The sequence below is a fragment of the Lepidochelys kempii genome, chromosome 14 (assembly GCF_965140285.1).
Source record: "Lepidochelys kempii isolate rLepKem1 chromosome 14, rLepKem1.hap1, whole genome shotgun sequence".
In the NCBI taxonomy this organism is placed as follows: domain Eukaryota; kingdom Metazoa; phylum Chordata; order Testudines; family Cheloniidae; genus Lepidochelys; species Lepidochelys kempii.
In genome coordinates, this window is record NC_136393.1 from 3,199,559 (window position 1) to 3,336,508 (window position 136,950).

The 136,950-nt window shown below is 55.3% G+C and overlaps 9 protein-coding genes across 23 annotated transcripts in view; 2 read left to right on the top strand and 7 right to left on the bottom strand.

The window, feature by feature from the left end:
• FAAP100 (FA core complex associated protein 100) overlaps positions 1-6,568 on the bottom strand; it is a 16,491-nt gene extending 9,923 nt beyond the window's left edge. For 3 of the 4 annotated variants that reach the window (XM_073310135.2, XM_073310134.2, XM_073310137.2), the window contains exons 1-3: positions 5,308-5,792; positions 3,225-3,343; positions 1,025-1,992 (exon numbers count right to left, since the gene is read on the bottom strand). In XM_073310135.2, coding sequence (XP_073166236.2) covers positions 1,025-1,992; positions 3,225-3,343; positions 5,308-5,733 — 1,513 coding nt within the window. In that variant the 5' untranslated portion in view covers positions 5,734-5,792. Of the gene's footprint in view, positions 1-1,024; positions 1,993-3,224; positions 3,344-5,307; positions 5,793-6,489 lie in introns of those variants that run through there. The other variant, XM_073310136.2, reaches the window with a different exon arrangement.
• A 3,435-nt stretch (positions 6,569-10,003) lies between these two features.
• LOC144929308 (uncharacterized) lies at positions 10,004-15,142 on the bottom strand. Its single transcript, XM_078848456.1, has 4 exons — positions 14,985-15,142; positions 11,742-11,841; positions 11,049-11,178; positions 10,004-10,657 (listed from the first exon to the last, which is right to left on the bottom strand). The coding sequence occupies exons 2-4, from the start codon at positions 11,833-11,835 to the stop codon at positions 10,384-10,386; spliced, it is 498 nt and encodes a 165-aa protein (XP_078704582.1). The 5' UTR covers positions 11,836-11,841; positions 14,985-15,142; the 3' UTR covers positions 10,004-10,383.
• Positions 15,143-18,611: 3,469 nt separating this feature from the next.
• On the bottom strand, positions 18,612-63,770 carry NPLOC4 (NPL4 homolog, ubiquitin recognition factor). The gene is made up of 17 exons (XM_073312048.2): positions 63,618-63,770; positions 59,979-60,059; positions 56,652-56,764; positions 54,557-54,739; positions 51,800-51,848; positions 50,684-50,778; positions 49,362-49,485; positions 48,459-48,638; positions 45,482-45,568; positions 43,835-43,906; positions 42,957-43,083; positions 40,166-40,326; positions 27,839-27,910; positions 25,360-25,455; positions 23,876-23,992; positions 22,283-22,385; positions 18,612-21,592 (listed from the first exon to the last, which is right to left on the bottom strand). Exons 1-17 carry the CDS (start codon positions 63,630-63,632, stop codon positions 21,435-21,437), a joined length of 1,833 nt encoding a protein of 610 aa, XP_073168149.1. The 5' UTR covers positions 63,633-63,770; the 3' UTR covers positions 18,612-21,434.
• On the top strand, positions 63,316-74,980 carry TSPAN10 (tetraspanin 10). 2 transcript variants are annotated; one of them, XM_073312049.2, is made up of 4 exons: positions 63,316-63,414; positions 68,020-68,282; positions 72,316-72,920; positions 73,984-74,980. In XM_073312049.2, the coding sequence occupies exons 2-4, from the start codon at positions 68,034-68,036 to the stop codon at positions 74,306-74,308; spliced, it is 1,179 nt and encodes a 392-aa protein (XP_073168150.1). In that variant the 5' UTR covers positions 63,316-63,414; positions 68,020-68,033; the 3' UTR covers positions 74,309-74,980. The 2 variants fall into 2 exon arrangements, with proteins under 2 accessions (XP_073168150.1, XP_073168152.1); XM_073312051.2 differs by lacking the exon at positions 63,316-63,414 and having other exon boundaries at positions 67,906-68,282.
• A 1,528-nt stretch (positions 74,981-76,508) lies between these two features.
• On the bottom strand, positions 76,509-96,751 carry PDE6G (phosphodiesterase 6G). Of its 3 annotated transcripts, XM_073310372.2 has the most exons (5): positions 96,676-96,747; positions 94,022-94,211; positions 78,408-78,613; positions 77,447-77,487; positions 76,509-76,730 (listed from the first exon to the last, which is right to left on the bottom strand). In XM_073310372.2, the coding sequence occupies exons 3-5, from the start codon at positions 78,551-78,553 to the stop codon at positions 76,654-76,656; spliced, it is 264 nt and encodes an 87-aa protein (XP_073166473.1). In that variant the 5' UTR covers positions 78,554-78,613; positions 94,022-94,211; positions 96,676-96,747; the 3' UTR covers positions 76,509-76,653. The 3 variants fall into 3 exon arrangements, with proteins under 3 accessions (XP_073166473.1, XP_073166472.1, XP_073166471.1); XM_073310371.1 differs by lacking the exon at positions 94,022-94,211 and having other exon boundaries at positions 96,676-96,751; XM_073310370.2 differs by lacking the exons at positions 94,022-94,211; positions 96,676-96,747 and adding an exon at positions 87,411-87,712.
• Positions 86,627-88,659, bottom strand: OXLD1 (oxidoreductase like domain containing 1). The gene is made up of 2 exons (XM_073310369.1): positions 88,551-88,659; positions 86,627-87,387 (listed from the first exon to the last, which is right to left on the bottom strand). The coding sequence occupies exons 1-2, from the start codon at positions 88,623-88,625 to the stop codon at positions 86,908-86,910; spliced, it is 555 nt and encodes a 184-aa protein (XP_073166470.1). The 5' UTR covers positions 88,626-88,659; the 3' UTR covers positions 86,627-86,907.
• CCDC137 (coiled-coil domain containing 137) lies at positions 88,796-93,790 on the top strand. Its single transcript, XM_073310367.2, has 6 exons — positions 88,796-88,946; positions 90,033-90,163; positions 90,899-91,109; positions 91,795-91,877; positions 92,392-92,471; positions 92,865-93,790. Exons 1-6 carry the CDS (start codon positions 88,861-88,863, stop codon positions 93,075-93,077), a joined length of 804 nt encoding a protein of 267 aa, XP_073166468.1. The 5' UTR covers positions 88,796-88,860; the 3' UTR covers positions 93,078-93,790.
• An 8,110-nt stretch (positions 96,752-104,861) lies between the features above and the next one.
• GPRC5C (G protein-coupled receptor class C group 5 member C) lies at positions 104,862-121,545 on the bottom strand. Of its 9 annotated transcripts, none has more exons than XM_073310620.2 (5): positions 121,286-121,545; positions 112,773-113,829; positions 109,805-109,899; positions 107,984-108,130; positions 104,862-107,143 (listed from the first exon to the last, which is right to left on the bottom strand). In XM_073310620.2, exons 2-5 carry the CDS (start codon positions 113,785-113,787, stop codon positions 107,111-107,113), a joined length of 1,290 nt encoding a protein of 429 aa, XP_073166721.1. In that variant the 5' UTR covers positions 113,788-113,829; positions 121,286-121,545; the 3' UTR covers positions 104,862-107,110. The 9 variants fall into 9 exon arrangements, with proteins under 9 accessions (XP_073166721.1, XP_073166724.1, XP_073166723.1 ...); XM_073310623.1 differs by lacking the exon at positions 121,286-121,545 and adding an exon at positions 117,456-117,550; XM_073310622.1 differs by lacking the exon at positions 121,286-121,545 and adding an exon at positions 117,456-117,550 and having other exon boundaries at positions 112,773-113,846.
• Positions 121,546-130,210: 8,665 nt separating this feature from the next.
• GPR142 (G protein-coupled receptor 142) lies at positions 130,211-133,953 on the bottom strand. The gene is made up of 2 exons (XM_073310905.1): positions 133,815-133,953; positions 130,211-131,091 (listed from the first exon to the last, which is right to left on the bottom strand). Exons 1-2 carry the CDS (start codon positions 133,951-133,953, stop codon positions 130,211-130,213), a joined length of 1,020 nt encoding a protein of 339 aa, XP_073167006.1.
• Between the last annotated feature and the right edge of the window lie 2,997 nt (positions 133,954-136,950).

The following is a 136,950-nucleotide window of genomic DNA, read 5'->3' on the forward strand; positions in this document are numbered from 1 at the left end:
GGCGGCATGTCAGGACAACGACATCAGCTGCAGAATACGCAGCAGGAGCACACGTGCCGCGAGGATGCAAAGAGCCTGTTTCCATGCAGGAGCCCTCTGTGATCAGGAGACACGCTCAGGCTACGTGTACAACTAACTGCTGTTGGTGCGGGCTGCTCCCCGAATTCTGCAGAGGTGCGAGCAGCGCATTGCCTTGCCCCACTTGTTCATGCTTTGGACGTTTGCTTTGGCAAATGCCACCTTACCCTCTTGCCGATTCTTTAGTGCCCATGTGTTCACAAAGCCACCAGATTATGGGGCTCAGGTAAGAGCTAACAGGGCTCCCTAGCTCCTCCTCTGCCCCCATCTCTATGCACGGCAGAGAGCAGCGGGAACCAGAGCACTTTGGACTGTCCCCAGAATGCTGCTCAGGCCTGGGTCTACAAAAGCACCCGACTCTGAGAAGGCAACACACCTGCTTCCCCAGCCCTCACTGGGAAGCAACGGACGGACACAGAGCTGTCAGGCAGAAGAAGGAAAGGAGCTTACGGACTCTGAACGGCTGTGTCTGGAGCTCTTCACTGCGGAGCCCTTTGTCCAGCCAGCCACGGTGTTTGTAAATTGCCTTTTGGGAAGCTTTTCGCTTAGGTCGATTTGGACTTGCCCCCAGCGCCACTCCACGCAGGATCCTACCTCTGACACAGACACAGCAGCCCCAGGTCCTCTTTATAGAGAGCACAACCTTTCCGACCGTGACCACACTGCCTACTGCTCCAAGGTGGGAGAGACACCCACACAAGGGACACCACAAAGACAGCCACATGGGGAGTTGATCTCTGAACATACATGACATTGCCTCTCCCGTCCAATTCCTGGCTCAGCATGCTTGATGTAAACAACTTACAATAACGAGGGTGAGCCAATGGAAGCCGGACCTTTAACGAGGAATGGTGGAGAGGCAGAAACGGGAATATGCAGTTAGGACAAAGCTATTCCTGCCTATTTCAGCCCCAAGAATGACAATTTTTTTTACTGCTGGCAGTACCTTCTGAGGCCCGAGAAGACAAGGAAAGCGCCACAACGCTACAGATACTTAAACTGGCTGGAGACAGAACGGGAGGCAGGACGTATGCAGTGTTATCTATGCTCTCGGGGTCGGAAGCGTTGCTGACCCAATCCAGGTCGACCGCGGAGATGTCCGAATGTGTGCTGTAATACATCCGGCTGCCACCACCACATGCAGCGCACAGGATGGGCCCTTGCAGGTAGTACTCCCTGACCTCTGGGACCTTGGCCTCTTCTCCCCGCTCTGCCTTCATGGCCACCATCTTGCCGTAGTGCCCGACCACCACAACGCAGTCGCAACCTGAGTCTCCAAACAGCTGCTGGTCATCGGGATCGTCCAGGGCTTTGTGTTCTGTTCTCAAGGCTCCAATGAAGACAACAGGCTCTTCCAGATGGTGAAGGATCTTCACAGGCGAAGCCTGGCCTGCAACCTCACTGCAGGCATCAACGGCTTCAGACGCATTGAGGGCCTTCAGCGGCACGCTGCACAGCTGCCCATCCGGGAAGCCACAGAGAATCATGGGAGAGTCAAGCATGGCAGCGTCTATGCCAAAGAGCAGGCTGAAGAGGGGCTCCTCCAGCGTGAACCCCCCCGAGCACCACAGGCCCTCCCCGGGCCCGGCTGTGCCTGGCGCAGATGCACAGCACAAGACAGGAAGGAAGCGCGAGGTCAGCGCATCCCCGTCGTCTCCGGTTTGGTCGCAGGTGGAGAATCCCACCTGGCTGATTTGCCGGCATGGCTGGCTCTCCTGATCGGGGTCCAGAAGCACATGGAGTTTCATCCACCACTGGCCCTGAGCCTGGGACAGGGTGACAAGAACATCGGTCAGCAGATTGAAGGTGCACAGCGTGACGTCTGGGATGATGCAGGCGTCTGAGTCTACGGGGAAGACGCTGGAAGGGCAAGCGTCCTCTTTGCTATCGCCGCCATCAGTCTGCTTCATTAACCTTCAAGCAAACAGGGAAAAGCTTTCAGTCAAGCCATAGGGCAAAATCAGCGATTCCTTAGCTCGCCTCTCGCCCCCGCACTTACAGACAAGCTTACAAAAGGAGCATCCGCTTCAAGGAACTGCATTGGGTGCGGTGATCTGGAGAGAGCAGGAAGAGCCAATGCTCCGGAGGGACGTGTGGTTTGGAAAGCCTTAACCCTTTCAGTAACTTATGGGTGCATGAGGACGTGATGGAGGGCACCTGACCCTGCCATCCCACTCCTCTTCTATCCCACAACACGAGTGGCTGTTGGGTGCATGCATGCTGAAAGGATGAAGCACAGATGCCAGACACAAGGCTGTCTGCATGGGTGGTACTGGTCTAGTCACACAGCCTCAGGACTTTAACGTCTAATTACACAAACTGCGAACCAGCTAACCTATGGGGACTGGCTAACATAAGGGGAACCATGATCTTGTGCTTTGAGCTGACCCCTGGTGGAGTTAGATAGATTTTCCCTTCTCTCAACACATAGCACTGCACAGGGAACTAGGAGCAGGGCTGGGCTGCCTTTGAAGCACCAGGAACCAAGCAATGCAAGATGCAAGTCACCACTCTCAATGGACCGGGGGGTCTGACATGTGGATGAGATTTACTGTGGGGACAGTGCAAAACCAGCCTGGGAGCTGAGCCTTTTTTGTTTTTTTTAATGGATTTTTACAAACACACCTTGAAGCAAGCAGACACCCTCACACCAGAAGGGCAGCCCCATTGGGAGGGCCAACCCTCTGCCCCGTCAGCTCCCCATGGATCACGGGAAGGGGGGGGCACCCCCACCACTTATCATGAGTAAGTGAGGCAGACTAGCAGCATAGCATGGTAGAGAGCACACCGCATGGGCAGGGCATCGGGAGACACTGTGCTGCCAGGGGTTTGGTTCTTTTAGGGTGACTCAGAAAAGCAGGTGTTTCCCCTCTGAAATGTAAACACCGCTGCAGTTCCTTCAGGACCTGGGGTAACCACACAGGAGGTGGGGGCAAACAGGAGGAATGTGAAGACGGTCATATGGAAATCTTGGGGTCGGGAATGCTTGGAGACCACCAACCTTCAGGATGACCCCTAGACTCCAACCAGGTCTCGCTGCACAGCGCTGGAAGCACGTGTCATTAAACCACCTGCTACTCTCGTTAGGACTTTAACGAGCAGAGACAAACTTCATTGTCCCTGCCAGGCTGCGTCCCAACTCTCACCTGCTCTGCTGGTCCAGGGATACACAGAAAATGCCATTTCCGGCACACAGGATGTAGAGCTGCCTACGAAGGGGGAGGAGCTCCACGTGCCAAACTTGATCGGGAAACCTGTAGATGGCCTGGATAGAGGGAAAGAGAATGTCAGTTTCATGCAGCAATGAGGGAGCTGGGGGAAAGGTTGCTCCTGGTTTTTAAGCAGCTTCCCAGCTGCTCCTGCAAGAGCTCACCACAGGGACACAACCTATCAGAGTAGCACCAAACAGAAACAAAAGGCATTGGGGCCACCTAGCCAATGCCAGCTATCACAATCCCGCCTCCCCTTAAGCAGCCACACATCCAGCACCACCGCTGTAGTGTGTAAAGACAAGACCCGCGAAACATCAACGGAACAATGCCACTTACACTGATGGAGAATCTGGCCTCTCGAGTCTCCCCAGTGCCTACTCGAGAACCGTATACAAGTACGGATGGGGTGATAACCAGCCAGAGCTGCATGAGGTACCGAGTTATGCTCAGCATTCTGTACATGCACTTGGACAAGTGATGCTATGTGAGAACATACATGTGTGACTGCAGGCATGTCAAAACTAGCCATTCAACAAAAACATTTGCAACCTTCCTATGAGCAAACATCTCTCACATGAATAAAGGAAACATTAGCTAGACCATATTTTCTGCTGCTGAGGATGCACATATAGAACAAGTGCAAGTTAAAACAGCCATTTTCTGAATATATTAATTGCCAGGAGTAAAACCATTAATGGGCAATATTGCATGAGTACTTCTAAATTCAAAACAATCATTTTAAGACATGGCATGGCATTCTTCACTGCCAGTCTAAATGGTTGTGTAGTTGCTGCTCTGTGCTGTAAGCAGGTGACATTTCACCCCAGAGGTGGCTGCACTGCTCCCGTGATGGAAGCAGTTGTAGCTTGTACAGTGTTTTGGGACAAGTGGTGCTATAGAAATGGAAGATCATTATCACTGGATTGAAAGAGTGGCATTCGTACATACATACATACACACACAAACAAATTCAAAGCAAACATTCAGTGTTTTATGCTAGCTGAGGATAGAAAAAAGAAAAATTCAAAACCCAGAGATGACCTACTTCCTTGAGAAAGAAAGAAAACATGTAGGAGGCTAATCCTGGTATCTCACTGATGGCTTCCTTAGAAATGATAAAAAGAATAAATTAAAAAAGATGACATGTCTAACAGGATGCTGAGGCTGCTGCTTATCACAGCAAAGAAAAGGGAAAAATCAATGGCGCACAAAACTCAAAAACCGTCATCTTGTTGAAAAAAGGAAAAAAATCTTTCAATAATTTAATTAACCGGTTTGTCCTAGGAAACGAGGGAAAAGGTCAAAGAGCACCCTTTATTTGCCAATGAAAAGGTTATTTGAAGCCAGACTAATATTTCACTGATAGTTTGAAACCCAAACTCTGCTAAACTGGACACACATGGAGCTAGACTTGTGAAAACAGATGGAAGAGGCCAGCTTGCTAGTCATTGGTGGCAGGAACTATGTCCAAGATTTTCAAACCTGAGTGTCTAGGCTCCTAAACAAGTGGCCTAATTTCACGAGTGCTGAGAACCCAGAACCCCCAATGACTTTGACAGGCACTCTGTACTTTTGAAAATCAGTCCACTAAGGACTTTGGAGCCAGGCTTTAGGCAAGATTTGTCCTTGTCCTTGCCCTGTGCCTTGATATGAAAAAAATCCTAGAAGCTACAGAAAGTCACTGATGCTTCAGCCATGCTCCCCTAGGAGTGGAGAACATGTCTACAGAGCACTCACTGTGTGGCAAACGGGGGCATAAGTTGGCAGTGTCCCACCCTGCCCACACCGTTCAGCTGTGTGGATCCTTAGTGCGCACTGATGTACTTGTACTGTGGTTTTCCCTTCTCTCAATGTGAGCACATCACTTCTAATGTCCGACTTCAGCCCCTCTCCAGGGGCCTGTCTTGGCTGCAGAGTTACCCCGGGTGTGGGCACCTGGGCTAGCCCAGCCCGGGGGAGAATGGCTACTTTACGCCACAGCCCATCACTACAGTCCTGGCGCAGGCTGGGTGCTCACCTTCAGCACCTTCCCTTCCTGGTCATACACATAGACGAACTCGCTGCCGTTGGAGAGGTAGATCTCGTTCTCATGGCACAGCACTCGGGGCTTGCCCGCAGCCAGCCCCCCGACCGGGCAGCAGAACCCAGCCAGGTAATCCACCCTGTGGCCCACGTGCGCCATCCTCCTGCCGGATGGGCACCCGGTGCCAACCTGGGGGGAGGGAACGGAGACGGTTATCGGAAGGGCGGGAGCCTGACAGAGCCCAGCCCAGAGCCCCATGGGGGGATGGGGAGGCAAAGAGCACAGCGCTGTTCCAAGGCGTGCCGGGTTCTTTCCCGCGGGGGGGGGGGGGCAATGTCCGCCCACCCCCACGCTGCGGGGGGCACCCCAACGGGTCCTCCCCCGCCAGGAGCCCCAGCTGCCAACAAGCAAAAACCCCATAAAGGAGACGCCGCCCCTGGGAACTGTTCCAGATGGGGGGAGGAGGGGAGAAAATTTGTGCGCCCGCGACCCCCCCCAACCTCCTGCCCCCCCCGGGAGGGGCCCAGCGCCCACGACCCCCACCAACCTCCTGCCCCCCCCGGGAGGGGCCCAGCGCCCGCGACCCCCCCCAACCTCCTGCCCCCCCGGGAGGGGCCCTGAGCCCGCGACCCCCCCAACCTCCTGCCCCCCCCGGGAGGGGCCCAGCGCCCACGACCCCCCCCAACCTCCTGCCCCCCCCGGGAGGGGCCCAGCGCCCGCGACCCCCCACAACCTCCTGCCCCCCCGGGAGGGGCCCAGCGCCCACGACGCCCCCCAACCTCCTGCCCCCCCCGGGAGGGGCCCAGCGCCCGCGACCCCCCCCAACCTGCGCCCCCGGGAGGGGCCCTGAGCCCGCGACCCCCCCCAACCTCCTGCCCCCCCCGGGAGGGGCCCAGCGCCCACGACCCCCCCCAACCTCCTGCCCCCCCCGGGAGGGGCCCAGCGCCCGCGACCCCCCCCCAACCTCCTGCCCCCCCCGGGAGGGGCCCAGCGCCCGCGACCCCCCCCCAACCTGCGCCCCCGGGAGGGGCCCTGAGCCCGCGACCCCCCCCAACCTCCTGCCCCCCCGGGAGGGGCCCTGGGCCCGCGACCCCCCCCAACCTGCGCCCCAGGGCCCCCTCCCAGCCCAACCCGCGCCCCCCTCAGGCCGCCCGGGAGCTTCGGGGCCGCAGGTACCGGGGCGGGGGCGTCTCCGCTTTACGGCTCCCTCCGCGGCCGCCGCAATGGGGCGGGGGGGGGTGTTTGCGACAGGCCGTAAAGCGGGAAGGGCTGCAGGGGGCGGGGCTCGCTGTGACACTCCCCGGGGCGGGGCAGCCAGGGTCGGCCCATTTTCCTGCAAGCCCAAAGCCAGGGGGAGAACCCAGGAGTCCTGGCTCCCTGCCCCGCCCCCCCCTTAACCACTCCGCCCCACTCCCCTCCCAGAGCCAGGGAGAGAACCCAGGAGTCCTGGCTCCCTGCCCCGCCCCCCCACGTAACCACTACGCCCCACTCCCCTCCCAGAGCCAGGGAGAGAACCCAGGAGTCCTGGCTCCCTGCCCCGCCCCCCCCTTAACCACTCCGCCCCACTCCCCTCCCAGAGCCAGGGAGAGAACCCAGGAGTCCTGGCTCCCTGCCCCGCCCCCCCCTTAACCACTCCGCCCCACTCCCCTCCCAGAGCCAGGGAGAGAACCCAGGAGTCCTGGCTCCCTGCCCCGCCCCCCCCTTAACCACTCCACCCCACTCCCCTCCCAGAGCCAGGGAGAGAACCCAGGAGTCCTGGCTCCCTGCCCCGCCCCCCCACGTAACCACTACGCCCCACTCCCCTCCCAGAGCCAGGGAGAGAACCCAGGAGTCCTGGCTCCCTGCCCCGCCCCCCCACGTAACCACTACGCCCCACTCCCCTCCCAGAGCCAGGGAGAGAACCCAGGAGTCCTGGCTCCCTGCCCCGCCCCCCCCCAACCACTACGCCCCACTCCCCTCCCAGAGCCAGGGAGAGAACCCAGGAGTCCTGGCTCCCTGCCCCGCCCCCCCATGTAACCACTACGCCCCACTCCCCTCCCACAGCAAGGGAGACAACCCAGGCATCCTGGCTCCCAGCCCCCACTACTGTGACCACTACATCCCACTCCCCTCCCACAGCAAGGGAGAGAACCCAGGTGTCCTGGCTCCCAGCCCCTGTCCACGCAGTACTGATCCAGTGCTCTGTTGATTGCCCTGCAATGGGGTTCAGACAGGCCCAGCTCCACAAAATCTGCTGTGTGAGCCCCACATTATCAACCCCCCTTTTCAGAGAGACCTGCCTGCAGGGGGGTGATGCCAGCCCACCCCCTTGCCCAGCTCTGGGGCACCACGAGGTGGCACCAAGCGACTGCCACAGGGGAAGGGGAGGTTGAGGGCTGGCCTGAGGGGGGCCATTGGTTGCCCTGAAAGCAGGGAAGCTGTGCTGGGAGCACAGGGCTAGCTCCAGCAGGAGTAGGGCTAGGAGCTGGGACAGGCTGAATGTTTCCAACATGCTCTGGCTGGCTGGAGTTGCCCCAGAGAGCGAGGGCAGCGCAGACCCCTGGGGAGGGCATAGGGCTAGGAGTTGGGAGTCCAGGATCCACTTCCCAGCTCTACCAGACTAGCTGTACAGCTTTAGGGAAACGCCCTTCCCTGCCTCAGTTTCCCCCCTGCAGTGGGAGGAATGACACCACTGCCCTTTTGTGAAGCATTTGGGATCCGCAGATGGCAGGGTGCCAAGCGGCAGCCCTCTGTTCACCCCAGCACAGCGAGAGGGCCGTGATGGTCTCCTGTACGCCTTGCCACCCTGCCTGAGAAGGGCCAGTAGCAGCGAGAAGGGACTTGAGTGGCTGGCCAGATCAGCCCTGGGCCAGCCTTGCTGCTGAGATGGGGGCCAGTTAGTACTGCTTGTGGTGGGGATCAAAAGAGGGGGACGAGGAGTTGGAGACGCCTGCCCTTGGCTGGCTTTAAACCATCAACCGAGAACTGAGGCCAGACAACCCCCTGCCAAGCCCTTCCGCCGGCAGAACTCGGCTCGGGAAAGGGCTGGGAGTCTCCGAAGGTTCCTTGCGAGAGCTCAGGCCATCGCCTGGCTGAAACCAACTCAGCAGGCACTCGTGTCTGGCTGGCGTTCCCAGGGGGGTGTGCAGTGTGCAGGGCTAGCAGTAAGTAGCAGCGGGAGACGCGTCAGGAGGGCGGGGGTGGCCGTCTCTCCTCCAGGATCACAGCCGTGCTGGCCTCTGGCCGGCCGGGGGCTGCTTGCTGACTTTTCGGTTAAGATTCCAGCAGGAGAAAGCAGTGACGGTAACAGAAAGGTCTTTATTTGAAGACGGTACATGAACTCCACCCTGCTGCGCCCTGGCCCCACGTGCGCACGGGACTTGGGCAGCGCAGCGGGAAGGAACGCCAGATATACTTGTGAAAGCGAGAGAGCCGGAGCTTGTGATTACAGCCAGGCGAAGCGATGGGCGAGCTGGCATTGGCGTGGCCCTGGCCCGTGGCGTCCCCAGGCCTCTCTAGTTGCACTAGGGGCTGGAGCAAGGCCCAGACACTGCTATTTCCTCTGGGGCCCCAGGCCAGATTTGCTCTCGCGGCTCCCAAATGCTGGTGTTTGGAGCCTCCTGCACCTCATCGAGTTGAATGTGAAATGCAGGCCGGGGGCTTGTCAGCCCCAAGGGCTGAGGGGGCGCGGGGGGGGGGCAGCGCCTGCAGCTCTCCCCCCAGGCCGGGTGGCTGCATCACTCGCTAGCCAGCTGCGGCGCATCAGGGACAGTTGGCGACGTGGCAGCTTGGCCTTCTGCCGGCCCTGATGTCCCCGCGTCTCCCCCCTCGTGGGGTCTGGCTCCCGGGGAGGGGCGGGAACGAAGCAAGCAGAACTGGCAGGTCCTTTAATTTCCCAGATTTTTGTTTGTTTGTTTTGCCTCAAAACTTGAATGTTCCAGAAACGAGGGCGTCTCACCCGCGAGCAAGCGGCTGGAGGGGCAGCCAGCCATGTGGTGCGAGGGGCGGGTTCTGCACCCTCCCTCCCTCCCGTTGGGGGAAAAAAATCAAGGAAGGGCTCAACCGTATCCCCTAGAGCCCAGCAGACTGAGCCAAGCCCCCCTCCCGCCCACACACACCACGGCACAGGCTGTCAGAACGGCCTGGGCCCAGATCGCTTGCACCTGCAGCCCCAGTCCCACACCCCGTTGACGGGTTTCCTAGGGCTGCCTGTGCATAAGGCCCTTCCCCGCACACACAAGTGGCTAGGCCTGGCTGATTTCAGGTGGGCTTCTCAAGCCCAGGGGAATGCAGCTGTCGGACATGGAGAGCCAGATCCAGCTAGTAAAGAATTCACCTGGTTGTGCAAGCGAAGGGTGAGCTTGGCTGGCCTGGGCTTTGCAGGTGCCCACCAGCCTCCCCCACGCACCCAGGCCAATGCTCCCTCTCAGCCCCTGACTCCAGTCCCACAGCAGTCTGGGCCAAGCTGGCCCCACGGTTTATTTTGTGCAGTGAGCAAATTCAGGGGGGGAGGGATGAGCCCAAGACCCCCTAAACTCACTCCACATGCAAGAGGCAAGTACCTGACCCGCTGTGCCGTCCAGAGCCAATGGGCACCTTTCTCCTGCCAGAAGGTGGGATCCCAGCTTCCCCCGTCCCTCCAGCTCCCCTCCCACAAGCCCCACTGTGTGCTTCAGTACAGCCAGCGGTGGATTAAGTCTGGATCCAAAGAGACCCTCGCTCCCTGCAGCTCATGGCACTGCTGCCTGGTCCCGGTTGTGGGCACAACACCTGGTTGCAGGGTCCCTCCTCAGAGCCAAGTTCTGGGTCCAGGAGCTCCCCCCAGAACATGATTCAGTGGATCCTGCCTGAGTCCACCCTGCTGGTGACACAGCAGATGCGGGGCAGTGAGCGGGAAGTGCCGCGTCGTGCCCCACGTAGGAGTTGGTGCTGATCCAGAGGGCTGGGGAACGCCCAGGTGCCCGGCTCCCGGCTGCAGCCACCTGCGGGGAAATGTCTCTTTAGGGAAGAAAGAAAGACGCATGCAGCTTCTAAACGCATGGGAAAGTCCGCAGCATTTCTGGTCCCCGAGGAGTGCGGCTGGGGCTGTCCCTACTGAGACCCATCCCCTGGCTGCTCCACAGGCTTCCGGTTGTTCCTGACCAGGACCCGGCGGCGCTTTGCTGGGGTCGCAGCCACGGGTTTGTCAGCCTCTGGCTGGGCGGCCCTGATGGGAGGCTTGGCTGGAGTCTGGCCTCTGCTTGTGTTCATCTCATCCATAAAGGCCTCCACCCCCTCGAAGCGGGTGCTCAGCTCCCCCAGCCGGCCCTTCAGCGCATTGAATTCTTTGTAGAGGTCATCGAGGGCTTCGGAAAGGGAGTTAATCCTATGGTGGGACAGTGAGGGAGGGCATGAGCTTCCCCCCAGGCTGCACAGAGTTGTATAGCCCCCCCATGCCCCCTGCAAGAACGGGGGACCTTGCCCCCCCCGCCCCAGCACTAGCTGGTCAGGCATAGCCAGGGAAGGCACCCTGAGAGCTTCCCACCCCACCCCCTTGGCCGGGTCCAGCCCAGCGTCTCCCCAGCAGTGCCCTGTGGAGCCTGGACGCACGTCCATTAGCAACTAGACACCCCAAGCGCCGCTCTCGTGGGCCCGCATCTGGAGTGGGACCCAGGCCCGGTGAGCCTTGTCGGCTCGGTCAGCATGCGGCAGGCACTGGCATCAGCTGGCTCCTGCGGTTGAGCTGCCTGTCGGAGCCTCCCGGCGCCCCGGCTCACCTGCCATAGTCGGGGAGCACGGTTTGGTGGTCGTACAGGAGCAGGTTCTTGATCTCGGTCACAATGGCGAATTTCCAGTTGTCCAGGACCACGGTGAGGTTGGCACATCCCCTCAGGCTCACCTTCTCAGCTGGGAAGGAGACAAACCCACGGGAGCAATGGGGCCCAGGACAGCCCCAGCTGCTGGGGGACCTGGAGCCAGCGACTAGAGCTGGGGAAGGCTTGCCGGGCCCACAGAGCCCCTCCCCTCCCTGGCCCCAGGACCATGACAGCTCCAGCTCCTGGCTTTGGCCACTTCCCTGAGAGACACCATGATTCCCACGTCCATTGCTCGTCCCTAGCACTGTCCATCCGGGGATCCCAAAGCACAGCACAGATGCGCTCATTCCCCTTCCCAGCCCTGGGAGGGAGCACAGGGTTATCAGCCCTGTCATCGAGCGGGGAAACTGAGGCACAAAGGGGTAACGAGTGGGTTCAAAGTCACACAGCATGGCACTGGCAGAGCTTCCACGGACCCAGGAGTCCTGGTCTGAACTAGCAGCCACCTCTCCCTGGCAGAGCCCACAGGGACGGAGGTGACTTGGGGTCAGCTGGGAGCTGCGGCTCCGTGGCTGGGCCCCCAGCCCTGTGACTGCAGCCACCATGGGCCAAATGAGTAAAGCCGCTCTGAGATCCTGGGGGGGGCAGTTTTACCTTCGGATCTGTAGTCCCATTCCGCCGGCTGCTGCCTTCGCTTTGCGGCACAGCTGAGAGCCACGCAGAGCAGGACGGGGAGAAACCACTTCATGGTCCTCTGGGCGAGGAGAGGGATCGGGGAGAGATCAGCACAGACAGCCCCTCCGGCCCCGCCCCGAGCACGCCCCGCTCACAACCACACTCCCACCGGCCCCGCCCCGAGCACGCCCCCCTCACAACCACAACCACACCCCCACCGGCCCCGCCCCGAGCACGCCCCCCTCACAACCACAACCACACCCCCACCGGCCCCGCCCTGAGCACGCCCCCTCACCACAACCACCGGCCCCACCCCGAGCACACTCCCCTCACAACCACACCCCCACCGGCCCCGCCCCGAGCACGCCCCCCTCACAACCACACTTCCACTGGCCCCGCCCTGAGCACGCCCCCCTCACAACCACACTTCCACTGGCCCCGCCCTGAGCACGCCCCGCTCACAACCACACTCCCACCGGCCCCGCCCCGAGCACGCCCCCCTCACAACCACAACCACACCCCCACCGGCCCCGCCCCGAGCACGCCCCCCTCACAACCACAACCACACCCCCACCGGCCCCGCCCCGAGCACGCCCCCCTCACAACCACAACCACACCCCCACCGGCCCCGCCCTGAGCACGCCCCCTCACCACAACCACTGGCCCCACCCCGAGCACACTCCCCTCACAACCACACCCCCACCGGCCCCGCCCCGAGCACGCCCCCCTCACAACCACACTTCCACTGGCCCCGCCCCGAGCACGCCCCCCTCACAACCACACTCCCACCGGCCCTGCCCCGAGCACGCCCCCCTCACAACCACACTTCCACTGGCCCCGCCCCGAGCACGCCCCCCTCACAACCACACTCCCACCGGCCCTGCCCCGAGCACGCCCCCCTCACAACCACACTCCCACCGGCCCTGCCCCGAGCACGCCCCCCTCACAACCACACCCCCACCGGCCCCGCCCTGAGCACGCCCCCCTCACAACCACACTTCCACTGGCCCCGCCCTGAGCACTCCCCCCTCACAACCACACCCCCACCGGCCCCGCCCCGAGCACGCCCCCTCACCACAACCACCGGCCCCGCCCCAAGCACACCCCTCACCACAACCACCGGCCCCTCCGGCCCCGCCCCGAGCACGCCCCCCTCACAACCACACTCCCACCGGCCCCGCCCCGAGCACACCCCCCCTCACAACCACACCCCCACCGGCCCCGCCCCGAGCACGCCTCCCTCACAACCACCGGCCCCTCTGGCCCCGCCCCGAGCACACCCCCTCACAACCACACCCCCACCGGCCCTGCCCCGAGCACGCCCCCCTCACAACCACACCCCCACCGGCCCCGCCCCGAGCACGCCCCCTCACCACAACCACACCCCCACCGGCCCCGCCCTGAGCACGCCCCCCTCACAACCACACCCCCACCGGCCCCGCCCCGAGCACGCCCCCTCACCACAACCACCGGCCCCTCCGGCCCCGCCCCGAGCACGCCCCCCTCACAACCACACTCCCACCGGCCCCGCCCCGAGCACACCCCCCCTCACAACCACACCCCCACCGGCCCCGCCCCGAGCACGCCTCCCTCACAACCACCGGCCCCTCTGGCCCCGCCCCGAGCACACCCCCTCACAACCACACCCCCACCGGCCCTGCCCCGAGCACGCCCCCCTCACAACCACACTCCCACCGGCCCTGCCCCGAGCACGCCCCCCCTCACAACCACACCCCCACCGGCCCCGCCCCGAGCACGCCCCCTCACCACAACCACCGGCCCCGCCCCGAGCACGCCCCCCTCACAACCACACCCCCACCGGCCCCGCCCTGAGCACGCCCCCCTCACAACCACACCCCCACCGGCCCCGCCCTGAGCACGCCCCCCTCACAACCACACCCCCACCGGCCCCGCCCCGAGCACGCCTCCCTCACAACCACACCCCCACCGGCCCCGCCCCGAGCACGCCCCCTCACAACCACACTCCCACCGGCCCCGCCCCGAGCACGCCCCCCCTCACAACCACACCCCCACCGGCCCCGCCCCGAGCACGCCCCCCCCTCACAACCACCGGCCCCTCCGGCCCCGCCCCGAGCACGCCTCCCTCACAACCACCGGCCCCTCTGGCCCCACCCCGAGCACACCCCCTCACAACCACACCCCCACCGGCCCCGCCCCGAGCACGCCCCCCTCACAACCACACCCCCACCGGCCCCGCCCCGAGCACGCCCCCCTCACAACCACACCCCCACCGGCCCCGCCCCGAGCACGCCTCCCTCACAACCACACCCCCACCGGCCCTGCCCCGAGCACGCCTCCCTCACAACCACACCCCCACCGGCCCCGCCCCGAGCACACCCCCCTCACAACCACCTCCACAGGCCCTGGCTGGAGGGCACCCCCCATGGGCCATGCCCCAAGCGTGTCCCCTCTTCTGCTGTGTCCCCACCCACTGGCCACACTCCAGCATGTAGGATGCCAACCCTCCAGGATTGTCCTGGAGTCTGCAGGCACCGAAGATTTAAAAATTGCCACGTGATGAAACCTCCAGGAATACGTCCCTCCGGGGACGGCCGACACGCAGACATTGGGCCACAAACATCTCGGGCCTTGTGCAATCTTTGGCCCGTCCCCTCTGGATTCCTGATCTTACGAGTGTCCCACCCGTAAATCTCCCGGCAGGAGCTCCGCAGGAACCAGGCCCTGGGCACTGTGGCATGGGGCGGGGCGGGCAGGGGACCACCTCCATGCTCAAAGTGGAATCACTTCCACGGTGATTTCTGAGCTGCCTGGGGCAGCTGGGGACAGAGCATTAGCCAGAGGCTGGCAGTGAAGGGCCCCAGGGTCCCTCGGTCTGTCGGTTCCCTTCCCAGCTCTCATCACCTTTGCTTGGAGACAGGATCTTTCTCGCTGCCCAAGCCCCCGGCTCTAGCGAGGTGGCAGAGGATGAGTGGCAAGGGCAGTGCCCCCAGAAAGCCCCCAGCCCTGCTAACACCAGGCAATGCCTGATCAGGGCCCGGGCCCCCCTGGAGCACCTCCACCCGGTGCCAGCCTTGAGCCGCTGGTGCGGAACCCCTCGCCCTAGCCAGCAGCGGAGACGCCCTCCGAGCGCTCTGCCCCAAGCCAAGAGGGGTCTGGCACGCACTTGGTGGGGAAGGGCTGGTGCCGCATGTGAGCCAGGCCAGGACGAGCTGAGCCAAGGGGAGTTTTTCCCTCTCCTACCTGCTGCGCTGAGATCCTGGGCCGGTGCGGAGAGAGGCAGTGGCTGCCCTTTCTAGTCTCAGCTCCCCCTTCTCTCGCAGGCTCCGATCTGCCTCCCTCCGTCCCCTTTTAACACGCTGCCCTGGAAGGCAGCCACGCCAGATGTGGGCCTGGCAGCTGTGCTGCTGATTGCAAACAGATCCGCCTGGCCTGCCACGGGGCCTGCGAGCTGCCGTTTCCTGCTCCCTGGGGAAAAGGAAGCCATGGGGAGAGCACGGAGCATGGCCGTGGGCCCCTCCCTGGGCGGTGGGAGCTGGCTGGGGAGACCGCACAGCAGACGGCAACAGCGGGAGGTGCAGCGCTGCGGTTACAGCAGCCTTTGCTGTGGTTTGACTTCAGGGGGGAATGGGGGGAGTCTGTCCTGACTCGAGGGGCTGGAGCTTTCATCCCGCCTCCGACCCAGCACCAACTCTGGCCTTGGCACACGGTCACGCCACCTCCCAGGAGTCCAGTTAACAGCAGCAGTGACCCTTTGCCCCTACGCCGGGTACAGCACGGACAGGGCAGAGCCTGCGGGGATCCCTGGAGGAGCCAAGGCCCTTGTGAACCCCCGGGATGCCAAGGAGGCACGAATGGCTGGAACCTTGGGCTGGGGCCTGCTGGCAGGTTCCCAGGCCAGGCCAGGCCAGAGGGGAGACTCGGAGGGAGAAAGCCAGGGCTGCAGGAAGTGGGGTTGGCAAGTGGGTGGGCACATCAGGAGCCAAGAGCCATGCCCAGGGTGGCCCTGGCTCAGAAGGGCTGCGAGGGGGGCATCTGGTCACTTGCACTCTAAAGGTTTCCCGGGCTGCTTTGTAAGAACTCTGGGCCTCCTCTTCAGCCTTCGCCCCGCTGATTCCATGCTGCCTTCCACAGCCTCATGCTCTGGAGAAGGGATGGTCCTTTGGTTCCTGCCCTCGGCCACTCCCCTGACCTTCTAATAACGCCACACCCCACCCCAGAGACAGCAGCATTTTGATGGCAAGGGGAGTGATTCTCCTCGATGGCTTGTGGTGCTGTGAAGCGTCTCGCTGCCCTGTCAGTTCATGCCGCTCCTTGCACGCGGATAGCTTTAGATTTGGTGCCCAGAACCATGGCACCACCCGGCCCCGCCGTGCCCACTCCAGCTGTGTCGTCGCCTCTGTTCTGGGCAGAGCTCTGCACACAACGGGGGCCATGAAATGACCAGGTGTCTCTTGTGTGTGCTCAAGGCAGCAGAGTGCCCCTCTCCCGCAGTGGCCACCCCACGGTGTGAAACGAGGCTGCCCCATAGCCTCCTGCCACAGCGCCTCACCTGTGTCTGCAGGTGGCTTTTCCCCTCAAGGGTTCCCACCACTGCTGCATCGCCCCTGAAAGCCGTATCAAGAGGCACCATCTCGCCTAGCCCTATTCGGCTCTGCTCTGCCCAGCGCTGGTGCCCAGCCTGTACTTGCGTTCCCAGCCTGCACTGCTGTGGGCAGCTGGGGGAGGCCCCAAGCATGGACGTGGCTTCGCAAAGGCCAGGTTCGAACCTTAGTGCCTTCGTTCTGTATGAACCGTGGGTGCTCCTGCCACCCCGGCTGCAGCCCCCCTCAGCTCAGCTGCAGGGGAGAGTGGTGACTGTGGGGCAGAGCACCAGAGATGATGCCCACATACCTCAGCCCTCACCTGCTGCAACTGCCCCTCCCTTTTGCAAAGGACGTGACCAACACCCCCACCCCGCAAATCCACCCCAAGAACCAAAACTTCAGCTTCACACACCCAAGTTCTGCCCTTGGCTCCCAGCTTGAGGCTGGTGCAGCTGGTCCCCTCCAGCGTTCAAGGGGAGGCTTAGCTCTGCGGGCGGAGGCTTGGTGAGCCAGGCTCACGGCTGCACTGGGGCTGCAGGGGGTGGGGGTGGTTTACACGTAACGATCAGAGAAAAAGCCACTTTCAAAATGCTTCGTAGCTACCATGTTGTGGAGCTAAGTCAGGGTTTGTGGAGCAGTCTCCCTCGGGCCAGCTGGGTTTTAACCTCCACTGCCACGGTGCAGCCTAGCGCAGCTGCACCCTGGGCACCAGTCGCTCGCTGAACCCGTCCTGCGGGTCGCAGGGGCAGCCGGGAGGCAGCCGGGAGGCATGGTGCCTGGGTGGGGTCCGGTCTGCCACCACCCTGCAGTGCACAGCAGAGAGCCCATCGCCCGTGAACGAGGGCGGTCCCAGGCTCTCTCGTCATGGCTCCTGGGGATGCTCTAAGCTCCTGCTCACAGCCTGTTCCCCCCCAGGGCCCAGCAGGGGAAGAAACCCCCGTTACGCTGGCAGTCGGGGCCGGATCGACCATAGCAGGCGAGTGGCCTAGTAGTGCGGTTGGGGAGCCCCTGCCCCGCAGCAAGGCCAGTGTTTCCGCAGAGCTCCCGCCACCGTCTCGGGGAGGAAAGCAGCCATCGTACCCTCCTTTCAGCATCGGGCCATGTCCCGAGGGGCAGAGGCCTGCCGACGGCTGCAGGAGGAGAGGTACAAGTCACCCATCTTGAGGCCCAGGCCTGGCTCCTTTCAGGCTTCTAACCCCTCCTGTTAGGGTGGCAGAGTGGGACGCTGCCCCGTCTACTCAGCACGGCCGCAGAGCCAGCTCAGCTCCCCAGCGCTGGCAGGTGGCCTGGGCCAGACAGGGTTTAAGGTCTTACTGAGCTAGCCAAGGAGGCTGTTCTTCTGCCCCAGCCCCGGGCCAGGCCTTCCCCACTGCCCGCCAACCCCAGCCACCACTTCCCTTTTTAAAATGCCAGCTGACCCAAATGAAGGCCGGCTGGGACTGGCTCCCGGTCCTCGCTCCCTGAAGCCCAGCTGCCTCCCCTGCTGCCTCTGCCCTGGGCTCCCATCCCTAGGCTGTGTCAGTCCTCCCCTGCCGGCTCAGGATCCCCACAGCACTGCCAGACACCTGCCTCCGAGCTGGCAGCCGTCCCGGCTACTCCAGTCCTGGGCCGTGGCGAAGCAGATAGCTGCTGGTGCCCTGTTGGGGAGTGGGGAACTAACCTGGTCCAGCCGCTCTCGCCCCACTTCACCATCCAGCGGCTTTATTCTGCTCCCCCACCCCTGTGGCCGTTCAGCTCAGATCACCGACGAGCGTTATTTCCATTTGTGGTTATGCCACATACAGCAGGGGCCAAGTTTCAGGGTGTCTGAGACTGGCCCGTGGGCAGAAGTGGATGCAGAATTGCTCCCCCCAAAGGCAGGACTCCTTGGAGCCCCTAGCCGCGGGTGAGCTGCTCCCCGAGCCCCAGCCCCGTTGCTCTGCTCCCAGGCCCTGCAGGCAGGAGGCGGCTGTGCAGCGGGGAGGGCTGGATTATTTCTTTACCTGCTGGACGAAGCTTCCTTGGGGCACAGTGCAGGATGCTCCTTGGGAGCCAGGACCCACTGCCCTTGCCTGGTGCAGGCCCCACGGTAACGTGTCTTTACGTGCTGACAACACAGGCCTGGCTATCCAACCCCTCGTGCCCCCACCAGCCTACGCAGCCGCACAGCCTCACTGCTGCCAACTCCGCACCGAGCAGCGGCACACACAGGCAAACAGGCCGGAGGCAGCTGCTCAGCTTGGGTCAGAGAACCACGCAGGATTCCGGCTGGGGTGGGCCAATAAACACAGCAGAGGCCAGCAGCTTTGTTCACATTTCAGGCGCTTTTATTAGATTTTACTTGCAGGGCTTTAACTAAGGTAACTCCAGTCCACGCCCAACACGCACACCTCTGCAAGCCAAAGCGCACAGAAAAGCAAGAGCAACCATGGCCCAGGAGATTGACACACAAACCCAGAGACGGACAGACAGCCGCCTGCCCTCCTGGCAAACACAGCCAGGCAGCAATCGACTACTCTTCAAACAGCAGCAGGATGGCGCGAAGGACCCTTCCACTGCGAAGGGTGGAAACCATGTCACTCCTGCCAGCTGTTCATGGGTTGCAGTGAAGGGGGTGGGATGCATCCGCACTGCCATGGAGAGTGCAGGGATGAGCTGTGAGAAGTCAAACTGTGTCGTTCCCCCCTCCCCCCAGCTTGCCCACCCCACTACTGGCCTCCTGGAGAGGGGAAAAGGGGGAGCCCTGGCTGATGGGGTACCAAGGGTGTTTGACCCATTATGATCAGCCAGTCCTAGTTCCCCTATCAGTCTGGGAGGAAACAAACTTGCAGCATTATCCTGCCAAGGGGACCCGCTCCTCCCATTTCAACCGAGCTGCTGATGGCCACCATGGTTCTCTTTGGATAAGGAGAGCAAGGGCCTCTCTGAACAGCTGGGAAGGGATTCCTTACAATGCAGCCCAGGAAACGTTGGGGCGTTTGACTGAGTACAATTGGAGAGAGGCAGCGAACCCCAGGGGCCGGGTGCTGCTCCGGGAATAGCAAACAGGCCAAAATGCCACAGTGGGGTCGCAGAGGGTCAGACACCACCTCAGCAAGACTCCGGGAGGGGGAAAGGCAGGCTTTCAAATGGCACTTCCCCATGCTAACAGACGCGTCTAGCCCGGGCTCAGGGGCTGGCCAGCTGGGATGCTATTAAGGTCACTAATGCGCAAGCAGAGGAAGAACAAGACCTGCAATTCTGCCCCAGTGTGGTTAAAAACAGGAGCAGCAGCAGCCGCCGCCACCACGGGTCTAAATGTAAAGGGAGAGCAGAGAGTGGTGATTTAGTGGGAGACCTGCCCATTGTGGCCTGGCCCCCACAAACACCCCTGCTGTGGCCCCCAAGGCCAGCTCTGAACGTCAGACACTAAAGAGCACCTATCAAGACTGGACTGCTGCGAGCAGACGCAGGCAAGTTGGAAGGATGGAACATGCTGCATGTTTGCGATGGGGCTCATTTAGCTTCAGTGGAGCGGATCAGCTGCTGAAAACAAAGGTGTGGGGCTCTTCCCTTTGCTTGGGCACCTGGGCTCTGGCTGCAGGACTGGGGCTAACTACCAAGCAGCCAAAAGGAAAAGAAGCCAGCCCAGGCCTGGGGGGGTCTAATGCAGAACGGGTGCCTTGTCTGTGCTGGAGCCAGGCCCTGCACTTGCTAATGCAAAGCGGACTTACAAGTTACATTTGCTTCCTAAGCGCCAGAGCCTCACTCTGTAAGGGGAGATGGCCAAGGGAAGCAGCTCCTCCAGGGCAGCCCCCAAGGGGCGACACAGGGGCTGGCAGATGGAGGAGACGGCACTAAATGCAAGGCTGTGGTAATGGAAGGAACATGCACTGTGTTGCTGTGCCCGGCTTGCACCCTATGGTGGGAGAAAGGCGTGAGTGAAAGGATGCCTGCTCCACAGAGCTGGGCCGGCTGCCCCCATGGGCCCAGGCTGCCCACCCACCGCTTTAACAAAAGCGATAAGCCAAGGCGCCCAGCCCCACCTCTGGTCTGGGACAGCGAGCTCCCTCTGCTTGTTCGTTGGCCCTTGGGAGATCTAGCAAGCAGGAGCAGACCCAGCCCACCCTGCCCCGCATGCCCTTTCAATCAGGATGCCATGGCCCTAGGGAGGGGAGAGCCGAAACGCGACTGCCAAATCCGCTTTGTGGAGAGAGGCAGCTCACCGTGCTTCTGGGCTGCAGTGAGGGGTCACCCAAGAGGGACAGGGCTCTTGGGTACACAAAGGGACGCCAGCTCTCCACTCGGATGCCAAGAGGACCACAAGCACTGCAGATGAGTGCTGGGGCGTGGCAGCTTTGCTCCTGGCTCAGCACTGGTGCGCATCGTACGTCCTCCAGCTGCAGACCATTTAGTCAACGCTGTAATTATGGTGGAAGCTCAGCCGAGTCAGGCACCGAGGGCTACAGAAAACCACTGGAGAAGAGCCGACCGCTGACAAACAAACCAGGCATTGGAGGAGGAGTGCTGGGGAGGGGGACAGTGATCCCCTGCTAAGAGCAGTTGTGGGACCAAGCCATGCCTACAACATCACTTCCTCCCAGGCCGGCATAGGGGAGCTGCACATCATGCAAGCTACTAGAGGGAGGTCAGCCCCTTGCTGCCATGCACCTGTGGAAATGGCCAGCCCAGCCACCCCACTTTGCCTTGCGCACCGGAGCTCGCTCAGCTCAGAGGGAGAAGCAGCTGCCGTCTAACTGGATCAGCCTCTGACGGCAGCACAAAGCCTAGAGAGAGCCCCTGGAGAGGGCAGGATAGCCAGTCAGAGGACGACAGCGCAGGGAGATCTCGGGGGAGCTGAGTGTGTGGACACCGAAGCGAAGGGTCTCCTCATGCCGGGCTAACAGCGCAGGGCGTTCCAGATGAAATCCCACCAGCAGCCAGCTGGCCTCCCCTCCCTATCGCTAGGGCCCGGAAAGGACAGTGCCGAGAGTCCTGCAATTGGAGACACAGACATGGCAGCCCCCCCTCACTTGGTCTGCCCCTTGTGGCGCATGGTTACGGGGAAGGGGGCGTGAGAAACCATCCTGCTTTTTAACGGGTTTGCCTCTGTATTTTTAAGTCTGCCCCTTGCTCCAAGCAGCAGGGGCTAGGTCCTGGGAAGGCTGCACATCTCGCAGTGGCCTGTGCCAGGCTGGTTCATGAAGGTGCAGTGTTGGCAAGCCCACATGGCTGAGGATGCAGCATGTGTTGAACTGCCCATGGCACCATATTCATGGAGCCCTGAGACTTGGACTCCAACTGTGCCTGTAAGGGAGAAACAGAGCAGAGCTCAAGGCTGGGAAGAGGGGAGGAGTGGAGGCAGGAGGGGGAGCGGCGGGGCCTGACCTTGGGACCTCCGAGTCTAAAACCAGCAGTCTCTCCTGCCTCAGCTTAGAGGCCAGAGAAGCTCATGGTACTAAACCTGCATTCCCCACGCCTGTGCCTTTGCACCCAGACAGTGGGCTGGGTTCTGTGCTAAGCATCAGCAGGTGTCTGACCAAACGGGGTGGGTCGTTGCATGGCAGACCGCTTGCCGCTGTGATGTCACAACACCTATCCCAGGCAGGAGACTGAGGCAGACAAGGGCACACAGAGATTTCAGTACTTCTGTCTCACAGATCTAGCATTGGCTCAGGTAAATCAGGCCAGTCTAACAGCACTCAGACCAGCAATTCCAGGGCCACCTCCCTGCCGCAAAGCACGAGGACTGGGGGGCTCTGCTTCACGCCACAGCCCTCCAGTGGCGCTCCTGACTTTGGCCCAGGAGGTGGGTACTGCTTGGGACCCCAGGGCTCTGAGCCCCTGCTGGCCTTGGGAGCCAGCTCATTCCCACACTCTGTCCCGTGGGTGCACGGCTTTGCCACTCGGCAGCCAGCCCAGGCAAACTGCTTCATTGCCCCCCCTTGCTGGTTTGGAAGGGAGATGTGACTCAGTCACAGGATTCTGGGGACTCACTACAGAGCTGTTCAATGGTGGCCCATTGCTCCGATTTCTTCCAGGTCTGCGCCAGCTCCTCGTTCCTGGTCCTCACTGCCTCCAGCAGCAAGCTGATGCTGTCCTATACGAGAGAGCACACAAGTCTCAACCCAGTGCACACGGACCAGGGCTGCGCTCCTGCAAGCCCCTACCCCCAGCACTCCAAGCTCCATAGTGAGTTTATTCCCCAGTGGCTGCCAGGAATTCTAAAAAAACCCCAAACCCTTTAGTTTGATCTTTCACCCTTTTACAAAGGTGCCATTCTGGGGACACAAGCAAGCGGACCTTCCCAGCTTCTAGTTTCTCCCCAGGGCTGACATACCCCGACACTTGGCCAAACAGAAGCTAGAGCAATTAATTCAGGGCGTGTCTATATCAGATCAGATGATCACAGTGGTCCTTTCTGGCTTTACAATCTATAAATGAATATATGCTGGAGCCAAAAGTCACTTGTTGCACCCCTCTGCACAGAAAAGTGGGCCAGAAGTATCTAGTAACTTTGTATTAATGTTAGGCTGTAAAACTTAGCAGAATTGGATGAAGCCACCATACACCTAATCAAGAAACGGAGACTTTACTCGAGGTCCAGGGCAGGAATAGCAGGAAGGCTTGGACAATAGTTTTGAGGTGTATCGGTAGGTTTACACAGGGGAAACTTGTATGGTGCCTACCTACATTAGGTCTGGCTCTAGCCATCTCATTTCAGGAGCACTAGATCACCTGTAGGGAGTTAAAACAGCCAGTCCACCGGCCCCCCTGAATGGCAGCTGCTGCCCATTGCTGCAGTGAACCTGCAAGAGAGCTAAGGCTCACTCACACTTTTATCACAAAGAGAAACAAAAAATTCTGGACAAAATTCTGAACACAACACACACAAAATCCCCCTGATTGGTCCTGATCTCCGGCTGCCCACTGGCAGCCCAGCTGGGCTACACATGCTCAGTTTGTGGAATTCTCGAAGCTTCTGGAAAACACGTGGCTTTTCTTGTTGGTCTGTTATTTACAAATGGGAAAATATGAGTGGTGCAGATGTTAACGGAGCGCCTGATACGGAGCCAAGCTCCTAGTGCCAAGCCAATACAGCCAGAGCTGCAAAGACAGGAAGTAGTTGTCCTGGAATAGATTTGGTGAGACTGATCTTGTTATCATTATAACAGGAATTTCTGATTCCAATACTTTTAAACCTTTCCAGCTATCCGAGCCGGAGCCAAGCGGCTGTGTCCCGCCTGGGACCCTGCTCTCACAGCCACCACCATGCAGAGGCGGAGCAGGACTTCCAGAACTCAGACATATCTAGCTTCTTACCACCAACCAAAAGGGTCACTGAGAAGGAAAGACAGTTGTCAAGCTGCATGTTCTCAGCAGGAACTATGGATAAACCAGCAAACAAGCTGGGTCTGAGAACTCAGATTGGGCGCAACAGACACACGGCGCTTTCCACCGCACATGCGACTGATGCTTCTGCCTCGATTCTGGAGGAGGAGGAGTTTAGTGCCGGTCTGTAATGTGATGCTCACTGCGAGCCCTATCTGCCTTTGTCATTAGCCAAAATCATGGTCTTCGATTACATACCTGCAGAGGCATGACCTCATTGGTGACCAGAAAAAGGAGCAGATGGAAATCAGAGATGATGTCAAGGAAAACAGAGGAAGTGTTTTGAGATAGGTACGTGGCCAAGCTGTGGAAGTCCTGCAGAGATTGGAAAGGGGAAGAAAAACAATCCAGAAGTCATATTTCCTTACCCCAATGTGATAACTTGATTTTTCCATTCAGATACACTGACAAAGATGATACTGGTAAAATTCCTTCCTCTATCAATAGACACAATTGCGATGCTCACTGACATCCTGAAATCAGAGAGCCTTGCAGACTGAATTGCAGCCTTTCACATTTCCAGAGAAAGGGAATCTGGAATGATTTAGACATCTGAAAGACCCCAGGGCATAGAGAGCTGAGCCCAGACACTGGAGCACTCGGAATGGCAGCAAGTCAGACCCCCCATCTCAGAGCCACGCCAGTTTGGGGCAGTGAAGGAACAGGGGCCATGGGAAGATAATGTCCCAGTGGAATCTTGGTGCCCCCGTCCGGAATGACAGTGAGCTGGCTAGCAGGGTCATGCCCCCTGAAGCCTCCATCAGCCAATTGCGCTGAAGTGGAGTAGGCTCGCCAGGTGCAGAAGAGGCCAATGCATCACAGCAAGGGGGAGAAGGCCAGGGTCAGGGGTGAGGAATCCTCTAACCGTACAGTCACACAGCCCGCACAGCGCTGACTACTCCTCTACACAGCAAAAACCCTGACCTGTTAAGTGATACGTTCTAGTTGGCTCTCTCACAGCTTCTGCAGGAGTTTGTTTGTGTTTGTGCAGGGACTATGCACTTCTGATTCATTTTATGTCCAACTATTTCAGAAGAAATCTTTGCTACTTTCCACGCAGATCCCTTTTGAGAGGGACAGACCATTACTATTACCAAGTAACCCAAAATGCCCGCTGATTTTGCCAGCTCACATGTGGCTTGGGTAATTTGATAGCTGCCTCTTTCTGTAATGAACAGTTCAGCTTTTTAAAACCATTCCATAAAGCAGCCAGCATTCTCGGTGTCAGCACTAAACCCAGGAGCCACTGTAGGCCCTTCATGTTGTTTGACCCACCCCGGCAGTGTGGGGAAGCAGTGCAGTTTGTCACATACAGGATGCACTCTCGACTGATTCTTGATCAAACAAACACCATGGGACTGGCAGCTCCTTTTTAGACGTTACTTGCAAGAGGCAATTCTTGGCAAGCAAAGAGGCCTCCTTCATATCACTGGGATGGGTGCGGATTGGCACATCCAGAAGGGATGATTTATAGGGAGGTGCAAAGCATTCAGAGAGGGAAGTTTTGCTGAGCATATTGCCAAACGTGGATCAAACTATGAGGAGACGACTCAGTGGAACAGCTGCTGCAGTCTCTCTACTGCTGTTCCCTTTCAGAGGGCTTAGTGTAAGGGACACATGGAGATTACATCCATGTGTACGATTGTACAGGTAGGACACACGCACTTTAAAGCATTCCTTACCTGAGTTTCTCCCAGCACGTCACGGTTCTCAATAGGGAACGGATTTTGAGAAATAGAAAACGTGTAAACTGGATCCTTGGGGAAAGTTGTGGTAATCTAAAAATCCAAGGAAGAGCTATTAGAGCACAGTGCTGGGATGCTGAGTAGACAGGCCAGGCCTGGTTCCCAGGCACTGGAGACCTAGGCCCACTGCCTCCAATGGCTGAGAAACACTGTGCACTTCACAGGGCAGCGTTCAGCCATGAAGGCCACACAGTGATTATTAGGTGGAACTTCTAGAGCCTTTTTCCCATTTCCAAGGAGATTTGATCAACATTTCCCTTTTCCAGGCTGGCCCCAGCATTCATAAACATAGCGAGCGTGGCATCCAACTCTCTCCTGAAAATGGGCAGGCTCAGATAGCCTGTGGAAGCACAGCAGACCTCCCCCCCACTGATCCGACAACTGTGTGTCTGAGGCTGGCGACTTGTACCCGGCTCTTTTTATGCACTGGAAGAATTACACCGAGGAGGTTGGATTAGAGAGGAACAGGGAGGCATTACTGAAATCTGCAGCTGGGACTTGGGGCCGTCTGAGAAACGAAGAAAGAGTTCTCCCAGATCACTTCTCCAAATACAAGGTTTTCTCTGCACGACAGGCAGCAAAAGCACTGAAGCAGATACAAGCTTTTATCGAAATGGTAAGTGACTTCCCCAACTGCTTAAGCATCCAAGTAGGATCTCCAGCCCGTCTCTAATCTCGTGCACCTTTCTGCCACTGGAATCAGCCATTCCAGCAAAGGACAAGGCCCCTCTCTGATGCAGGGTTTCCGAGTCTCCTCCTAATCTTGGAATCCCCTGCCATTGATACGCTCTTTGGTCAGCTAGCCCAGGCCCCCCAATACCGTCACTGGGCTGGTGGGGACTTCGCCAAATGCAGGGGAGAATATGGCTCAGAAACCACATGCCTCACATGCGAGCAAGTGGGCTCCTAAGTTCTTATGGGTGGAACTGAGCCATGTACTGCTCAAACAAACACTTTGCCATCCGCTTCTGGCCTTATGCATTTTATTAAATTGAGCTTTGTACGCACTATCCTGGGACTCACTAATATTCCTCCTCTTTGCTGCTGACATCACTTGGAAGGAGGGTGGTGGGTGGGCCAGAAGAACGGGTGGGCAGGCAAGGTGCCTTTGTACTCTGATTCTGTGGCTATTAAAGTCTTATAAACAAAGAGCTTTTCAACCAGGGATGTGTGCGGTTTGTAGTTGACACCAAAGGTGCAGAAATAACATCCATTGCAATATAAGCCAGAAAAATACTTGGTCAGGGGTTTTGTTATTTTATTTTATTTTTTAAAAAGATGCTTCAGAAATTCAGTTTTCATCATTCCAGACTCCTCCTAAGGGCATGTTCTGTCAATCTGTTTTCATCTTAATTACACCCCAGGTAGTCCAAAACCAGATGCCTTTACTGCCGGGGTAATAAATACATTCCAGTGCTGTCAATTGGAATGGGCTCCACACAATGGGTCCCACTGTTCCAAACGCAATACTTCACTGCAGGAATCACGTGTCAAAGTCTTCAGCCCAAACGCAGCTTTGACAAGTAACACACCCCACGGAAAAAACCCAACAAAGAGGAAGAGCAAGTGTTTGGTTTCCAGTCCACCTGCTTCCCCACATCTGGGGTTTCCTGGGGCAGCGCTTGGGACATTTGTATTCACGCTAGCACCAGCTGGAGTGGACCAGTCGCTTTGAATGGATTTAATCATTGGTGGCACCACCTCCACTCCCGCAATATTTTCTGTCATCTGAATTATCTGCCTCCCAGTCTCCCATCCAGGAAAGGCCCCCATTAAAACTGAAAGACAGTGGCAGAGTTTTAACACTGCTCCCAAGTGTGTTGGCAGGCAGGACTCTCAGACCAATTGCCCTTTGGCTCCCAACACTCAAGGATGCATAGCCCAAGAAACAACACTGCTCCCTGGGGGGACACATTCAGTGGTGGGCAGATGGGACCTGAACACAGAACTGCAACTAGGATTCAGTCTCCAGAATGAAAGCATTAGGAACTGGCAATGAAGGAGCTGTAGGCCTTTTCATAGTACAAACCCAGCTTGCTCATCACTGGAATGAGCAGTGTTCTTAATCACTGCTACAAAAGAGACAACTGGAGCTTTCTAATTAGCTCCCAGTGATTTAATGCCCAGCATATCCATTACTGCTTCCCTCATTTGATGGATAAATTCTGTTTCATAACAGCAATAAGACACTCCAGGCAGCGCCTTTTGGAGAAGTAAATGCATTTCTCTGGCACCACATCACCACCCACCCCCGAGTGTTGCACTCACACAAAAGCATGCTGACTGCTGCACTCTCAGGTTTAAAGAGTTGTTTAAAGAAAGCAAACTCAAGTTAAAACCTTCAGACTTTGTGGATTTTTCAGAAGGTTCGGTGATGCAAAAGGAACTCTGCCTCAATACTGCAGCGAATACTTACATCTATGATTAGGTACTCCACAGGGAGCGGGCGAGCCAGCTGAGTGATCTCGTTGCCAAACTTGTCTATGTCCTGAAATAAGAAGAACACAGCTAGTGAACTGGATGGAACTGATGTAGACCATATGGATCCCTGAGCTGGAACACCCAGATAGATTTGGGGCTTTTAAACTATTGGGACTGTTTTGCAGATTTATGAAAGATACAGACAGCTATTCACTTTCCTCTGTCATTTTGTTGGGTGGTTAAGTTACTGTTCGAAGGGCAGATGTGTAGCTGTCCCTGCAGTTGAGGCAACACTGGACACGATAGCTGCCCTTCGAACAGCGTCCCTGCTTCTCAGATAATTCCACCCCAGATCTCAGTCGATGTTTGAAGCAGACAAGCCAAAAGGCGCCATATTCATAACGAAATGTCCCCTTTACACCACAGCTGGACACAAAACTGACTTTCTGCACAGGCTGAATGGTCAGGTCAACGTGCTGGAGTCTCCACTCGAATTACATGTGCTCGTGCCCAGCAGGGTCTATTCAAGGCCATTGGAAAACCAGCCACTTTTTCCTAAATACACAGACCTGGAAAAGCCACACAACCTGGCAAAGCCTAAACTTGTTTTGCTTTGTCACATGAACTGAACATAAAGTTTAATTATGAAGAAAAATGGCCAGCATATGTTCATTAATCATGAAATGACAATTAGACTTGATTTATGTCAAACACGCTGAGTTCAAACAGCTTCAGAAATAAATGAATAAGAACTGACTCTTCATTACAGATTCTGTAAGAGGGGATGTATTTTCTACCTAAATCATCCCCTCACGTGATATAAATCATTCATCAAGCCACACATAAATCACACATCCATGATTTCCAGTCACAGACCTTATGGAAAAGTTCACATTTGCTGAGCTTTCTCAGAGTGGCTGGTAGGCAGAGCCCATGGCAGTTACACAGACTCATACAGGGCTCTCGCCCGGCACACATGCAGACTCATACACGGCTCTCGCTCCGGCATGCTCCATTTACTTCCTGGGGAACGCTGTAAAAAGGCCATGAAATTTGTCCCTCAGCCCCACACTGCAGACAGAGGGGGTATCTTCTGGGGTTTTGTGAAAAACTCCTAAAACGGAGCCAGGAAGCAAAACATTTCACAGAGACACTCATGGAGAACACTGTCCCTTTGAAAGCTACATTTTCTGGCTTTGAATATGCTGCTACACTCCCACTAGTAACATTTCTCAGTTACTCTAGTACAGCGATTCTCAACCTATTTACCATTGTGGGCCACATATGTAGCTTTCTGTGTGTTCTGTGGGCTGCATCCACACAATATATATACACATACCCTCAGGGCCATACAGGTAGTGTGTGTCACACGGGCCGCAGCAGTGTGCTGACTGGTCAGCAAGCGGCCCGCAGGTTGAGAACCACTGCTCTAGTATTTCTGTATCAGAAACATGCAGCACTGTAACCAGCACCCCCTGCTGTCGCTCTGGACAGTCCCCACATGCTCAGTCAGTCACATGCTCAAGCATGCTTTGGCATACTACTTTGCTTGTAGAAGCCAATGGCACTCGTAAACGCCATGTGTCCCTGGAAATAGTTCCCCCTTTGTAGAATCAACCGTCCCGTCTTTGAAGTTTCCTTTACAAGTAATTCTGATCAGAATCATTTCTCCTTGAACGTGACAGGTTGTTGGCCCCCTGGTTATTTTAGCAACAAGCCTGGTTGCTTGTGGCCTTAGATCTCCCTGGCTCTGACAGCAGCAGCAGGAGATGTGGAGCTTTTTCAGAGGGATCACAGGGCCCGAAAGCCAGCCTGCGTCTAGATCTCAGCAATACTGCAAGAATTAGGAATCAAATCCAATCAAGCTACATCAGTTTCCCAAACACTCTCCTGCCCCTGCAAGAAAGAACCTGCAACAACTCACACATAATTAGCCCATCTGGAATTCATTTTCAAATCTAATTAAGTTCTAATATGCAGAAACATTTTTCCAGCACCTGTTCGCTTTAATCTTCCCCTCTGGGGATTTCCATGTTAAAAGCCTTCTTTTTAATGTCATGCTACTAAGGCTTGAAAGATATTTTCTAAAATTGTTACTACCAAATTGACACCTAACACCCCCCAGCTAAAGGAAGTGTCTGTGCCTCCCTCCTTGTGGAACGAAGTAGGCACCTTCCTCCTCCCCACAGGTACAGTTTTATTAGGCAGTTATATTTTATAGCCCTAACAATGTCAAGCTGGGAGGATTGCTACGAGATCACTCCAAATTTGGCAGTCACCAGAGCCCTAGCAGCCTTTATCCACATATGTGGTATGCTATTACTGTAACTCAGGACTCGGGGATTCCCAATGCCACATGCTCTGCTTAGCAGCCACGGCTCCAAACGGAGGGCAGCAAGGAGTTAATGAAGGCTCAAATTCTACTCGCTGTCTGGACAAGAATCGAACAATAGGCCCCAGAGGAATTGGGCAATGAATCATACTAGAGACAGGAGTGGAGATCAGCTCCTGCAATCCCAACATTTTGAAACAGTTTGACCTAATGGTACTGCAGCTTCTGTCTCCCAATAGGAAAATGATTAATCCATCAGCATGGAGAAATACCCATTAACCAAGGAAGTTACTCTCAACTTTCTCATGCTTCTGCTGGCAAGCTGGCTGCAGGGCTTGCAATATGGACAGGGCAGATCAGGAAGAGTTCAGATTCTCAGTCGCTATGGATCAACGTATGTACAATCAACCACGCACTAAGGGTGAGAGCAATACTCCAAACTCTCCTTTGCCATGATGCATACAAAAAAACTTGACAGCAATTTGGATTGCTAGTCATCTGAGACCACCTACCATCCTGCCCAGTATCATCCCACTTGTATTCCCCTCTCTGTCTGTATCCACCTATTGTCTCTTGTCTTACACTTAGATTGCCCTTGCAACAGGGACTGTCTCTATGTTCTGTGTTTGTACAGCACTTAACACCATGGGGTTCTGGTCCTTGACTGGGGCTCCTGGGGTCTACATACAACAAATAAACAACAACAAATGGACCAGGGCTCCTTATTCTCTAAGGGAAGAACCTTTTAATATGGAGACTCATTGACACTGATGATATTCTCCCTCATGATCAGATCTTCCCTGAGTTTACGCTGCTTATGTTGCTTTGGAGTTAGACCAAGTTTATTTAGCTCTTACACATCTCTTTTCGCCTATAGATCTGAGTGTTACACTATGCAGGTAAGTGTCATCCTCGTGTCACAGATGGGAGGCAGAGGTGAAGAGACCTGCCTACGCTCACACAGCAGGTCAGTGACAGCACTGGGAGCAGAACCCCGGAGAGTCCTGACTCCCTGTCCAGTGCTGTCTCTACTAAGCAACGCTGCAGTTTCCCACAGGGATATTTCTGAGCCTGAAGGAAGCCCTTCCCAGCTCCAACACTCACAGCCCGGAGAAGGCCAATATAAGTGGTTATTAGTAGCATATTACATGCACACGCTTCCTCTTAGCGCAGACCTAGCAACAGACTTTTCACTTCCCATCACAACGGCATTCTAGTGAGAACACACTCACTCAAGATGCTGTAAAAATCCATGGGGCCTGCTTTTGATTATTTAATCTTATTTAAACTGCTATGGGCACAGAACTAGCCAATTTTCTGAACTATGCTAAGGACTGCCATGTGCTTTCTACTCACTGAGAGGCAGAAGGGCTTCCTGGTACAGACCAGGTGGTTACTGTAGGACAGCTCTCTCCTACCAGCTGAGACAGGGTGACCTTTGAACATCTATCAAGGCTCTTACTGCTGGGAACTCTCTGCATGTGGCAAGCTTTTGCAAGAAGAATAAACCCAGTGTCCTTCCATCCTCCCCCACAACGATCCATGGTTGGGGACAGAGAACTCTATATTCAAGGAAGCTCCTCCCACAAAACAAAGGCATGCACAAGAGGAGAACCTTTGTGGTATGAGGTTAAGATGGTTAAGATTAAGATGGAAACACCCCCTGGTCCATTCTCTGGCCATTCCCGAGCAATGGCCGGAAAGAGCAGTCACCACAGCACCCTTCTGCAGGTTTTAAAGGAAGAACAAAAACTGGATTGCAGAGCACTCTTTTCTCCACTTACAAGAACATTCCTCCATGTTTTGGTTGCTCAGAGAATTCCCGTCATCATAACCTGCAGGGATTCCTCTAACAAAGGCCAGAGGTGCAGTCGTGTTGTATGTAACAATTATCAGACTTTCAAGTTTTACAGACAGGAGGAGAGGGAATTTATAAATTGAGCACCAGTAACACCGTCCAGTCCAAGACTGGTATTGGGCTAGGAGAAGTTGGGGTTGGTAATCCCATTTGGCCTTAATAAAAAGTGGCAAAAGGCTGTCAAGTCACTCCAAGAGCTGGATGGAGTGGGCTTTTCCAGAGCTTGAACGGAAACAAAAGTTGAACAGCTGATGCTTCTCGCGCCGATGCTGCACGAAGCTGAGCAGTTGTCCAAATGCAAAGACCAACCCACTGATCTCTGGCATGAGGGGAAATGTCCCTTTTGTAATACAAGTGTCATTAAAAAGGGCTTTAATCTTTCCCCATCCCAGAGCAAGTTTCTTGGATATTAAAGCAACAATAAAATGTAACACACAACAAGATGTGACATCTTCTTGTTTGTGCTGAGATCCCAGGTATTTGCCTAAAGTTGACAGAAGAATCTAGTCCCACAAAAGTACCAACCCATGACTACTTAAATGCTTCAAAGGGTCCATAAAACTCAGAGCTCTCACTTTTTTGCTCCACTTGATGAAATGTTGAGACATCCATGAAATAAGAGTCCTGCCGTGCTACCACCGACTCCAAGACAGCGCTGCAGCCTGGGGTTCGCTGGGGTGCACAACAAAATGACAGCTTGATAATGGAAAGCCATGAATTCTGCAGACTAGGTGAAGGCAGCTTGAAGAGTTTGCAGCATTCACACACAATGTGCAGCAATGGACATAGGCACAAAGCACCCAGATGACTGTAAGGATACATACACCATCAAATTTCCAAAGGTGCTGAGCACCCACCGCTCCCACTGACTTCGATCCCATTATCAGGCCCCCAATGTTTAAGTTACATTCATAGCTTAAGCAAGATGGATAGATGCACTTATTTACTTCCCATAAATACACGAAAACAGTGAGGAGACAGAAGACAGAGGGCAGGGACTTCTAACATATTAGGATAAACCCAAGCCTTCTGCAGTCCTGATACAAAGTGGAATCTTTAGCCTGCCCATACTGCTGGAAAATGAACTAAGGAGGAGGTTAACAATACCCTGGCCTCTCGAGCTACAGGAGAGATTGGTTATCATAATTACAGCCATTGTGTGTCTACATATTGAGAAGAGAGGGGGCCTTGAGCAGATTTGCGTGGAGTTACTGTTGTTGAGAAGTGCTAACCGGTCTTTCTGCAACATCGAAGTATAACAGAATGTTGTACTGCAACACCTGATAGTCCTCACTAATCCCGCACTTCGAACCACTGGGTTTACCAGTGGGATGGTTTTTCCTTTCGAGTTGATCACGATGAGAAAATTATTTAGCAGAGTAATTTATATTCCTGGTCCTGAAAGCCCCCGATTTTCACTCCAGAACACATTTACAGCTTTCACACCGCACAGACTGAATATCCACTCAGAGAAAGCGCCAAGCTGCCAGTGCTAATGGGATGGTTTCTGTGAGTAGCAGGGCAAGAGGCCAATACAAAGAGAAAGGTAAAGACATACAGGAATCACAAGGCAAGCGGCTAAGGAAAAATACTTTGGTTTATGAAACAGAGCAAATCTGGTGCCATCAGTTTTCCTGTTTTCATGATATTTAAGACATGTCTACAGCTGATAGACCATTGAGATAAGTCACACTTGTTCACATGGGAATCTTATTTTCAGCAACAGCTGTAACACACTGAGGGGCATGCTAGCCTCTGACCCCGTTCCACAAATGCATCTTGATATGCGCCATACAAGAAAGCCTTGATGAATGAAGAGAGCTGTTATTTTGCCTTGAAGCACCTCTTTGCCTGCTTGCCAGAGTCCTCGAACCTGTAACACTCTAACTAATTTCTCCCAGCTGTATGGCTTTGATCCCTGACATAGGCTTCTATTTCTGCAGCATTACTAACTCAGAGAAATTTCTTAAGTCCTTTCAAAAACATCAACAACACATATTAAGAGTAAAGATACAAGATCTTTTCCTTATGTGATGAGCAGACTGTAATACGCTTGCCGCTTTATATTTCTCCGGCTTTACACGGGTCACCTTTTCCTACTGGCAGGAATTTAAAATGCATCTACTCTTTTATGCAACTAGTGGAGACAGGAATTTAATAGTTTCCCCTCCCACATTCGGATGCTAAATTGTTCTATAAATATATTCCACACTACACAAACATTGGCTTCTTGGTTCTCATCCAACCGTCACAATAAACTTACATTAATATTGCCCCTTTCACCCTAAAGTGCTTTTCAAGCTGATACACACACTACATATATGAATTATTCTTGCTCACCAGTGAAACAGTCAACCGAGGTGAAATGTGGCAGCTGCTTAAGAGCCCACAGCAATCCTGCACGACAGCTTAGGGCAGGAAGCAAAAGGCTGAAGCGTAAAGGTAGACAGACTAATTATCAAGCTGGACATTGTCTGGTGACCACAGTGCTTGAGCAATGCTCCTGCTATCATGCTGACAGGTGTGGCCAGGGTGTTACATTACTAACCATCTTTGTCTTCTCACTGCAAGGCCAAATCTACTCAGGACTCTTGCTCCCAACAAAATGCATAAGCAATGCTTCGCCAAGCTTGCTGTCACACACCCAGTGACTATGAGGTAGTGTCTCTGACCTCAGGCCTTTTTGCATTTAATGAGACCCAAATGGTCTTTAAAACCAGAAGTGACTAAGCTTCCCATCAGTTTAAAAATGTTCCAGAAAAAGTCAAGGTACTAGAGCCAAACATGTTTGAATTCAAAGGACAACTACACCCACCAGCGCGCCCCTCAAGCCTTCCTGAAGCACATAACGAAAAAGACAATTATGGGTAGGAGTTATAAAACATTTGAAATACTCTGAAGACTGACCCAATGAATCACTGGTTCATGTCTGTCTAAAATGTCTGTGAGGGGAGGGCTCCTGCCTCATACTGGCAATGAGGGGCGATCAACAGGTTATCTCAAGTGCTTATATACAAATGCACAAAGCCTTGGAAACAAGCAGGGAGAACTGGAGGTCCTGGTGATGTCAAGGAACTATGACGTAATCGGAATAACAGAGACTTGGTGGGATAACTCATATGACTGGAGTACTGTCATGGATGGTTATAAACTGTTCAGGAAGGACAGGCAGGGCAGAAAAGGTGGGGGAGTAGCACTGTATGTAAGGGAGCAGTATGACTGCTCAGAGCTCCGGTACGAAACTGCAGAAAAACCTGAGTGTCTCTGGATTAAGTTTAGAAGTGTGTGCAACAAGAGTGATGTAGTGGTGGGAGTCTGCTATAGACCACCGGACCAGGGGGATGAGGTGGATGAGGCTTTCTTCCGGCAGCTCACGGAAGCTACTAGATCGCATGCCCTGATTCTCATGGGTGACTTTAATTTTCCTGATATCTGCTGGGAGAGCAATACAGCGGTGCATAGACAATCCAGGAAGTTTTTGGAAAGCGTAGGGGACAATTTCCTGGCGCAAGTGCTAGAGGAGCCAACTAGGGGGGGTGCTTTTCTTGACCTGCTGCTCACAAACCGGGTAGAATTAGTGGGGGAAGCAAAAGTGGATGGGAATCTGGGAGGCAGTGACCATGAGTTGGTTGAGTTCAGGATCCTGACGCAGGGAACAAAGGTAAGCAGCAGGATACGGACCCTGGACTTCAGGAAAGCAGACTTCGACTCCCTCAGGGAACGGATGGCCAGGATCCCCTGGGGGACTAACTTGAAGGGGAAAGGAGTCCAGGAGAGCTGGCTGTATTTCAAGGAATCCCTGTTGAGGTTACAGGGACAAACCATCCCGATGAGTCGAAAGAATAGTAAATATGGCAGGCGACCAACTTGGCTTAATGGTGAAATCCTAGCGGATCTTAAACATAAAAAAGAAGCTTACAAGAAGTGGAAGGTTGGACATATGACCAGGGAAGAGTATAAAAATATTGCTCGGGCATGTAGGAATGTTATCAGGAGGGCCAAATCGCACCTGGAGCTGCAGCTAGCCAGAGATGTCAAGAGTAACAAGAAGGGTTTCTTCAGGTATGTTGGCAACAAGAAGAAAGCCAAGGAATGTGTGGGCCCCTTACTGAATGAGGGAGGCAACCTAGTGACAGAGGATGTGGAAAAAGCTAATGTACTCAATGCTTTTTTTGCCTCTGTTTTCACTAACAAGGTCAGCTCCCAGACTGCTGCGCTGGGCATCACAAAATGCGGAAGAGATGGCCAGCCCTCTGTGGAGATAGAGGCGGTTAGGGACTATTTAGAAAAGCTGGACGTGCACAAGTCCATGGGGCCGGACGAGTTGCATCCGAGAGTGCTGAAGGAATTGGCGGCTGTGATTGCAGAGCCACTGGCCATTATCTTTGAAAACTCGTGGCGAACCGGGGAAGTCCCGGATGACTGGAAAAAGGCTAATGTAGTGCCAATCTTTAAAAAAGGGAAGAAGGAAGATCCTGGGAACTACAGGCCAGTCAGCCTCACCTCAGTCCCTGGAAAAATCATGGAGCAGGTCCTCAAAGAATCAATCCTGAAGCACTTGCATGAGAGGAAAGTGATCAGGAACAGCCAGCATGGATTCACCAAGGGAAGGTCATGCCTGACTAATCTAATCGCCTTTTATGATGAGATTACTGGTTCTGTGGATGAAGGGAAAGCAGTGGATGTATTGTTTCTTGACTTTAGCAAAGCTTTTGACACGGTCTCCCATAGTATTCTTGTCAGCAAGTTAAGGAAGTATGGGCTGGATGAATGCACCATAAGGTGGGTAGAAAGCTGGCTAAATTGTCGGGCTCAACGGGTAGTGATCAATGGCTCCATGTCTAGTTGGCAGCCGGTATCAAGTGGAGTGCCCCAGGGGTCGGTCCTGGGGCCGGTTTTATTCAATATCTTCATAAATGATCTGGAGGATGGTGTGGATTGCACTCTCAGCAAATTTGCGGATGATACTAAACTGGGAGGAGTGGTAGATACGCTGGAGGGGAGGGATAGGATACAGAAGGACCTAGACCAATTGGAAGATTGGGCCAAAAGGAATCTGATGAGGTTCAATAAGGATAAGTGCAGGGTCCTGCACTTAGGACGGAAGAACCCAATGCACAGCTACAGACTAGGGACCGAATGGCTAGGCAGCAGTTCTGCAGAAAAGGACCTAGGGGTGACAGTGGACGAGAAGCTGGATATGAGTCAGCAGTGTGCCCTTGTTGCCAAGAAGGCCAATGGCATTTTGGGATGTATAAGTAGGGGCATAGCGAGCAGATCGAGGGACGTGATCGTTCCCCTCTATTCGACATTGGTGAGGCCTCATCTGGAGTACTGTGTCCAGTTTTGGGCCCCACACTTCAAGAAGGATGTGGATAAATTGGAGAGAGTCCAGCGAAGGGCAACAAAAATGATTAGGGGACTGGAACACATGAGTTATGAGGAGAGGCTGAGGGAGCTGGGATTGTTTAGCCTGCAGAAGAGAAGAATGAGGGGGGATTTGATAGCTGCTTTCAACTACCTGAAAGGGGGTTCCAAAGAGGATGGCTCTAGACTGTTCTCAATGGTAGCAGATGACAGAACGAGGAGTAATGGTCTCAAGTTGCAGTGGGGGAGGTTTAGATTGGATATTAGGAAAAACTTTTTCACTAAGAGGGCGGTGAAACACTGGAATGCGTTACCTAGGGAGGTGGTAGAATCTCCTTCCTTAGAGGTTTTTAAGGTCAGGCTTGACAAAGCCCTGGCTGGGATGATTTAACTGGGAATTGGTCCTGCTTTGAGCAGGGGGTTGGACTAGATGACCTTCTGGGGTCCCTTCCAACCCTGATATTCTATGATTCTATGATTCTATGGAAATTTCCACAGAATGCTGGAGTAATCTGTGATCACTTCGTTTACCTCCATTGCTTCAGATTAAAAAGTAGAGTTTCGAACCTGCTGGAACATACACTGGCTTCTTGCGACTCTGAACGTCAGCACACAGCATTCTGCAATGCCTCTGGACGTGGAGACATGGGCTGTGGCCAGTGCAATGCTCCTCCGTGACCTGAGCTGAGTCGTTGCTTTCTGAGATAGAATACTGCATGCAGGGATCGGCAGTCAGCAGGAGCTGCACCTTCACTTTCAAGACAAGCGCAACTGCACCAGCTTTATTTATTCAAATTAGGCACAGCCCATGGCCTCCGACAAGGTGCCAGGGAGACCTTCAGTTGGCCATTTGGGCACCCTTTGGGAATTGCCTGTATGCTGTTGGACTTAGAATGGACTTAGAATCAGCTTCATTGGTGAGAACACACTTTACAAGCACCATAAATGGGGAAAGACGCTAGAGCGATGAAGAGATGTGGCTGGAAGGTGTTTTGGAATTTCAGGTGGCATCAGGGCAAGCCAATAGCGTGGTATTGACAGGAAAAAACCGTGCAGAGCAACTCACTAATCAGCAGTTTCCTGATCTTCACTCAGCACCACTTTGGGGCACACAAAAGTATTTCTGCAAGATTTGCTAATGGTGTACGCTGCCCTCATTTTAACAGCGCCAAACAAGGCAGCCTGGCCTAGCCTACACTTAACGAACAGTCTCAAATATGACAGGAAGAAGTGTCACAAGCAGACCAGATCACAAACATCAGATATAAACAAAGATGAGATAGCTGGCTTGGATGATGGATGGCCAATTCCTTGGCAAGTATCTCTGTTAACTTCATTTTCTCCATCCTTGTTCGTGAAGCACCAAAACACAGCAAGCAGGATTTCTGAGAAGCAGCACCATTATTCTCACCGAGATCCTATTCTTACTTTTCCAGCCCAATTCTGGAGAGGCAAGAGGTTTGAAAAACTCTCGGAACAAATGTCTAAAGTGAATACTCATCTCTAACAAAAGCTACAGAATCCAAACATGCAGTAGTCCAGTTACTGACAGAGCTTCTGCATGCCACACTGCACGTACGGTTCTGACGGCCTAACCCTCTTGAAGATTCCTGCTCTGAAAGTGGGTTGAGTCCACTGTGCATCAGGAGGGGCTTCTGAGGCTTATCATGTGACCCAAGAGAAAGGACCTAATACCAGGCACTAACTGCACCACCAGAGAGAGAAAAGCCAGGGCTGTGGAATTCATTCCCAGGGGATGCTGTGAAAGCCAAAAGTATAACTGCGTTCAAAAAAGAACTAGATAAGTTCATGGAGAATAGGTGCATCAGTGGCTATTAGCCAGCATGGTCAGGGATGCAACCCCATGCTTGGGGGTGACCCTCAACCTTTGACTGCCAGAAGCTGAGAGGGGAAGACAGAGGTGGCTATCTCCAGAACGGCTATTCTGTACACTCCCCTGAAAGCTCTGGCACTGGCCACTGTCAGAGACGGGATACTGGGTTCGATGGACCATTGGTCTGACCCAGAGTGGCCGTCCTTATGTATTCCCATCCCTGCTTTTTTTTTTTTTTTTTTAAAGTCTACTAACCCCTTCCCTTCCCTGCTTTTGTACTTGCAGGCTACTGTTCCCCTTCGGTTGGGGTATGTGCGGTCTCTCTCTCCTCTGGTTGGCGGCTCTATTTGGGCAGACTGGGCCTTATTTTCCATTTTCCTGCTCAGTGTGTTATCGTAGAGTGCCTGATGCTGTTCTGTAGGTGTCTTATAAAAGTATTACATACAGTAAATTCTCACCATCTCGTTAGGAACCTGCTTTTATTGCAGCTTTAACTTGGTGCCTCACTTTGCTTCAGTGCACAGTGTGTGTAAATGTAATTGGGGAGAGGAGGAAGCAAATACACTCAGCAGGGGATTAAAAGTCAACAGAGAAGCGTGGCAGCCACTGCCAATAAACACAGAAGATGTGGTTAATTCAGAGTGCCTGCTACAGGCCCTATGTGCATCACTGCAGACCTCATTTATAGGCTAGATAGCCAATGCCTACTACTGCACTGGAAACCTTAACAGCACTTTTAGGAGGAGGAAATTAAGCTTACACAATTGCTTCCTGTGGACATGCCGTGAACGGTTACTACCGAAAATAGTTCAAAACCTCAAAGCGTCCTGTCACTGAGTTGGATACATCGAGTTCCAGACCCTCAGCAGAACTACCCCTCCTGCTCTCTCTCACACACACTTTGGCTGTTATCTTTAGTCATAACCCTTACCTTGTAGAATACGTCAGGCACATATTGCTCACTGCTGGACTCCTTCGCGTAGCCGAGCTCTGGTGCATCCCGGCACGGCAGCAGGCACTCATCCCGTACCAGTGCCATGCACTGATTAGAGACTTGGTAACCCTCAAAGTGGACCTGGTTGTCGGGACCACCTAGAATAGAAAGTAACTTTTAAACCACTCCAGTGGAGGAATTGATTTATTTTTGTAAGTCACCCCTGGACAGCATTATGGTTTAAACAGCCAGATTAAACATGACATTGGCTTTAGATATTAATGCAAGTTGTGTCCATGGTTTTCTATATTAGGAAGTACTTTTAAACAGGCATTCCCATAAATGTCCTATATTTACTTTATGCTGCACCCTGCTTCAAGAGCATTTTCATAGCTAAACTAATGGTTTCAATTTCTGGGGTGAAACCCTGGCAGGACTGAAGTCAATGGGCGTTTTGCCATTTATTTAATTAGGCCAAGATTTCAACCTTGGTGCCTTGCAAGCCTCCCTCTTCATCAGAAAAACTCTTCAAAATTAAAACCAACAATATAGTTCCTACTGTCCTGTTTTATTTCTGTGCACTAGGAATTAAGATCTACACAACAAATTCCAGGCTACAACAACTTAGGTTGATCACCTGGCAAACATGGCTATGTGCAAAAGCATAGCATTTTCTCAGCCAGGAATGGATGGGTCAGGGGAATTCTGACACACACAACCAGAAGCCAAGACACTAGCTTCAGGTGGCTTTGTCATGGATCACAAAATCAGTGCTTTAATTTGGCTAGTTTAAGCATCAGCAGGCTGTCCGCTACTAGAACATGATGAGATATCAGAGAGAAAATTAGGCACATATAAATGGTAAGAGTCTGTTGCTAATCTGTGAAGCAGGACGCTGTGAAGTGAAATTAATCCATGCAGGGGATCTTAAAAAGGCAATGTTGATGGTGCAAACCGCACATTTACATTTATACTGCATACAAAGAACAAACCAAGTGCTTGTACAGAAACGTGATGGGAAATTATCTGGACCAGATGATCAGAAAAGGAAACATTCATTTCCTAGCCTCTGATTTCTAGCCTTCGTCTCACTCTGCTCTGGGGCAAACACTCCCAGAAATGAAACGTGGGCCAAGACACGAGGAAGGCCTGAACAAAGTGAACCACCATTTCCTCAGTAAAACACCTTGTTTAAAAAGGGATATACACATTTATCTTGTAAGAAAAGATGAATGTGTTTAGCAGCCCGGAATGTGTGAGGCAGCTGTCTGATCACATGGACCTTTTACTGAAAAAGGCCCCAGAAACATCTATAAAGCTTGGGGCTCAGAGGAGGCAATATAATATTGCACTTTGGTTCTTTACATTGGAATTCATGCTTTTTTCATTGTTTAAAATAGACCCCCAGAACCTGGTTCAGGGAAACCTTAAACAAAAACATCTGTGTCATCTTGGAACCGAATGGCAGATTGAACTTTTAAGGCTGTAATTTCCCCAGCACATGCCAATGCCTCCATGAATTGGCCATATGTATCAGAGTATTCTACTGTACTCTTCAGAGGGTCTCTGTAAAAATCTCATGTGACAGAAGCCTGCAAGATGCTTTACTTTACATATTTTATTTAGTTAACAAAAACATTTCACACGCTTAGGAAGATTCCGAATTTCACTTTGAAGGTTTTTTCTAGTATCTGTTTCTCACTGATGGATACTTGAGGGAATTAACGGTGCCTGGCTTTACAGTGAACCATCACAAGTAACTTTCAAGACCCCAAAATTCTTGTGTCCCAGTACTGCAGCCTCCATCGCTTCAGCTTACGGGGCCTGTACATAAGACCTTTGGGAGCTAGAGAATGGTGTTCCCCAAATTGTCTAGAATACATCGCCGCTGCTGGGTCGCAAGAGCGGGGAAGTCAAAGCCACTTCTCATGCACAGCAGTGCTCTATCTGGTACTCTGGCCTCTTCCACTCTTCCTATGGAGCTAAACGTAGAAGAGGTTAATTAGCATGGACTAACGGACTGAGTACTGGACAGGGAGTAAAGAACTCCTGAGTTCAAGTCCTGGCTTGGCAGCCCATGGCCAGTCACCATCTCTGGGTCTCAGTTCTTAATGCGTCAATACTCATTCTATACCTCACTGGAGAGACGCACGGTTACTGAGTGCACAATGCTCTGAAGATGTGGCACGTGATGCAAGCACTAGGTATTATAATTCTATTAGCTCCAAGTAACTAAAAAAGAGATAGGGCACTTGAGAGAGAAGTGCCTCCCCGAGCACAGTTGCATTCAACTGGTTGAAATCTGTTTTATGAATCGGGTCTCGAGTTCCACAAGTCCATACCCCCTAGCCAGGGACTCGGGCTGCTGTTTTTTGTGGAATCTCAAGAGCACGTTTTTAAGAGAGGTTGTAACGTTTAAGAAACAAACAGGCCGTCACCCTTTCACCATATGGTATTTGTTGTTAATACTAATTCTTTTCACTCCTGGTTGAAAATTCTATGGAGGTGAAGTAAGAGAGCGTGTGGGTGGGGGTGTACACTCCATTGGTCCTAACAGCATTAAAGGGGCCTAGGGAAACATGGAGTAAGGGAAATCTATTGTACTTGATGGGTTTGAGAATGACCTAAAACTTGTTACTAGGACTGATGGGAGACAGTTTGAAAGATTTCAGGTGGTCAGGACAGCCTGTAGCTTGATGGGGAAGAAGTGCATGTTCCTTTGGGGTGACCACAAGAGAGAATCCCAGGGGAAACGAGGGTTTAAGGGCAACTCTGTGCCAGTTGATACCTGTAGCCATAACAGTGACAAATTTGGATCCAAAGTGACCATCTGGAGACAGGCGACATATGTTGGGATGCCGGTTCTGAAAGTTTCCAGCAGTGATGCACTCTTCTGCACTTAAAAAATACGTGTCCTAGGGAAAAACAAAACCAAAACACGGCAAGATGAGATGTGCCCCACCTCCATTTCACTGGGCTGCCATTGAGGGTGCCCTGCTAAAAATATGCTTCTGAGTACAGCATCTGTGAGAGCTGTGCCTGGAATACTACTAACATAGGGCATAAAGGACTGAATACAGGGGACTAGGCCAGAGTCCTAATCCTGGTTCTGTCCTGTAAATCATTTCCCCTCCCAGTGCCTCAGTTTCTCCATCTGGGAGATGGAGATAATATTGACACATCACAAGGAGACAGGAAGGTTGAAGATAAAAAGCACCATGCAAATATTACACTTTAAGCACTCTGAGGTTTATTTAGACAGCAATGCAGTCTCCAGAAGATGCAATTCTGATTTGCTCACCAAAGTCTCACCCCTTACGTGAACCTGCTCCTGCTCCCTACACTCTGCCAAAGTGTCTCTTAACTAATCTTTCTGTCTCAGGAGTGGGGGAAGGAGACTTTGTACTGCTTCATATGCTTGTGGTGGGCTCCCAATCAGCATTCACTGATCACACTGCTACTCCTTCAAATGCCTCTGAAGAGCCAGGTGCACCATGAAACAATGTAATTCCAACATACACACCCCACCCTACACTGCATTGGCTAGACTTGTGTCATCCGTTTCAGCTCTTCAGGGCAGGATTCTGCTGGGCGGAGCCTGCATTTATGATGCTCTATAAACAACAATAAATACAGAAAGTAATTACTGATGCTCTTGCTTCTCACCTTGTTTCTGCTGTATCGAACAGTCCCCTTCCGTGTATCTTCAGAGACCAGATCCGTAAATATCCAGCCAACCTTTGAATTGAAACAAAACAACCCCCCACCTTTTTTTTTAAAAGGCAGTCTCTTTCACTCGTACGAGATGTTCCTCCAGCCTCCCTGTGAGGGCCTGCTGTGCAGCACCCGACGGAAATGACTCTCCCAGATGCGTCGTGCTCATCTGAACACAACTTACACATCTGTAATGTCAACTAGCCAGCGGAGGGGACTTGCAGTTCTTTATGTCTTGCTGGGGAATTTTTTCATGGAAAAACCCGGAGGCTCCAGGCCTTCCTTCACCTCCCCCACAGCAAAAAGCCATTTGCTGTGCAATATTCAGAATGAAACAGCATCAGCAACACCCGGAGATGACACCATGTCTCAGTGATTTCATTTTCTGACACTAGTAGTCACTCGTTAACATAAAGCTAACATTTCCCACTCAATTCTAAAGTAGCCCCAATCCCAGCCTGCTCTGCTCAGAGAAGCAATTTATTCATACCTTTTCACTGCTCATATACTACAGATATACTCTTTATTCAAATCCTCCCTTGCAACTCACTTCTCCAATATCAAGCCGTTCAACTAAGAAATGCTGCTACTCGCAGGGAGGCCATGAAACAGATGGAGCATGCACCGCAGATCTGCAGCCAACAGTCAGTAACAGTAATTTTTAACCCTGGTGATTTTAACAGAACCAATGTGAGGAACAAAGAAAAAACTGGAGTCAAATAACATCCACAGATTCCTTGCTTCAGACACTGGCAGTAAGACACAGATTTTATCTTGAGAGAGCAAGAGAGCTGACCACAGACGTGTGAGTACTCCTGCCTCTGAGCAAGACCTCCAGCTTGAAAATATTCAACATCAGAAAATCTCAGAACATTCAATACTTAGTGGTAGCATGGCATTGTGAGTGATACCCTCAGACAGCCTGGAAAATTAAATATAGATCTGAAAGTCATCTGCATACAGAGGACACTGAAATCCATGTGTCTTGATTAAATCACTGACAGGTTGCAGATACAAGAGACATAAAGGACTAAAAGCTGAACTCCACATCTAAATTGTACACAAGATAATTCTTGCCACATATAGCCCCAAATGAATACTGAGAAACAGGCACTGTGGTTTTGATAGCTGGAATCCTGAGCAAAAAAAACTCCACACAACATCTCAAAGAAAGAATAAAACCCGCAAGAAAACGCAAACCACAACTATGCCAAATTAGCACCTGCCAGAGATGTTACAGAATGTGTTCATCTGAGGGGAAAGCAAGGAGAAGTTTGGTTTCAACTACTCTTCTTATCCCTTTGATACTCTTCTAATCCCTTTGATGTCATTCAAGACAGAGGACTGCTGAGTTGAGTGGAACAGCCCTGCTGTACTGCTCAGTATTTATGCACAGAGAAAAATTCTTATTTTACTTTAACACTTGGAAGCATAAGAGCTATTGGCCCCAAGTAAACATAAGCTAGATTTCAAAATGTGCCCAGCCTTAATTTAACCCCATCAAGCCAGGGAGAACCGATGTGAGAGGAGTCACTGCTGCAGAGAGAGACCCAAGAACCCCTTGTCCCAGACACATGTTAGCCAGGAACATTTTCCTACCTTTCTCAGGCCAAGTTTTGCAGCAATCTCATCCACAACCTCGGCTTTCGGATCTTCTAGGAGCTCCAGGCTGTTCTGTGTGCCAATCTGTAAGCAAACAACAGAACTGGCTCATAAAACAGAACATTCAAAATCCAGAGCAAACCAGTTTCTATCATTCTGACCATTTCAAGAGAGATTGTCTAGTAGGTGAGGCAGGGGGCTGGGAACTCAGCTACTGAGTTCCATTCCCAGCTCTGCCACTGACTTGTGAGGACCCTGGGAAAGCCAGTTTATGCCCACCTCACAGGAGTCCTGAGGCTTAGTCTGCAAAGCAAGAACAAAGGGGCTCTATATAGACAATTACACATTGAACCCATCGCTATGGTCTCGGAGCACTTCTAGAGAAAGGCATAGAGGAGACCATTTTTCTGTATCCCTGTTCGACTTGGCAAGTCTAGGCTCATGTTGTGTTTGTTCAAATGTTAGAGTAGCACATAGGAAGGATCTTGGTGAATCCAAGAGCACACTCAGGCTTTCCTCTCAGCTCTGGAAAACAAGATTCAGCCATCTGGATGTGCTTTCAAAGGCAGGAGTTTTTGTTGTTGGGTTTTGGGCTGGGGAGGAGCGGGGCTGAGATGCTCTGTCAGACAGAAGAGCAGAGTTTTCTCTCTCCAGGACAGTGGAGGACGCTTCCTCGCTTTTACCTTACACACCATCGTGGTGCTGGAAAAGACACTACAAGCTGCACTGGCTTCCAATGCTTTTGTGTGTCCCTATAAAGGGCTTATAATGACACTGTGCAAACAAGCTGGGCTTGGCTGTGCTGGCATTTAATAAAACCAGCAGAGTTGTTAAAGGCTTGAAAGGCTATTCACATGCGCATGCAGTAATCAATTCTCAAAGAGCTGAATGATACTTTCAGTACTGACTGTGACTTTACTCCTAGTGAATCCAATGACAAATATCAGGATTAATGAAATTCATGCTCCATACCTCCCTCAGTAGGGTGTGTACATATACATACTATGCCTATCACACACTAAACACATACAATTTGAATTCACAATAGACGGGACGTGAAGAGTCAAACTTGATCTAAAAATCTGTCTTTGGGCACGGCAGGCTTTATCTCTCTTTCTATGTTGCAATATTGAAACTGATGCAGATGCCAAAGTTTTAACACTCAGCTTCCTCGATTGTGTGGATTTCAAGGAGATTTTTAAACATGACTTGAAGGCACTTGTGGCTTGACAGAAATATAACACCTGCTGCTTTTCATTATAACCCTAGCGGGCTTTTTCGTCCTTAAAAAGAGAAGTTAAATACCACTCCAGCTTCACATTTTTGTACCCTTACTTGCAGACGCCATGTTACATGATGAAGCCTTGTGTATAATGCAGCCCTTCAGTGAGCAACTATACAAGGAGATACCTCCAATACCCTTTGCTAGTCTTAACATTGCTAGAGAGACTAAGACTACGTCTACACTATGGACCTTACAGAGGCACAGCTGCGCCACTGTAAGGTCTCCTGTGTAGCTGCTCTTTGCTGGCAGGAGAAAGCGCTCCTGACAGCGTAACTAAACCACTCCCAATGAGCAGCGGTGGCTATGTTTTTGCCAGTGAAACCTATGTCAGTCGGGGGGGTGTTTTTTCACAACCTTGACCGACAAAAGTGGTAATGTAGACGAAGGCTAAATCTGGCTGCTCAGTTCCATTCTAAATCAGTGGGAAGTCAGGCACTTAAAAATCACAGCCTAAGATTTTTGAATGCCCTCGCACACTGCTCTCCTGAGGTACTATTCATACTCGACACTACTATACAGTGTTGTTGTAGGCGTGCTGATCCCAGGATACGAGAGAGACAAGGTGGGGGAGGGAATATCCTTTACTGGACCAGCTTCTGTTGGTGAGAGACAAGCTTTTGAGCTACTCAGACCTGGGGAAGAGCTCTGTGTAGCTTGAAGGCTTGTCTCTCACCAACAGAAGTTAGTCCAATAAAAGAAATTCCCTTCCCCACTTGTCTCTCTATAGCACTAGACATTGTCAATTACATCATTCAACGCACACAGCTTCAGCTTGTTAAGGTCTGATTCAGTTATATTAAAATCTATTTTATGTATTTGGTTTCACTAAAACAGGCTGAGGTCCAACCCTTTAAAGATAAGGCCGGAAGGGTTCTTAGGCAGTGACTAGCGCCACCTAGTGACTTTTACAACTTTTACGTTTACAACCAAAAGACGCAAAACACCACAGTAGAAGTTAAAATATGAAAGTGGGGGTCAAGGTAGTGCACGGGAACAGTCTGCATCAAGGTGCTGGCCGGCTCATCATCAAACTTGACAGAGCTTGAAACGATAACGGCAGAAAGAGAGCCAGTGTCAGGTAAAATCAAACCCTAATTTACTCTCGTCTAAAATGCAGGCTACCAAGACAGTGTAAAGTTAAAACTTGAGGTATTCTGCTCCAAACAGACCTACCCACCCCCACATAGCTACAGTAGATTTCTATATGACCGATTCTTATCTAATAAAGAGAAACAATGCAATATTGACCCAAAACGTTGGTTTTGTAGACTTTTTACAACATTTGAGGGCAACAGAAATATTTCTATGAGCATGTTTTGAAACAAACATTCCCCACTGAAGCCTTTGCAACCCAAAAAATTTCACAGAGAACTTGAAAGCCAAACCCATTCTAAGGAAGTCACTTGCACTTTGTTTCCTTTTGCACTTCCCTGTGCTTCGGCAACTAAAAATCATATAACACAAACAGTGAAAAGCAAATCTGAGTGGTAATTTCAGTGGTAATAATCTAAGATGTCACTATTAACACAGACATTTACTCACAATATATGATATTTATCTTGATAGTTTCCCTTTAGGATCTACTGCAGGAAACATCACGTGATGTCCTGAACAAAGTGGGTTCCCCAGTCCCTGATTGCCATCTTTCAGAAATAAAGCTACGACATTCTTCTGCTGAGTTATTTTTACCTGTGGAGGTTCATAGATGGCAGCTACCTCAGCCCTGATACCCAGAGGGATGTCCTTGTGCTCTGTATATCGTCCATATAAGTACCCAAAATGCTGGTTCCCTGTCTTTCTCCAGAAGTCGAGGAAGCGATCGGCAAGCGTGTGGTTCTCAAACATTATGTTGTCAACGTGCCTGTATTTCTGTTAGATAGAAAACAAGAGTGCTTTAGGCCAACGCCCTGATTCCAGACCAATATAATCAACTAGCTTGCCTGCTTCCAGTCCACTTATGTCTCTCCAGACCTGCCTGGGGTGTCCCCCAACAATTAAGGAAAAAGAGTCAGAATCCTACTGGAGCAAGGGGAGGGAAGGGGCAGCTAGCTTGCTCCCTGACTCCTCCTTCCCACGACTGCTCTATCCCTCCCTGCTCCAAGCTCCTGCTGCTGCACCACACATCCCTGCCCACCAGAGCAGAACACAGTGCAGGCAGGGTGAGGGGAAAGCACTCAGAATACCCAGCGCCCAAAATCAGTTCTGGCTTCTTGCTAGGCCAATAATCCCACAATCCTTTCTGACTGCAAAACACGATGGAATTTCAATGGGTTGCAACAGGAAGTTGCAAGTGGTTTTTCGGGTCCCATGTGGGCGAAGAGTTGAGAAGCACCATCCCAGTTCAGGTCCATGCAGATCTCCTCTGCACTATGGGGAAATTACTGAACCCAGCACATTTCAGAGTCTCTCTCTGCAGCAGCGAAAGACATTAACCAGCCATTTCCCTAGCAACTGACAATATGCAAAGGCTCCCAAACACCAAGATGGCTGTTCTCCTGGATGTTTTCTCCCGTTCAGAAATAAAAAAGGTAAATAACAGCTTCTCTGTGTAGAGAACAAAGAGACCTCAGCACAGTCAATGCCAAGACTCACCTGTCTGTTGAGAGTGATAGCACTCGGCTGACACTTGGTGCAAATGCCTTCTGGCCAGGGAGGATGCCCCTCACATCCAGATTTAATCTTGCAGCTGATGTTTTCCAGTGCAACGAACTTCCCCCTGAATAAGATCAGAAGAAAGGTGGGTTTTCTTTAGCATATTAGAATACCTTCTGCCTCCTAGACAGGATCGAGCAAGTCAAGCAGCAAGGCACAGAACAGACATTGTGCACCTCTATAGGATACTGCAACTTGTCCAAAGTCACACAGTAATTCAGTAGCAGAACTAGCAATGGAAGTCAGGAGTCCTAGCCCTTCTGCTCCAACTACTGGACAACTTTCCAGTAAACTGGTGGCTCCAGCAAAAGTGTCAGAAATGCAGATAAAAGTCATTTGGCTGTAGTTTAAACAGTTTATATTGCACATGGGAAGGAACGTGTTACACGGCACGACCAAAATTAGTTTCCTTTTATGTGCACAAAATTTTGTGCAAGCTGGAGTTCTCTTAAAATGAAAGAATCCATGCTTGAAAGTTTCGTTTCAGCAAGACAACCTCCCCACAGTATGAGGGGAAGGTTCCACTTGTTTCCTCTTTAAAGGAAAGGCATGCTATAATACTGATGGGTTCCCAGCCCTTAGCTCCAGGGAAAGAGACCTGTCCTGCACAGAATGCTGCTGACCACGTCAGTTTGTGGCCTTGCTTTGCAGCCATAGGTTTGCATTTGACATCCAGTGGCTATTTGAGTGAGAGAAGTACATAGTATGTTCGGCACCTCCTCCGCCTAAGGTACGTACCTGGGCCTCATAACGACTGTTATCTAGGTACCCAAACTAGTAACGAGTTTATCCTCACAACCCACTGTGAGGGAGGGAAGTGCTGTCACCCGCATTTTGCAGACAGAGAACTGAGGCAAAGAGTCTTTCCTGAAGTCACACAGGGAGTCCGTGGCAGAGGGGATCTAGGCCCCAAGGGAATCTGAGCTTTGATTTTCTACAAATCTTAGTACTTAACTGAAAAGTAGAAGTGGATTTTGTCTAAAAGCTCTTCTGATCCACCAAAGCACTGTCCATCCCGCCCTAAGGTCGACTCCTGGCTTCTTGATCATACTGTGCCCTTTCTTCCTTCTACCTGATCTTCCTCCCAACTTCAGCAATGCTGCTTGTAAGCAATTACCTTGCCACAGTTTAAAGTGAAGCTACTTCTTAGGATTCATATCCCCCAGGGTTACCGTATAATAGCTATTACCAACAACACTCATGCAAGGTTTGTGTACTTTGTTGTAGCTACAAGGTTCCCTTAATTGCAGTGAGTTTCTTACTTGTCTGCTCCTCCGGTCAGCTTCCTGATGTAGGCATGGAATGACATATGCTTCACAGGAGGTTCCAGATGGTTTAAATAATCTTCATCAAAAGGCTGCCAAAAAACCCACACAAAGGAGAGCCAGGTCAGACACCTGTCTGATAATACATTGATCACTGAACAAATGAGTGTTCTAAATTCAACTTTCCACTGGCTCCCGGCGTGGAAACAATCAAGAAACTCTGGGCTTTTTTTCATGGCAGTTCCTGTTTCATGTGACAGAACCACTGGGACTTCACACTATTTTTAATATTGCTTCATACTTGCTCAAAACACAGATTTTCTCCACAAATCACAGCTAGCCTCAAAGGCACAAGGCTTTTAAAATAATGACAAATAAAAAGACCAGCTGATCAAACAACCTAATAAAGAATGTTCGGAACTCATGGGGTGGAAGAGACCACACTCACTTGGGTAGGCTTTTGGGGGGAACCATTTCTGCATGCACCAGGGAAACAGTTGAGAGTATCTGTTGTCATTATGGTTGTTTTCAATCTAAATAGGGTGCAGTAGAAATCTGAGGAGAAGCACTGAGATCCGTATGGGGGAGGGGAAAGGAGAGTGAAATGAATGCAAGGAGAGGCACAGAGATCCAGAGTGAAAGTGAAGAGAGAAGATAAAACCTCTCACACAAAAGTTTGCCTGGGCTTTTAAAAGTATTTTCTGATAAATTCATTACTGAAGAAAAACAAATGCCCTGGGGGGGAGGGATATCAATCCTTTCAGGGCCATTCAGGGATCTGGGGCAAAAATTCAGGATTGGTCCTGCTTAGAGCAGGGGGTTGGACTAGATGACCTCCTGAGGTCCCTTCCAAGCCTGATATTCTATGATCCTATGAATCATGATAAATCCTAGGTCAGCATTATAGCCAAAGGACGAACTTTGTTTCTTTAGCTATTGTTGGTGTGAACGGGAGGCCTTAGGTAACACATAAGGAGTTTGCCTCTCAGAACTGCTACCATTACAAAGCTTCAAAAAGTGTTTAAGCAGGTACAGAGAGTTTAGAGAAAGAAGTTTAACTTCAGAAAGTAACATAAATAAGTGATGGTTAAAGTGTGTAGTTTGACTCCTTACCTCTAGTGGTACACAATGCACACATTTACCCAAAGGGCCATGTCGACATCTGTGTGAAGAGAAACAAAAGATCACATTTAATAATGGGAAAGATACTCTATGCCAGACTTTACACTCTTTGTATAGTGTAGAGATTTCGAATGTTTGGATAATCATTTGGGCCATGAGCATCTACTGGTACACTGTGAGATAGAACATGGGGGAGAGGAGGGAATCAAAAATAATTTCACATACATTGGGAGCAAGATCTTGGATTTAACCTACAAGTCTGAGGTCACAATCAGACATTCTTAACACACCTGTTCCACTAGTTAAACAGCTCTATGCACAGGCTTCAGATTATAATCCTTGAATTTGTAGAACTCTGATTCAGGGCAGTGTTTCAACTCAGATATACAATGCTTTACGGTGTTGGGGGGGGGGGGGAGAGGAAGGGGGAGGCTGCATTACTTTAAAGAAATGAGGACCAACACACTCATCCTTTATCAGTTACATAAGGATGCTCTTGGAACACAGTGAAATATGCCCTTATCTAACTGATAAAATCCTGTTGGGCCAAAAAGTTAAGACAAGGAAAAATCCCCTTTTGAGGTGATCTCCTTAGAACCCACAGGAGCTCTGTTAGGGCATTAAGAACTGGTCAGTACTGGTTCTTAAGAGCAAACCCCAGCAGATGAACATGGCTGTTGGCTCTCACTAGGAGGATATGGATGGGAGCCAGTGCAGCACTGCTTTTAATAAGCTTGTATGAACATTATCTCCCACGTTAAAGGACCACTACAGGCTGCTAATGCACTCAGCAGAATGCCAGCCTCCCATCAAGTTTAGATTGATACGCAGCCACAAACACAACCCTGGACATACATTTTTTATCATCAGAAATATCTGTCATTGTGCTTTGACTCCCTGCTAAGAATACCTTTCTTCTCTTGAAAAATGTGGTCACATTAAACCCAGGTTTTGGTTTGGGGTTTTTTTAAACCAAGAAGTGAAGAGTTTTGCCTTTCTTGTTTGAAGATTAATGTGCCATTTCCCTCATTTATCATCCGCTCGAAAAGGTTAGACAATATTTTCCATTTAAAGGCTACGCCTTTCTGATCTTCCCTTCTGCTGCAGCACTAAAGATCAAACCATATGGGAAGACAACATAACAGGGCCGGGTGGGGCATTCAGGTTAAAAAAGTCCTGCTCATCTTTAAATCTTTGCTCAACACCTCTGAGAAGTTACTTCACAAAGAGGGATCTAGTCCCAAGTCTGAGGGTAAGTGAAAATAGTAATCAGTGTTGGCAATTATTGCCATATCTTTTCCCCAATTAATGCTGTGTGACCACCCGGCCTGAGAACATTTTGTTAAGGTGTGTTTACATTTAAGGCATTATTAAAATACCTGAATGTTTATTTTTATGGGAACAAATACTACATTGCTCATCCAGAGCGCCTCTCAGTCAAAACCAGGAGGCAGTATGGTCTAGCAGACAAAGCATTGGACTGGGACTCAGGAGACATGGGTTTTATTCCCAGGTCTGACACTGGCTTGCTGAGTGACCTTGAGCAAGTCACTTCCTGCCACATGCCTCTGTTTCCCCATTTGTAAAATGGGGATAAAGGTACCTCCTTTGTAAAGCACTTTGAGATCTACTGATAAGCACTATATATAAGGGCTAGGATTATCTAAACACACTTTATAAACACTATGTCTCAACTTTCCCGTGAGCTAAGCAGATATCCTCATTTTATAGAAGGGTAAACAGAGGGCACAAGAAATTATTGCAGTGACCAGGAAGGGAGCTAGGCATCGTGTCCAGGAGTCCTGACTCCCAGTCCCCTGGGCTAGCCGGTAAACAACACTTCCACACACTCCTTTGACTCTTGTCATTTTGCCTTTATAAAGAATGCTGGACCTCAGATGACAAAGGTTCCCAGCAAGTACAAGCCCCCCCCAAGCACACAGGTATCTTGTAACAAGGGATAGCTGTGGTGGCTTAATCTGAGCATGAGGGGGAACATTAGTGGGCTGGGGGAACAACCAGAGCACCTGACCAAAGGCGTGCATGATCCATTGCAACCAAGATCCTCTGTTATTCCTGAATGCCTAGGTAGCAGCCTTGGCTAAAAGGGATTTTTTTCCATTTGTGGCTTTCATGTGGGGTCCAGACTATGCCACAGTTTATCTATGCCTGTCACCTCAAGCCTGGATTAATGTAACACACACTACAGGAAATACACACAAACCATATGGAAACAGAAGCTACTTCAGAACGCAGCCCGCTGCTTATTAGGCAGGTGTCACACTGGGAGCATATTCCAGAATTGTTCTGCACTCTGCACTAACTACCAGTACATTTCTAAACAGAAGTCAAGGTGCTGACTTTAATCTGTATAGCCGTAAAGGGATTGGGAATAGAGATCATCATCAGAGGCACTTCAGCTGGAGCCACCTTGGTTTAAACAGGTTGTGGCTGTCAGCAGGTCCTTCTTGGCAAAGGCCCTACGGTTTGGAATCTGCTTGCACCCTTGGCTTGCCAGAGCCCAGATTTAACTTTCTAGGATAACAGCAAAATCTATTTTTCCTTGTGCATATTTCCAAAGAAGTGGGGGGGGGGGGCAATGAGCGGTGTATGGTTTAGAAGGAAGGCTGTTCGTTTAACACACTTACTGGTTATCAGTTTCCTACTGGACATTATTGTAAATGTTAACCACCACCAAGCATGAGGTCAGCACTACAGAATCTAGTTAGAAAGCACAGTAGTACTTACAGTTGCTGGTCTCGATTCCTGTAAATCTTCCCATCCTGTTTGATTAGGTACTGGTCGATCTCATCTTCCACCAAGTGAGGGACCCCCAAGGGGCGCAACAGCCCTTGGGAGATAGAGGTGTCCATGTTCTCAGAGGAAGAGCCAGCAGGGCTCGAGGGGAAGAGGAACAACATATCACCATGCCTATGTGAAGAGAAAGAGAAACAAGCACTGCTTTGGAACGTGCCTAACTTTCTACATACACAGTGGGGCAAACGAGCCATTAGGAAAGCGTCCGCTCTGTAGGTTGGAGTAAAGTTCAAGATACATTATCTTCACCTCCCTTTCTTTCAGCAATAACTCATTTGACCGTAATTTTCACTGTATCCACTCTGAGAAACCTACGGCTTCTGTCTGAGTTACCTGGTGAAATTTCTAAGCTTCCTTACTGGCATGTAACTATAAAACGTACGTTCACTAATGCTCATCTACCACAGCTTCCCAGGTACCAGAACCTGAAATCTGGAGACACGAGTAGCATAAATGACCTAGCACAACACTGACAACCAGCTTCCAAAGCCATTTCATTAGCCAGCTAGCTAGTGCGCCTGCTGTTTTGCCCATTTGCAGGATGCCCTCAAACACTGGTGCTGAATTCTGCCTCTAGCACCAGCAAAATAAAGAGGCAGCTTTCACCAAGAACAGAGCCAAAGAAAAATAAAGAGAACAGAGTGGAAGGGGTTAAAAGGAGAGAAACAACAGCTTCAGCAGGGCAAAGGGCTAACTAGGTTGCCTACACTTGTAGTCAGGTGTCTTCCGAAGGTGTTTTTTGCACTATTATGGAACACAAATGAGTTAACTTTGTTTGGTGCCCTTCCTTTTGCACCAACACCCACACTAGAAAAGGTGATGGGTGGGCTGAAAGAAGATTGCCAATAATCTCTGACTAGGGAGGGCTGGAGCTCTGGCTCATTCGAAATGGACTCCAGCAGCAATGCAGAGTGGGTGGAGGAGTGCAGAAGATAGGGAGGAGGAAAAAATGATGCAATTCCCTCTTGGCTATAGAGGAGCAAAAGAGGAGTCTGGTACAGGCTTATTACAGTGGTGGGCAGCACTATAAAACCCTAAGCTAGGTGACTACCATGGGCTGCCACAGACAGTAACTTTTGGTAGCCCACATTTCCACGATACTGAAACCAATCCAATTTGCCTCGTCACTAGTGACAGACCTGACACAAATGTGACGAAGTGGGGATTTTCCCTTGTTATGTTGTATGAGAACCTGTGTGTGTCTTACTGTTTTGCATGAATGGGGTGTGCGCCTCAGTTTCCCTGTGTATTGCACCAATTCCTAGGTGGTGAGGATAAGGGGGTGTGACTTTTGCGGAGGCTGCTCCATTGCCTGCATGATGCTATAGCCGCCTCTTTGTAACCTGAAACTCAGGAGGGGGATGCAACCACGTGATTTTTGGCTCAGGAAGCGAGACCGAGACCGGCCGGGCAGGGGCCAGGCAGCTGGAAGCGAGTCATTCTGGGCTGGCTTGGAAGTCGGGGAGGACCAGAGCCAGGCTCTGGGCTCCCTTCCCCCCACAGCCCCCCAAGATGGAATTGGCTGAAAGTCACTGATTTCTGTAATAGCAAGCTCTGTTCTATGCTGTATTCATGTTGACTAATAAACCTTCTGTTTTGCCGGCTGGCTGAGAGTCACGTCTGACTGCAGAGTTGGGGTGCAGGGCCCTCTGGCTTCCCCAGGAGCCCCGCCCGGGCAGACTTGCTGCGGGAAGCACGGTGGGTAAGGGAATGCTGAATGCTCTGAGGTCAGACCCAGGAAGGTCGAAGCTGTGTAGGCTTCTTGCCCTGGAGACAGTATGCTCAGAGAGAGGAGGCGGCTCCCCCAGTGTCCTGACAGGCTTCATACAGAGTAGTTCCAGAGCATTGACCTGGTGACTCAGTGACAGTGGACAATTGCAGGGAATACTGAAGCTTGTAGTGTTGTCCATTAGTTACCACATAGGCACAGAAGGGAGAAATTAGACAGGTTTGCCAAAAGGGGTAAGGCACATTCTACTGTACAACGTTCTTTCTGCATCCCTGGTATTCTCTGTCAAGAACTTACTTGATTTTCAGTAGATGGAGGGATTTGTTCTGTGATGCTGTGATCTCACCAGTCCTGTTTCTATTGACGTACACAGAAAAGCCATTATTCCTGAAGCCAAACTCTTTTGCAACCTAGGAAATAAGAGATGAATGAGACAACACAGAACACTTCACATGTGTGTCCTCACTGTGGGGGAGAAAACAGGAAAGGCCTAGCAGTATTTTAACTGAACCCATCCTCCCATTGTGTAGAGAAGATTGTCGGGTAGCTAAAAAACACAAAACCTAACAAGGAATTTACAAGAAAACAAGAGCTGACAGAAATATGGACAGAGCTGACAGAAACAAGAGCTGACAGAAATATGCAGGTCATAAAGACAACGACGGAAGTAAATAAAATACATACATAACATTGAGTGTTTACTATAAAACCAAGCGACCTTCACTTGGGGTGGGGAAGTGTCAGTCACTATTATCCAAATCTCCACTCTCCCATGCCAGCTTCTGCGGAATACTGCACCCACCAAGTCACCTTCGCCCCAACCCACCCCAAACCCCTTTCCTTCCTTCCTTTCTTGTTCAAGAGCCTCACATACGTCTCTGCTCTCATTTCTCAGTCACAAATTTCCACACAATCTTCACTCTCTTCTGCTCCCTTTTTCATTTCTTTACACTGTTGACCATGTGCCTTTCTTTATGCTAGATTTTATGCTTGCAAAAGCCTCTTCTTTCAGACTACCTTTCATCCTTTAAGTGCCTCAATTAAAACCCACTTTCTCTTAACCTTGCAATGTTGACTTCAGTTCAGTAGCATCTCTGCCCATTTATACATCTGATCTTTTAAGAGCTAGTCAACTTAAAAGCTGAGTTAGAAGTAGCTTCAGGTGCTGTACCTGCTCCCCTAAGTCCCTCTGCCAATTTCTGTAGCTTCATTTTTTTTTATATATATATAAAAAATATTTCTCCCGCATTGCTTTTGTCAAACCCACAGACAGAGTAAATGGACTACACACAGGACACAATCAAGCACGCGATCCACAAAATGCTGCCAAGCACACAAAGTAAAATGCAAAATGATAGAATACAGTTTGTTTTCTCTAACCTCTCAGTTATAGTGAACTGAGGTGTGAATTTTAGCAAAAGAAGGTAAGTTATTCAGAGGAATGTGATTTCTAAATTGTCCCTTTAACTTGCGTACTTTACTTGCCTGAAGTGAATCATCAGCTCTTCAGGTCAGAGACCTCGTATATTATGGAGGAAGCAAATTCTACAACTATGAACAAAATTACAGGTTTTCCCAGGTTTAAAGTTCTAACCTGAACGTAGGTGGCCAACTGATTCTGCTTTTGCTGCATGAAGCAGAGGAATTCCCATACTAGATCAGACCACTGGTCCATCTAGTTGAGTATCCTGGCCTGGGATATATGGTGTTATGTGCTCTGAAAGATGGAGTGTCAGAACTATTAAGTGCCTTATGGCATAACATTTTGAAATTAATACAGTATTTGTGCAGGATCAACTAAGAGGAGATCACAGGCCAGGAAGGAGCAAAGCCCTGGTTTATAAACTATATCCTCAATAATTAGCAAATGCTACAAAGAAAGTTATGACAAATACAGTGAAAAGGAGATTTGTGTTTTGAGGAAGATATGTTTGAAAGTTCTTCCAATAAGCAGGTACTCCTTTAACAGAATTCTGCCTGTCCTTCATCTTTAGTCTATACAAGCTTTTCTTAAGGTGTCAAGTAAAAGATTAAATTTAATCATAAACAGAAAAAGCTATAATCTGAGGTTTAAATTACAACTGTCTAGTTAGATGAAACACTCTCTATACATATTGGCATTTGAGTAGTTAAACCTAAACCCATTAAGATTCAAGAAGCCTAGTCACTGATGTGTTATAGCCTGTAATGTCTCTCTTAGAATAAATCCTGTATAAGAAAGAAAAAAAAGAGTATCTCCCCATAGCACAAATCACAGAATGCTTAGCTCATCGTCCCTAGCAAGGTAAAGTGAAATCCAGGCAGTTTGGAGGGAAGGATTAAGAACACAATAAAACAAAATATTCCTCTTGCTAACAGAAAAGCACTGAGCTTAAAGATTCCATGTTACTCCCAATGTCCCAGGAGATGGAGAGGAAAAAAAAGATTGTAGGAGGAATGCAAAATATCTGAGATTCTTGCTCCCTCTAAAACAATGAATTTGAGACACTAACCATCTGTGTATCAAACAAAAGATGACCACCTGACACCCAATATAAAATTAACTCTATGTGCTCCTCACATTTCCAGTTATGGAATTAGTTCCCCCAGCAATCTGTTCCTAAAAGACCACATAAGGATCTCAAAATTGCTCAATATCTTTCCCTAACCTCCAAAACTATGTTGGAAGAGCCCCTGTGGCATTCAAAGAACACTGCAACAGAAAACACAAAACAGTACTCAAGGAGCAAAGTAAACAGCTAACAGTTAATTTTTACTCAAATGATGTCTAAAAAGGCCAATCACTTGCGGCAGATATTGAATACTCTCTATATACACTTCCCATTTAATTCTCAATCTCTTCTCCCCCACAAGCCCATTATTTATAGCATTTAACGTAATTTTGTGTGTATACATTGTAGTTCTTTCTTTTCAAGTCTCTGATTTATTCGGTGACATTGAACCAGGGTTGATGTTGGTGACATGACTGGAAGTATCAAGGTGGAAAAGGAATCAGATTAACTCCCTCTGCACATACTGTTAGCAACAAGAGGAATGGAATGTGAAAGCATGTAAAATTAATGCAGTTTTGATAAAATGTTACAGGACTTCCCTGTATTAATTCCTGTATAGATTTACAGACCAAAAAATATACAGTCCAACCCATTTTAAAAACAAATCATGTCTCATCACCCAAAGTAACAGTTTTCAAACAATGAAGCGTAACTGATTTTTCAAGCAATCATACCTCGAACACCGTCTCAGTCACTGCTTTATCAGAATTTTAAAACAACAAAGAAAATCACACCTGAGAAAGTTGAGGTTGAATTTGTTCACATAAATTGGGATGAGGGTTTCAAAACTGGGTTTAACACAGAAAGCCAGTTTCAGTGTAAATGTGGAGAGATTGTTCTGGCTAATGCATGCTGATCCACGCAACCACCATCAGGCTACCCTGATTCAGTTGAGCATATATCAGTCATTAAAGAAAGTCTCTGTGTATATACCCAGTAAGCGAAGTAGTTCCCAAAAGCACAGTCATCTGGAGTGGCTAAATTCTGGGCAGCCAGAGCACTATCCTAGCTATGCTCAGAAGAGAGCAGGGAAGCCGGCAGATAAGTGATGAAATGCTGAAAGCCAGGATACCTTTTTTAGAAATGTTGCAACTGTTTCTCGTTTTGCTGCTGTGATGCGCTTCACTCCCTCCGGCGACTGGACACGGATTATCTGTGGAGAATTAAAAGGTATATTCGGTCACACAACAAAGCAATACTATGTCCTGTCCTGGTTTCGCTTCTGAGCGATAGATGTTCCCCACTTTTGAAGACATGAAACAAAGCAAGTATCATCACAACCTCTCACCCTGACCACACCCTTTTCTCATTACTGAAGTCATTCTTAGGATGCAATTACAGAATTATGGGGGGGAAGTTTACCTACCATACCCAGAGCATAAAACCAATAATTTCACATTATTTGCTAGATACTTTACTCTGAAATACAAGGCATTTTTACAAACAGATTTAAAAAGTTAATGATGGCACTGAGCTTATTTTTCTGATGAAACTTCTGCATTTAGACATGAAGCAAAACATGCAGCATTATTAGAGGATAACTCAAAGCTTTTATGAGAGCAGTTTAGTCAATCCCCCAAGTTCCTTTACAGAGGAACTTGGATAACCTGCAGTATTAAGGGTCATCTTCAGTGTTATTTCATTTCAACCACATTACTGACAGTTGGCATCTATTTCCAATAAAGAGAATAAGAGAATTTTAAGTCATTGGGGCATGAGGCATTACTGGGGAACGTTAATAGAATTTCCATTGCAAGCCTCCATTTGGGATGGGAGAGATGAGTAAAGCCACCTGCTTTTGGGAAAAGGGGCCAAAGGCAATTGTTCCCATAAAGGCAGGTTTGGCTGTGGATCAGTGGCACAACTGTCAGTATGTCTTACACTTTCTCAGGAGTGTGAAAGTGACTAAAGCTCTGCCAGCACGTCAGAGCTGCTGCAAGCCCAGAGTACAAAGCAGCAGGACGATATGCAGTGACGAGCCAGGCTGCTCTTACAAATACCAATCTGAAAGACAGCCGGGCATAGCTTGACATGTGACAGCAATAGGCTGCCAGAGTGCTCCAGAATGCCCTCCTTCAAAGTTATTTTCTCATGTATTACCGCTCCACTGTTCTGTGTGTGAATACATGGAACGTGCTAGAAACAGGAAATGTTTGTAACAGACTACTCTCTTGTTCGAGTGCAAATTGCTGCACTGTCTCTTCCCTCAGAGAAGTGTGCACAACACAGGTGAGGGCCAGATTCATTAACACTATATTTCAGGGTGCACCTAAAGGACTATGGGATAACCCCCACCTTGCTTTGATTTTTCAAACACGCATGGAACCTGAACACACACTGCATTTCCTGCTTGGAAAGCCCCCTACTTACATTTAATCAGCCTAAGAATGCTGAAACAAGGCTCTAAAGATCTTTTAAAATGTTCAAGTGTCTCACACTTGTGGGGCTTACTGAGACTATTTGATGGGCTAATGGGACTCAGGCTGTTGAACACCCTGAAGCATTCTCTCTGCCATTGGCTAAGATGATGATGTCTCCACACAATTCCCAGGTGGCACTGGAGCTAGCCAGAGATCAGAACAGACAATATTTAACCTCCTGGCACTAGAATGGCAGCGTAGAGCTAAACCACCGGGTCCTAAGTCGAACCTTTTCTATAGCAATATATGACCAATCAGCTGTGTATCTTACTTTGGTGCGTTCAGTTCAGGACAGTGTTTCAAACAAGATCTCCCGCATCAATGTCACAGTAACTAACATGAAGTGTTGGGGCGAGAAAAAGGAATACTTTGCCATAACTCAGTTAAAAAAAAAAGATGTTTTCTACTGCTCAGGTGAGCCAAGAAAATGCTAAAAGGAAGGCAATATCTGTAACATCCAGATGTTGAGAGGAAGACAGCTGCCAGTTGCTGCCTCACCAAAGATGCCCCCAAGAACACACACACGAGGCCTAATAGGATCTATTTCCTGGATGATGTCACTGTTGGCCAAAGTCTTGCCTACAAGAGTAGTGTAGATGCTTGTGATTTGGGAAGTCAATGGATACGCTCTGTTTTCAACAGCAGGGCTTGCCTGGAGGCTTTAGAAAAAAACATTAAATACAAACCCTGTTTTGTTGCAAGGTTCCAGAATTTTTCCAAACATTTTCAAAAACTTTTTTGTTTTGTCAGTTTCTATACCCAGGTCTCTCTCCATTGGCAAGAGGATAACTAACAGGGAAGAACACACTAGAGGACAAGGACAGACTGGGCATCCGCATGCAACAAACGAGATCAATTGATTTAGCAACCTAACAACTGGCAAATTACAGGCCTATAGAGATAAACCTTTACAAAGAGTAAAGGAACTGTGTTTATATGCAGTTCCAGTTAAACCAGTTTCTAGCATGGATGATCAACTCATGCGGATGAAGCCAAACTGCATTTGAAAAACAGCATTCTAGCCTAAATTTTGGCTAAAGCCAGAAGGTGGCTTTCAAACAGAGTTTTAACTTGGTTCTGCCCCCATCCAAAGGGGTCTCTGACTTGGGGAATTCTCCCACTGCCACTCCTAGACATCAGTATTTTCATCTCAATGTCATCTAGACCTGCATTAGACAACAGGGTGGTAAACATGCTGGCAGCTGGTCCAATATGAGTACTCCCAACACGGCTAGAATCAGTGCTGCAGTACTGGTGGGAGTGTTTTAAGAAAACGTTCAGAGTACACAAGGGTTTAGGCACTGTCCACACTGGAATCACAACTGTGCTTTGAACAACCTTTGCACATGGTTGTCCATAGCAGTTTCCCTCACTAGTGCAGATACAGACTATGACATAACATGTCTGTTGTTTATGCCGGACGGAGACCTAGTGGGGGAAAGAGGGAGGTTACATTTAGTGTGATTTTTAATAAGCCTATCAAGCGCTCCAGGCACACAAGCAAGCCATTTCATGGGAAGAGGTATTTTAATGTTCCCAGTGGATATAGTCCTTCTCCCCCAGCCCAATAGAACCAACCCTTTAATCCCCCCCCCCAACGTCTCCATCTCAATCCCCAGCCCAAAACGTAAAAGCCTGGGGGGGGGGGAGAGGGGCAGAGGGGGGCGCGGAGAAGCCTTCAAATGGGCCCTAAAGGTGAAAAACGTTGTTAGGGTCTGCCAGAGCCAGGCTTGAGGAAAACGGGAAGATGGTGAGAACCCCGGCTTGACAAAGCCCCGGCTGGGATGCTTGAGCTGGGGCTGGTCCTGCTGCGAGCAGGGGGTGGGACGAGATGGCTCCTGAGGTCCCCCCCAGCCCTGAGAGTCTGTGATTCGAACAACGCCAAGACCGCTCTGGAGGGAGGGAGGGGGGGGAGTCGCCCTCTCGCTGGGGGGGGGGAGTCGCCCTCTCGCTGGGGGGGGGGGAGTCGCCCCTTGGGAAGGCGTGAGGGTCTCGCGCGGCCGCCTGGGCGGGGGAGCAGCAGCTGGGCTGACTCCAGCCCCCTTGCCCAGGGCGGGGGGCTGGTCCCGGGGTCGGCAGCTGTTTCCGGTGGGGTATTTGGTGCGGGCCCGGCGGGGTTCCCCGCTCCCCGGTTCGGTGCGGGCCGCGGGGCCGGTTCGGGGGCCCTGCCCGGCGGGGAGCGGGGGGTTCCCGGGGAAGGGCCCCGCCCGGCTGCCCCGGGGCCCGCCCCAGCCGCTGGGGTCTCGGGGCCCCGGCCGACCTGCTGCCTCACCCACCCGGCCCCGACTCACGATCGTCTCCGCCATGGCGCTGGCGGCCCCGCCCGGCCTCGCCCGCCTGCTCCCGGGGCCGGTTCCCGAGCGGCCGCCTCGTCCCCCGGCTCCGGCCTCCAGCGCCCCCGCTCCGCGCGCGCCGGCGTCAGCGGCCCCGCGCCCGCCAACCCCGACAACAAGGTTCCGGGCAGGAACGTTCCCGGCTCCCTGCGGGGGGCCGCGACCCACCCACAGATCCTCCCCCATCGCCCCCTAGTCCTGCCCCATAGGCCCTCCGGGTACCCCCCAGAACCCCCCCAGAACCCCTTCCCAAGTATCCCACAGGACCCCCCCGGTCCGCCCCATAACCCCTCCGGGTACCCCCCAGAACCCTTCCGGTCCCGCCCCATAGTCCCTCCCCGGTACCCCCCAGAACCCGCCCGGTCCCACCCCATAGCCCGTCCCGGGTACTCCACAGAACCCCCCGGTCCGCCCCATAACCCCTCCGGGTACCCCCCAGAACCCACGCGGTCCCACCCCATAGCCCGTCCCGGGTACTCCACAGGACCCCCCCGGTCCGCCCCATAGTCCCTCCCCGGGTACCCCACAGAACCCGCCCGGTCCCACCCCATAGCCCGTCCCGGGTACCCCACAGAACCCACCCAGTCCCACCCCATAGCCCACCCCGGGTACTCCACAGGACCCCCCCGGTCCGCCCCATAACCCCTCCGGGTACCCCCCAGAACCCTTCCGGTCCCGCCCCATAGTCCCTCCACGGTACCCCCCAGAACCCACCCAATCCCACCCCATAGCCCGTCCCGGGTACTCCACAGGACCCCCCCGGTCCGCCCCATAACCCCTCCGGGTACCCCCCAGAACCCACCCAATCCCACCCCATAGCCCGTCCCAGGTACTCCACAGAACCCCCCGGTCCTGCCCCATAGGCCCTCCGGGTACCCCCCCGCACCCCTTCATAACCCCTTCCCAAGTATCCCACAGAACCCTCCCCAGTCCCGCCCCATAACCCCTCCGGGTACCCCCCAGAACCCTTCCGGTCCCGCCCCATAGTCCCTCCCCGGGTACCCCACAGAACCCGCCCGGTCCCACCCCATAGCCCGTCCCGGGTACCCCACAGAACCTTCCCCAGTCCCACCCTATAACCCCTCCGGGTACCCCCCAGAACCCTTCTGGTCCCGCCCCATAGCCCCTCCCCGAATACCCCACAGAACCCCCCAGTTCTGCCCCATAACCCCTCCGGGTACCCCCCAGAACCCTCCCCGGTCCCGCCCCATAACCCCTCCGGGTACCCCCCAGAACACCCCCTGGTCCTGCCCCAGAACCCCTCCCTGGGTACCCCACAGAATCCCCCCAGTCTCACCCATAACCCCTCCGGGTACCCCAGAGAACCCCCCGTCATAACCCCTCCCCGGGTACCCCACAGAACCCCCCAGTCTGTCCCATAACCCCTCCTTGGGTACCCCACAGAACCCCCCTGGTCCCGCCCCATAATTCCTCCCTGGGTACTCCACAGAATCTCCCCCGGGTCCGTCCCATAACTTCTCTGGGTACCCCACAGAATGCTTTCCTCCCTTCCCCCTGGCAGTCCCTCCCCATCCTCCTATCCCCCATTCACCCAGGCATGATCCTAGTGTGAAGGGTTCAGTTCTGACTGATCCTGTGGCTGAGGGCAAAGCCAGGCCCAAGGCAGGAGGCAGCCAGCCAGACTTCGGGGGTTCTCTCAAATGGTTATTTGACACTGAACAGATCTGGGGCAGGCCCTGTTCATGCTGCAAAGGAGATGATTCTTTAGCTCTTCGGACCCACTGGTGTCTGCAGTACTGATTATTACCCTGATGTAAAATACAGAATACTTTATGAGATGCCAAGGCAAATGGCTGTCAGAGCCCCAGCAATTAATTAGTCTTGCAGGCACAAATGATCCCCACCCAGCAGCCAAAAAAACAAATCGTAGACGAATAATGAATTAAATCAGGCAGGCAATAAATCAGAACAGCAAGACAGTCCCCTCTGTGCCCTCCATCCCCCCGGAATATACCCTCCACCTTTCCCCTAAGCCCTTTTGCAGCCTGTCCAGCAGCCATCAAGTTTGGGCTAGTTCAGGTCACATATGTTTCAAAAAGGCATGTTCCTTGACAAAGAGGAACTCTGGGGTGAGGCGGGTCATGGTATGTAGGGGAACAGCCCTGGTGAACTCTCGGGCCTTTCAGTTACTGTAGACAGATCTGGGTGAGAGGTGGTTACTGAAATATTTAGGGCCTGGAATACCAAGGGCTTTGTATTCTCACACCTAGGCCCTGAGCTGTGTCCTTTAGCATGACAGAAGTCAGCGCAGATCCCAGAGGGGTAACTAACTCCCTGCCTTCTATTTGAAGAAGCAACCGTCTGCCACAAATTGCAGTCTGGCTACATTTCAAGAGAAGCCCAGTTACCCATGTCAGTAATTCACATTAATGAAGCAGGAGCTTGCCATTCCTCTCGAGTCCGTCCTGCAGGATGAAATCACTTGTGCCACAAAATCAGCTAGTAATGAGACCAAGTCATGATGCTATGTCACTACTGCATTCCAGTGCTCTTCATAACCTCTGGCTTCTTTCATCCCCCTGCAAGCGCATGAGAAGTGGGGCTGTGCCATAAATATGAGGATGGGTGGGGAGCTTGTTGAGAATTATCCCTGCTTCTGACCCCTAGTGGTGCTGATGGGGCAGCCCAGCAGTGTCCTGGCTCAGCAAAGCGGTCACCACTTCTGAGTCTGGGTCCTGGACCGGAGGGGCCCTGGGCCGGCCCGCTGCAAACTGTCATTCTCAGCTCTGGATGGGGAGCAGGTGAAAAGCAGGGAGGATGTCAGTCATCACCTCCCTCTCCAGGGACCTCCAGTAGCGATCCGCTGAAGGGACTGAAGTGTTCATTCAGCACCCGTCAATTCTCCTGTTAGCATGTGCACAAAGGGGCCTGCTGGAAGAGAGCAGGAATTGCGTATAATAAGGGGCAATCCAGGATTGTTCTACAGGACTGGGCCAGGTTAGATACAGGGTAACATTTTCAAAGGTGTCCACATGACTTGGGAACCTCACTCCCAGTCTGAAAAGGGAGTTAGCCCATGTCTACACAACAGCTGCGACAGCTACACCTACGACGCTGCTGCGTGCCATAGTCTAGATGTTCCTACTTCAGTGGAAGGGGGGTTTCTTTCTATGTAGGTAACAGACCACTTCAAGAGGTGGTAGCTAGGCCAGTGGAAGAATCCTTCCTTCAACCTAGCTGCATCTACGCCGGGGCTAGGTTGACCTAACTATGGCACTCAAGGAGTGAAATTTCCTTTTACAGCCCTGAGCCATGTAGCTAAGTTGATGTAATTTTTAACAGACCAGGCCTAAGTGCCATTGACTTGCAATAAGCTCTAAGTCACTTGGAAATGGGACTAAGGCCAGGTCTAGACTACTGCGTGGGGCAGGGCGGGGCAGGGCAGAGATGTGATCCCTGACTGACAGAGCTGGGCTGGCAAAAGCCTCTTATGTAGGCACGGTTGTAGTGGCAAAACTGCACTTTCAGCAGTAGCGTTTGTGTTGCTGGGAGCCTGGAACATGCAGCTTGGTGGCTGTAAAGCAGCACGCAGAGGAGGACCGTGCTGCTGGTATAATATACAGGTACAGCTACCCTGGCAAATCATTCCTAAGGGAGATCTGGCTTTAGGCTCCTATGTCACTTTCAGGCACCTTTGAAAATTTGACCCTAAGGCTGGGATTTTTAAAGGCGTCTAAGGGAATGAGGTGCCTAAATTAACTTCAATGAGAGTTGGGTGCCCAACTGCTCTTTGTGCCTTTGAAAATCTCCTTATAAGTCATTTTGGAAATTTGATGGAGGCTCCTAAGTCACATAGGCTCATGTCCTTCATGGTATTTAGGGGGCCAAGGCCCACTGATTTCCTTAGGTGTTTTCGAAAATGTTACCGATGGCCGCTAAAGAAATGCAAAGCACCTTCTTTCACAGGGCCAAATGGATGAAAGTGACGGCAGTCAGAGCAGGGGTCAGCTCTCAGCCTGCTTCTATCCCTTGAGGATAGTTAATTTGACATCACTGCATACCTGCAACTGCTTCAGGTAAACCCCAGGCTGGAGTAATAAAGCTCTGATTGCCTCCAGGGGAAGGACACAGCTAGAGAAAGGACATTACAAAATAATAAAATAAACTACAATCAGCCAAATGACAACAAGGAAGGATGTTGTGGGGGATCTCCCGAGAACCTTGTTCTTAGTAATTACCCGCCAGTTACAGCCTTAACATGGTCGCTTTGTTTCTTTTTGCAGCCATTTAACCAAATAACCTTGAAGTATGCACAGCTATATGGCAAGACAGCTTGTTAGAAGCTCAAGAACTGGTATACTCAGGGCACACAAGTCAGCATGGGCCTCTTTAATTGCAGGGGCTACTTAAGCCATGAAATGTGACTTCTCACATGATAGGAGCCTGACTGAAGTGCCTGCCCAGCCCCGAGCTCTGACTACGCCTTGCTTGTGGATCCTTCTGCCTGCTAAAGCAGGGGACGCCTGCAGCAAGATGACATCTGGACCTGGCCTGGCAAGCACAGGAGGGAAGCTCTTCAGGCTTGTCGCCCCCTTTGTTGCACGGTTTTCCTTCAGGAAGGTGAAGGTGGAAGAAGATGAGAGGAGCCCGTTGTTACCAGAGGTAAACCCTGGGTTTGGGTTACATGCTGGCTTTGTGCTTCTCTTTGGAGTATGTGGGGTCATGCTCTGAGACTCAGCTTAACTTCAAACCCGGAACTGATTTCAGGGGTCTTAGGAGCTCCTGTAAATAAAAGACTCCAGTGTTCTTCTTGGGGGGTTGGAAGGGGAGACAAAATCCTAAGCTCTGTTCTGTGTCAGGGAGGGGCACATCTGGAGCATCTCCACTGAAGTCAAGAGCCACTCCTGACTTGTGCTGATGAGCCGGATTCTTGCCCTGGCTTAAATCTCTAAGGTTACAACGTGTTCCCAAAGTCATTCACTCCCTCCCCCACTCCGCCCCCCAGTTCTGCTCTCCATCTGCTGTGTGTTTCCCTTCCTGTGCTTGCCACTAACGCTAATCATGTCTGGCATCAGGCTGAGCAAACTAAAGTGGACCTAGAGGCCTTGTTTGCCATGTGGCGTCATGAGGCTAGGTTCAGATTTCTGTCTCCAGCACCTGGGCTGGGCCTGGGATGGAATCAGCAAGCCTACCCCCTCTTCTGGTGGCGGCAAAGGGTTCCTCCTCCCAACATCTGTCCCTCACTCAAACCCTTCCGCTAGGCTTCCCAGTGAGTTGTCATGACACAGAGGCCCATTGGTGGTTCACTACTCTGTCAGCAAGTCCTACCAGGCCTGACAAACTCGCCATACCTAACACTCTGCTGTCATGGTGCTTACCCAAACAGTGATGTAAGGTATCAAAGGCAAGCTGATGGCACGCCGGTCAATAGCATCATAGTGAATTGTCTGTACTGACACTGTACAGGGAATGGTGTATCTGTACGGAAATAATGTTTTCAAGTCTGGAACAAGGCAGAGTGGACAAACAGCTGTTCTGCCAGGCAAAGGAAGCACCATTTGCATATTAAGTCAGGTTGGGAGAGGCTGTGAAACCGACATGGCAGAGCAGACTGGAGAGTGAACGCCAGGGGCCATCCTGACCGTGGGAGCAAAGACAAGAAACATTGGGCTATATAGGGAGATGCAAAGGAACATTTTGTTCTCCATTTGCTGGGGAAACCCTTGGAGGGCCTGGGGAAATCAGAGCAGCCTGGATCCTGGTCTGACTGAAAACTGGCAGCTCAGTCCAAGAAGGAATCCTGGGAAGAAGCCTCCCTGGACTGACTCAGAAAGGGAACCACTAATCAGTTTAAAGAACAGGAGGACTTGTGGCACCTTAGAAACTAACAAATTCATTTGAGCATAAGCTTTCATGAGCTACAGCTCACTTCATCGGATGCATGCAGTGGAAAATACAGTGGGGAGATTTTATATACACAGAGAACATGAAACAATGGGTGTTACCATACACACTGTAACCAGAGTGATCAGGTAAGGTGAGCTATTACCAGCAGGAGAGAAAAAAGAAAAACAAACAAACCCCAAAACACCTTTTGTAGTGATAATCAAGGTGGGCCATTTCCTGCAGTTGACAAGAACATATGAGGAACAGTGAGGGGGGGGGAGAGGGGGGAATAGTTTTGCTTTGTGTAATGACACATCCACTCCCAGTCTTTATTCAAGCCTAATGTAATGGTGTCCAGTTTGCAAATTAATTCCAATTCAGCAGTCTCTCGTTGGAGTCTGTTTCTGAAGTTTTTTTGTTGAAGAATTGCAACTTTTAGGTCTGTAATCAAGTGACCAGAGAGACTGAAGTGTTCTCCAACTGGTTTTTGAATGTTATAATTCCTGACATCTGATTTGTGTCCATTTATTCTTTTACGTAAAGACTGTCCGGTTTGGCCAATGTACAAGGCAGAGGGGCATTGCTGGCACATGATGGCATATATCACATTGGTGGATGTGCAGGTGAACGAGCCTCTGATAGTGTGGCTGATGTGGTTAGGCCCTATGATGGTGTCCCCTGACTAGATATGTGGGCACGTAACTGTTCTCTTTCCACTGTCCGGGCCCGACATTCAAGTGACACGGTCACTCTCAGCTCTTTGTTCATAAACACGTATTTGCTTTCACCATAATTAGATCGCTGTGCGATGTTATTACAAAGGCCTGGATCCTTGTAGCCATCCGGCTGCGTGTACGCTGTCTCTTCAGGGACAGCGGCCTTGGTGGTCACTGTGAGTGTCCAGTGCTGGGGCTGGACACTGCAGCGAGAGGCTTCTGAGGCATTCGGGGACTGGGGTATGCTAAGGGCAGAGCTTCCAGGCAGATTGTCTGGGGGGCAAACAGGCTGGGGGGCTGACCCCCAGTTTAGCACTGAGGCAGGGGGGTAACAAGGTGACCCACCATCCTGGCGGCCTGAGGGAGCGTCCCAGAGAAATGTGGGAGCTTGGAAGGGAAGGCCAGAAGGGAACAAAGCAGAGCACTGTATTGCTCTGTCCTATCCCTCTGGGTTTGACTGGGGAAAATAGTATCACACATGTAAGCAATGACTCACTTACGCTGGAGTAAAACCAAAAGATCACAGCAAGGCAAAGCAAAACCACTGTAGACCGTGCCACCCGCAGGCCTCTGGGGCTGTCTACGGCTTCCACTTTGGCTTTTTAAAATGGGCTTTGTATTAACAAACAGGTATAAGGCAGTAACCACCTTGTGCAGCTCCGGGAGAACAACCACTAAAGAAACGCTGCCCTCCATCTGGTAATAGAGCAGTGACTAGAGAACAGGCTACAGGGAACAACCTCTTCTGTTAGCCCTATTGCAGCCCAGTCCTGGCCCGGACCCCGCACAGCCAGGCACTGGGCAAACACCAGCCTCTCTTCGGAGCTCTGAAGCCTCTCTTGCCACAGCTGCTCTTTTTCAGTTCAAGCTCTTTTCCCCTGCACACCCCACAAGTTTCTGCTGCAGCTAAGGAACCTGGCTCCTTGTTCACTCCTGGCAGCGAGGGATCCCTGCTCCTGCTCTCCCAGCTCAAGCAACAGTGGTGAGCCCAGACAGGAGCACTCACAGCTTTGGAGAGAATGGCCAGCTTTGGACACATTTCCTTCTGGGGAACCCTCCCCCCAAACATAAAACTTGCAGGATATTTGTCCCTGGTCCCCTCATCTTTGCTAACTACCCCATACCGGGGCAGCTGATGGCCCTGTGCAGGACGGCCAACGTCAAACGTTCAAAAATCGGCGAGTCAGGCTCACTAAAAACCAGGAGATTGGTTTTAAAGTCAGGAGAGGAAGTAAAAACAATAGCTGTGGGGTTCATTTATTGGCCTTCTGCTCTCTGAGCCTTCGGGTGCCCGGGGGGGGGGGGGTGTCACACCTGGGAGTTTTCTGCACAGCCACGAGGGCTAGAAACTTACTTTTCCTTTAAAGAATGAAGGCTGGAGTCATCACGTCGCCACTTGACTCCAGGAGCTGGGGCTTTAAGGAAACGATAATTATCATGGCAAAATCCTGAGAGTTGGCAACACTGCAGGTGCGTTGCTGCGCCCTGAGACTCCTCACTCTTCCGACACACAACGCAGTCGGTGTCTGAGAGCTTTGGAGCGAAGCATCAGACCCATTTCACACAGTGTCGTGCACAATGGCTGCAGATTAGCCGAGAAGAGAGGCTGTTCAGGAAGCTGGGTGCTGACTGAATGGGGTGCCAGTTTTGTATGAGAAGGAATTAAATAGCTGAAGATCTAGCTATTGCTCCTATGACGTCATAGCACGTTCATTCTCTCCACTGGCAAATCCAGGTACAGTTTGCAACTCTTCTGTACCCCGTTCTACCACAAAGGGCTTGCCATGCTAATGGAGGCCATTTGAAATGTTCGCTTCCTTAAGCAATAGTTGTGCCGGGGAATCGAGCCTTAACCCAATGCATTAAAATCCTGCTTAAGGCTCATAATGAGGGAGGCTGAAAAAAACAAAAAGTTTTGAGGGATGGGGAAAGCGATAAAGTTTAAGTGCAACAGAGAAAAACTTTAGCCAAGACCAAATCTTGTCCAAGCGCCCCACTGGGACAAAGCTTCCCAGAAGAGAGGACATGCTTGTGCTTTTCTGCTCCTCATTAAGCCAGGAAATGATCTGTTCTCTCTCTCTCCCACCAATCAGACCCGCAAACCGGACAAGCTGCTTTCTTCATCCAACATCCGTGGCCCCCTGTTCTTTCCCACTGGAGACCCAGACGCTGGATTGCCTGAGAAGCACCCAGGAAAATGGGATCTTCTACTGCCCCCCGGCCACAACCTGGATTCCTGCAGCTATTGCATTAAGTACCTGACCTTCCTCTGGAACCTCTTGTTCTCTGTGCTGGGTTTGCTGATCTTGGCCTTTGGGATCTGGGGGCTCCTGGACAAGGAGTCCCTGGTAAGTGAGCGTATAGCCCACCTAGGCTCTGACCCCATGCTCTTCTTTGTCCTGGTTGGTTTGGCTGTCAGCACCATCTCTCTGGCAGGCTGCATGGGAACGCTTTATGAAAACACCTGCCTGCTGAAGTTCTTTATTGGGGGAGTCATCACTTTTGTCATCTTGGAGATTCTAGGTGGGCTCGTACTGTATTCTCTGAGACAACAGATCAAGGGTTCCCTGCAGAACACCATGCTGGTGGCTGTCCTAAGGTACCAGGATGACCCAGATCTGAGATTCATCATGGACGAAATTCAGATGGGCTTGCAATGCTGTGGCGTGGAGTCCTACCAGGACTGGAAAATGAACGTGTGAGTACAAAGGTTTGGGCTACAGCCACATTGTCTGGCTCACTTGGGAGGCAGTGGAAAATCTCGGCTTTGGGCAGTCCATTTATCCAGCCTAGCAAAGCACTGTGGCATTCCTAGTCCAAATTCTCTTTGCAAGCAGGAGAGCCAGCAGTGACTGGCTCAGCTCCTGGCTACAAGCTCATGCTGCAGCTGTCTGTGCAGCTTCCTAGCATGTCAGGCTGAGTGCTCGCAAGGGGCGTGGTACAGCCATATGCCTTCAGCCTCGCTTATGCTGCATCTTGTGGAGGCTCCTTGCAAAGCTCATGGAAACTTACCAGCCAAGGCACAATCTGTGCCCCCTCCTTTCTGTATTGTGATCTGACTTGCTGAGTGCGAGTATAGATCTCCACAAGGTATTTGTAAAGCACTTGTGGGCCTGGCCTCCATAGGGCGGCTCTCCGTGTGGACTGAGAGCCGGGGGGTGGATAGACACTGTCAGAGCTGTTGTTCTCACACGAGGAGTGAGCTGATGAGATTGGGCTATGGGAAGATGCTGGTCTACAGTGCTGGAGCCCCAAACTTCTCCACTTTCGCCTGCAAGGGAGGCTCTTTGCTTTGCTTTTTCTTCTTACAACAAGCTGATGAAACTCCAGGGCAGGGCAGGGAATCCCCGGTGCAAGCTCAAGGCTCTGGGCCTGCCCTCTATTGCTTGGCTGGCCAGTGTGTTTGTGTATGGTGGGGAGCCTTTATCTCCTGGTGGGAGTGGGGGTGGGCTGAGGAAATGACACCATTAAACCAACCCGAGACAGGTGCTGGCAGGTAACATTCCCGTTCAGGTTCCAACCACCAGCCCCAGACCTGTGCTCCGATTCGAGCCTCGTGCAGCATGGCCCACTCAGCAGAGGGGTCTCAGACTAGAACCACTGCAGCCTTTCCTGGCCATGGAAGATGGACCCCAAAGCTGCAGCTCAGGATTCTCTGCTCGTAGTGAGCCATGCCAGTTCCTGCAGTGGTGAGCACACAAGCACTTGGGTCCTCGAGTCACCCCCAGAGAGACTGACGGATTCTCCTTGTTCACCTGCAGGTATTTTAACTGCAGCTCCCCAGGTGTGCAAGCCTGCGGCGTTCCCGCTTCCTGCTGTCTGAATCCCCTTGAGAACGGCACCATCACAAACTCCCAGTGTGGCTTCGGAGCCCTCGGCATGGAGGAGGTTGCAGCTCAAAGTATCATCTCCCTCGGCGGCTGCGTGCCCCAGCTGAGTCGGTGGCTTCACGGCCATGGGGGGGTGCTGAGCGCCTACTTTGTGTTTCTGATCCTGGTTGAAGTGGGAGGCTTATTATTGGCAACCAAGTTACTGGCAGACCTGGCATTTGTCGGAGCGCTAGGGCAGCAGCCCAGGGCTTGGTGACTCACCGCACGTGGCTGGAGGTCAGGGTTGGATCCTGGGGCGGAGCCTCGGGCCCAGAACCGCTCTCCAGCATGGCAAGATGGACGGTCTGGGCCCACTGCTGAGCTCAGGTTCTCCGAGGCCTCGCTGCGTGGGAAAGGTTGTTTAGTATAAGCTCCTGTGTGAACCGAAGCCTGGCTGGTTGTCTCGGTGTAACCCCCTTGGTGGACACACGGATTGCAGTGTGAAACGGCACCATCATTCCAGCTTGTGTCGCGTGAAAAGGGGGTGGACCTAAGCCAAGAAAAGCCCCTCGTGCACTGGCAGAAGGGCCGCTGTGGGGAGAGGGTTTAGTTCTGGGACTAGTCTGGCAGAGGCAGGGAACTCCACTGGCCCCACTGAGCCTGCTTCAGCGGCTCCCTGGGCTGCAGGAGGTGGGAGCGGAGCCCTCCGTGCCTGGCTGCAGCAGTAGGGTGTGCGCAGGAGAAAGAGCCCAGCGGCACCACCCCTGCCAGGAGACCCTCTCTCAGCGGCTCTGACCTCAGTCACGGAGGGGGAACTCCAGGCGAGTGCAAGGCTTCCTATGCCACCCCGTCTCCAGCCCTGGGTGCAAATGCTGCTGCTGCCTCCCATCTCCTGCTTGCTGCGGGGAGGCCTTACGCCTGCCCAGCTGGGGCTGGAAAGCTTTGTAGTTACCTGGCAAATAAATGTCTGCCTGTACCATGGCTGTAGCTGTGCGTGGCTATGGAGGAGGGGAGTGACTGGGAAGGGCCGCCCCTGGCAGGGAGATACCACGCAGGGCAGACAGGGCGAGTGAGCCCACGAGGAGCGACAATCGCCGCGTCCCACGGCTCCGCTTTTAGAAACCGCAGCCTTGCCGGTCTAGGCCGGACGTGCCCAGCGGCGGCCATCTCGCTTCCCCTTAAGCCCACTCCTGGCTGTGGGAAGTGAACGGCCAGTTTGCCCCACCCTCACCAGGGGTGGGGGGGTTAAAGGCCCAATCCAACAGCTCCCTCCGCTGTCTGCGCCGGGCCTCAGCCAGGCCTTGCAATGAGATGCAGCCTGCAGAATAGAGCCTTGGTCCTGCTTGTCTGTGCAGGGATTACCCTTGAATGCCCAGTGTGCTGGCTGGCTGGCTGCCCCGGCCCTGCCACACCCTCCCCTTCCAGCACAGCTGACTCAGAGGCTCCCAGGTTCCCAGTTCCTTCCCCTCCCGCTCCCAAGGGCAATCTCCAGGTGACTAATGTTTGCCCAGCACTTGGAGGATGTGGAGTGCTCAATTAGGGCTTTGTGCTGAGTGGGAAACTGCCCCAGCTGCTCCCTCTGCCTCGCCTCTTGGATCAGCTGTATCAGTTATCTGTGAGCTCCCAGCTTCCAGAGCCCCTTCCACAAGCAGCTCCTCTCAAATCAATAGACTTCTGTGCACACCACGAAATGCCTTGAACCTTGGCCCCCTCTCTGGTCACCCAAGCAGCCAGGGTTTATGCTACCTCTGTGGAGCCCACCCCCTGCTCCTTACCAGCAGCCTGCGAGCAGGAAGTTCTCTGCTCCTCCCCATAGGTGGCTGCATTTCCCAAGGGCTGCCTGCTTCTTGCCTGAGAAGCGTGTTTTGAGACAAGGGGCAGGGGAAGTTTTAAGGAGGAGAGCTGCCTGGCCTTGCAGGGGGATGTCTGTCTAAAAGCATTTTCACTGGAAAAGGAGGAGGGGTTGGGGGGGGGTGATGCCTGGGTTTTGGCAAGTGCCAGTCATTAGCCCTGTATAATCCACCCTCTGCAGTTTATATAATGTAAAGCTACCCTGGCTCCTGCCTCCTGCAGAGAGAACCTGCCCAGCCCTAGGCATCTCGGGGCATAGACAGCTGTGAAGAACATCACATAGACAAGGCCGCTAATACACAACAGAGGGAGGATCATTCTACACCTCACACTGCGGACTCGGCACCCCGCATTCCCTCCTGTTTATTTCCAAGGCTGCAGCACCAGTGAAAATTCCAGGGCTTTCAAACAATTAGCACTCATGTTAAATGCCAAATCCCACCGGCCTGGCTCTGGCTTAACTCCCAGCAGGCTGGGCAAGCTAAGAAGTGAAAGAGATTGGTGGTACACAGCATGTCTTGGGAAAACCCTGTGTTAAGCAACATGTCCAAGTGGAGTGGGAGACTCTAGGGTGGAGTAGAGCTGGCTCGGAAAGCACAGAAGCCAGGTAAGACTCAGGACAGATTCAACTAAGCATGTTTATTTTAAAGAGCTTTTTCAGGCTGGTCTCCTCACGAGCTGCAAAAGCAGCTGCATCACCCTCTGTATAAATAGTGACACCTCCGTGGGCTGCCAGGAGACACATGCCTCAATTCTGAGCTCAGGGGCTGGCTAGATGATGCCGTACTGCGCCAGCTCATGGAGTTCCAGGTGACTGAAAGCTTCCCAGGGGCAAATCACGGTGATGTCTGAAAGGGGAAAACCAGAGAGGCAGGGGTCAGCGTGAGCCAGGATCTGGCAGCTGTCTGGGAAAAGCACTCTCCCCAGCACAGCTGCTTGGCACATTGTACCTGCTGTGGGCGCCCCTAGTCCCCGTTCAAATGGGGCTTGTTCCACAGCAGCGCGACCTGCCTTTTCAGTGGAGATCGGTGCCATGGGGCTGGGGGCTGTTTACCCACGGCAGAGCTCTCCCCGTGGCACTCCGCCTTTGCCACCCAGCTGTTCTGGAAGTTCATTCCATGGTGCAGGGGGGAAGGGGGCCTGCCAAAGGGGGAAGGATGGGGTGGCAGAGGGAAGTAAGGCACAAGTTCAAGTCCTGCTTTAGGCCATATTTGAACTTGACCCATGTGTGTGACACCTGGTTCCATTTATCCAGAAGCAAACCCAGCCAGGACATGGCTGGCAGCCACTTCTCAGGAGGGTACCAATGGGGGTGGGGAGCTGCAGGTCAGGGCTGAGCTGTGGGTGGTGAGTCCAGCACAAGCCAAGCTGGGAGTGGTGGAAATGCAGAGTTGGGCAGATATCTGCACAGCTGTGGGCCTCCCCCAGGACTGAGGTGCCTCTGCCGTGTGGGGTGGGGGCGCCCTGGCCCAGGGCTGGCTACAGCTGGTGACGTTAATCTCTCCCTTTCATGTGCAACACATTCCCTATTTCCAAACCAGTCAAGCACCAGCTGCTCGGTTACCTGTTCCCAGCCCCTCCATGCCAGGGATGTCATCACCGAACCTGCAAGGAGAGACACCATTACATCACTCTCCCCGCCCTGGGCTCAGCCTGGAGCATCCCTGACCACCCCCAGTGATCTGTGACCCCCCAGCTCTGCGTGGAGGGGTGTGAGACGAGGGGCTGGACAAAGGGAGCATCTCCAGCACATACCCCTCGCTGGCCAGAAACCCAGCCTTGAAAGAGCCCCTTGTTTGAGTCCCCAGCGCCGTAGGGCAGTGGGGTGGCTGCGGCTCTTTGCACCCCAGGGGAGAATGGAGCTCTTGACAGCTCACTCCGGGTGTGGAGCCTTTGCAGAGGACCTTACGCTCACGCCCTATCTGCTCTGCAGAATCCCGCTGCTGCGGTGTCCTGCGTGAACTGCTGAGCCCCAGGCTGGCTGTATCTTCCTGGCCATGGCCAGTGAACGGGCAAGAGGGGCGAGAAGACGTTCACGACTCTGGTTCTCATTTAGCTGCTGTTCGGGGCACTCCTTTCTCTTTGTAAAGCCCCCACCAAGGTCTCCCTGGGCTGGTGCCAGCTGCTCTCTGAAGGGCTAACCTAGCCAGGCTCCCCTCCTGTTGCATTGTTGGACTGTCCTGCCACCCTGACCCGCTCAAGTCCCCTCTAGCCTCACATGGGTTGCCCTAAATTCCACTGTTCGGGGGAGAGTGGATGGGGGCGGGGCTCTGCTGTGACAATGCCCCGCACCTGAGCTCTCTGAGGATTAAATGCTCAGGGGTTCCAGCTGTTCCTCATGGGGGGCAGAGCCCAGGCCCAGAGGTTAGTCCTGGCCAGAAGGGGCTGGCAGCGCACAGAGCCCCTGGGTTAGGCAAGTCACTGCTGGCATATGCAGGGGACCATGCCCTGGCTGCTCACTGGTACTGGGGGGGGGAGGAGAGACCAGACTCTGAGTGAGCAGCACTCCCACCCTACGTGCTCACCCTTGGGTCCCCTTCTTGGGTGGCTTGCTCTTGAACTGCCTGGTTTGCCTCTGCTTGAATTTGGGGGGCCCTTTCCTGGGGGTGGCTGGCCCTCCAGTCACCCCAGTGGCTGACTTGATCTCCAGCTTGGGGGGCTCCAGGCTCATGGCTGCGGTGGGGTGTCAGCTGCTGGTGCAGTCCCCCTGGCTCCAGGTCCCGGCTTCTCCCTGCAGGCCACAGGTTTGGAGGCAGAAAGAAGGAAAGACAATTGGCCATGTGAAGGGAGCAAGGAGATGGCGGCCCACGGTGCCCGCTGAGACAGGCCACCAATGCAAACGTCCTATGGCGTTCCTGGGTGGGCTAGCAGCAGCTGGAAGGGGATCTAGATGCACAAGTCTCTATGCCTGACCCAGCCCGCTTAGCCAAGTGTGTAGCAGCGGGCTCCTCAACCCAGCTGCCGCTAGAGGGGGGACACAGCGGCACCCTACGGGTGTGGGTCACCCAAGGCTGCTCGCTCCTGGGAGCAGAGAATGTGGGTGCAATGTGGGTGGTGCATGGGACCACAGCTCCCTCTAGTGGCTGACTCACTGACTGACAGCCTGTTACCGCTGTTCCTTGTGGGGCAGGGGGATGTGCTTTCTGGTGCTCAGCAGCCACAGTTCAGTCCCCACCCAGGACAGAGATTTTCAGTGCCCGCAAGGGGCTGTAGCCACCCAGCTCCTGGGAATGAATGGGAGCTGGGTGGCCAACCCCCAGTCAGCTCTGGTCAGGGGGCTGGTGCATACAAGAGGCCAAGGACAGTGCTGGCTAGCTGGGGAGTGGGAATGCAGACCCCTCCCATGCCCTTTAAATGAAAGTTTTAGCCACTCACCAGCCCAGAGTGGGCCAGGGCTCTGTTCCATGGCTCAGTGACCCATTTGCCAGGCCCCCCGCCCCTGCTGCAGAAGAAAAGCTCCTGCAACCTTGGAATTAGCTCAGCTCAGACAGCTCTAAGCTCATTATTGCAAGGACAATGACGGCACTAGGGAACATGGGACAAACCGGGGGCTTTAGTGTTTATTTCTTTAGACAACAAATCCCTGAAGTTACAACTATTTGCTCCTTCTCCCCCGGCCCCCAACGTCCCGACTCCCATGCCAAGCCTGTCGGGAACCTGGGGGCAGAGAGGGCTGAATGAGTCTGGGCGGCTCTTTGCTGGGTGCTGTTATTGCTTCTGACACTGGGTGCTGGGAGCAGCTGGTGTCCTAGCAAAGGGAAGATCTGAGCGTGCAAGGTCAGCTGGCTGCTGGGACCAGCACTGTGCAGAGGTCTCTTCCTGCCCGTTAGTGCTCAGAAAGCCCTGGGGCCCCACGCTTAGCTGTGTACATGGTGGATAATGTACCACAGCTTGTTAACAAGGACGGGAGCAGCACCTGTGTGGGACTGAAATGTCCCTGCTGGCTTGTTTTAAACTGTGTGTTTGCAAGGACAAAACACGTCCTTTCTCCCTGGGACTGCGGGCCCTGAAGTCTGTGCTCCAAGGCCCTGATCCAGCACATTTATCAGTATGGACTGCTGCAAGCACGGGCGTTATTGGGCCCCAATTGAGCTAAAAGTCATATTTAAAAAGACAAAGATCCAGGTCTACAGATAATGCGTCGCAAGATTAGCATTTGAAATGAGCTCTCAGAGACCATTCGTTGTGGATGCTGCTGTTGGCATGTCCGTTCTCTTGGGCAGTGAAAATAGCCTAGTCGAGAGACGGTTTGATCATGTAATGAAAGACTGTCCCCCGCTGCATACCCAACAAGGGCAGAATTAAGGTTACATAGGCAAGCTTAATTCTGGCATTTTCTAACTTTTGAGGGCAAGGACGGAGCTGTTAGGAGATAAATATAAAGGGACATGATAAAAGAATACAACATAATGACTATAATGAAAATACAGGTAGGTGGCTTCAATGTATCCTTCTGAGCACAAGAAGAAGCCACTCAATCAGCAAAAAGCAGCAGATTTAAAACCAATCTGAGGAAATAGTTTACACGGGGCCCAGTTCTTCCACAGAACTCATTGCCACAAGACGCCATTGAGGCCACAAGCTCAGCTGGACTCACAAAAGACTGAATGCTTCTGTGGGTAATGAAAACATCCAGGAGTTAAAAACAATCCCCCACTCCCAAGGTTTGGAAGGGCCCTAACCCTTCATGTTTCAGGGCATGAACTGACCTTTGAAAGGAATAGGTGGTGGAAGTGTTATTCTATAATTGCCTGGGGGTAGAGGGAGCTTCTGAAAAAGCTGGGGCTGGCCACTGGGGTAGATGGATCTCTGCTCTCGTCCAGCCTGCCAATTTGTGGGTTTCTGCACTCCGGTCGCCCACCTTAATGCTGCTCTTTTACTAGTAGCTGTGCGGGACCCAGTGATTGCACTATTAGTTCCCGTGAAACATGAGACCGGTATAATGGGGGGAGTGCAGCACCCCATGACTTCTCCTCCGGCCCGATCGTACCTGGGAACCCAAACTCGCCTCCATGTTGCCAGCTCTCATGGTTTGATCACAAGTCTCAGAGCTGGTGTTTTTCTTCAAGCCCCAGTCCCCCTGCATCATGTCATTACACAGGAATTTCAGCATAGTAATTTTCGAGCCCTCACGGTGGCATACGAAACACAAACCCTAGAGGCTCAAAGACCAGAGAAGGAATAAAAAAAATCCTCCCCCATTTATTATTTTTTAAATCATGATTTTTTAAGCCAATCTTGTATTTTTTTGGGAGGGCAGGGCGCTGACTCATGGTTTCTTGAATGCTCGGGGTGGGTAAATTACTATCATTCCATTGTGTCTAATGGAGGGGCTTCTGCAGCAGTGTCACCCTTCTGTCCCCAAGAAACGTCTCAGTTCTGGGACGTGTTCCAGCGTGAAACAAGCAAAGTATTGACAGTTACAGTCACTCCCAAGTAAAACCACAGGCAATTTAGCAAGGCAGATATAATTTGTGAAAGGAGAGATGAGTTTCTAAAGGCCAGACAGAATACAGAATCGTAGAATATCAGGGTTGGAAGGGACCTCAGGAGATCATCTAGTCCAACCCCCTGCTCAAAGCAGGGCCAATCCCCAATTTTTGCCCCAGATCCCAAAATGGCCCCCTCAATGATTGAACTCACAACCCAGGGTTTAGCAGGCCAATGCTCAAACCACTGAGCTATCCCTCCCCCCAGGGCTAGTCTCCCAAAGCCCGTGGGCTAGTATGCTATCCCGCAAGCAGCCCTCCCAGGTTACTCAATAGCCGACTAGTCCCTGGGCATTGAGAGGCCGGATTCTAGCCCCTAGTGTTTATTTCTCGTGGATAAATGATCCGAGTTACGAGGTGCCTCCAATGAAGCTTGAGTCTTCAACAGGGAGTGCTGTTTCCAGCCCCTTTACATCCATGAAGCCTGTGAGGGATTTCAGCAACCCCCTGACCAAGCCACCTGTGCAGTTACTATCTGTTCACAAACGCCGCCCCTTCCAAAGACTGTCCTCCTGGCTTCCCCAGCTGCGGGGCATCTCATTCCCCTCGCTCTGTGTTCTGTGATCAGTGGCATTCCCTTCCGTTACCAACACCTCTCACGTGGGGGGGGGGTCTGGTCTACCAGGCTGGAAAGGGACCCGGGGCTGCGAGTCAGGAGACTTGGATTCTAGCCTTGCCTTTGCCATATCCTGGTTACATCACTTCACTGTGCTCTTCACCCCACTGGCTGGCTGGCGTAGTCAGACTAAGCGGTGTGCGTGCTGAGCAGCCCCTAGCACACCGGGGCTCTGATCTGGCCGGGGGCCGCTAGGTGCTATTTCAGTGCGGATAATGAAGTTAAGCACAGGTGGAATCTATTAAGCAGTGTCCCGGGCAATAGTACAACATGTGCCTGTTTGCAGGATGGGGCCAGGGTCAGCAGCTGTTGCGGTTCCCCTCTCTAACAAGGCCAGTTTAACTACTGGCTCAGAAACATTTGGGGACTGATTCACAGCCACTGAAGGCAGTGGGAGTCTTCCCATCAGCTCAGGGGCTTTGGAGCAGGCCCTCAGCACCTAAATCCACAGCAAGCCAGAGGGAAAAAAACTCTGCAAACAACTGGACAAGTTTGTGTATCCTTCCTCCTCTGCAAATCCCCAGAGCAGCGCTAATCCGAGCAGGGCTGTTCTCCTGGGTGGCAGGGCAAGATATCAATATTTCTGCAGATACTAGCCGTGGGCTAGCAGGCCTGATGGGGCTGACAACAGCCCCAAGTGGGCGGGAGGAGTCCCCCTCCGTTCCTTAGAGGGGAAACGACTTGCTCTGTAACAAATGATTGCAAGGAGAAGGGGAACGGATCGACACTTGGGGCTCCCCTGGCAAGAGCAGCCAGTCAACACTCTCCCTTTCAAAACATTTTTCAACAAAAACCAGCATTTTTGCAAAAGGAACATTTCCCTTCTATCAGAAATTTTCTAGGACCTGCCCCCCCCAACCCCATTTTCAGGGGTTTTTCCTTCCTCAGGATCCACCCACCCCACTTCCCAGTTTGCAACTGGAAAAGGGGAAAGAGCAAAAAACCAAAACATTTCAGTTAAAAAGAATCCCAGAAAATTAATGTTTTAAAGATTTTCTCTGAAAAAACACCCATCGTGACCAACTCCGATCCTGAGCCTTTGTCTGACCCTCGGAAACAGACCGAGCTGCCCAGAGGTTTGCTAGGGACACTTGGCTGCTCCTTCAGCAGGCTGGAAGTACGACGACAGCTTAGAGCACCCCAGCTATTTTGGTTCTTCGGCGTCTGTCCAGACTAGCTACCTTGGACCATTTCACGCCAACAGCCTGATAAGGTTCGAGTCCATCCCGCACTGGCGAATGGCACCACGGCCTAGAATAACGACTCCCTTCACCTCTCCAAACTCCTCGGATCACTTGGCATCCACAGTGGAGGGACCGACTAGATTTTTAAAGACCAAGGAAAGGAACCACAGTCTCACGCAGGGTGGCAGAAGTAGACAGGCAGGGACATAAGCAAGATGGAGACTGGAGCACAATGACGCCTTACGTAAGAAGCTGAGGAACAGCAGCACTTGGTGTATTCAAAGTAGAGGGGATTACTTACCCCACTGCAGATGTTTCACAGGGCCAGCTGCACTGGGCTGGTGCTAGCCCCAGCCAGCTGTGACTGTCAGCGATGGGTCCGTGTCCTATAGACGACACTCTGGATGGTTCTTGCGGGCCGGTGGGTTTATTCTGCTCCTGGATAATAGGATTATGACCCTTCCTTTAAAATGGGTAAGCTGATTTAATTTCTAATGGTATGTACATCGTTTGGGGTGGGTGAGAGGAGCATGTGGGTGAGAGAGGGGCGTTGGGGTAATGCTATTGTAACACGCTGTCCGTTCCCGCCCATTTGATTGTGCATTTTATTGTTCCACAGGGGCATTTGCTCAACTCTCTGGCTCTGTGCAATATTTCAGTGTGCAGTGCTGTGTTTGGGGCAGAATAATTCTTAGCAAATAATTTATCGGATGGATTTTGCCTCCTCTTCAGTCTAGAAGCTTGTTGTTGGGAGATCCCTGGCTGGCAATCAACGACCCAGGAGTTCCCGTGAGCAGACTTCAGCCTGCAGCTCGACCGTCACAAATATTCCAGACAGCGGAGCTAGTCTGAGCGCAGGATCCTTGACTGACCCTGTCAGAACCTGCTGTCCCAGCTGTCAATTTAAAACGTGCTTTGCACAAATCTGCAATACTGGGGTCCAATGGGCCGATTCTCAGAACCCTTCTGCCATCAACCACATTTGCTAGAAGACCATGCAAAGCGCCTGCAACGGGGCTCAAAAAGTGGGCCCAGATCTTTGCAGTGTTCACCAAGCTCTGCCTATGGGCACATGACATTTCCCTTTCCGACTTATGTGTATTGCCCTATGGTTAGAGGGCTCACCCCTGGATCCCGGCCTGCTGCATGCACATGTATTCAGACAGCCCGAAGAGCACACAAGCGGAGCAAAGACATTAATTAATAGCAGATAAAGTGCAATTAGCGTGACACCAAACAGACCAGGAGACGAAGTCCCTGCCCCGAGCTTCTTACAAGACAGAAAACCCCCTGATAACAAGGGATGGGCCCCAGATTCAGCTCATATGGATCCCAAGCTACTGTCCGATCTTGAAAAACAGTGAGGTCACCAAGGGCCTGGGACTCTGGGATGCTACCCCCTACGGCAGCATCCTCCTGGCCGAGGCTAGCAATGTTGTAAGGCCCCCTCCTGGGCAGATGAAGTCAATGGAAGCCGCAGGGCCCTGAGCCACCTGGAAAAAAAAAATCGGACTACTCACTTAGCAACCAAGCATGGATTCAGGTGCCTCCCTTTGCAAATGCTGGCCGCAGGCACTAATGCAAAGGCCGGTCGTCACTGCTGGGTGATTTGCTGTTTGGTATTCTTAGGAACCTAGGAATTGCCAGGGTGGAGCAGAAGAAATGGGGGAGGGATAGCTCAGTGGTTTGAGCATTGGCCTGCTAAACCCAGGGTTGTGAGTTCAATCCTTGAGGGGGCAATATAGGGAACTGGGGCAAAAATTGGGGATTGGTCCGCTTTGAGCAGGGGGTTGGACTAGATGACCTCCTGAGGTCCCTTTCAACCCTGATATTCTTAAAAAAAAAAAAAAAAAAAAGTCCACCAAGTTCATTCCCAGGTGCTCGACCGCGGCCACTGCTAGCTGCTGGCTCCATAGTGGGCATGTTATTCCTTATCTGTCCACTGGGGAAGTTTCTTCCTATCCCCTAGTAGTGAAGCATGAAAGTGGATATCCCTTCCCTGTTTTAATCCTATCACTGTAGGTGTTCCCCATTCTCCATCGGACTGTCTAATCCTTTTCTGACCACTGCTAAGGTGTTGGCCTCTGTGACAGGGAGTCCTATGGGTCAACTGACTATCAAGCATTAAAAAAGTACTTCTGATCACTGCTCAATTTCTTGGAAAAGCAACTCCTTGGTCTTTGCCCAGGTTTCCTGTGGAAGCACCAGTTTGTCTGCTGGATGAGTATCATTCCAAAGCTAATCCCTTTGCACTAAAGCAATTATAAAAAGGCATAATCTCAGTACACTTTAATTGAACTTCAGGCCCTTCCACTAATTACAATTAGTTAGGCTTCAGCAAATAGGATTATGTGAATCCAGGAACGTTTTAAGGACACCAGCTGAACTGGTTACTTGTCTGATAAAGACAAGGACTCCTGTTAATTATTGAGTCCATCTTGAGTTTTATTAGCGCACACTGCTAAACAGCTAGCAGGTCTTAGTGGCACCCGCTTCGTTAGCCAGATTCCGCAGCTGGGGGGAGGGCTGAGTTTCTGTCAAGATTTCATTAAAAACCTCAAACTCTGCAGCCAAGCAGAGCAAGGGCACTGCTCTGGCGCGCTAAGTTTTAGGGCGGCTGGTGCTTTGTGACCCAGACCCCTTAGCAAATGGGAGCAAAATGCTGTCATTTAGCACAAAGAACGTGGGACAGATTCCACCACAGCCTCTATACACCTCTCCAGGGTGCACATGGAGGGGGAGCAGATCTGTGGTGCCCGGTGCGGCAGGAAATTCCACAGGTGCAAAGCCTTGAATCACCCTAAGCAGTTCTGACTCAGCCGCCTTGCCAGGTGTGGTACAGGAGGTGGGGCTGGACGTGTGCGAGGGGAGCCTCTCCAGCACATGCCACTACGGAGCTTCTGTGCTGTGCCAGATGGCACGGCAGCCGCTAGGCAGCTCTTGGAAGGTGCTGCAAATTAGAGCTGCCCTGCAGCTGCTCTTATTTATGCCTGCGCCATTTTGACCATCACAGCAGCCCGGAGGCACAAATGTGGCCCTCCCAGGGAATACTACTGTCACTTGGCGGTTATGCACTAGGCTCTTCAATTCCAGCCACCAAGCAGCTGGGTGAGGAAGCAGTGCATATTCAGAGGGGAACCCAGCAGGCCATGCATCAGGGGAGAGAGAGGAACATTTATCTAGACTACAGCAGGGGTTTTAAAAAGGGCTAAGGGACAAACTCCCAGAGAATGGGGGATTTGGGTGTTGAATTCGTCGTCCCCTTTGGGATTCCCAGCCTAGATGTTAAATATTTTTAAAGCAGCGTACTTCACGTTTTGTCTCACGCTTAACTCAGTAGTTAAGCATGAGACAAAACGTGAAGTAGCAACAGCTAGGAGCCCAGGTCCCGGGCCAGGGCCCCGTCACAGTAGGTGTTGAACAAGCCCAGAACACAAAGGCAGGCCTAGAAGAGGTTCACATTTTTAAGCACACGGGTATGAATTTATTCTCACTCAATTTCTGCCAAGTACTGTAACTCATGCCAATAAATAATGGCAATCCTTTACCAACTAGTGGTCAAGCTGGGTTCTCGAGCCCAGGAACCAAGCTTCAAAGGAGATGGACAAATTATGTTAAATAAGGAGCCTTTTCGGAGAAGGGACAATAAATAAATATGGGCACTTTCTCTCTGGAGTTTGTAGTGCCATGGGAATAGAGGAGCCATGGCAGGAGCCAACAGCTTAAACTGTGCACATCAGTCTTTCTTCATACGGAATCTGATTTCCATCTTTAAAATCATTTTAATGTTCTCATCTTCTATGTGCTTTTCCACAGCGGCTAAGGCCTGTTCTCCCCCATCCTGGTAGTGTTTCAGCAGCTCCTCTGCATATGCAATCCAAACGCAGTTGTGGCAGCCGCTCATACAGCAATTAGTGGGGGGAAGGAGCGTTGGGGGCTTGGAAAAGGGGGGCTCTGTGTCTTTCAAAGGCTCAGAGAGCCCTGCAGCGCAGGGCTCTCCGTCGCTCTGCTGGGGATCAGTCTGAGAGCCATCTCCTCGGGTCTCTGAATGGCTTTGATGGTGGCTAAAATCTGCTTTTGACTGGTCCACGGAAAGTCTCCGAACGCTGCAGAAGTAGCTTTTCAGGTGGTCTCTGCGAGGTAGCCTGTCCCAGAGAGGACACCCACATCTCTGCAGTCTCCAGCGCTCGGTGCACCTGAAGAGTTGTAGATTTACCTGGCAATTAATAACAAACTTACAAGAGAGGTCGAACTGTCACACGCTGAAGGCTCTGTACGGCCGGGTCTGGTCCATCGTCCTGATGGCCATCTGCGCCGATGGGACTATCCACACGGCCCCTGGGGTGGGCCCAGCAGCTCGCCCAGCACCGGGCAAGGCTCGCAGCCGCTCTCACAGCGCCCCGGGCCGCAGGAGCAGCTCGGGTGCGGGGAGGAAGGCAAGAGTCGGCCCACCAAGTGCCCTTGATAATCCCGTACTGGGGATGGAGGAGATGGGTCCAAAGACAGACAGGAGATCCCTCCGCCTCCAAACAGCCTCCTTCCCCTCCGCCACATACAGCTCTCCTGCTCCAACTTTCCTCCCCCACACAGCCTCCTTCCCCTCCCCCATCCAGCCCCCCCGGTCCCCTCCCCCATACAGCACCCCCACTCCAACCCCAGCGCTCCTGCTCCCATGCCAGCTCCCCTCCCCCATACAGGCCCCCCCCAGTCCAGCCCCCCCCTGCTCCCATGGCAGCCCCCCCAGTCCCCTCCCCCATCCAGTCCCCCCCCCGCTCCCATGCCAGCTGCCCTCCCCCATCCAGCCCCCCCAGTCCCCTCCCCCATCCAGCCCCCCTCACTCCAGCCCCCCCCCCCCCGCTCCCATGCCAGCTGCCCTCCCCCATCCAGCCCCCCCGGTCCCCTCCCCCATCCAGCCCCCCTCACTCCAGCCCCCCACCCCGCTCCCATGCCAGCTGCCCTCCCCCATCCAGCCCCCCCGGTCCCCTCCCCCATCCAGCCCCCCTCACTCCAGCCCCCCACCCCGCTCCCATGCCAGCTGCCCTCCCCCATCCAGCCCCCCCGGTCCCCTCCCCCATCCAGCTCCCCTCACTCCAGCCCCCCCCCCCACTCCCATGCCAGCTCCCCTCACTCCAGCCCCCCCCGCTCCCATGCCAGCTGCCCTCCCCCATCCAGCCCCCCCGGTCCCCTCCCCCATCCAGCCCCCCTCACTCCAGACCCCCCCCCACTCCCATGCCAGCTGCCCTCCCCCATCCAGCCCCCCCGGTCCCCTCCCCCATCCAGCCCCCCTCACTCCAGCCCCCCCCGCTCCCATGCCAGCTCCCCTCCCCCATCCAGCCCCCCCGCAACTCTGCTGCCTCCCAAACAGCCCCCGGTGCTCACCTGGGGACGGGCCCCCGCCGCGCGGCTCCCCCCCGCCAGGCCCCGGCCGCACCGGGCCGCCCCCTGCAGTAACATCCCGACCGCGGCGCCCCGACAACCCGCCTCGTCTCCGCACGAGCGACAGCTTCTTCAGCCAATAGCCGCAGCGGCTCCTCCAGGCGCGAACCAATAGTTGCGGAGGGGGCGGTCCCTGGGGACGCGGACCAATGGGAGCAGGGGACTGGAGGGGGCGGGGCGCCGGGGTCAGCCGGAAGTGGGGCCGTCGGGCCGGGCGAGCGCACGTGGGAGGCGCACGTGGCTCCCGCTCCCGATGGGCAAACAGCCGCCGCCGGGCCCTGCGGGCCGCGCTGCCCGGGGGGAGCCGCGCAAGGGCGGGGCGGTCCCGGCCCGGGCTCGGTATGGGGGCTCGGTATGGGGGGGGGCCGCTCCGCGGGCTCGGTCTGCAGGGCCGGCCGATGTGCTGCGCCTGTCACCGCCGTGTCTGGTCCCTTCCCTCGGCGGCGATGCGGCCCATCGCGCTGGTGTGTCCGAGCTCGTGCCCAGCACGGGCCCGTGGGCGCCTCCGCCTCCAGCGAGGCCTGCATCCAGCCTCTGAAGGGGGCGACTGGCTGCGCCTTAGGGCCCTGGGGCGCCATCGCCCGCTCTGGTCCTGGGAACTTTGCCGCCGGGCAACCCCCCCCCCACTTTCCCCCTCTCCCCCCCGCGCACTGGCTGGGCGGCTCTTGTTTTAGCGGCTGGGAAGGCGACACCCGAGCCCAGCCCCTCAGAGGAGGGGTGCAGTGTTGCGTAGCTGCACGGGATAGGAGAGAGGCGAGGTGGGGAAATAGCCTTTGTTGGGCCAGCTTCTGCTGGGGAGAGAGGTGAGCCGTCCAGCTTACACAGCCATAGGAACGGCCATAGCGGGTCAGACCAAAGGTCCATCCAGCCCCGTACCCTGTCTTCCGACAGTGGCCAGGGCCAGGTGCCCCAGAGGGAATGAGCAGAACAGGGAATCATCACGTGAAACAGCCCCTGTCGCTCATTCCCAGCTTCTGGCAAACAGAGGCTAGGGCCACCAGCCCTGGGCATCCTGGCTAATAGCCACTGATGGACCTATCCTCCCTGAATTTATCTAGTTCTTTTTTGAACCCTGTTATAGTCTTGGCCTTCACAACATCCTCGGGCAAGGAGTTCCACAGGTTGATTGGGCATTGTGAGAAAAAATACTTCCTTTTGTTTGTTTTAAACCTACGGCAGAGCTCCGTAAGCTCAAAAGTTTGTCTCTTTCTGCAACAAAAGCTGGTCCACTAAAGCATGTTACCTCACCTGCCTTGTCTCAGCGAGAAGAGGGACAGTTCGATGGATAGACAAACCCAGCTCACTGGGCCTGTTTCTCAGCTCAGACCTTGCCTCCCATTCACCTGGCTGTCAGTGCTGCAGCAGTGAGTTCTGCACCTTTCCCTGTCCCTGATTTTGGACCTCTGTATGTCTCTTCCTTTTCAGCCAAGAGAAGAAGAAAACCAACTCAAAGCCCAAACATCTTGATGAGCAGGAAATCCCCTATCGGCTTCAGGAGCTCATTAAGAGCAGAGAGGAGATGAAAAACCCCAAGAGCAGGAAGAGAAGGAAAGCAGGTAAAGGCCAGCCTCCCCAGGACCTTTTTAACTCACTGGAAAGATCCCATCAAATACAGATGAGGCCTAATTTACACCAGTTATGTTGACTTCACTGAAAATGGCACATGGCCCCACTAAAGGGATCAGACCATAGGTCCCTCCCATTGAATATCCTGGTTCCAGTGGTGGCCAGTACCAGCAAGTAGCAGAGACCCTGCAGGAGGCAGTTCTGGTGTAATCTGCCACCAGGTACTGTTCCTCCTTCCCCTTGTCAGTTGATGGTCATCTTGTGCTCTGACACGGGGGTTTACAGGTCTTCTTAGGAATGAAAAGAAAAGGGTTCCAAATTCCTGGGTCTACCACAGAGGCTGGGCAGGTCATTTAGTTTCTCTGGGCCTCCTTTCCCCACTTCTCGGTCTCTTGCTCTTTGTCAGGTTCTTGGGTGCTGCCGCTGTCGTGATGCCTCACTGATCTCAGACTGGAAGTACTGAGGGAGAGGATTATGATGTACATGACTGTGCAGTATCTTGGAATCTGCTTGGTTCTGTCCAAGCCCAAAGGGGTGCTGAGTGGCAGCATGGGGCTGCAGAGCTGATCCTAACCATCAGAGTCAGGTTCTGTGTCAGCTTTCAGCAGGCGCAGCGGGTGCAAATACCTGAACTAGATCCCGTGTCCCTGGGATTTGTCCTGCCTGGGATGGGTGGTGCCCTCAGATCCTTCTTCTGGCTAATGCTGTTGTGATCTTGGCTGCAGTGAGCAAAAGGAAGCCTGTGACCCCGGATCCTGCAGCCCAGGGTGATATTCCCGTGCCCAAGTTCAGGAGGCGGAAGCAAGAGTCGGTGTCGGCTTACATCCAACGCATGGAGCAGGAAACCCAGCATGTCCTGTTTCTCACCAAAAACCAGCTGCAGCGCGAGCCTGAGACTGAGGAGCCGGCCCCGGAGAAGTCACAGAGGAAGAAGGAGTAGGTCTGGGGGGGGAAGCTCACGCCGAGGCCAAGGGAATGCTTTGATGTTGCTGGGCAGGGCCCAGTCATGGCTCCTAAAGGCTGCAGCAGGGGCTTGCCTGAGCAGCAAATGCAGAATCAGCTCCTGCCTTCAGAAATCGCTACTTATCCTGTTGGCACTGGAGTTGCATTACTGAGGGGAGGGGAGGGGAGGGGAGGAGACAAAGCCAGCCCCGAGAGGGAGCAATTAACTGACACCAGCCGTGGCAGAGACTGGTCCTATCCTCCCCCTGGGGCCCATACAGCAACTTTCCCTTCTGGGGGCAGCACCGTCCATCACTCAGCCATCCAGCAGCTGGTACTGAGCTCACGCACGGCAGACCCGTTCTGAGGAGGCTGCTGCACCTGCATGACACCCAGAGGGCTGGGGTGGGGATTGTACCCCTGGAGGTGAGGGAGTGGAGTTCTCAGCTCTTAATGGGATAGTGTCAGGTTAAGATCAGGGGCCCCCGGTGCGCAAGGTGCTGCACACACAAGTAGTAAGACACGCCCCCTGCTCTGGAAGCTCACAGTCCGAGTCAGGTTTAAATCCTGCAGATGGGTCTGTTCTAATCAGAGCATTAGCACCCTTCCTCCCACCCCCAGCACCCTTTTTTTAACCAGCTCTCCATCCCCTCTAAATGACCCGGCTCGGCATCCTTAGATTTCAGAATAAACGACTGGAGAAAATGCAAAAGAAGAGAGAGGAGAAGAAAGCGGCGATGCTGGAGAAGGCCTTGTTCCAAGGTAGGCGCGGGTACAGATCGGCAGTGCTGCTCTGGCTCTGGGCAGCCCTGGCTCTCCTGCAGACCCCTCACCCTGGGTATGGCCCCGGGAGAGGGGTGTAGAGGAGGTTTGCGTTACCTGAAATTTGCTCCCAAGTTCTCTTGCTTCCTTGGCTCCCCGTTTTCCTGGCTCCATGATGGGCTGCATGCGCCCAAGGAGCTTCCTGGGAACACACTGTGGGGCCCAGTCAATAGTTTGCGGATCGGGTGGTACTTCCTCCAGCCTGCCTCATGAAATGCTGCAGGCAGATCCTTGTGAGGCTTGGGATTCTGCTTCACTCCCTGAGCTGTGCTGTTCTGCAGTGCTGTTCAAAGCACCTCTCCCCAGAGGCGGCTGCACTTCAGCAGCAATCACTGTATATGCAGGGTCTTTAAAGAGCTTTGGGGTGGTGGGAGCTGTTGGGAGTGTCTGCTGGCTCACACCACGGCCGAGATCTCAAGCAATGTCTGTCTCCTCCCCTGCCCCTTCCTTTCAGATCCAGTTCAGTTTGGCGAGGTCGCCATGCAGCCACCAGCGCTTACGGTGAAGCCCAGAAAGGGGGTAATCAAAGAGAAGGTAAGCTGTTGCGTCCCATCTCATTTCAGCCCTGGGCTTGTCTCCCAGCTCTGCCAGTGCTGCTCAGGCTGACCCCCACGTCTCAGCCCAGGTCTCTCTTGAGCAGATCTTGCAAGTTGTAGGGTTGCCAGACTCTCTCGCCACGGCCCTGGGATTTGAAGCCAGCTCTCCAGCAGGATGAAAGCGGAGTGGCACCAACCTGTTGGCACTACAGGGCTTCTTGAGCTTAGTAGGAATTTTGACAGTAGAGACTTGGAAGCTCCTGGCATCAGTCGCTGCCCTTTGGCAGGTGCCTTCTCCCTGCACCCCGCTCTGCGGTGGGCTCTGTCCCTGGTTGACCCTCTGTCCCTTAACATGTGTCGAGTCTCAGCGGCTGTCTTTCCATTTCTGTAGGCTGGTCCGAGGCAGCTCCTGCTGACGGCTCTCCTGGCTCCCGGCCTTGTGGCTCCTGTCCGCAAAGCTGCCCCCTTGTCCCTCGCTCGCCAGCGCATCGTGGAGGAGGAGCGGGAGAGGGTCATCCAGGCCTACAGGGACATAAAGAAACGCAGACAGCAGCAGGTGTCCGAGAGCTGTCTCGTGGGGGACAAGCTGGAGAAGCCACTCTGAGCCCTCTGGCGGCCAGTGCCGTCCTGGGGAAGGTGACGTGGCTTTGGTCTCTGTACATGTGGGGATGGATGCTGATGTGGTGAGAGGTGTCCACAGGTGCTCCAGGGATCTGCTGTATGGGGAGCAACCCTCCCCAGACAGTCTGACTGAGTCATCAGGACACTGGCCCATGAGCACAGGATCTCACAGCCCCTCCCTCAGCGTGTGGAGCACAGGGCTCGTAGCCAAGCACTGACAGCAGCTAGCCCCTCACCTGGTGCAACGTGCTGCATCAGGCCCCAGAACTCTGCCCCCTTCCTGCCGGAGCAGAACCACCTGTGACGGGAGGGTGCAGGTCACTCCCGTGTCTTTGGGATCAGTCCTTGTCGCTCGCAGGCCCAGCCCAGCGGCGACACCGTGTTAGCGGCAGGAGGCAGGCGCGGTGCCGTGGCTTGGGCTGTGTGCGGAAGGAAGGGTAAAGGGAGGCGCTCAAAAAGCCCATTTGTGCCCATGCATTGCTGCGCTGAGTCGGCGGAGCACCACCTGCCTTCTCGGCCGGGGGAGCTCGCTCTGGGCCAGCTCCCGGAGGTGACGAACCCGCTGATACGAAACACTCTTGAAGGGGCAGTCGCGCGCTGAGCTGCCTCTTGGCTGCGTCCCTGAGCACCTCACCCTCCCTGGGCTTGGGGATGTCTGCTCCTTCAGCCAAACTGAATAAACAGCAGGAACACGAATGGAAATTCACCCCCCCTCATTTCTTCACCCATTTGAACCCCCTTATCCCCGAGCCGGGGGGCGGGGGGGGGGGTCCTGCTTCCTTTCCTGCCCTGCAATAGCAACGACTCCCGTGCAGGTGGCAGTCTGCACTCGGCAGCGTGAACCTTGCACGGCCACTGGCCCGCTCCCCTTGGCCTGCATTCCCCAACGTGGGCTTCACTGCTGGCCTCTGGCGAGGGGAGACTCACCTGGATACTGCGCCCACCGCTACAGCCGGGAGAGGCAGCTCTTGCTGGGTGCATGGCTCGTTTCATAATGGGAGGCAGGCTGGCCCTGTGCTAACGGCACCGGTTGAAACTGGGGACTCCCGAGTTCTCTCTGCAGCCTCGTTGGGCAACTTGTGGGCTGTGTGTGCCTGTGCCTCAGTTTCCCCAGGTGCTATGGAGAGAACCAGGGTTTGAGGTGGGATTCCCCTAGGCAGTATATGATTCCTGGTCTGACTGTCCTGGGGTGCTAGACAGGGCAGCATGTCTTTGGCCTTCCCCCGCAGGCCTGTCTGTGTGGCACAACAGGGGACCCCATCCATACCCTCCCCTCGCCCCAGATGAGCCTACGTGGGGCTGAGTTCCTACCTCAGTTGCTCCTGAGCCCTCTGTCTCCTGGGTGTACGCTCCTCCTGCAGCTTCTGCCTGTTACTGAGGTTGCTCCTGTGTCCCTGCGGTGGGGTCCCCTTACCCAGCCCCAGACCTGGCAGCCTGCCTCTGCTCCCACCAGGAGAGGTGAGGAAGAGAACAGCTTTGGGGCATTTTCCCAGCAAGCCACTGTTTTGAGTAGGTCCAACACACTCCAAGTTCCCAGCCCTCACCTCCCTGGTTCCTGAGGGGGTTCCCCTCCAGGTTTAACAGTTTTTAATTTGGCTGGGACCCTCCCTTTCTAATCATTGTGCCTCGCTCATCCCAGCTCCCTGGGGAGCTTCTCCCTGGCACTGCTTGGAGGAGCGGGGTGGAGCGGCTGAGCAGAGGACTCTGTATGCAGCAGGGCTGGGGCTCCCCAGGGCGATCTCGTTCCTGAGACCAGAAGCTCCAGTGCCCCTGGGGAGGCGGGTGGCAGCTTGTTTTGGGGGCAGGGCTAAGCTGGGGGGTGTCCTGCTGTTTGCTGGGCCAGACATCAGACTGGTCCCTGCAGAGGCCCCCTGCCTCATCCCCCAGACATGCTCCATCATAAACACGCCGTGGCTTGTACCCCGTTTGAGCTGCTGGGGCCTTGTGCTGGGAGATGGGCTGCGCCCCACCGGCTCCACGCGGCTCTCCAAGGGGTAATTACGGCTGGTGACGGTCAGGCTCTTTCCTGACGCGCTAATCACAGGCCTGGGCATTGCCAGCCCCGCCCCATGGAGACCCATCAGCTCCAGGGCCTCAGCCCCTTGCCTCCACTCCCAGCCCGACTGCAGTGACCTTCCCTGGCTGGCGAGAGGCTCACCTTCTACCCCGGCATGGCCTGCAAAGAGTTGTGGTTGGAGCCTCTGCCAGCATAACCTGGAGCCAGCCCGGGCCTGTGGTGCGTGGGGGCTGGAGATGGGGGGCAGGAAGAAATATTAATCCCTGCAGTGGGGCTCTGGATCTACCTGCTGGATGCCTGCTCCATGCCCTATGTAACCAGCCTAGTGCCCCCAGCCCATGCTCCTGAGGTGGCATTGCCAAGTGAGGTAGCCCAGCAACTTCCCCCCTTCCACCAACTTTCACTCTCTGCCTCCCCCCCTCAGCCCTTTCTCTAGGCCAAGGTTAATGGGCTTACACTGCCCCAGGTTCCCCTGAGCCCTGTCAGCGTGCTGCACCCCCATTCAGCCCAGGGCTTAGCCAACCAGAAGGAGCAGAGCCTGGCTGCTGGGCTGATCTGTGACCCCGGCAGGCTGGCACCTTAGGCCCAGCGCAGAGGGCTCCTTGCACAGCAGCTGTTGATGTCAGAACCGGCTGGGGGAATCCAACCGGCCCTGCGGGCACCTGGGCAGGGGCAGGATTATGGCAGGGTGGGGTCAGCAAGCAGAGGGTGGTTGGCACCTCCCCGTATCAGGCCCACCGAGCCCCTGCACCAAACTCCCCCCTCTGCTCTCCTGGGCAGCGTTCTTTGGCCCTGGCCTGAGCCGGAGCCACGAGACCTGGGCCTGCCAGTCCCCTGCTGCTTCCATAGCTCAGACTGGCGGAGCCGCCGGAGTGGGAAACATATCCCCCGCTCCCCCACCTTTGTCTCTTGCTCTCTGTGTGGGCTGAGCACCTGGGCCGTGCACTCAGCCCTGCCCTGCCCTGGAGCCCAGCGGGGTGGGGCGCCCTGTCCCGAAGTCAGCAAGATGAAGATCTGGCAGCTGCCTGCTGTGCCATGGGGACTTGGCAAAGGCGCCGGCCCAGCGCACCTGGGATCCCCACGCATCTGGCTCCAGGTGGTCCAGCCTCTGCTCTGGGTGTCTATTTGCTGAGGACTGGGACCCGGTGACTGCCCCCTGCCCTGCCCCACTGCAGGGGGCTGCTAGGCACCCCCTAGTGGGCAGCCGTGGCCTAGCAGCTCTCCAGCATTTCCCCCCCTCACCCAGCACCGGGAGGATTGCCAGTGACACAGCTGGGTCAGTCCCCCCCCTCCAAGGTCACCACTGTCCAAACTAAGCATCCCAAGCTGCCTTTACCACAAACAAACCCCTCCTGCCGTCTCCGGGCTATTCCTCAGGCTGCCTTTGGGGCTCAGCTATGCAGCCCCCCTGCAAGACACCCCCCAACCCTGGGCTTCAGCCCCAGGCCTCATATTCCACAGCTAGGTCCTCTGCTTTCCCCCAGGCCACTTCCTACTAAGCCTCTTATATTCTTCCCTGCTTAAGCTGGGTCTCTCCCAGGCCTCCGTGCTCTGAGCAGCCTACCTGGTTCTCCCCCCAGCTGGGCTTCATCACCACTCAAGCCAGCCTCTCCCTCTCTGCTGCAGTCACCTTCTGCCCTTTACAGGGGAGTGACCAGTCCCCTCAGGTGGGGCTTGTTCTGTAATCAGGTTGGCTCAGCCCCTGGCTCTCCAGCCTACGGGACAAGCCCCCGTTACACACGGGACTGTTACTGCCTGGGTTAAGTTCTTTGGGGCAGGGACTCGCTCTCGGTTGTGTGGGTTCCAGTGCCCAGCTCCATGAAGGGCCCCGGCCCCCAGCTGGAGCCACAGGACGCCTACAATACACCTGATGTTTCCCACACCAGTGAAACACTCACCTGACATGACAGCTCGTTTCCCCACTTTTCCAGGGTAATTTGACTGATCGGGACCAGCCAGCTCTGTTCCAGTTGGGCCTCTGGGGAGGTTTCACCAGGGTTCATTCAAAGAGAGTTTTTTCCTTGTGTCTAATGCAGCTCTAGAATTTGGCCGCCGTGTGACACTCCCTGTCCAGACACAGGGCCTGTGTCAGCTGGAGGCTTGACTGGAACAGTTCACTTAGCACCCACTGCTTGTGCTCTTGGAAGCGAAGGCTTGGTGGAGCCAAGTATAGTGCAATCCCCCTCCGGCTCCTGGGCTCCCTGAATGCACCACTCAACGGAAGCCCCTCATTTCCCTGAACTGTTACCTGTGTGCATTGGCCTAGCTCCCAGGCCTGCTGGCAGTTCCGTGCTTGGTGCATTTCCATGCTTACGTAGGGACGTTGATGCATCTGCAAACCTTACAGCTGCACTGCAGAAGGCCTGCAGCGAGCAAGGCCCCTTAAGGGAGTACAGGCCCTGGGGCTGCAGCACCCTGGCTCTGTCATGCTGGTGGGCAAGGAAGGGCCTGTCTGGCTCGGGCAGCAGCTCCATGGATAACAGGGCTTGCTCTGTGCTGAGCAGGTGTCCGTTCTGCTTTCCTCTGCAAACCCGGGGTGAAGTGGAAGGGCCCCTCCCCCAGCCCCGGCCTCTGCAGGTGTTTGTACCAGGTGCAAACAAAGAGGCGATGCCCAGCTCAGAGCAGCAGCTGAAGTTCACCAGGAACAATTACAGGGAGCCCCAGGGGAGATGGAACTCGCTGCGGCTCTTGCTGCTCCTCCAAAGGCACTTCGTGCAGAAGCAGAGCCAGCCCCGGCTGGCAGGGAGACTGCTGGGAAGGGGCCCCCCTGAGAGCAGCCTGCGCCCCCTTGGCAGGCTGCCTTGCTCGTGGGGCTCGCTCAGCTCATGCCAGGTTTCCTGCTGATGCTCTGGCAGCTCGGGGGCTCTGGCAGAAGAGCTCGGGGGGGATTGCATGGCACTGTGCAGGTGTGTTCCAGAGAGGCACCCTGAGATCATCCAGCAGGGGTCACTCAGGGGTCGCCCAATGGGAATGAAAAGCTGCGGACCCCAATAGGAGGTGCCCCTGGGGCACGCTCTGCCAGCCACCTTGGGACCGGCCAATTCACTCGCCCGCTGACCCACTTTCTCCTCCAATCAGCAACCAAGGACCAAAGGAAAGAATCCAAAGCGTGGGCACTGCCCCAGAGCCAGGCAGTGAGTGCAACAGCCCAGGCGAGCCTGGGGCTTAGCCCCCTCCCCTGTTGTGGTGGATTCCCCAGCAGGGGTCCCTCTTGGCAAGGGGAGTCACTGGAAGCCGCTCTGCTTCACCCACTGCACCTGGACAAAGGCGGGGCTGCTCAGCCGACCAGCGGAGTGTCACTTTGGCTCGGCTCGTGGTATTTGCACAAAAGATTTCCTGTTGGTATTGATCTGCTTCCCAGCCCCTGCCTACCTGGGCCTGGCCGGCTCTGACGATAGCATTTTGCGTCGCTCCATTCGTGGGTTTTCTTTCAAACGGAAATTCAATGCTGGTGGAAGGTGCTGGGCAGAGAAGCCTGCCGACTGGCGTCCTCTGTCGGCCAAGTAGATACGGGATGGGTAAACAGGGTAAAACGGGCTGGGCCTGGTGCCGCAGGGCCCAGCTACAGGGGTGAGCGGAATCCACAAAGCTGTGTTGTCCTTTGCATTCAAGCAATAACATACATTTAACAGCTGTGATTTTTCCCAAGCACTGAGAGCACCGAAAGCCAAGTCTGCTCGGAGCCACAGCCTTCCACCATGGGGGTGACTTTTGGTCTCTGCAGCCGCGCTCTGCAATGGCCTTACTGGACCCTGACATCTCTGCTGTGGCAACGGGGTGCCAGCTAGTGCCCAGGTTTCCCTAGGATGGGCCCTTGGAGCTGGACTGAGAACCACCATTGGCTTCAGGACGTTAGTTAGATTCCAGAAGAGCAGCGGGCAGTGAAAGCGGCCTGGTCTATGGACTAATCTTGAGCCATGTTGAGAAGCTGAAGGGAACATCCCCATCTCTGGTTGGCATTTTCGCACTGGCAGAGGGCATGCTGGAGCCAGCAGCTCCCTGCCGCCTTGGAGGGGGCCTGGCCTATCATTACTGGGGTCACTCCCCCGTGCCCCTCACTCTGCCCATCGTGTCCAAGGGATTGGGTCTGAAGCAATAGAGCCCCAGCAAAGCCGCACTGGCCCCAACCCCGGGCTGTCGCTGGCTGCAGCGGACCTGCCCAGTGCTGTGCAGATAGCCCCTGAGCTGTGCTGTCTGAGATGCCCAGAGACCACGGCTCCCAGTGCTGGCAGGGTGGCCGGATTAGATGGCACGTTACGAGCCCCTCAGCCAGCTGGCTCATTGTTTACTCCCTTCCCTTCTCGCGGCCGGAGCAGTCTGTGCCACGCGAGAGGGCAGGGCCAGAGTCTGCATCAGCTGAGCACAGCCCCCGCGGCCGCTCCTTCCACACCAGCTGAATGAACAGAGCGAGCCCTGCCTGCCTGCCAGGGAGAGGAGCCGTACTGTTCACACCTCTCACCTGCTGGCAGCCCCGGGCGGTCTGCTGCCAGCCCAGGGAGCCCAAGGGCAGGCAGGACAAAGCACCGATCGCCATGTCCAGGAAAGAACAGGCTTGGCAGTAGCCAGGGTGGCAGCCTCTGAGTGCTGATCTACCCTGAAAAATCCACCCCCGAGAGCCAGAGCCACCAACCTAGCCCTACGCACGGAGTGGTTCAAGTGTAGACACAGCCCATGTCAGCCCGAGCCCTCCCCAGGCAGATGAAGGCCTTTCTGAGCAGCTGCTGTAGGTTGAACACAGCCAGGCTAGTCAGATCCGTCTGGAGGGCGTCGGTTCCCCACACCCTCGGTGTATTTACCCCCAACGCTCGGGTCCATCCCTTCCGCCTTCTCCCACTCACCCTGTCCTGAGCAGCCTCCAGGGCCGGGCCTGGCCAAGAAGGGACTAGCTAATGGGAGCAGCGGTTGGGAGCCAGAGTCAACTCAAATAACCGCAGCAGGCTCCTTGCAGTGAGCAGGGCTCTCTGCTCCCTGACGCCCGTCCTAGACATTAGCCAGGGCCCCCCTGCCCAGTGCCTGGCTCCCAGTCCCATGCTCAGCCCCTGCTGGGCATCTTGGCTGGACTCTGGCTTTGTGTGGCTCAGGGTGGAGGGACATAAATGATCCCACGAATGCCAACCGTGGCATCAAAGGCGAGTGCTGAAGGCAGCTGGGTTTCCTGTCCCCTCCACCCTGTGAGTTCCCTGGATGGGCTGCTGGAAAGGGCAGCGTGGTTTGTTTATGAGGCCAGCCCGTGGCCACGAGGAGCTTAAACACACACTCGTTGCTTAGATACCCCCATGCTGCTGGCGAGGTGCCTGGTAAACACCAGCTGGCCGGGGTGCAGGGCTGGGGCGCTCCCATGGCACCCACTTCGTGAGCCTTCGGGCTGGGTCCTGTTGACTCTCGCCTGGCACGCACCTCGCACAGCTGGAGCTGGAGGCTGGGTAGCGGCAGGGAATGGAGCCATGGTGCAGCAGCAGCTGGCTGGCAGGGCACGGTTTGGTTCCCCAGCTGGGGGGATCCATGGGGCTGGGGAATCACTGTGTCCTTGCAAACTAGACCAGGCGAGTCCAGAGCAGCCTGCACCAGGCAACCGACCTAATCCACCTTTCCCAGCTCTGGGCTGTTAATATGTTACCAGAGCCACTGATAACAGTCAAATCCTCCCCACTTCCCTTTTCTGCCCTTCCCCCATAGGACTGGGGGTGAGGTGGGATGTGTGGGTCACTCCAGGGCGGGCAATGCAGGGGCACGTGTCCGCTAGCCTAGTTTGCTTGCCGGCCTGGAGGGTTTAGCTGGGTGCAGTCAGCTCGTTACTGACTCAGATCTGGGCTTTTGGAAAGGGGAATCCAGAAATCGGTGGGGCCCTGGCTCCCAGCCCCCTGCACGGTGGTTAGAGCAGGGCCCCTGGGGTTACGTGGGGCCTGAGTTGAGTCTGGTTTGCCTGGCCAGGGCCATGGCTGGTTTAAAGATTTCCAAGTGCACAGAAAACATAGCAGCCATCGTTGGTGCGGCCCCGAGAAGAGAGCGGGGGTGAGCGCTAAGCAGAGATAGAACAGGGGTGGGCAGCGGGGGGTGCTGAGCGACGCTGGGCAGTGTTGGAGCACGTCCCCTCTGGAGGGGGGCCCCGAGCCTGGGATCTGTGACCCTGGCACCCACACCCCTCTCAAACCTTTACAGTGTGGCAGCCCCAGAGTCTGACCCAGCGGGCCCTGCTGGGTGAGGGGCTCACATGCTGAGTGAATGCCAGCCCCTGTGCCCCGTGGCTCAGAACACAGGAAACCCACCAACTCCCACTGCTGGGCTTGTGGGGTGGATCATGGGGTTAGTTCCAACCTACCCCCCCCCGAGCACAACCATCCGCGCCACGGGCCGCCCACGACGGGGAACCGGGGCGGCCAGGCAGAGCCCAGGGGAGATGCTGGAAGGGCCTGTGTGCTTCTTCCAGTGGGGCTGATGCTATAGCAATGGCTGTGGGGTGAGGGGGCAAACCCAGTGTAAACCCTGAGCTGCAGCTAACCTGCAGGAGGCAGGGAAGGGAAAGTCAGAGGCTCAAATCATGGCTAAGAGGAAAGCAGCCCCCTGCCCAGCTTCATGCCCTTCCTTTACAGACCAGAGGCTGCTGCCCCCTGACCTCTCCGGGCAGGTCTCACTGCTGGGAGGGACCTGCCCAGCCCCACTTCAGCTCTTCTCTCAGCCTCTGCCCCCAGGGTTACTCATTAACCTGAACATGGTCTCTGAGCAGAAAGCAGCCCAGGGGGAATCAAGCCAGCAGCCGTGAGGGGGCAGAAAGCACACACGGGACCCCTGGCACCTGCAGGAGCACTCCTTCCACCACGGGACTGGGAGAGCGACAGGGCTGTGGGGGAGCGCGGGAGGGCCCTCGGGTGGGTGACAAGTGCCTTTGCAATGGCATGTGCGCACTTGGCAGGCTGCGTGAGTGTGCCAGGCAGTGTGTGCACAAGTGTGTGTGACAGCAAGGGAAAGGGGGCAGGCCAGAGCGTAGGTGGTGCAGGCGTGCGAGCAAGTGGCAGGCTGTGCACGAATGTGCGGGGGTGCAGTAGTGTATACCTGCAGCGCCAGGGTGTACAGCTGTGCGGGGATGTCCGTTGTGCAAGGCACCACACGCGCATGCTTGGATGTGCAGTCGTGGGCTGGCACGCCCAGTCCACAGACAGCAGACTGCAACCCGTGCTCTGAAGCTGCCTGGGAGGTGCCGTGCCCAGGGCCCCAGCCTGGTCCATGCCCCTCCAGGCAGGGGCTGGGAGATGAACTGAACTCATGGCTTGAAGAGCCACCAGTCACAGCCTTGCTGCTCCAGAGCATTTGATTGCAGCTCCCAGACTGCATCCTTGAGCGAGGCTCCCCGGTCCCCTCTGTACGCCTGGGAAACGTCGCCCCTGGGGCCTTTCCGGGCTGAGGGCCCCATGCTGCGTTCAGGCTCCAGGAACGGCCACCTTTCCCTGCCCTGTGCTGGCTGGGGTCCCTGCCCACCACGGTCCATCCTGATACACCCGCGGCCTGGGTAGAGGAGGCTCTCACAGGGGCCTGCACCGAGATCAGGGGCCAGGGCTCACTCAGTGGGGCTGGGTCTGTGCCACCAGCAGCCAGGCACCTGCCGGCTGCACCTACCCTGTTACCGCCAAGCTGCGGCTCATGGAGACAGCAGGTCCCTGCCCCTCCTCAGCCTAAAGAGCCTCGGCCCAGAGCTGGGCCGTGAGCCGAACCCCAGCTGTCAGCCTGCCCCCAGGCAGCCCCCTCCTCTGCTGCCCCAGGCCCAGCAGAGCCCCGCTCTGGCTCGACGAGCCTGTTCCCTGCCAGGGCTCCTCTCATCTTGGTGCAGCAGCTATTAGCAGCACAGTCGGACCTTGTATGCGCCAGGCTGATGTCGACTCCCTCACCCATGCCTGGTGCCCTCTGTGCTCTTACTCCCCTAGGCCTGGCAGGTCTGCCCCGCAGCCTGAGGGGGAGGTGGAAGCTGCTCCTGACCCAAGGCCCTGCTGCCTGCCGAGAAGGGGTGGGCGCTCCATTGCCAGCAGGGGATGTGCTGGCATCGCGCCCAGGATAGCTGGGGTGGAGCAGCTGCCCAGGGTTCTCGCCGCTGCTCCCTGCCCTGCGAGGGCTGCGTGCTGTTGGCAGCAGTGCCCTGGTGAACGCCCACGTGGAACAGCCGCCCACGAGCCCCTTGGCCACCCTCCGGGCAGGGAGCTTGGAGACAGAAAAGCCCTCTTGGGTCTCGCCTTGTGTGGCCCCAGGCCCAGCGCAGGGCTCCTCCTTTTGGTCCCAGCTGATTGTTCCTGGCTCTGGCATTACAGGGAGGGGCCCACGGGCACGTCTCAAACATGGAGCCAATGGCAATGGAGTCCTTTCACCCAGCTGACCTGCCCAAGCCCGAGCCCCGACTCCAGCACAAAGCCGTTAAGGGACTTGCCCTGGGGAGGGAACCCAGGCCAGCTAACCTGCCCCACCGCCTGGGGTGCCCGCGTCTCAAGGAGGAAGAGGTTGCAGGCTCCCGCGAGCCCTGACTGAGGAGCTCCAGGTGCTAAATAATTCATGGAGCCGCTATTTGCTCAGGTTCTCACTTCCTGCCTGGCAGGAAAATCACTGCAGAAGGGGAAAGACAATCCGGGCAGGAGAAACCTCACCTGACCTTGGGACGTCCTTTACTACCCTCCCTCCCCCAGCTGGCTGGCCCTATCGCCCGCCCCAGGGACACAACATGCAGCCAAGCAGCTGCACCCGCCTTGCACTCTGGGGCTCCAGTTCAGAACGTGCATGAGAACCGCCAGGGGAATGAGTTTGATAGGTCTCAGCCCCGCATGCACTTGGCTACAGTCTCTGCTCTGCAGACAGGCACAGCGGGGGGAGCTGAAGGTCAGGAGTGAGGGGCATCAGCAGAGCCGTAGGGATGGGGAGCCCAGGGCAGGGATACCAGGGGGCTGCAGGGCAGGATTAAGGAGGAGAGGCAGAGTGGGGGGGGCAGGGCTGAGGAGTGCAGAATGGTGGTTGGGAATAAAGAGGAAAATTGGGGAAGGCTGGAGAGGACCCTGCCTCCAAAAAAAAAAAAAAAAAAAAAAAAGCCAACCCACACTGTCCAGGCTCCCCGGGAAGGGCTGGGACACCACGTTTCCTTATAACCCACGGCAGGATCCCAAAGCTGCCACCTGACTCACCCACATTCCTCCTGCTGCAGCCCAGCCCCTGCGGGGCGGCCCAGGGAGCAGAGGCGGAGGGCAGGTGCCGCGCTCGTGGGAATGAGGCCGAGCTGTGCTGGGAAGGGACGTGCTCGGCGGCACCGCGACTCCAACCCACGGAAGGAACAAATCAGGCCGTGGGCCCAGTGCTTCCTGCGGGGGAACAAGACGGCGAAGGCAGGAAGCTCCGCGGGGTTTACAACCAGCCCCGGGAAAACTTCGTTGACTGGATTAATTCCATTAGGGCAAAGCAGGGGCTGTCGGAGGCTGCGGAAGGCTGCCCCTGGAAGGGTGATTTCCCCTCAGCCCCTTGCTCCAGGCACTTGTGTCAGCAGGGCGGATTCAGTCTGGCCCCCTGAGCTCCAGCCACCTATTTACTGGGTGGGAGCGAGAAGCAAATCCCCCAGGCTCTAACCAATTTCCCCCTCCTCCACCCAACTGGCCTGCAAGACGTCCCCATTCCCTCTCCCACTCCCCCCCAAGACGACCTACACGTGCAATGCGCCCCCGCCCCTCCGTTCCCCGTCTATCCAACCGCAGCTCCCCTCTCTGAGCTGGACAGGGACCGACGACCGCGCCGTGTAGGGAAAATCAGCTTTATTCTGCACACACAATGACCGAAAAAAAGCCAAAAGTCACCTGAAAAGAAAAAGGGACAGTTCTGCGCTGGGGGAGGGGGAACAACATCTGAGTCAACAGCTCGCTGGCTCCAGCACGAGCGGCCCCCTGTGCCCCTGCACCCCACCGTGGCTCTGGGTGCAGCTGAGCTCAGTGCTCCATACGCAGCCCGGGGGAGGCTGATCCCTGTTCTCAGCGGCACTGGGGTGATCCCGGAACGCCGCTGCTGACACCAATGTGGACTCGCTCCCCCTGGACACCGGGGCGAATGAGAGCAGAATCTGGCCCTTTGCATGTCAGAGCCCAAAGATGGCCGAGGGACTGGCCACGCCCACATCATCCAATATATTTGTTTGCAGGATAGTTTAAAAAACCAAATGATCTCACAGTCCCTGAAGGAAGGCCCTGAGTGCGTCGCTCTCAGAGGCTGGAGAAGAGGCCAGAGAAGAGGCCAAAGGGTTGTTCAGAGGGGGAAGGGGCAGCTGCTGGATCTCTGTCTTTCCCCACTCAGTCTCCTCCTCCCCCCACACCATGGCCTGTTTCTTGCCTCTGATCTCACTCTGCGCCAGGAGATCACTTGCCCTCTCCGCAGCCAGCGGCATGGGAAGCGGATCTGTGCCGTCATCCCCACTTGGCGGATGGGGGAAACTGAGGCACAGCAGGAGTCAGGGCTGGGGTGAGAGCTGTGGTGCTGCTGGCTCCCCAGCCTGCATTCTGACCCCAGCCCCACAGCTCCATGCCTATGGTGGAGGAGGGAAGGGATCCTGGGACGGCTGAAGTCAAGAGGAAGCCCTGGGAGGCCACAGCAGGTCTCAGAGCAGCTGGCTGGCGGCGCAGGGCACTCACAGGGTGGGAGGGGACAGGACCCCAACCCCAGTTCTGCTCCATCTGCACATTCACACTGGTGGCAGCCCACTCGGGGGCTCCCCCACCCCCATGGGAGACTGTTGCCAGCTCCCCACACAGCACACACCCAGCTGCAGCAGCTGCCCCAAGAGTCACCACACGTGCATGGGGTACTTGCTGCCATTCCATGGGTCCTGCCGCTGGCTCCACTCTGCACCTGGCTGGGGAGACCCCCACTCCGAGCCCCGGCTGGGGCAGGGGAACAGACAGCAGTTGCTGCAGAGGGGTCAGCCTTTACCGACAGTTCCCATACAGCAGGTCTGTGAGCAAACACGTCTATGCACCTTGCTCTCCAAACCCAGGACGGAGATGCCCAGGAGAAAGCACCACGTGGTCTCCCACGTCAGCTGCGGGGCTTCCCGAGAGAACGCCTCTCAGAGCCAGGCGGGGACCCAGCCAGAACCTGCACCAAGACGTGGTGGGGAAGATACCACACGGGCTTTGCAACAGGAAGGATGGACCCCAGGGCAGGGCCTGTGGAGGATGCCAGCCCTGGGACCCGCTTCTTCCATGCCGGGCTGAATGGGCGTGGCTCCAGGGCAGGGAACGCCACGCAGCCCCTGGAGGGCCCCACACCCAGGGCAACAGCCGGGGAGATCTGTGTGGCTCTGTCCAAGGCAGGCCCCAGCCGAGACCTGCTCAGCTCAGCTCTCTGCAAGCGGAGGCTCCATCAGACAGAGGTGCTCGCCCGTCTCCCACGTGAAGCTACTGCCTTCGAAGCCTGCAGCCGCTCTCCGGCCGCAGCGACTTGTGGGTGGTTCTCCTGTATCCGGACACCGCGTGGCAGATTGTCCTGCGGCTTCAGGAGGGGACAGGGAGTGAATCGATGGAGCCAGCGGGTAGAGTGGGTGCTGCAGCAAAGCTAACGTGGCCCATGCAGCTGAGAGGTGATTCCCATGGGGACAAGGCGCTGCCAGGAGGGTGACCACTGCCAAGGGGGACCCCGGTGGATTTCCAGGAAGGGCTGTTCCCACATTTGGACCCAACCTCAGCAGCCCCTGGAGCATCCCAGCCCATAGGCAGCCTGTGTAGTCCAGCCTCCCCAGCAGGAGGATCAATAGCATAGCAGGGGTGAGGGCCAAGCCAGTGTTTAGCAGAGTCTCTGGGTTCCCTCTGGGGACGGCTGGGTGGGGAAGGAGCTGGATTTTCTCTCCTCTTCTGGGCTGGCTGGAGGCTCCAGGATCAGTTCCCATTGTTGGCCTTGGCTTGAATGTCCATGGGTGGGGAAGGAGACAGGTTCCCTCTTTGGAGGAAGGGGATCGCCGGTGATTTCTAGAGCTGCAGGAGCCAGGGCGTGCATCTCTACCATCTGCTCTTGCTGTACGGAGAGGGAGCCTACAGCAGAGAGATGGAGATCAGGGTGCAGCCAAGAGGCACAGCCGTATCTTAGACGTGGAATTCCCCTGGACATGGCCGAGTTGGAGTCAGCAGGGGTTTGTCCAACGGCCTCTCACTTTGTCACACGCCCGAGTCCGGGCCTTGGTTTAAATAAACAAACTGATTGTTCTGACAGTCTAGAAATGAGCCAGTTCCTGTCCGGGACAAAGTATCAGAGGGTAGCCGTGTTAGTTTGCATCCACAAAAACAACAAGGAGTCCGGTGGCACCTTAAAGATTTATCCCAAATAGATCGGTTAGTCTTTATGGTGCCACCGGACTTTCGTTGTTTTTGTCCGGGACAGGTCAGATCCCATCAGAAAGGCAGCGGTAAAAACCCCGCGATTCCGAGGCGGGGGTGGAGAATAGTGCACTCTATTTGCACCAGTCCTGACCCTCCGCGCAAGGGAACTGGGAAATCTCATCCCCAGCTGCGGAAGGAGGGTTTTTATTCCCAGACCTGCCACTGAGGTCCTAGACCCTTCGAATGAAGCACGATCGATTTCCGATCCCTGCAGATTCCCAGGCCAGCTGGGAAGGCTGGAGTTAACAACAGGATGCAAGGACGATGGGTCCTAGTAGCAATACAATCCCTTGGATTTACACGCAGGAGGCACTTCCACCAGGAGGTCTCCAAACACCTTCACAAAGGGCGGGTGTGTGTGTGTGTGTGTCTGTCTAATCCCTATTTAACAGGTGGGGAAACTGAGGCACAGAGCACAACAGTCCCATAGGGAGACCCCTGCTGTAACCACTCGACCATGCTGCTGCAGTGGCCCAGATGCACGTTATCACAGACCTGGATGCCCTTGCCATCCTTCTGGGCTGCTGCGTGCCAGCTTTGTGCCACGTAGGCATCCTCTGCACGCAGGGTGGAGTTGGCACTGCTGATCACCTGGCTGTTGGCGGTGGCCCGGGGGAGAATGACGTCGTGGGTGCCTTCGGACTGGAAACAGAACAAGCGAGGACAGGGCTGAGAAGAGACCTGGCTGGCACTTTGGAGCGACTCAGCTACCCCCCAGCTTCCCCAAGTCTCCTGGGCTTGCCACCCAGCCCCACCCTAGCGCCCAGCCCCGTCCCTGCAGGGAGGGGCTCTCCAGGCACCAACAGGGACCATTCAAATCAGCTCTCACAGTCTAGGTAGAAAGTGCAGGGCCTGTCCACCCACCTCCCCCATCTGCAATGGGGCCAGGGATGCCCAGGTAGAGAGCCCCTGGTGCAACCTGCCCCCAGCCCAACCGCGTCAGGCTGCGCCCAGCTGCACCCTAATGCGACTGGAATCTGGAGCAGCTCACGGCAGGGTGCTGGGGACTGGCCTCTTGCTCAGCTCACTCCCTTCGCAGGCTGATGATGCCCACTGCTGCGCCCATCCACATCCCGCCTGGCATAGTCCCGGTGGGGAGGGGGACTGGGTTTATCTGTCTCATGAAGCAACCCCCCTGTGGCCACAGTGACACCTATAAAGCAGGGGTGGGCAAACTTTCTGGCCCAAGGGCCACATCTGGGTATGGAAATTGTATGACAGGCCATGAATGCTCATGAAATTGGGGGCTGGGATGTGAGAGGGGGTGCGGGGTCTGGGGTGGGGCCAGAAATGAAGAGTTCATGCTGCGGGAGGGGGCTCCAGGCTGGGGCAGGGGTGTGGGTGTGGGGTGAGGGCTCTGGCCGGGGGTGCGGGCTCTAGGGTGCAGGAGGGTGGGACTGAGGGGTTGGAGGGCAGGAGGGGGATCAGGGCTGGGGCAAGGAGTTAGGGTGCTGGAGGGGGTCAGGGGTGAAGGTTGTGGGTAGCGCTTACCTCAAGCAGCTCCTGGAAGCAGTGGCATGTCCCTCCTCCGGCTCCTACACAGAGGCACTGCCAGGCGGCTCTGTGCACTGTCCCATCCGCAGGTGCTGCCCCTGCAGCCCCCATTGGCCCCATTTGCTAGCCAATGGGAGCTGTGGGGATGGCACTTGGGGTGGGGGCAGTGTACAGAGCCCCCTGCCTGCCCCTACGCGTAGGAGCTGGAGGGGGGATGTGCCACGGCTTCTGGGAGCTGTGCAGAGACGCTTCCCGCTCCCGCTCCCCAGCAGGAGCTCAAGGACCGGATTAAAACGTCTGAAGGGCCAGGTGCGGCCCCCGGGCTGTAGTTTGCCCATCCCTGGGATAAAACCTCCGCATGAAAGTAAAAGAAGATCCCAGGCGGGGGGATTCTGGGGAACCCCAAAAAGCAAATGCCAATGGCCCCAGGACCATTTTATGACCATAGCATAACCGAGACCAGGGCCCACTGTGCCAGGCGGCTGCACAGACACTGGGTGGGAGACGATCCCTGCCCAGATGGCGTCACAGGCTGGACAGGCCAGACAGGCAGACGGCGGGAGGGGAAACCGAGGCCCAGAGGGAGAAGTGACTTGCCCAAGGCGGCTCAGCAGGCTAGCGGCAGAGCTCGGGATGGAACATACACGCCCCGGCGCCCTGCCTAGAGATTGGGCTGCCTCGCTTGGCCACAGCCTTGTGTCTTGGCTGGAGAGCGGGGCCTGGGCTGGGACATTCTCCCGTCCTGCCCCCAGGGGATACCCAGGCAAGCGACCGCCGGCCGGCTGACGTGGGGAGACCACGCACACTCGCGGTCTGACTTACGGGCCCTTTGTGCATCAGAGCCATCTCCGTGGGCTGGAACACGCTGGTCACCAGCTGACCATTGTACCCGCTATAAGGCGACACCGGTTTCTTGGCTGAAAAGAGAAAAAGCACCAGGCCGCACTCAGAGGTGGATTAAGATTCACTGGGGCCCTGGGCACAAAGAGCTTTTGGGCCCCCCACACGCTGTGGGCAGAGGTGCTGGACCAGGGGGCCCAGGCCCACCCCTTTAACATGGGCATAGTCGCCTCGGGCAGGTGCGGAGCAGTGGCAGCAGGGGATCTGGTCCAGCTTCTTCCCGGGGGGCAGGGACACGGGTCGGGGGCTGTTCTTAGGCCCCCCGGCCCTCCCATCCAAGGCAGGTGGTGCGTCCAGGGCTCCCCATGGCAGCTTTCACCACCGCCCAGCTCCAGCTTCTGGCCTGGCCGGGGGTGGGGGCCCAGGGAAGAGGAGGAGCAGGGGATGGGGTCACAGTTCCGGCACCAGTGCCGCACCCCCCCCTTCTACAAGGTTCTGGCACTCGTGGGGCTCCCCAGTTGGCCGGGGCTCCCAGGCACAGGGCCCAGGGGCCCGTGCGTTAATCCACCACTGCCACACTATTGCGTGCGGAAGGGCGTAGAGAGACCTCTCTCCGGCGGGCGGGGACCTCCTGGCTGGACACCGGCGTAGATGGCTGCGGTCGGACACAAGCCCACTGAAACCGATGGGAATGGGGCCCCGAGGTCAGTAACCTTTGGATCGGACGCACGACAAGGGGCTTGACGGAGGTGGAGACGGGACGTGATGGTTTTCACGCTGCCTTAACAAGCTGGCAGCCTTCCAGTGCGGGCAGGTGGCAGAGCCCGGGAGGCGTCACACAGACCGGCGAGCCATAGAATCACACAAACCTGGGGCTGGAAGGGCCCTTGAGAAATCACCAAGTCCAGCCCCCCATGGCAGGCAAACCTAGACCACCCCAGCCCAGGGCACTGGCTGGCTTTTGGCCTCTCCACATGCTGGTAGAACCATGGCAGTTAGGGGGTTACGGTTACACCAGTACAACCCCAAGTGGGGCCGCAGTTACACGGGGCTCGAGGGGCCTTATACCGGAGTATTTTAGGGTTATACGATGGGACTGCCTGCGATAGCAGGAACTGGACTCAGGGACCCCTGTCTACTCCCATGTTCCTCTCTTATTCCCCCGTGTGTACAGGAATAAGCTATACGGGTACCAGCACCTGTGTCCCGCTATGACTACGTCCCCACTAGGAGGGCTGCACCGCTCTCCCTAGACTGGTGTCATTAACGGGGTACAACTTGCGGGCGCAGACCAGCCCTACAGGTCAGAAGGCGGCGGTGAAGCAAGGATCTGTTTATGGCACAGCACCGACAAGCAGGGTTTTAATGAGCTAACTCACAAGAGGTCCTCCCACCGCAGGCGAGCAGCTGGGGGCTGGAGGCAAGGTTTGTTTGGCCTCAGTCCCAGCAGCAATTAAGTCACATGCAGTCTCAGCCAATCAGTGCCAGTCCATGTTATTTACGCGCAAGCAATGGTTTGTTATCGTAGGGTCACTTGGGAGCTCTGGCGGGTTGGGAGGACTGTGCATGCGTGGGAAACACAAGCCTGTTACTGTAGGGTGGCTTGCGAGCCCTTTCTCGCCTGGCTTCTCGATGGAGCTGGGTTGCTGCCCAGGTTTGTTATCGCAGGGTCTCCTGGACGCTGCTGGGCTGAGTGGGGGGAGGCCGGAAGAAATGGCAGCTACACAGTCTCATCGGGGAGGAAAAGCCCATGAAGAACACCGGGCTCTTGGCAACAGGCACAGGGGAGAAAAGGGGTGGGCTCCCCCAGCATCAAGTGTCCCAGGCCAGCAAACGCAGCCTGTGTGTGGTTTCCGGAACGACAACAATTGAAGCCATTCTTTCAGACCGGTCCAGGTTGGTCGTGAGCAGGTATCTGGCTGTTCCCTCACCAGATCCAAGCGCACGGGTGGTTTCTGTCCAGGTCCTGCTGGATGGACTGTGCCACAACAAACTTTCCCACCAGGGCAGGCTGCCTGGCTGACAACTCCCTCCCAGGAGCCACGCTCTGTGCTCCACAAAGGGGTGTTTGTATTGGAGCAACCGGGGGGGCCCCCCGTCAGCATCAGGGCTCCGCGGTGCTGGGCACGCACACAGGACCCTGCCCCAGAGAGCTCGCCGCCTAACACACCAAGACACTGAGTGTAAGAGGCAATAGGGGTGAGGTGGCCGGAGAGGGGCAGGGAGAGACAGGCAGCTGCCACGGGCACAGCCTGGAGCTGCGGATTCACACAGTGGGTTTCATTAGAGGACATAAACAAGTTCGATCTCAGCCCTCCCCACCGGGCACAGGCCCTGCCACCCTCTGCTGGGGTGACATCAGACGGGTGGGTATAATGCCACATGTAAACCTCCCTGTACACGGGAGTGGTGGCCTCCAGGTCCCTGCCGAAGCCACGGCTCACAGCACACTCTGTCATCATCATCAGCCCTATCACCGCCTCCCTTGCCCCGTCCCAAATATTTGGCTGAATGGAGGTGGCGGGGAGTCCTTAGATGGAAGCTCCCCTGAGTCACAAAGGGCTCAATTTTGCCCAGCACCGAGCTCCCCCGAGAGGTGCTATGCAGCCAGCTCCCACGGAAGTCAAGCTCGGGGGAGGCAGCTCAGCACCATGCAGAGCTGGGCTCAGGGAACAGCTCACAGGGAGGTCCCCAGACCCTCCGAAAGACTCAGAGGCTGGGCTCCCATAGGACGGTGCTGTCGGGCAGCTCAAGGAATGCACGTCTGTGTGTATGAGCACGTGTGCCCATGAAGGATGGACCCCCAAGTCAGCTAGAATTTGCCGCGACAGGGGTACCAGCACCCCAGCGCAAGCCCCATCTGCAGAGAGACGTACGATCACCCAGAGCCACAGCTGCCTCTCTGCCCACTGTGCCTGTGGCCCCCTTGGCCAGGGGCTCTCCTGCCTACCTGAGGATGGTTCATCCATTGAGAAGGCCTTGTTCTCCACAAACATGCTCTGGGACTTCTGCTCCTTCAAGATGGTCTCGTAGCCCACGCCCCTGGTCGGGTACATGTTGTCCTCGTAGGCCTGCTCTGGGCCCAGCCGCGTCACGTGGGAGACCTCAGGGATGATGTAGAAGAAGACAAAGACGCAGGCGTTGGCCACCAGAGCGATGGCCAGCGTGGGGTCGTCCCAGGCCTGGCCCCCCCTCTGCTGGTTCCCGTAGAGGTACATGATGATCCAGACCACCCAGATGGTCATAGACAGGAAGGTGGTGAGGAGGATGAAGACAATGTGCTTCCTCCAGTGCTTGTAGCGGCCGCAGAGGGCGGGCCAGGCGGTGGCAAAGGCTGCCAGCAGGAGGAACATGACAAAGATGAGCGCCATGACAAAGTCCTCGTTGGCCAGGGCACAGGGGTCCTGGGAGGGGCCACTGCTCCTCACCAGGGTGATGAGCAACCACTCGGCGTTGATGATCACCTCCACCAGGGCCAACAGCAGGGCCACGCCGAAGGTCACCCAGCCCTGCAGCCCATGGTTCCTCCTGGCCAGGAAGTTGAGGGTGAGGGCATGGGCCACCAGACAGGAGAAGCAGATCCCGAAGAGGACCCCGAAAAGGAAGCGCCGCGAGGCGCAGGTGGAGAAGTCCTGCTTGACGATGAAGTCGAAGGTCAGGCAGAAGAGGCCAAACGTGCCCAGGAGGAAGAACGCCTGAGTCCCCACCAGGCTCTTCTTCCTGGGGTCCTGCACAAAGGGCAGGCTGGCCACCAGGATGATGGTGAGCACGAAGCTGCTCACTGCCCCAAAGCTGGCCACCGCCTCCAGCACGATGCCCCAAGCCGCCGACAGGTCGCAGAGGTTATAGTACAGCGAGGGCAGGTCCGTGCCGCACCCAGACGGACGGGCCTCCTGAGCTTGGCACGCGGGGAGAAGGCTCAGCGGGAGCCACACAGACATCAGCAGCAACCAGGGCGTGGCCATCCTGGGCTGTCACGAAGGCACCGGGCGGGGTTCCCAAGGAGCCTGTAAAAATTGGACAGCTGGAGAAACAAGGTTGGTAACCTGAGAAAACAATTCCTCGGCCCTAGAGATTGGGACCCCCCGGGGTGTGGGCCTGGGAGCCGGGCTGGAATCTCACCAGCTCACAGCTCGCTGCTGCTGACGCCTGCCCCAGGCTGCTGGAGGTTTCCCAGGCTCTCAGGGGATCGTCTCCCTCTACCTGCCAGCAGCACCTGGCTCTTCCAGGCACTGAGCCCCGGCCTCCCTCACCTGCACGTAGCTCTAGCGTGTCCTGCAGGCCCAGGCCAAGAACCACCCGACTGCACCTTCGCTTCAAACTGCCTCAGCCCTTCCTGCCCAAATAGTTCGCTCTTCTCTGCCACTCGCTCTGTTTTTGGCAGACCCTGTAGCCCCGGGATTCACTCACTCCCCCACTTCGATCCCCGCCTCCCCTGCCTCACATTCCCCGCTCCACCCCACCCTGTCCCCGCAATGTCAGGGCAGCACTCTTCTGAATCAAGAGCCGTGACTTTAATACAATTGGCTACTTTGCCGCCCTGCCCCTCCCGTCCCACTGGAAGTTACAGCCAGCTGGAATGCTACGGTGGCCGGTTTGCACCACCGAGTTAAGGCTCCCTGGGTTTGCACCTCGCCTCTCCTGGATGTGACTTGGCAACTGTGTCACCTCTCCAAAGCTAAGGAGGGCTGGCCCAGGCCGGTGCTCGGCTAGGAGACGCACCGTGCCCTAGGGGGAGAGTCAGTGGAGAACCCGTGTACGAGGAGTGCTGAAGTGCAGTTGTTTGGGTGAGATCGCTTGCGGTCACTGAAGATCACACAGCCTGGATGTCCTAGCCAAATCCCAGTCTAGGGGATTGCATCCTTCCTAAATCCCCCCCCAACCAACGGGACATGGCTTCGTGTCCTAAACAGCCCCAAGGGCTGCAGTGCATTGTTCAATGGCTGCTCTGGCTCCTCCCCAGAGGTGGCCGGGAATGATGGATTCATTCTCGTCTGTACAGACTCGAGAGGCCGCAATGCCAGCTTTCCCTGGAGACATGCGTTATCGTACGGAGGAAGGGATGTTGCTTTATCCTCTCCCAGAGGAGGAAAGCGAAGCCTGCAGGGGCTGGATGACTCCAAGGCCCCAAAGAGAGACAGTGGCAAATCCAGGACCAGAGTGCTCGGGAGATCCTGGTTCCCAGGCTTGTGCTCCGACTGGTTTGCCATCAGGACACACGGGGAAGTACTGGGGAAACGGACTGATCCGTCCCTTCCCCAGGCTTCAGCTACGGAGCCTTTCCTATTAGGGAGGAATAGGAGCCGCACTTAACCCTTTACACCACGGGACAGAAAGATCCCTTCACTTTCACTTGTTTCCTAGCAGGCCAAACCCAGGCCTGGGGTAAGTCATGGGCCTTGCCCCGGCTTATGTCAATGTTTGCCCCACGTACGGCAGCCTGGCGTAGAATTTCCTACAGCTCAGATACTATCCCGCATTAGGAGCTGGTTTGGCTCAGTCTAGGCTGGTGCCATTTTTCTCCAGACCTTTACAAGCTGCATGTCGTGTCGTGGGGGCGGGGGCAGGGAGCAAGGACAGAGCCTTGTGGGAGAAGGATCTGGCCTAGAGAAAAGGCACATGGTTACTACTGGGTTCCACGTGGGCTGGTTTCAGCCCCAGGTCTGGGCAGAAAGGCCCCTATTCCTGCTTCCACCCTGCACGCAGCCCACAGGGAGATTTTCTTACCCATCCCGAGCCCCTTCCTCCACTAGCTGGTTCTTCATTCCACCCATCCCCGTTCCTCTCTCCCCTGCTCGGCATGAAGGACACGAAGTCAGAGCAGGTCACAAAGCACAAACCAGCCACGAGCAAACGTCTCTGAGGTTTCACAGCAGAATAGAGCCACAGACCGTGTGCAGTGAAACACGCCTAATCCAGGCTCTGCGGACAGCCCCCACTGTCCCCCAGCCTCTCCAGTTCCAGGCCCCTCGCTCTTACACAGGAGCCAGGCAGCATTTCTGTCTCCCACCACCTCCCCAGGGGGCTGGCTGTGGCCCCGGCATCCATCCTGGATTGCTGGGGTCTGGCCATGGGGGTGGGGTGCATGTGTATACAACAGAGGAAAGATGGGGAGAAGAGAACCGTGTCCCCTCCTCTCTCCATTAGATGCCTACTGGGACAGAGGCAAGGCACTTCCCTTCTCAAGGTGTGTCTGTGTCACTCCACTCCTGATACAGCTGGGGAAACTGAGGATAAGCCACTCACTCAAGTCACACAACAAGTCTGTGGGAATAGAAGCCAGGAGTCCTGACTTCCATCCCCCCTCCCTCGCTACTCTAACTGACTAGCCCCCACTCCCCTCCCAGAGCCAGGGCAAGAACCCAGGAGTCCTGGCTTCCAGCTCCCTCTGATCTAACCACAAAACACAATTATCCCTCTCTGAGCCAGGAATCAGAGGAGCAGCCGTGTTAGTCTGTATTCACAAAAAGAAAAGGAGGACTTGTGGCACCTTAGAGACTAACCAATTTATTTGAGCATGAGCTTTCGTGAGCTACAGCTCACTTCATTGGAAAGCTGATGTTCAAATAAATTGGTTCGTCTCTAAGGTGCCACAAGTCCTCCTTTTCTTTTTGAGCCAGGAATAGCGCTCAGGAGCCCTGAGCCCCAACCCCCAGCTCTAACCCACTAGCCCCCACTCTCCTCCCAGAGGCGGGGATAGAACCCAGAAATCCTGGCTCGCAGCGCCCCCCCGACCCACTAGCCCCCACTCTCCTCCCAGAGGCGGGGATAGAACCCAGAAATCCTGGCTCGCAGCCCCCCCCCGACCCACTAGCCCCCACTCTCCTCCCAGAGGCGGGGATAGAACCCAGAAATCCTGGCTCGCAGCCCCCCCCCCCGACCCACTAGCCCCCACTCTCCTCCCAGAGCGGGGGATGGAACCCAGGAGTTCTGGCTCCCAGCCCCCCCCCACTAGCCCCCACTGTCCTCCCAGAGCCTTCCCCTTGTGCCCCAGAGGATGGCCCCAGCCCCGCCGCTTTCCCAGGCCCCCACACCGAGGCAAGGCACTGTCCCAAGCACGCCCAGGCGGGGGCCGCGGGACTGGGGGCAGGGGGCTGCTCGCTTCCAGCGGGGGAACTTGCCCCATTGTTCGTAGCCGCCCCGCCAGCGCCCGGCAGCCGCGACCCGCTCGCCCCGGAGAACTCACGCCCGGGGATCCGGATCCGGGCTCTCCCCGCTTCCCCCCGGCGGGGGGGGGGTGTTTCCACGAGCCTCCGCTCCTGGGTCCTCCGCACCCCACGGCGAGGGGCGCTTGGGGCCGCGGCTCCGGCTGGGGCGGGCTGGCTGCTAAGCCCCGGAGCCTGCCAACTTCTGCCGCCCAGCGGCGCCGGGGGGCGGCCGGGCTCCTACCTGGGCGGCGATCACGGCGTGCGCGGAGCCGGGATTGGCGGCCCGGCCCTTCGGGGGAAGCGGCCCCGCGCGGCGCGCACAGCCCGGGGCCCCCTCGCCAGCCGGCTGCTCGGAGCGCGCCCGCTCCGCTTCCCCAGCCCCCGAGCCCAGCCGCTCCTGCCCGCCCGCCCGCCCTTGGCCCAAACTTCCCGGCTGCAGCCCCCCGCCCGCCAGCGCAAGCCCCGGGGCCAGGGGCTTCTCCTACCCGGAGCGCGGGTCCGGGGGCTGCCGGCGCCCCTGCCGCGCGGTGGGTGCTTCGGGATCTCCCGCCACGGCGCGCCTCCCGCTCCGGCCCTCGCCCACCTCCCTCCAGCGCCCACCCCCCCGGCTTCCCCCGGTGTTGGCCACGTCACAGCTGATCAGCCCGGCCTGGGGCGGCCTCGCCCCCCACCCCGAGGGGTGTAACGTCTCTGGCGGGGGAACGCCGCGCCCCAGCGGATCCAAAGTTTCGGGGCATGTTCTGGACATACAGCAGGGGAATCCGGGGGGAGGGTCGGAAACCCGCAAGAGGGCAAATGGGGAACACAGGGGGAGCCCCCCCCACGCATATGTCTAGCACCCCCACAGCTAGCTCCTTCTCTCTGAACAAACCCCCCTGCTCTTCCGCCCAGCGTTGACACCTTGAAGGAGAGAACAGGGCATGGGAACCGGCAGGCCGCCCCAGCACCGGGTGACAATAGGGGACCCTGGCAGGAGGGATGGGGGAAGCCGTTGGTGTGTGTGTGGGGGGACAATCGGGGGCCCTGCTATGGGAGGAGGGGGAATGGGGGCACACACACAACCCCTGGCACCAGAGAGATAGGAGGGGTTGCAGGGAGTCCCTGAAATAGAAGGGTAGGGGAGAGACATACACAGTGGGGGAATGGAGGGAGCTCTGGGTGCTGAGCTCCCCCCGACAGAGCCCAGCTGTATCGCGCTGGGCACATCCCTGCCAGCCCACGGCTTCTACATCCCTGCCAGCCTGGGTCCTGGTGAACCTCTCGTCTTAGCTATTGCCCTTTGCTCGCCCCCCCCCTCACCCTGGTCTATGGAGCCACCATGCAGTATCTGGTATGCCAGGGAGTGCATGATTCCTACAGGAGGTGGGGGAAGGGATGTGCTGGGGGGTCCCAGGAATGGGGTGTGTTGGGGGGGCAGTAGGTACTAAGCAGGACATGTGCTTGGCTAACATGGCGACAAAGCCCCCATAGGCCTGGTGTAACGAGCGTGACAATATAAGGAGCTAATGAGGAAGTGGGGGTAATAGAGAGGAAACAATGTCCAATCCCCCATTAGCTCAGACGTCACCCACATACTCACGTGGTGATGCACAGGAGTAGGTCTGTCCCATGCTGGGCTGCCAGGAGGGCACAGGAGGCCAGGTAACAAGTGCAGCTCCCTGCAATGGCCTGGGTTATCTGAGTGTGGACACAGGTTCGGTGGGTCCGTGGCAGGAGGAAGCGTTCACCGCATCATTTGTTTGAATGCAAATAGTGAGGGGCTGAGGGGCTCAGGGATTGGGAACAGACTAAAGGCCTTTCACATCAGGCTAAGGGCACTCACACCTATCGGTTGTTCCCAACTGGTGACTGTTGGGTGCAATGAGCTGTTGGGGTTTCCGCCCAGTTTCATATCACAGATAAACTACAGCCCAGCTGGTACTGATTGGGGAGCACAGGAGCTAAGGGGTGAATGGAGGCTGCACTCCTCTCTCACTCACACAGAGTGAACACTGGCAGGGGGCAGCGCGTGGTGAAAGCTTGGCCTGTGGCTGCCCAGGGCTCGGGGACATCAGACTCCCGAGAATCAGGCACCTTCCCCCTGCACCAAATTATTCAAGTCGAAAAGCAGGATAATTGAAAAAGTCCATGTGTTGGCGTAACGTGTTTGTAAAGTACGGGCCACGTCCTCGCTCACAGGGAGCCACTTGGAGGACAAAAGCCTACTACTGCTACGTTTTAATGGAGTTACCCCGATGGCTCAGGTGGTAGTAGACGCTGTGCTTCCTGGTGGAAAGTCCCAGGGTCAAACCCTGCTGATGATCCCAGATGGGGAGTGTAGCAAGGCTGTTATGTGAACGGGAACATCCCCAGCTCTCAGATGCTTGGGAGGGGCTGGAGACTGGTAGCTAAGATGTGCATTGAGCAGCAGAAGCTGACACCCTAGCCAGCTGTGCATGCAGCCTCCACTTACCCGGCTGTGAGTGAAAAGGCCCAAGAGACCCCAGGCAGAGCCCTTTGCCACTGTCACAAGAGGCTGGGGGGCTCCTAGGAGCTGGGAAATGCTCGTATGGAAAATGTCACCGGACTGTGGAGAGCCTTTGGCAGGGTGCAGGTATAATTAGAAAAGCCGGCCTTGGCAGCTGGTAGCAATCTGCAGCGAGAGGCCAATCCAGGAAGAGCCCCTGGAGTGGGAAGAAAAGCCCGTTGTTGAAGAAAAGAGGGAGGTTTTCGAAGCCAGTACTGTTCTGCCCTGCGGTTAGCTGGGTCAGCGGTGCACGCTCAACCCCAGGGGAAGGGAGCTGGAAGCCGGATCCACGCGAGGAACGGACCCGCGGCAGCAGAATCCAAACAACCTGAGCGCTCCCAGGCCCAGATGGATGAGCCCCTGCGGAACAGGTGGAAGGTGGGGCGGGTTGGGCCGGGAAAATCCAGGGAGTCAAGGCTCAGCCATGGTAGGCTGCACGGTCAGATAGATGCCCACTGCTGCACGGGATGTGGTAAACCATCACTGCTGCTATTTCGGGAGAGTGAGGCATGAGGGTGAAGGATTCAGCTGAAATTTCAACCCTACTATGGCAGTTTCTGCTTCCCCCCAGGGTTAGAAAATGGCAACGCGCACACCCTCCCTCCCTCGTAATCCCTTTAAATTGAGACCATTTGGCCAAGCAGAAAGTTGTGCTCAGTTCTCCTTGAAATCCCTTAATCTTCGATGCTGTATTAGATTTCAAAATACGACTCGCTCTCCCGTGGTGCGCTTTGGTTTGGTTTGGTTTTAAACAAGGTTTTGCTTTTAAACAGGGCTTGAAATGCCTTTGCCTCCCACAGCTGCCAGGACTCTGGTCACAGACTGGCTAAAGCAGGCGAGAAAGCAGAAACTGGAATCCAACTATGCCCCCAGCTATGCCCCCATGAAAGCCATCTAGGAATTCACATGCGTCCCCAGGTACGGCAGAGTAGGACAAGTGGTGAGAGCCAGGGGAGAACTGGGCTCGATTCCCAGCGGCGCTAGATGTCCTACAGGATCTTGGGGAAGGCCTCTCTCGGCCTCAGTTTCCACATCTATAAATGGGGGGATACTCCCCTACTTCACTGGGGCAGGGGGACTGGGAGGATCAGTCCATTCATGCACGCAGGGTACTCAGACACTAGAGGATGGGAGCAGGGCATGGAGATGCCAATCAATAAAAAAGGTGAATCAAGCCGTTATGCCAGCGGCCGTGAGAATCAGCAGAGATGGGTATTGCCAACAGCCCTGCCCATCCCCAGCTCAGCCACTCATGGTGTCAGGGGCTTTGCTGTTGGTGCAGGGCAAGCCCAGACCAGACCAGGGTGCGGAGGGGGTGGAGAATCCAGGAGCGTGGCCCCCACAATAGCTGGAGCCCCCAGGACCTGCACTTGTCACTGCCCAGCACAGGGCGGGGCTGGATTTGGGGAACGGCAGAACCTGCCCCTGAACAGGGACCCCTGAGTCATGTGGGGAGGCTGCTCCCCTCAGCTGGTGGGGCAGTCCCCATGGGGCTGCTTGTGTGTGGATCGGGGGGGGGCTGGGGGAAAGGGAAGACTGACAGCGTTTGTGGGGAGAGCGAGGGAATCCATTCATCCCACCAAATAACCTTGCTGGGGCCCCGCATGTCCAGCCCTGGCCTAGGGAGCCAGCCCAGGGGTGGCAGGCGGCTGGGTAGCCGTATCTCCTCCCCCAAACTGAACTCCCTCCTCCCTGCCCCGGCAGCTTGGTGCAGCCCCATGCTGCCCTTGGCGCTGAGTGAGGCTTTTGCCCAGTCTGGCGGCTGCCGCCTCCGCAGAAGGGTTTTGTCCTTGGCTGACAACAACAAACCGTGCAAGCTGGCCCGGCTCCCCTCTCCTGCCGGACGTAAGTGCTGACCCATCAGTCCGGCCCCGGCTAGTGCCACACGCGGCTTCCTGAAGCCTGTTTCCTTCCGCAGCCCAGAGCCTGGGTTTATTTTGCCAGAGGCTGACTCAGCCCTGCACCTGACCCTTGGCCTGCTGGCACCGGCTCCCCCCGGCCTGTAAATTCTGGCCAGGGCTGTGTGTGGCAGCACTCCGTCTCCTCTCGCCGATGAGGGCGGACAGAGGGCTGTCGAGAGGGGCTGAGCGCCGAGCCAGGCTGTGCACCGAGAGATCGACCTGCGGCCAAAGTCTAACAGCCCCTACCCACTGGACAAAGGTCGAGCCGTACATGGTGCCGCTGCTCAGAGACCGCGCCTAGGCTCCTCCGTGCCTTCCTCCTGCTGCTATCGCAGGGGAGGCTTCACACCGCATCTCTGGAAATTCACAACCTTCCTAACAGGCAGGCCGCCATTTGTATAGGTCCTACAGAAACTGTCACCGGATTCCTCCTGCTGAGCCCAGGCATCTGCGCCAGCCATGATAATACACAAAGAGATACAAATAAATCGGAGCTATTGCCTAGCACCACGGGCTCTGGTTGTTTGCAGGATCGGGCCCTAATAAGGAAATAATTTCCTTTCACTCTGCTGAGAAGGAGAGAGAAAAGATTCACTGCTAAGTCAAAATTGGCTGCTGGATTTCTTTGCAGGCTAAACTTTCCTCTCTAGTCATGCTGGTTTTGGTTTGTATCTAGCATAGAAAATCAGCCAGCATATTCAGGGTTCCTGGCTCTCATCGGCTTGAGTCACCACTCCATTGTTATTTGAGCGATTCCTTTGTTTGTTTTAAGTAAGCAGAAAGACTCACCTTCAGGGGAAGGTTATGACACTTTACTTTGAAGGATGAGCGGCCCAGTGCTTACACTGTGGATTCAGGGACACATTCCTGTCTCAGCTGGGCCTGTCCAGAAATCAGCCCCTCGGTGGAAATGCACAAAGTTTGCCGATTTTCATTTTCCTCTTGCAAAAATATAACTTAGTTGCTAAAACAAAGGGCGGGGGAGTTTTTCACCACAGGGTGAACTGGGCAAAATTCAGAGTTATTATGTGTCCTATAGGAGCACCCAACTGAGAGCAGGGCCCCACTGCAAAGGCATGGAAGGAGAACCAGTCCCTGTGCCAAAGAGCTTACAATCTAAACACACAAAAGGGCGAAAAAACAGAGAAAAAGTGGTGTGGCCAAGGTCACCCAGTGGCGGGGGGCGGGGGTGGTGGGGGGTGGTGTGGCAGAGTCAGGGGTAGAACCCAGGTCTCATGAGCTCCTGAGGCCCCAATGCTTATCAAAAAATCCCACACACACTACAGCACCCCATAGCAGGCCCCCCAGACTCTCCATTGCCAGTTGCAGCTTGTTGGCTTATAGCAGCTGTATTCATAAAGATGCACCCTCCCCCCCCACACCCTTCACCAGCACCTCGACCTGCACACATGACTCGCCCCAGCCTGCCCAGGCCTGGCATGGTGCAGAACTGGACACAGGGCTAGTAAATCCCCCGGAAATGTTTATGAGATGCGGTTACTTTGAGTGGACAGTGGGCAGGCACCTCCCCGCAGCGTTTAATAGCGAGCTAATCTCTTCACAAATGTCCCTCAAATGCCAAAATTAATGGGCTGACAAATATCACCGGTTCAGTCCAGGGCATCCCCCGCCCCCCAGCCCCCGCCCAGTTATATGAGCGTGAACAAGGGATGGGGCCAATTCTCAGACAGTGCAAAGCAGTGTCACACCGTCGGCTTCAGCGAAGTGTCTCACCCAGGGGTGCTAGCAGCAAGGCAAAAGCCCATGTCCCTGTACCCAGCCTGGATCGAAGTGCCGTGAGCAGCCTGTGAGGGGATCCTGGCAGCCATTTATGCCAAGGCCCCGTGCTACCCAGTCAGAGAGGGCCCACTGGACATGGTGACAGGGAGCCAGGGCCGACAGGCTCACCGCCTAGCTACAGTGGGCTGAGCACATATCGGCTGGGTTCCTAGCAGACGAGCATCCTCAGCGCGAGTGGCACGGCTTGACCCACCCCACAGTGGTGGGTCCAGCAGAGAGGGGAGGATTGGATGGGCTCTGGAGACAGAACTCCCTGCCTGACCCCAGATCAAGGCTGAGTTCGAGGCACATTTCTGGGGGCAGCTTTGCCTGACGTCCCGCTCCATTCCACCTGCCTTGGGGGCATAGGAAGGACGTCAGCACTGCGTGCAGGACCATGGGGCAGAGAGGGAAGGTTGTTGGGTCAGATGCTGCTCTCACCGGTGCAAATCCGGAGCAGCCACTCCAAAGTCAGTGTGCGGGCTGAGACACCCTTGTCTCTGATGGGTGCACAGCCAACCCCTGGCTCTGGTAGCCTCCTGCGGGCCAGGGCAGCCTGAGAGGAGAGTGGATGGCACACAAAGCTCTGGATGGAGACTATGGACCTGTTACGCCGACGGCTGCAGCACTGGGGTAGGGCTCCAGCTTCCCCCCGAAGGCTGTGGAGGGTAACGGCTAAGTCATGCCTTTGGTGAAAGGTAACAGGACTGGGTTGGCGGGTCAGCAGGCCCCCTCTGCCCCGGGCATGCCATGCTGCAGACGCCCAGGGGCTCTGATGAAAGCACGCATCGCCTTGTGTGTGTGGGTTTCTCCCACGGCTGGCCCCGTGTGCCAGCAGGACTCCCAGGGTGCCGAGCTGCATGGTTGATGCAGACTGAGTGTGGGAAGCACGGTCTGGCTTTGGGAATTACTCGGCGGGATTACGCTAAGGATCTTAAAGACGACTTAGGATAGGAAAGTGGGGCAGACAATCTTGGCATGCTGCATGGCTGAGCCCATGGGGATGGGGGTGGGGATGGGGGCGGGCGCCAGGTGAGCTGCTCTATACAAACCAAAACGCAGCCATTCCCTGTTCCCTCCCGCGCAGTCACAGCCCAGAGGGGCCAGGGCAAGACTCCAGCAGCTTCGCTTCGTGACAAAGGCCATCCCGGGCTCAGCGCCGAGACAGGAGCCCTGCAGTGGCACCAAGAAACAGTGCCCCGCTCCCACACTTACTCCAGCGTAACCCCCCGGCGGCAGGAGAGGAGGGTCGAGTGCGTAGAGCCCTCTCCGCTCAGTCCCTCCCTCCCCACCCTCCAGCTGTAAAACAGGGATAACTGCACGGCCCTGGCGCGCAGTGATGTGTGAGGATAGATACATTAAAGACTGTCAGGTGCCCAGATACCACCATGGTGGGAGCCTAAAAGTACCTACAACAGATGCATCCACAGTGTTCCTCTGGCTTCACGCTGGCACAGCAGGGACCGGGCCTGGGCTAGCATCCACCTCTGGATTAAATATACAGGGGAAAAAAATCAAAGCAATAATCACACGTGGCGTGTAAAGAATTCCATCCATGCGGCTCAGTGCCTTCGCAACAGCCGGCTCCCTGCATCAGGGGAGGCTTCTATCCCCCTTTCACAGAGGGGGAAACTGAGGCACAGAGCGGCGAGGGGGGATTAGAGCTCTTGGGACAGGGCCCATCTAGGTCCAACACTGAAGAATGCTGTCTTTGCAGCCCCACCTCCCACAGAAGCAAGCAGGATGATTAGGGAGCAGCTTTCTGTCTCCAAACCCATTAGGACCTGGCGTCTCCTCAGCCCGGCTTTAGGGATGGAGAAAATGAGGCCCAGAGAGAGGAGGGTGTGACGAAGTGGGCCTGTTCTTAATGTGTCCTCCGAATAGTGTGGGGGTGCCTCAGTTTCCCCTGTGCAGTTCTTAAGTATCTAGGTGGTGGGGTAAGGGTGTATGATCATTGCAGAGCCCTAGAGGGCAGGTGTGTGCAGGGGTCTGGACACAGAGAATGGCCGACACCCTATTTCCTGGCAACTGATGGCCTGGGCCCTTCCCCCCCTGCAAGGTGAGAGCTAAAGGGTTGGAGAACAAAGGAATCAGGTGACCTCCTGGCCCGGGAAAGGAACAAAGCCCAGAGGAGGAGGGGCTGGAGGGAGTTTCAGTTTGGGGCTGGTTGGGACATGGAGTGAAGTGCAGACGTGGTTGTCTGGCTCACTGCCCCCCAAAATGGACCCAGCTGAGGGGTCCCGTTCTCTGCACCTGCAAGCTCTGTTTTAGACCATGTTCCTGTCGTCTAATAAACCTTCTGTTTTACTGGCTGGCTGAGAGTCCCGTCTGACTGCGAAGTTGGGGTGCAGGACCCTCTGGCTTCCCCAGGAGCCCCACCTGAGTGGACTCACTGGGGGGAAGTGCACGGAGGGGCAGAGGATGCTGAATGCTCCGAGGTCAGACCCAGGAAGGTGGAAGCTGTGTGAGCTGTGTGTCCTGAAGACAGGCTGCTCACAGAAAGGCGACTACCCCAGAGTCCTGACTGGCTTCATGGGGAGCAGTTCCAGAGCATCGCCCAGGGACTCCGTGACAGAGGGGAGTTGCCCATGGTCACCCAGGAGAGTCGGGCTAGTCCCCGGGCCTCCCAGCTCCCAGCCCAGCCCCTGACCCTTCGGGCCATGGTGTCTCAAAGGGCAACATCAGGCTCGGCATGGCGCAGCCGGAGCAGCCGGTGCTGTGCTCCTGTCCCAGGAATTCGCCCAGCTCCATCCCTGCTAACGAACCCTGAGCCCAACCTGGCTTTGGGAGGCAGAGACAGGCAGGGGCAGCTCCAGCCCAGGCAGGTTTGGGCTCAGGGGGCCCCAGCGTGGGCCTGGAATGACTGAGCTGCAGGGGCCCTGGGGTACTCGGGGGCCCACGAGGCGACGGTTGGCAGCTTGGCAGAGGCTGGCTCAGCTTCGCCTGGCAGCCGAGTGCTCCCCACAGCCTCACCATCACCAAGGTGACATCTGGAGTCACGGAGATGGCACGATGCCAGGCCTGGGCTGGAGGGCACTGCCACTTGAAGCCTTAATGAAACGCCAGCAGGAGTGCTGGCAGCCCCTGTCCGCACCTCCGCAGCTGCCTGTTGGCAGAGTGCTGGGGGTCAGCGAGGGCTGCAGCTGGGTGTGCAGATAAATCTAGATACGCCCGCCCTTCCCCTGGGCCTGCCTTCCCCCTCCCCGCAACACACTCCATCCCGCCCACTCCTCCTCCTGGCCCTCTAACAACCCGCCCCCCTCCTCCTCCCTCCCTCTCACTGCAATGCTGCAGGCCCCCCTCTTCCCAGGGTGAGGAGCCTTAAAAAAACAACAACCTTGTCCCTTAAAAAAAGCAGGGGCTGCCAAGCCAATATACCGCACGTGCCCTCCCTGCTGAGACAAGTGGGCAGGAAAGACAAGGCCCTTTGTAAGGGCTGCAGGGCCAGGCTGGGATCAAGGGTGTCTCCTCCAGGGGGTGAGTGGCTGGGGGGTTATGGTGGCAGGGTCGGATCCTCAAGCTCGGCGCACGGGGGTGCTGAGCTCTTCTGAAATACAGGCTGTCACGGACTCACAGATCATGCCCACTCTTGACCCCGTGCGGACGGTGGGGGGTGCCCCTTTCAGTGAGACAGCCCTTCTCCCGGGGGGTCCCCTCTCTCTCGGGGTTATGCCCCTCCACCTCCTGGAGCTGCACCTCTCTGAGCCTTAACACGCCTGTTTCTTGCCGTGGGCCCCCTCAGGGAGTCCACTCGCTCTGGACCCCCGGGGCCTCCACCCCCCGAAGGGGATGATGCCCCGCTGTTCTCTATCCCGGAGAGACTCAGCCAGCGTAAAACAGGAGGGTTTATTGAGCGTTGGACACAGCCCAGGAAACTCTCCGCACCTCAGGCTTGGCCTCCCTCAGCACAGCACATCCCAGTCTCCCCTGTATCGAGGGGGACTCTGCCTGCTCCCTCTCTCCAGCCCAGAGGCCCCCCCTCCCCAGGCTTCCCAGCTGGGCATCTGAGATCACCGGCCCCAAGCCCTGCCTCTCTCCATTGTCTTGTCTCCAGGTAAACAGGGTCGCCTGGGCCCCCTCTCCTCTCTCCGCAGCCCATTGTCCTCCCACTGGCCAGACCCGGCTGGGACTCCTGAGCTGGGCTCTGGGTCACCAGGTCCCCAGTTGCTGGGGTCTCCATTCTCCACGCCAGTGGTTGGGGTCCCAAGTTTCCTTGCCGGTCCTCTGTAACAACAAACTCCCTCTCCCATCACCTCGTTAAACCCGTAGCACCTAGGGAAACTGAGTCTCACCCCCTCTGCATGCAAACCATAGGAAAACCAAGAAAAACCCCCATAGGAAACAACCAAAAAACCAAGAAACTCTCTCACTTTGTCACACAAGCCCTGTGGGTGGACCCAGGGCGCCTGGGCTCCCTCCTGCCTCTGCCCCAGACTCACCACGGGGCAAGTGGCTCACCAGCTTGTGCCCGCCACTCATTCACTTGTTGAAAGTGCTTGGTGAGCCTCCTCCGGAAAGTGCCAGGGAAGCCAACGGGCAGTTACTCGGCGTGGGGAACCCACCCCAGCCTGCTGGGCCATCAGCCCAGCTGCCAAGCCCCGCTGAGGAATGAATGATAAAGGCACCTGATGTTTCAATCTCAAACTATGCCCAGGGGAGCGCTGTGCCCAGCACTGCCATGCAGCCCCCTCTGGGGTGGAGCGTGGCTGCTGTTTATCTGCCATGCCCAGGTGGTGGCAATGAAAGGGCAGGTCTGCGGTGGTGTGAAGGGAAGGGTTTGGGCTGGGAAAGCAGAGTGCCACTAAGGGTGACACGGGGAGGAACAAGTGACTCATCCGTGCCTGACTCCAAGGCAGGGGTAGGAGTGGGTGGGGGAAGGAAGGGGGTTCCTGCAAGGAGCCTGTCTGGCTTTGCCCTCCCTCCCGCTTCGCTGGGAGAATGGGTTCATCTGGCTGTGCCGGGGCTGCTGGGTCTTCTGCCCTCTGCTGGTGGCCCGGAGATGGATCGGACACGGGGCGTCCCCATGCAGGCCGGCTTTGGTCACCCCCTTCACCCGTTGCCATTAGTGTCTGGGGTGACCAGCTGGAGACCCTCTGGCCTGGGAACTCAGCCCCCTGCCCCTCCTGAGATGAGGCCCATGCGATCGGGCTGAGCTGCCCAAAACTGGGGCGAACGTGTGAAAAGGCAGCTGGCAGTAGGCTGGTGTAAAAGTCCCGGGGAGAGAGGGGGCGCTGGGCTGGGAGAGGCACTGGAAGGGTGGCTGCGGGAGCTTGAGGCAAACGGCGGAGGGGGAGCCCAGGGTGTAGGAGGGGGTCACTCGCTGGCACTGGGCTCTGGGGGCCAGGGATGAAAGAAATGTCTGGGAGATCCGGCTGGGGCATAGCTCTGCGAGGAGCCAGGTGTGGGTGCGCTGGACAGGCAGCTCTGAAAGCTGGGCTCTGGCCAAGGTGACTCGGGGGGAACCTAGCTCCTTCCCAACCCGAAACTGTGCTGTTGACGCCCCTCAATGCGGCCCCGCAGCCCCCTGGCTATTCCAGCCGTGGGTCTCTTCTACCCCCACCCAATCTGCCCACGGCTCACAGTCCCCACCCACTGGGGCAGGTATCAGGCCCCATGGGCTAGGAGAGAGCTTGCGCGGGAGCTCTGAAGTGAGGATTTTCTTATCGTAGGGTGACTTGTGAGGGCCAGGGCTGTGCCTGGTGGGTTATTGTAGGGGCACGCAGGGCTGTACATAGTGGTATGTTATTGTAGGGTCTCCTGGGCCGTGCACAATGCTTTATGATAGGGTCCCTCATGGGCAGCGGGGCAGCCGGGTGAGGATGCGTCATGGAGCCAAGCCTGTGCGTTGCAGACCCATTCGGGCTGGTTGTATACAGCCTTGAGTGGGAGGGAGGCCAGACTCCCCCCGCTCCCCCCCCAGGACACGGCGCCAGGTTTGCTCTGGGAAGAACGAGGTCCAAAGCGAGAATTTTGATCGTGACCTGGAGGTTTATTGGCCTTGCCCTGGCAGTGTGAGGCAGGGCCCTCGCCACGGCCCCACCAGCACCAACTCTGCCCAGCGCTCCCGGCTCATCCGTTGCGCCCAGCTGCTGCGCCAGGCGCTAGTGCTGTGATACGTGGTGGAGCTCGCGTGGGCATCACAGACATTTTCAGCCGCAGGAAGCCGGTAGCTCAGCTGGTCCCAGGGCCCCAGAACATCCAGCTACACCAGCGTCCCCCAGGCAGAGCACTGCGTGCATGGCCCTTTGCTCCAGGAGCGATGGGCAATAAAACAGAGAGAGATTAAATGCTCTGACCTGACCGAACTGGGATCTTGGGGGGCCAGAAGCGGCAAATGGCCAAGCGAGCAGTCTTGCCTAGTGGTTAGAACGGGGAACTGTTTGCCAGGGTTCCTGGGTTCCATTCCCGTCCGGGTCGCAGCCTTGCCAGGTAACCATGGGCATGTCCTTTAGTTCCACACCTTCTCGGCTTCCCCACCTGACAATCCAATGTCCTTGGGGTACGTGTTACAACTGCCGGGCTTCCAGTGGCATGCTAAGGGCTTAGCACCCCCTGCAGGATCCCCAAGCAACTGTGTGTCTCCTCCCTCCGGCCCCAAGCGTTAAAACAGGCCTCTCCACAGTCTGACCAGTGCTGAGGTCCCAGATGGACCTCATGGGAGAGCGGCATTGGGTGGAGCGGCCTAGTGCACTAGGCCTGGCACTTGCCCAATATGGTCTCGTGGGCACAGGATCAGGACGGCCTGGTTCCCTTCCACAGTCAGAACATGAGTTCACAGCAATCACAGATGCCTCAAGTCAGGCCACCAGGTCTGAGCATTCCTGCTCTGTTGGGGCTACTGCACCAGCTGGCATCTTGCCCATGCCAACTAGTGCCAGCTGCCTCCTATCCAGCCAGTACACTGTTGCCCTGGCTGCTGCACGCCCCATCTCGCCCTCTGCCCAAGCCCCTCGGGGGCTGGGATGCGAGGGGCCTGGTGGGAATGGGGTAGCCAAGCTGCACATTCCGGTGACTGGGAACCCTTTGAGAGCAGGACCGCACCAACGCTGTTGCCCTAAAGGGACACACTCTCCAGCAGCCCCTGCGGTTTCAGAGCCGAGTGCAGAAAGCCCCCGTTGTTGGGCAGCTGGCCGTGCCCGGTGCAGAAAGGACTGCAGGAGCGGATCACCTCACTGGCCGTGCGGCGGAAGGTCTTGCTGACGAAGCAGTAGAAGAAGAAGTTGACGGTGGTGTTGAGCATGGCAATCATGTTGGCTAGGTTCAGAGCCACGTGCAGCCTCTGGTCCTTGCTGGTGGAGCCCGTGTAGAGGTGGAAGAGGATAACGCACGTCCGGGGTGCCCACAGCACAGTGAAGATGGTGGTGACGGCCATCAGCATGGCGATGGTCTTGCCCATGCGCCGGCGGTGCCCGTCCACCCGCTTCCCCCACTTGAGCTTGCAGACGATGATGGAGTTGGTGGCCAGGAAGATGCTGCAGGGGATGAAGTACATGGTGAAGCAGTGAACCCACTTGAGGACCTTGTCCACGGTGGTGGGCGGCTGGGAGTCGTGCCAGATGTCCAGCCACCAGTAGAAGGGGATCCCGGTGGCCAGCGCCGTGCCGAAGACGGCGGCGATGATCTTCCGGGTGCGCTCGGGGTAGGAGAGCATGCGGTAATGCAACGGGTGGCACAAGGCCACGTAGCGGTCGGCCGTCAGCAGCACGGTCACCCAGATGGAGGCGTGGTTGGTGGCAAACTGCAGGACGTTGACGGCGTGGATGAAGGCGTGGGGCCCCTCACGGGCCAGGATGGCCATCTGCAGGATGAAGCCCATGAAGATGATGATGACCTGGGTGAGGATGTCGGAGGCAGTCAGGGCCAGCAGGTACCAGTAGGACGATTTCTTTGTCCTGACAGCCAGGCGGGACAGGGCAACGGCCGTCAGGATGTTAACTGGAGCAGGGACAAAGCACAGTAAGAAGTTGAAGGTGTTTGCCCAGCACAGAGGGAAGGTCTGAAATTGGCCGGATCTAGGGATGCCCGTGCTCCTAGAGCAAAGCATGGCTCCATGCAGCATCTGGGGTAACCTGAGCATCTGCCACCCCATCTCAAGATCTGCAGGGAGATGCCATCTGTGAAGTTACTGCTTGCAAGGCAACCCGGCACGGAGCTGGAGAGAGGAACCAGCATCCTCCTCTCTCAATCTCGACATTCGCTGCTGGGTCCAGGGAGACTGCCAGCTCCTGCACTGCTGGGGCGGCGGGGGGGGAGGGGGGGAACGTCTTGGCTGAAAGCAAAGTGCTAGGTGCTGGGAATGGGCCAGGGCTAAGCTGCACCTGGGGATGGAGGCTGGGCTGAGCTGGGCATCTATAAATACCACTGCGCAGGGCGCATTTGCTGGTTAATCTCTCCTCTGGGTCAGCCTGAGAGATGCAGATGCCGTCTGTCCCTGAAAGCAGCGGCAACTGGGCCTCCGCTCACCTAGGTTTGACGGCCCCTTGGGCAAAGCCAGCCAGGCAGAAATTAGCCAACCTTTGGGGGCCGCCAGCACGGTGCCCCCTCCTGGCAGGCCTGCTGTAATTGCAAGCTCAATTGTGTACAGTGAGTGAATGTTCACGCCACCGTAACCTAGGAGAACAAACGTTGCTGGGCAAAGGTGCAAAGGGGAGACAGACAGACGGACTCAATCCAAGCAGGCTATAACTCCCGCTCCTTGAGTTATCCTGTGTCTACCCCTCTTCCCCCAGGGTTCTTTTCCTCCCCACCTTATTTCTTCCCTTCCCCTCTCTCCCTTCTTTTTCCTTCTGTCTGATAAGCGTCTGGCTTAGCCAGCCAAGACAGTATATTTTGCAACAGTGCTGGGAGCCTGTGACCAGAAAGGCAGCAAAATGCAAGGTCCTAAATGGCCCATCGCTGGTACAAGTTTGCCAGGGCTCAGGGTGGCTGATCAGATCGTGAGCTGGGCCTGGGTCTTTTCAGCAGCGAGGCTGCAAGTGAGAGTTAACACCAGAGACTGAAGCTGCATTTTCTCTCATCGCCGTTCTTCTCTTTCCCCTTTTGTGGGTCTTTGTCTTGTCCTCTAGGAAACGGGATCGGACTTTAACAGCAGCACCAGCTCCAGCCCACTCACTAAAGTAATTCCTTCTCCCAAAAAGATTATTACCGTCTTTAACACCATCTAAGAGACGGTCAGACAAGGGGGGGTCTTTCTAAAATCTCTCTCCAGCTACAGGGAAAGGGAACAAGGGCTGTCAAACTGAAAGCTTTACTCAACCCTTTATATTCCAAAGGCTTTCACTGTTTTTCCTTCTTTTCTGTACCGTTACTAACGGGTGAAAAGGCTGTTGAATGGTGTGTTTGCCATGGTGCTAAACGGGCTCCGGTCTCTGGGTACCAGCCCCCGGACTGGCACTGTTTAATGCTGCCCAGTGACTGGGTCACATTATCTCCTTTGGCTCTTTGGGCTCATTTATTCCATCTAAATGCACACACCAGGCCCTAGCTCGGCAGGTCGGGGAGGAAGCTACTGGCTTGCTGGGATGTAGCCCCACAGATTTAGGGGCCTGGATCCCTCTCTTCCCACCATCGCTGGAGGCGAATGTTTTTATAAAGACGCTCTGGCGTCCCAAGGCTCCCCTCCAACACTTTCTAAAGCAAGTTTCATGTTTTCATTGGGAAATTGTAGTGAATTTATACTTTAAAACAGGTTAAAAAAATGAAACAGGTTGAAATGGAAACAAAATGTTGCAAAATGATCAGAAGGTTTTGATTGCCCCGACGCGACGTCTCGGTTCGCAAAAACATCGGAGCTTCCAACCCCTCCTCCTGTTCTGGGACGGGGAAAACCCCCAAATGGTGAACTCCCCCAGGCCGGGAAAAGTACTTCCCACCCCACTCCAGCAGCGCTAGCCTGGGGGTGCAGCAGGGGAGTCACGGCTCAACTGGCCACCAGAGGGCACCAGGACAGGCCAAACGCGGGGATGGAAACGGCAAGCTAGGGTGCCAGCAGTCTGCTCTCCGTCCCGGGCACAGCTGTGCCCTCGGGTATGGGCCTGTGGCCTTGTGCCTCTCACAGGAGCTCAGCCCCTCTGAGCGAGGGCAGGACGTGATGGCCACACCCAGCGTCCTCCCTGACTGCCCCCCAAAGGGGGCACAATTCTCAATGCCAACCCACCAGCCTGGGCGCCAGGGGGCCCTGGGGAGCCCGGACAGCCTCACACCCTCAGTTGCGGCATCCTCCTCTCCTCCCACACTCCGGTGTGTGGGCATCCCTTGCTCGGGCTGCCCGACCCCTGTACTGCCCCCGCCCATCGCTCGTCTCTGCCCCAGCCCGGTCCAGACGCACAAGGTCGGCATGAAGCATTAGACCTAGCACAACCCCCCCCCGAGATCAGGGGGGCCAAGCCACCCAGGATGCAGCCCTGCTAGCTCCAGGGAAGGCCCCCAGCGTAACTGGTGCCGTCGGCAGGGCGGAGGGACCCTCTCCACCTGGCCGCTTGGTGAATCCCCTGGGCTAGGCAGCCTCCCGGCAAAATGCACCGCAGCCAGTCCCGTCCCTTCCCCCCAGGGGTGAGGTGGTGGCTGTGTCTCTGGCAGCCCCGAATCCCTGGCTCCGGAGCAGCACCAGGCGCAGTGGGGCAAGGGAGCCCTCCCCCCCCACCCCGTCCCAGCCTTACCTGGCAGCCCGAGGCCCAGCAGGACGCTGTAGTAAATGACGGGGACGATCTCCTCCCCGCAGAGTGGCTGCTGCTCCCACTCCCGCCGCTCGGCGTTGCTCACCCGGGCCCCATCTGTGCTGTTGGGCAGCAGGATCATCGTCCTTCACCATTGGCAGCTGGCGGGGGAAAGCCAAGGGCATCAGGCCACGCCACGGGATCCCCAGCAGTCTCTGCTCAGCGCCAGAGCGCTGGGCTCGAACCCTGCCCCAGGCCAACGCCGGGGTGAGCCAGTGTGGGGTGTGGGCCAGACCCCACGATGCTCCTCACAACTGGTGTCTCAGGACTGGAGTAGGGGGTGGGGGAGAGCAGGGTCGGGAGTGAGGGGCGCCGGCAGAGCTGGGCTAGCAGGGGGCCGCGGGTCGGGAGTGAGGGGCGCCGGCAGAGCTGGGCTAGCAGGGGGCCGCGGGTCGGGAGTGAGGGGCGCCGGCAGAGCTGGGCTAGCAGGGGGCCGCGGGTCGGGAGTGAGGGGCGCCGGCAGAGCTGGGCTAGCAGGGGGCCGCGGGTCGGGAGTGAGGGGCGCCGGCAGAGCTGGGCTAGCAGGGGGCCGCGGGTCGGGAGTGAGGGGCGCCGGCAGAGCTGGGCTAGCAGGGGGCCGCGGGTCGGGAGTGAGGGGCGCCGGCAGAGCTGGGCTAGCAGGGGGCCGCGGGTCGGGAGTGAGGGGCGCCGGCAGAGCTGGGCTAGCAGGGGGCCGCGGGTCGGGAGTGAGGGGCGCCGGCAGAGCTGGGCTAGCAGGGGGCCGCGGGTCGGGAGTGAGGGGCGCCGGCAGAGCTGGGCTAGCAGGGGGCCGCGGGTCGGGAGTGAGGGGCGCCGGCAGAGCTGGGCTAGCAGGGGGCCGCGGGTCGGGAGTGAGGGGCGCCGGCAGAGCTGGGCTAGCAGGGGGCCGCGGGTCGGGAGTGAGGGGCGCCGGCAGAGCTGGGCTAGCAGGGGGCTGCGGGTCGGGAGTGAGGGGCGCCGGCAGAGCTGGGCTAGCAGGGGGCCGCGGGTCGGGAGTGAGGGGCGCCGGCAGAGCTGGGCTAGCAGGGGGCCGCGGGTCGGGAGTGAGGGGCGCCGGCAGAGCTGGGCTAGCAGGGGGCTGCGGGTCGGGAGTGAGGGGCGCCGGCAGAGCTGGGCTAGCAGGGGGCTGCGGGTCGGGAGTGAGGGGCGCCGGCAGATCTGGCAGGGGGTACACAGGGGGGTCAGAAATGCTGCAGCTGCTTTCATGCTCGGAGGTGGCACTGACCCCTTCCCCCCGTCCCCGTCCCTGGAGCTCCAGAGCCCTCGGGGGCCCTACATGTGCTGCCCCACATGGGGCTGAGTAGCTACTGAGCTCTGTGATTGGCCAGCAGCCTTTACGGGTCCAGCACTGCGATTGGCTGAGCAGCTGTTAGCGCTAATTAAAACACCCCGGGCGTGGCTTCCCGCCAGCCGTTACTTCATTTGCAGCCCTGGGCTCCCAGCGGCTGGTTCAGGGACCGGCTTGGTCACCGACCGGGTGCTGCGAGCAGACACGACACAGGCAGGCCCCAGCCACTGAGCCATGATGGGGCGAGGGGTCCTGGCTGAGCCGGGCAGGAGCCGGGCTGCAGCCTGCAGCCCCCAGAGCCTGGAGCAAGGCCTTGCCCGGCCCGCGGTGCTCCCAGGACCCTGGCCCTGAAGTGGGGAGCTCACGTTAAGCCCAGTGCATCCCCCAGCTGAGCCCTGATTCGGGCAGATGGGAGATCTCCCCATGCCCCGTAGGTGGGGGCCGTGCCAGGCTCATTGCCACTGTGGACTGGTGTGGACGGGGGGACCTGTCACACATGCACATGGGTTACATGAGCACGTGGGAGCACCCGTGTGTAAGCGCCAGAAGCAGAATTTACTAGCTGCACACAGCACGTCTCAAAGGGGGCATTTCCCAAGCTAGCCCCTGCCAGTGACGCTCTGCAGTGCTGCGAGCCCCTGCCAGTGACGCTCTGCAGTGCTGCGAGCCCCTGCCAGTGACACTCTGCAGTGACGCTAGCCCCTGCCACTGACGCTCTGCAATGACACTAGCCCCTGCCAGTGACGCTCTGCAGTGACGCTAGCCCCTGCCAGTGACGCTCTGCAGTGACGCAAGTCCCTGTCAGTGACGCTCTGCAGTGACACGAGCCCCTGTCAGTGATGCTCTGCAGTGACACGAGCCCCTGCCAGTGACGCTCTGCAGTGCTGCGAGCCCCTGCCAGTGACGCTCTGCAGTGACGTGAGCCCGTCAGTGACGCTCTGCAGTGACGCGAGCCCGTCAGTGATGATCTGCAGTGACGTGATGCTCTGCAGTGCTGCGAGCCCCTGCCAGTGACACTCTGCAGTGACACTAGCCCCTGCCACTGATGCTCTGCAGTGACGCGAGCCCCTGCCAGTGATGCTGTGACGAAGTGGGCCTGTTCTTAATGTTTCCTCCGAATATTGTGGGGGTGCCTCAGTTTCCCCTATGCAGTTCTTAAGTATCTAGGGGGTGGGGTAAGGGTGTATGATCCTTGCAAAGCCCTAGAGGGCAGGTGTGTGCAGGGGTCTGGACACAGAGAATGGCCAACACCCTGTTTCCTGGCAACTGATGGCCTGGGCCCTTCCCCCCCTGCAAGGTGAGAGCTGAAGGGTTGGAGAACAAAGGAATCAGGTGACCTCCTGGCCCGGGAAAGGAACAAAGCCCAGAGGAGGAGGGGCTGGAGGGAGTTTCAGTTTGGGGCTGGCTGGGACATGGAGTGAAGTGCAGACGTGGTTGTCTGGCTCACTGCCCCCCAAAATGGACCCAGCTGAGGGGTCCCGTTCTCTGCACCTGCAAGCTCTGTTTTAGACCATGTTCCTGTCATCTAATAAACCTTCTGTTTTACTGGCTGGCTGAGAGTCACGTCTGACTGCGGAGTTGGGGTGCAGGACCCTCTGGCTTCCCCAGGAGCCCCACCTGAGTGGACTCGCTGGGGGGAAGCGCACGGAGGGGCAGAGGATGCTGAATGCTCCGAGGTCAGACCCAGGAAGGTGGAAGCTGTGTGAGCTGTGTGTCCTGAAGACAGGCTGCTCACAGAAAGGCGACTGCCCCAGAGTCCTGACTGGCTTCATGGGGAGCAGTTCCAGAGCATCGCCCAGGGACTCCGTGACA

Coding starts and splice junctions, on each gene's coding strand:
- LOC144929308 (XM_078848456.1), bottom strand. CDS start 11,835: ATGAAGTGGTTTCTCCCCGTCCTGCTCTGCGTGGCTCTCAGCTGTGCC. Junction 11,179..11,741: donor ATGGGACTACAGATCCGAAG/GTAAAACTGCCC, acceptor TCTCCTTCCCAG/CTGAGAAGGTGAGCCTGAGG. Junction 10,658..11,048: donor GTGCTCCCCGACTATGGCAG/GTGAGCCGGGGC, acceptor GTCCCACCATAG/GATTAACTCCCTTTCCGAAG.
- NPLOC4 (XM_073312048.2), bottom strand. Junction 50,779..51,799: donor TGCATTGTGTACCACTAGAG/GTAAGGAGTCAA, acceptor GTTTTTTGGCAG/CCTTTTGATGAAGATTATTT. Junction 27,911..40,165: donor TGCCTGACGTATTCTACAAG/GTAAGGGTTATG, acceptor TTCTTATTTCAG/GACATAGACAAGTTTGGCAA.
- TSPAN10 (XM_073312049.2), top strand. CDS start 68,034: ATGAAATGTGACTTCTCACATGATAGGAGCCTGACTGAAGTGCCTGCC. Junction 68,283..72,315: donor GGAGCCCGTTGTTACCAGAG/GTAAACCCTGGG, acceptor CCCACCAATCAG/ACCCGCAAACCGGACAAGCT. Junction 72,921..73,983: donor CAGGACTGGAAAATGAACGT/GTGAGTACAAAG, acceptor GTTCACCTGCAG/GTATTTTAACTGCAGCTCCC.
- PDE6G (XM_073310371.1), bottom strand. CDS start 78,553: ATGAGCCTGGAGCCCCCCAAGCTGGAGATCAAGTCAGCCACTGGGGTG. Junction 77,488..78,407: donor CCCAAGAAGGGGACCCAAGG/GTGAGCACGTAG, acceptor CTCTCCTTGCAG/GTTCGGTGATGACATCCCTG. Junction 76,731..77,446: donor CATGGAGGGGCTGGGAACAG/GTAACCGAGCAG, acceptor TTCCCCTTTCAG/ACATCACCGTGATTTGCCCC.
- OXLD1 (XM_073310369.1), bottom strand. CDS start 88,625: ATGTTACTGCAGGGGGCGGCCCGGTGCGGCCGGGGCCTGGCGGGGGGG. Junction 87,388..88,550: donor CGGCGGGGGCCCGTCCCCAG/GTGAGCACCGGG, acceptor ATTAATTGCCAG/GTAAATCTACAACTCTTCAG.
- CCDC137 (XM_073310367.2), top strand. CDS start 88,861: ATGGGCAAACAGCCGCCGCCGGGCCCTGCGGGCCGCGCTGCCCGGGGG. Junction 88,947..90,032: donor GCGGTCCCGGCCCGGGCTCG/GTATGGGGGCTC, acceptor CTTCCTTTTCAG/CCAAGAGAAGAAGAAAACCA. Junction 91,878..92,391: donor GGAGAAGGCCTTGTTCCAAG/GTAGGCGCGGGT, acceptor CCTTCCTTTCAG/ATCCAGTTCAGTTTGGCGAG.
- GPRC5C (XM_073310620.2), bottom strand. CDS start 113,787: ATGGCCACGCCCTGGTTGCTGCTGATGTCTGTGTGGCTCCCGCTGAGC. Junction 109,900..112,772: donor AATGGATGAACCATCCTCAG/GTAGGCAGGAGA, acceptor TTCTCTTTTCAG/CCAAGAAACCGGTGTCGCCT. Junction 107,144..107,983: donor AGGATGGCAAGGGCATCCAG/GTCTGTGATAAC, acceptor TCTCTGCTGTAG/GCTCCCTCTCCGTACAGCAA.
- GPR142 (XM_073310905.1), bottom strand. CDS start 133,953: ATGATCCTGCTGCCCAACAGCACAGATGGGGCCCGGGTGAGCAACGCC. Junction 131,092..133,814: donor GCTGGGCCTCGGGCTGCCAG/GTAAGGCTGGGA, acceptor TCCCTGCTCCAG/TTAACATCCTGACGGCCGTT.